Source organism: Salmo salar, chromosome 29 (assembly GCF_965601325.2).
Source record: "Salmo salar chromosome 29, fSalSal1, whole genome shotgun sequence".
NCBI classification, from domain to species: Eukaryota; Metazoa; Chordata; class Actinopteri; order Salmoniformes; family Salmonidae; genus Salmo; species Salmo salar.
This window is the reverse complement of record NC_138319.1, coordinates 12,545,732-12,689,910: the sequence shown is the minus strand read 5'-3', so window position 1 is coordinate 12,689,910 and position 144,179 is coordinate 12,545,732. Positions and strand designations below refer to the sequence as shown.

The 144,179-nt window shown below is 42.9% G+C and overlaps 1 protein-coding gene and 1 non-coding gene across 4 annotated transcripts; both read left to right on the top strand.

Moving 5' to 3' along the window:
* The first annotated feature begins 11,840 nt into the window (after positions 1-11,840).
* trnaa-ugc (transfer RNA alanine (anticodon UGC)) lies at positions 11,841-11,916 on the top strand. The gene has a single exon. It is a non-coding gene; the product is annotated as a tRNA-Ala (tRNA).
* A 13,602-nt stretch (positions 11,917-25,518) lies between these two features.
* Positions 25,519-139,624, top strand: malrd1 (MAM and LDL receptor class A domain containing 1). 3 transcript variants are annotated; one of them, XM_014180735.3, is made up of 34 exons: positions 25,519-25,893; positions 27,796-27,930; positions 28,112-28,200; positions 28,299-28,460; positions 35,867-35,963; positions 51,721-51,864; positions 52,377-52,535; positions 53,292-53,397; positions 54,258-54,631; positions 54,840-55,303; positions 66,295-66,382; positions 66,638-66,817; positions 67,178-67,337; positions 69,972-70,128; positions 70,567-70,677; positions 72,244-72,457; positions 77,025-77,272; positions 79,189-79,368; positions 80,823-80,928; positions 88,314-88,559; positions 89,612-89,769; positions 116,471-116,654; positions 121,457-121,585; positions 121,815-121,976; positions 124,523-124,680; positions 127,448-127,649; positions 128,301-128,582; positions 128,935-129,060; positions 130,413-130,479; positions 135,251-135,348; positions 135,624-135,720; positions 135,999-136,059; positions 137,056-137,157; positions 137,247-139,624. In XM_014180735.3, the coding sequence occupies exons 1-34, from the start codon at positions 25,719-25,721 to the stop codon at positions 137,343-137,345; spliced, it is 5,520 nt and encodes a 1,839-aa protein (XP_014036210.2). In that variant the 5' UTR covers positions 25,519-25,718; the 3' UTR covers positions 137,346-139,624. The 3 variants fall into 3 exon arrangements, with proteins under 3 accessions (XP_014036210.2, XP_045566614.1, XP_045566615.1); XM_045710658.2 differs by lacking the exons at positions 130,413-130,479; positions 135,251-135,348; positions 135,624-135,720; ... (1 more) ...; positions 137,056-137,157; positions 137,247-139,624 and adding an exon at positions 130,153-130,396; XM_045710659.2 differs by lacking the exons at positions 127,448-127,649; positions 128,301-128,582; positions 128,935-129,060; ... (4 more) ...; positions 137,056-137,157; positions 137,247-139,624 and adding an exon at positions 126,835-127,410.
* Positions 139,625-144,179: the final 4,555 nt, after the last annotated feature.

The window sequence follows — 144,179 nt, the reverse complement described above, 5'->3', positions numbered from 1 at the left end:
CATGGCCCGATGCGAGAAGAGAAGAGTAGCTCACTCTGGTTGCGTTCCCCTGCTCAGACCTTGCATGCATCAACCAATGTTTGTGTGCCACGTCATCGACTGTGTCATTGACTGACAGATTGCTAAAACATATCATGTGGTTAGCTGATATGTAAAATACCTATCCAGGCGTTGTAAGATCTGGCATGCGTCAGCAACGCCTGGGCAGAGGAACGTAAAAATGTCCAAACGATCACAAACATTTGATTTTAAAAAGGTGGTGAAATCCAAAGTTGTGCTATATGTCATAACAATTTTTTAAATATAATTATTGATACATTACTAGCTCAAACACTTATAATCTACAAAAATGTGTGGGTGATGGTGTTTTCAGATCAAAAGTGGGGGGACAAAAAGCATACATGCACTGAAATATCACATTTACATAAGTATTCAGACCCTTTACTCAGTACTTTGTTGAAGCACCTTGGGCAGCGATTACAGCCTCGAGTCAAATCAAATCAAATCAAAATGTATTAGTCACATTCCCCGAATACGACAGGTGATGCTTATTACAAGCCTTACTTATAAGCACTTACTTACTTTTAGAAATTAAATGTACTTGTGATGCTTAAGTATATTTGAAAACCAAGTACTGTTAGACTTTTAATCAAGTAGTATTTTATACTTTTACTTAAGTCATTTTCTATAAAGGTATTTTTACTTTTACGCAAGTATGACAATTGGGTACTTTTTCCATCACTGCTCCTAGCTCACGCGGAAATGGCTAACGTAACAGGATAAATAAAAATAAACATTATGATGGTGGAATACACCATCGTGGAAACAGGTGCTGCACGAGTGAAATTCCCGGATTGGAATTTTGGAGTCATTGTGGACAACAACCCGGTAGATAGATACAGCCTGTGAAAGTGTAAACACGTATTTGTTTACGATAATTCAGTTAATTATCAGTTAATTATTACATTGTCAGGCTTTTATTCATTTAGACCATACGCAGGCCATAGAGAAGTTTGAACCCATGCGGCTGGTAAACTTTGAGTATCCAAAAGCCTACCAAATTAATGCAGGCTATTTTTGCAGCCTATAGCCTATTTGATTTATTTTATTTAGGTTTCAATTAAACTATTTGATTATCTAAACAATATTGAATATAAAGATACTGTTATGTCGGCTATAGGCTTTCATTATGAGGCTAATTAGAAGGCTATTTTTCAAAGCGTGTCACGCCCTGACCATAGAGAGCCCTTGGTTCTCTATGGTGTTGTAGGTCAGGGTGTGACTGGGGGTGTTCTAGTCGATTCATTTCTATGTTTGGGATTGAGTATGGTTCCCAATTGGAGGCAGCTGATTATCGGGGTCTCTAATTGGGGATCATACTTAAGGTGTCCCTGTTCCCACCTGCTTTTGTGGGATATTGTTTGTGTTTGTTGCACCATGTAAGTCACGTTTCGTTGCTTGTTTATTTGTTTTGTTGAGAAGTTTCACTTAATAAAAGGATGTGGAACTCAAATCACGCTGCGCCTTGGTCCGTCCATTATCACGAGCGTGACAAAGCGATTTGAGTTGTCAATGTGCCGCATTGTGAAAATAAGAAGATAGGCCTATCGTTTGTAAATCATGGCATGGTTACTTTTATCCAAATATTGAATAGACATGAGGCTAAATTAATTCAGGAAGGGAAATAGCCTTATAGCTTACTACTCTGAAGTCATAAAAGCAATTCAATATGTTGATGTTATTTGGCCACGGATCGGGTCTTGGAACAATTCTATGCGTGTGGGTCGGATTGCGTAGAAAAGTCTGTCCTGATTTGATGTGACTAGTTCAGGGCGGGTGTGGCTCCAAAGAACTGACCCGTGCCGGACTCTACTGTATATTATCTTTCCTCATGGAAATTAAACTCTCTTCATAAAATATCTTTAGAAAAAGCTTTCCCCCCATGCCGTTTCTGTCATTTTGCTTGTGTATACTGCTCTGGTGTCAATTCCTCTTGATGTTGACTAAAATCTTTGTGAAAATGTACACAACAAACGGTGAAGGTCCAATTTTGCCCTTGCCGTGTCCTAAACTGTCACTCAAACAGGTGAGCATACTGAACAATAGAGGCCTGGGATTTAACACAATGGATCCTTTGTGCAAACAGATTAAATCCTGACATCATATTTAATCTCTATGAAACTCAAACAGTACCTGATATACCCACAAAGACTGAAGAAAAGTGCAAACTGCAATTCAGTCAGAGGGGATAGACATGAAAATAGCTTTTCTGCAGTATAAAGGTCGATTCTTGAGAATTTCTCCTGCTTCAGTTACCTCGCCAGCAGAAGTGGCTTTAAGTGGCCGGTTGTAGCAGACATCAGGCGATGCTGGTGATTGGAGGAGATAGCTGGAGTCAGAGGGCATTGGCTGAGTCTGGTCTGGCAGGAGTCAGATATTGGACAGAGAAGAGGAGGTATTGGTAATACAGCTTGGCTGGGGCAGGAGGACCCTGGGCAGCCTGCAACAAACGTGGCTGAAATCTTTGATGAGACTACTCCATAACCCAGCCTGTCCTGGGTGAATTCCTCTGTGTTATCTCAAACTCTGAATAAGGGGGAGAAAGAAAGGATATTTTTATCAGACTGGGCTGGGCTAAAGAGAGTAGCTATGCTGCTTGTGCTGGCGTTATCTACTCTGTCCCTGCTCCCTGCCTCCAGATAAGAGCAAGCTCACTGTAAGAGCAAGCCCCTTGTTGTATCCTTGTCCATCAGGTTTATCACAGATGCCATCATCTCTTTCCAGCTGAGAGAATATGCAAAGAGAGTTCATAATGCAGGATCAGATTGAGAGTGCAATCACTCAGAATTCTGCTTTGTTTCTGAGAAAGGGTTTGTTTTCTGATGGCCAGCCTATGACTTGGGCAAGTTATCTGTGGAGCAAAGAAATTCTATTCTAATTCTATAGCAAAATGTTTTATTCTGGGCCTCCCGAGTGACGCAGCAGTCTAAGGCACTGCATCGCAGTGCTTGAGGCGTCTCTACAGACCTGGGTTCGATCCCAGGCTGTGTCACAGCCAGCTGTGACTGGGAGACCCATGAGGCGCTGCACAATTGGCCTAACGTCGTCTGGGTTAGGGGAGGGTTTGGCTGGCCCGGATGTACCATTGTGCTCGAGCAACTCCTTGTGGCGGGTCGGGCGCCTGCAAGTCCACTTCAGTTGCCAGTTGTACGGTGTTTCCTCCGACACATTGGTGTGTCTGGCTTCTGGGTTAAGCAGCAGTGCTGCTTGGCAGGGTCGTGTTTCGAGAGGACTCATGGCTCTCGACCTTCATCTCCCCCAGTCCGTACAGGAGTTGCAGCGATGGGACAAGACTGTTATTCTACTAACAGTAGTCACAAACCAGGTTTCCATCCATTTCTTGCAGATGAATTGCCTAACACCGGGCTGATGGAAACCGGAAATGTCGTTACAATTTCATACATTTCGACATACAATTATTTTATTTTTTTTTGCTATGGTGGGATCTTTTTGTCTGTACAATTAATTATGCGAGAAATGGCAGTGGATATAATAACCATCATGTCAAAGTAAACGTGGAGTCACGCGATGATATGTTGTGTGGTCTTCCCAGTATGACTCGGGAAAGCATGCAGTTTATGGTGAACATGCGCGGTGAGGAGCTTGATGCTCCTATCCAATAAATATCAAGGGTCTTATTCTGGTAACATGATGATCGATGCTTGGTTGCTGATTGACAAATAAAAAGAATCTCTGTTATCCATAATAATAACATCATGTAGGCTAGCCTACCCACACTGTGTCTGCAAGCTGTTGACTAGAAGACCAGAGTGGGCACATTTGTTATGTGACAAAACCATCAGTAGAGTTGAAAATGCGGTGGAAACTCATTTAACTTGTATTTTTGAATCAATACATGGGAATTTAATCCCAAAAGTCAATTTTATGTGCACTATGTCATCATGCACAGCCTTTTATCCGTAACAAGTCAGTTTAATGGGAACACATTTCTGGTGGGAAAATGTGCATTCGGTTCGCTTTCAAATACTAGTTTCGGTGTATCACATATTGGAAATCACCTTAGCGCATTTCACTACAGGAAGTAACCCATCACAGTGTCTGAGACACAGGTCGAGGGGCAAAGGAGGTGAGCCCCTCCCTCCCTATAAGGGGCCACTTGCCTGCCCACTGGTCATTCTTGCCTGCCCACTAGAAACTCATTCACTACGGTCCTGAAGCTCTCCTCCGCACGACTTGAAACCTATCTTCCTGTTTAACTGTTCTCAAGCGAACCGTGAGGTTAACTCTGTGGAACGTAAGACTTCAGCTCTCGTCACTATTTTTCTTTTCTACGTCTCCTGTGGTAGCTATCCTCACACAGTTAGCTACTGAGACTTATCTGTCTCTCGCCGGAAGGCTTGGCTAACCCACTAGCTTTTCTACCTAGCTAACTCTCCTCTCGATTAGTTTGAGCTACGACCCCTGTGTCATGTTGACTAGTCTGACCATCCTAAGCTTCGCAGCTCGATGGATGAGAGAAACGCTATGTTCATCGAGAGACAAAGGAAGCACAAGTTCTCTCCGGCTAATAGCTATCTAGACTATTAGCACATGAGGTGAACGCTAGCTAGCTTACCCTTTGCCCGAGAAATACTATATCTCGGAAGACATAGAGCCTGCTACCTCTACACAGGGAGAACATAACAACGCCAACCCACATGGGCAGAGGTTTTGGATGGGTACCCCACAGACATCCACCTGTTGTTTCAGGATTTAGCGGCGGGGATGGAGGCCTCGTCATGATAGCATGGATATTTTCCAGCTAGACGAGGAGGAGGACGCCCAAGCCCACCGCTCAAGGCCCTCGTCCGGCTCTCAGCAGAGCATCGTCGCCCAATGACAAATACAGGCTCATCGATGTCTGCAGAAGGGCAGTGGTCAGGTTCGGTATTAAAGGCAGTTGTGCGTGAAAAGCCCAGTCGGGCGGCCGTTTCTGAGATACTGGATCTGACGCGCCTGGCACCGAAGATCATACCACCATATATTCGTTAGCCATTTTCAAGCTGCAAAAGTGGTCTATTCTAATGTTGAGGTGATTCCATGTCCCTCATGAATTTAATTCTAAGCCAAAGGCTATATTAAGATTAATATCTGAGAGCCCTCCAAACCATGTGCTAATGATCATATATTTAGACTAATTCAACTAACTATTGTAGTTTTTGGTTCTTCATCAAATATTTGCCAGCCATCCAATAAATATTTGTTTTGCTTTCAAATAACTTGCATACATTCAGATATGATTCGTTTTTCTTGAGCAGTGTGCAAAATACTTTCAAATATTATCTGGTTTTCTGAGATCTGTATTTGAATATCCCCAAAAATGATTGCCTTTTAGTTGAAACTCTATATTAACTATATTTGACTATTTGACAGTTCGTCATATCCCATATGTGATACATCGAAAATAGTATTTGAAAGAGAACTCAAGGTTACTTTCGTATCCCTGATTCTCTTATAATATGAGTGAGATGTATCACCGCTTTTCCCTCCTCGCAGAGCTCAAGGAAGAGAGACATGCTTAATAATGACCATTGGGTGGTTGCGAGTGGCACCTTATAGGGAGGGATGGGCTCACCTCATTGGCCACTCGACCTGTCTGTCACCAACAGACTGTGTTATTGGTTACTTCCGCAGTGAAAGGCAATTTACCATATGTGATACATCTACTAATTATCGGAGAACCAGGGTTACGAAAGTAACCTTGAGTTTTATGCAGATTTTTGAATATTCGTGTGAAAAGCTTTTGCCAATTGGATGGAAACCTAACTACAGACTGTATCTGAGGCCAAGTTCAGAGGTGCTAATCTACAACACGGTGAAAGGGAAGTTCCCTTGGGGGTTTTGCCAAGGTAAAAACTGATGAATGTGTTTTGACAGGTTAAAAGCAACTGTGAATTTCCTTCAGAGGACCCCATGCCAATAGAGGTTTGAGGAAACAGACACATTTTGTAAAACATCTCACATAGTCTACACATGTAGGCCTACATGTGTTTGGGGTTATGGAAATGTCAATCCAGAAGTCTATTGTACCTTCTCTTCTCATTTGATTGCAGTAACAGAAGTTTAATGTCCAATTGGAACTGAGGCATCGGTAAATGAATGGCACTCCATTAGCGCTCAGCCATGTGGAACACTATTTTATCACTTCAATTAGCCGCCTTCACTTTCATTTCTCTCCATTCTGTTATTGTTGTAACGTGAGAATGAAATGAAACTATGCCAGCCATATTCTTCTCCAAATGCAAATTCAGAGCGGGCTACAAGACATGTTGAAGATGTTCTTTAGATAATTTCCCTGTACTTCACATAGGTTTCAGTAAGGCATTATTGATGTCTCACAAATTGAGAACACGCTTTGTAAAGATACTGTAACGATCCTAGCCTTGGTGTGTTGAGAGCAAAGGTTTTCATTCTAGTGAGACTCAGTGGACAGCATGCTTGACTCAGGACCAGCAGAGTGTTGGCCATGGGATTTGAGTGTTCTCCTTAGACATTTTGTCTCCTATGGTGCTATTCTGAATGAACCATGTGAGAGACAGCGAGAGAGAGAGAGAATGCTTTTTTACAGTTTTTCTTTTTTAAGACATTAATTTAAGACATACTTTTATGACCGCTGAATACCAACTATCAATCACTTAGATCATGTATTTTCAGGTAGAGATACGTCGCAAGCAACTGCTTTCTATCTCTCTTGCACAATCTCTCTTATCTCCATCAACGAGGTCTCCATGTCTGCACTACACAAACCGGACAAGTAAGCGGGTGCGCAATGGATTACGGTCATTAATTACCACAATTTCTGTGCTAAACTTTTTAAAATAAAAAAATATATATATAATTCTCCCCAATTTCATGGTATTCAATTGGTAGTTACAGTCTTGGCTCACCTCTGCAACTCCCGTATGGACTTGGGAGAGGCGAAGGTCGAGAGCTGTGCGTCCTCCGAAACACAACCCAACCAAGCCGCACTGCTTCTTGACACAATGCCTACTTAACCCAGAAGCCAATGTGTCAGAGGAAACACTGTACACCTGGCGACCGTGTCAGCATGCACTGCACCCAGCCCGCCACAGGAGTCACTAGTGCGCAATGGGACAAGGACATCCATGCCGGCCAAACCCTCCCCTAACCACGGTGGACCAATTGTGTCCCACCCCATGGGTCTCCCAGTCACAGCCAGCTAGGACAGAGCCTGGACTCGAACCCAGAATCTCTAGTGGCACAGCAAGCACTGCGATGCAGTGCCTTAGACCACTGTGCCACTTGGGAGGCCTTTTCTTTTATATATATAAATATATATATATATAATTTTCTTTTTTCTTTTTTTTACAGTTTTTCAACAGAATATTGTACAGCAACATGCTGAATTTTGAGGAAAACTTAGATTTGGATATCAAAATTGGGGATTATTGTTGTTTATTATAAAACATAATAAACAACAGATGTAGGAAATTAAAAATAGCAAAATAATCAACTGTTAAGCAGGCAAACCATAGCTGGGATGGCGCTGCAACGGAAATGCTCAGTCCTTTAGTGGATCAGTTCCAGTTTAGTTGAGCAATGGGTCTGGTGTAGACTCACAGACAACCGTTGAGGTGGGAGCCTATGGTGGAAGGGATTGGATTTTAGAAGAGATCTTGCGAAAGATCTTGAGACTCCCTGCGTGTGTGGAGTGATGGTAGGTCCAGATTGGTGCATGCATCTGAGTAGGAGGTATAGTCTGTGTTCATGATGATGCGTACTGCTCTTTTCTGGATCCTCTCAATGGTGTCAGACTGTCTCTTGGTTAGCCCCGCATGCCACACTGGGGCAGTATATTCCACTGCTGGTCAGATGTAAACTCAGCAAGAAAAGAAACGTCCTCTCACTGTCAACTGTGTTTATTTTCAGCAAACTTAACATGTGTAAATATTTGTATGAACATAAGATTCAACAACTGAGACATAAACTGAACAAGTTACACAGATATGTGACTAACAGAAATGGAATAATATGTTCCTGAACAAAGGGGGGTCAAAATAAAAAGTAAGTCAGTATCTGGTGTGGCCACCAGCTGCATTAAGTACCGTAATTTCCGGACTATTAAGCGCACCTGAATATAAGCCGCACCCACTGAATTAAAAAATATATATTATTTTGAACATAAATAAGCCACACATGTCTTTAAGCCGCAGGTGCCTACCGGTACATTGAAACAAATGAACTTTACACAGGCTTTAACGAAACACGGCTTGTAACAAAAATAAATAGGCTTTAACGAAACACGGCTTGTAACAAAAATAAATAGGCTTCAACGAAACACGGCTTGTAAAAAAATAAAATAAATAGCAGTAAGCTTTAGTTGTCTTTTTGCACTGAGTCAATTCCTCACGCTGCTGTTTCCAACGTCTTATCATCGACTCATTAAGACCAAGCTCCCGTGCAGCAGCTCTATTTCCTTTTTCAACAGCCAGATCAATCGCCTTCAACTTGAAAGCTGTATCATATGCATTTCTCCGTGTCTTTGCCATGATGAGGGTGACAAAATGACTACCGTAATCAGAATGATGGGAAGTTTGAGAGCGCTCGATTTAATCTAAACAGTAAACAAAAAAGTTGTTTGACCTTAACCCGTTCGGCAATTTCATTGGTCTAATGAAAGCTTCATGCCGCCAAAAAACTGAGCACGTGACAGAATGTGTTTTTTTGGAAAAAAAAAAATAGAAAGCGGGGAAAATCCATATATTAGCCGCGTAATTGTTTAACCCGCGAGGTTCAAAGCCTGGAAAAAAGTTGCGGCTTGTAGTCTGGAATTTATGCTACTGCAGTGCATCTCATCCTCATGGACTGCACCAGATTTGCCAGTTCTTGCTGTGAGATGTTACCCCACTCTTCCACCAAGGCACCTGCAAGTTCCTGGACATTTCTGAGGGGAATGGCCCTAGCCCTCAACCTCCGATCCAACAGGTCCCAGACGTGCTCAATGGGACTGAGATCCAGGCTCTTCGCTGGTCATGGCAGAACGCTGACATTCCTGTCTTGCAGGAAATCACGCACAGAATGAGCAGTATGGCTGGTGGCATTGTCATGCTGGAGGGTCATGTCAGGATGAGCCTGCAGGAAGGGTACCACATGAGGGAGGAGGGTGTCTTCCCTGTAATGCACAGTGTTGAGATTGCCTGCAATGACAACAAGCTCAGTCCGATGATGCTGTGACACACTGACCCAGACCATGACGGAGCCTCCACCTCCAAATCAATCCCGCTCCAGAGTACAGGCCTCGGTGTAATCCTTTGACGATAAACGCAAATCAGACCATCACCCCTGGTGAGACAAAACCGCAACTCATCAGTGAAGACCACTTTTTGCCAGTCCTGTCTGGTCCAACGATGGGTTTGTGCCCATAGGCGACGTTGTTGCCGGGGATGTCTGGTGAGGACCTGCCTTACAACAGGCCTACAAGCCCTCAGTCCAGCCTCTGAGCACTGATGGAGGGATTGTGTGTTTCTGGTGTAACTCGGGCAGTTGTTGATGCCATCCTGTACCTGTCCCGCAGGTGTGATGTTCGGACGTACCGATCCTGTGCAGGTGGTGTTACACGTGGTATGCCACTGGGAGGACGATCAGCTGTACGTCCTGTCTTCCTGTAGCGCTGTCTTAGGCATCTCACAGTACGGACATTGCAATTTATTGCCCTGGCCACATCTGCAGATATCATGCCTCCTTACAGCATGCCTAAGGCACGTGCATGCAGATGAGCAGGGACCCTGGGAATCTTTCTTTTGGTGTTTTTCAGAGTCAGTAGAAAGGCCTCTTTAGTGTCCTAAGTTTTCATAACTGTGACCTGAATTGCCTACCGTCTGTAAGCTGTTAGTGTCTTAACGACCGTTCCACAGGTGTATGTTCATTAATTGTTTATGGTCCTTTGAACAAGCATCGGAAACATGAAGTTTTGTGAAGTTATTTGGATTTTTACGAATTATCTTTAAAAGACAGGGTCCTGAAAAAGGGACGTTTCTTTTTTGGCTCAGTTTAGGTGGTGAATACCATTACAGGCCCTCCTTAGGGATGTGGAAGAGTGCCTTGTCAAAGATGTGCTCTAAATGAGTTGTACATTTTAGGTTTTCTTGGATGTACACTGAACAAAAATATAAACGCAACATGTAAAGTGTTGGTCCCATGTTTAAGGAGCTGAAATAAATTATCCCATGCGCACAAAAACCTTTGTGCACAAATTTGTTTACATCCCTCTTCATGAGCATTTCTCCTTTGCCAAGATAATCCTTCCTTCTGACAGGTTTGGCATATCAAGAAGCTGATTAAAAAGCATGATCATTAGTCATTAAAGAGGTGCACCTTGTGCTGGGGACAATAAAAGGCCACTCTAAAATGTGCAGTTTTGCACACAACACAATGCCACAGATGTCTTAAGTTTTGAGGTAGCGTGCATTTGGCATGCTGACTGCAGGAACGTCCATCAGAGCTGTTGCCAGAGAATGTAATGTTAGTTTCTCTACCATAAGCCGCAACCAACGTCATTTTGGAGAATTTGGCAGTACATAAAACTGGCCTCACAACCACAGACTTGATGTCAATGTTGTGAACAGTGCCCCATCGTGTGGTTAAGGTATGGGCAGGCATAAACTATGGCTCCTAAGGCCCATTGTGGTGCCATTCATCCGCCGCCATCACCACAGGTTTCAGCATGATGATGCACAGCCCCATGTCGCAATGATCTGTACACAATTCCTGGTAACTGAAAATGTCCTAGTTCTTCCATGGCCTGCATACTCACCAGACATGTCATGCACTGAGCATGTTTCGACGTGTACGACTTGTACGACGGCGTGTTCGAGTTCCGGCCAATATCCAGGAACTTCGCACTGCCATTGAAAAGGAGTGGGACAACATTCCACAGGCCACAATCAACAGCCTGATCAGTTCTTTGCAAGTGAGATGTGTTGCACTGCATGAGGCAAATGGTGGTCACACCAGACACCGACTGGTTTTCTGATCCACGCCCTTTCCCCTTTTAAAGGTATCTGTGACCAATCGATTCATATCTGTATTCCCAGTCATGTGAAATCCATAGAATAGGGCATAAAGAAATGATTTAAAATTCACTGATTTCCTAAAATGAACTGTAAAATCTTAGAAATTGTTGCATGTTGCGTTTATATTTTTGTTCATTATGTTTGTGTGTGTGTGTGTGTGTGTGTGTGTGTGTGTGTGTGTGTGTGTGTGTGTGGATACAGTTGAAGTCGGAAGTTTACATATACGCTGAGGTTGGAGTCATTAAAACTCGTTTTTTTAAACCACTCCACAAATTTCTTGTTAACAAACTATAGTTTTTGCAAGTCGGTTAGGACATCTACCTTGTGCTTGACAAGTAATTTTTCCAACAATTGTTTACAGACAGATTATTTCACTTAGAATTCTCTGTATCACAATTCCAGTGGGTCAGAAGTTTAAACACACTAAGATGACTGTGCCTTTAAACAGCTTGGAAAATTCCAGAAAATGATGTCATGGCTATAGAAGCTTCTGATTAGGCTAACTGACATCATTTGAGTCAATTGGCGGTGGACCTGTGGATGTATTTCAAGGCCTACCTTCAAACCCAGTGCCTCTTTGCTTGACATCATGTGAAAATCAAAAGAAATCAGCCAAGATCTCAGAAAAAGAATTGTCGACATCCACAAGTCTGGTTCATCCTTTGGAGCAATTTCCAAATGCCTAAAGGTACCACGTTCATCAGTACAAACAATTGTACGCAAGTATAAACACCATGGGACCACGCAGCCTTCCCTGTAGCTCAGTTGGTAGAGCATGGTGTTTGCAACGCCAGGGTTGTGGGTTCGAGTCCCACGGAGGGCCAGCACAGAAAAAAAAAAAAAAATGTTTGAAATGGAATGTATGCATTCACTACTGTAAGTCGCTCTGGATAAGAGCATCTGCTAAATGACTAAAATGTAAATGCCGCTCAGGAAGGAGATGTGTTCTGTCTCCTAGAGATTAATGTACTTTGGTGCGAAATCAATCCCAGAACAACAGCAAAGGACCTTGTGAAGATGCTGGAGGAAACAGGTACAAAAGTATCTATATCCACAGTAAAACTAGTCCTATATTGACATAACCTGAAAGGCCGTACAGCAAGGAAGAAGCCACTGCCACTGCCAAAAAAGCCAGACTACGGTTTGCAACTGCACATGGGGACAAAGATTGTACTTTTTGGAGAAATGTCCTCTGGTCTGATGAAACACAAATAGAACTGTTTGGCCATAATGACCTTCATTATGTTTGGAGGAAAAAGGGGGAGGCTTGCAAGTCGAAGAACTCCATCCCAACCGTGAAGCACGGGGGTGGCAGCATCATGTTGTGGGGGTGCTTTGCTGCAGGAGGGACTGGTGCACTTCACAAAATAGATGGCGTGATGAGGTAGGAAAATTATGTAGATATATTGAAGCAACATCTCAAGACATCAGTCAGGAAGTTAAAGCTTGGTCGCAAATGGGTCTTCCATAATGGACAATGACCCCAAGCATACTTCCAAAGTTGTGGCAATTGGCTTAAGGACAGCAAGGTCAAGGTATTGGAGTGGCCATCACAAAGCCTTGACCTCAATCCTATAGAAAATGTGTGGGCAGAACTGAAAAAGTGTGTGCGTGGAAGGAGGCCTACAAACCTGACTCAGTTACACCCGCTTTGTCAGGAGGAATGGGCAAAAATTCACCCAACTTATTGTGGGAAGCTTGTGGAAGGCTACCCGAAACATTTGACCCAAGTTAAACAATTTAAAGGCAACTCTACCAAATACTAATTGAGTGTATGTAAACTTCTGACCCACTGGGAATGTGATAAAAGCTGAAATAAATCATTGTTTCTACTATTATTCTGACATTTCACATTCTTAAAATAAAGTGGTGATCCTAACTGACCTAAAACAGGGAATATTTACTAGAATTAAATGTCAGGAATTGTGAAAAACTGAGTTTAAATGCATTTGGCTAAGGTGTATGTAAACTTCTGACTTCAACTGTGTGTGTGTGTGTGTGTGTGTGTGTGTGTGTGTGTGTGTGTGTGTGTGTGTGTGTGTGTGTGTGTGTGTGTGTGTGTGTGTGTGTGTGTGTGTGTGTGTGTGTGTGTGTGTCAGTCAAAAGTTTGGACGCCTACTCATTCAATAGTTTTCCTTTATTTTTACAATTTTTTACATTATAGAATAATAGTGAAGACATCAAAACAATGAAATAACACATATGGAATCATGTAGTAACCAATGTGTTATTTCATAGTTTTCTACAATGTAGAAAATAGTAAAAATAAAGAAAAACCGTTGAATGACTAGGTGTGTCCAAACTTTTGACTGGTACTGTATATCTCATTAGGTTGTATGTAGTTTTAGATATAGGCTTATTGTAAATGTGTCATTGTAACGTCATCTATTTTGCTAAAATAAATACAAATACACACAACGTTAAGCTACATAGTCATTTGACAGAGGTAATGAACTGTCCATTGTTCAGCACAGCAATTGATAAAACAGTACCGTGTATGAAAAACAAGTGGTTCTGAGCTTATGTCAATATTACACAGGTAAGCTAACGGTTACAGAAATCAGGAATGCAGACATGCTCTATAGACCTCTATATCTACAGTATAATAGTGACTGTGTCGAACACACCACCACCACCTGTTGTTATGTTCGGTACCTACTGACCAAAAATATGTTATGAAATAAATGTATTTTTCAATGACATGTAAAGGTCATAAAATACATGTTTAAGGAAATACAGGCAGGCACCACATTACTGCAAGACAAAACGGCTCAATCAAGCTTGAAAATGTAGTGGAATGGGGTAATGTCTTAGTGTGAGGTGGGAAGAATGCAATACATTACCTTGTATGCACTACTAATTACATTATTGTGGGAGACACTCCTCTAAGAGTATGACTTTGGATGTTTGAGAAGGTTTGAATCCTAAGCAACCTGCGTACACATTGTTGGAAGTACAAGTAACCAAGATAGCTGCTGTAGTAGGTCAAAGCTATGTGCTGGAAAACCTTGGTAGAGCATGGGTGAAGTACGCATTGTGTGCGCTCCTGTGGATTTCCTTTCTTTTTTTTCGGCTTCAGACCAATGCCTACTTCTCACTTAAGCGTTTTTGTTTTTAATTGACATTATCAGAGAAGAGAGTGGATGTCATTGAGGGGTGGGTTTTAATTTACTGTGGATAATGACATAGTAATTAAAGGAACCATACTTAAACTCCTAGAGCATGTAGGTTAGTGTCTGTTTAATCAACAAAATCTTCCCGCTAATGATCAATTAGCTTCCAGAATTACCCAGGTAATTCACTTTGAAACAGCTGATGAAAGGGGATGTTTGTGCTTGCTTTCTCTCCTTATTCCACAAGTAGTGTAGGAGAAGTGTATGCAGGGATGCATGCAGATTTTTATTTAACCTTTATTTAACCAGGCAAGTGGGGCGCAGGTAGCCTAGTGGTTAGAGCGTTGGGCCAGTAACCGAAAGGTTACTGGATCAAATCCCTAAGCTGACAAGGTGAAAATATGTCATTCTGCCCCTGAACAACGCAGTTAACCCACTGTTCCCCGGTAGGCCGTCATTGTAAATAAGAATTTGTTCTTAACTGACTTGGCTAGTTAAGTAAAGGTTACATTTAAAAACTTCTTCAGGATTGGTGGGTCCCCTGTGGGACGGTTGAGCTAACGTAGGCTAATGCGATTAGCATGAGGTTGTAAGTAATAAGAACATTTCCCAGGACATAGACATATCTGATATTGGCAGAAAGCTTAAATTATTGTTAATCTAACTGCACTGTCCAATTTACATTATCTACTACAGTGAAATAATACCATGCTATTGTTTGAGGAGAGTGCACAGTTTTGAACATGAAAAGTTATTAATAAACAAATTAGGTACATTTGGGCAGTCTTGATACAACATTTTGAACAAAAATGCAATGATTCTTTGGATCAGTCAAAAACTTTGCACATACACTGCTGCCATCTAGTGGCCAAAATCTAAATAACACATGGGCTAGAATAATACATTATGGCCTTTCTCTTGCATTTCAAAGATGATGCTACAAAAAAAATACAAAAAACCCTTTTTTTCCCTTTGTATTATCTTTTACCAGATCTAATGTGTTATATTGTCCTACATTCCTTTCAAATGGTACCAAGAATATGCATATGCTTGCTTCAGGGCCTGAGTTACAGGCAGTTAGATTTGGGTATGTCATTTTAGGCAAAAATGTAAATAAGGGGCTGATCTTTAAGAGCAGGCCCTTTCCTTAAAAGTCAGATAAGAACAAATTCTTACTTACAATTATGGCCTACAATGGGGAGGGGAGGATGTAATGTAACTCACATCATTTCTACAAAGGGTTAATAGCACTAGGATGACGTATTCTCAGATTCATACTGAGGGGACACATGCACAACATTTCACTCCCTTTTCCATATCTCTTTTCTTCCCCCGTGGTAGCCTAGTGACTGACGAAGCTGTGTCATGGTGGAGCCGGAATGAATATGTAGAGGGGTAGCAACTCCGGTGTCTGTCCAATCGAGAAGCATCCAGCTGCAGATTATGCGTGCTGACATGGTGTGGTCTGTGAACCTCAAAGCCATGTGCAGGTGTCTCACACAAATACACCAATCAGGCCCCCGAGGACTGGAATTGCCCACCCCTGGGTCTAGCTAGTAAACACTAGCAAGTACTTAGCTTCTAATTTAAATGTAATTTAACCACCCATGCTGTTGGTGGCGGTAACGCACCATCCTATCTGACACCATTCGACATCCTGTCTCATCTCGTATGTCTCACAGAGTCTGTGTCATGAGAAGGTATCTGCTGGAGCCAGACCCTATTTGTCCTCTTTGCTTCTCACAAATTATGAGCAGGTTCCGGTTTAGGCACATTAATAAATGTGGCTTGCTTTGTTGTATAGCCAAAATCAACATTTTATGGGTGTGTGTTGCAAACAAATTCATTTCTAATTAGTGTTTTTAGAGCATATTATTCATATTTTTACAATTTCCCGAAATCATAAACCCAGGGACGTCATGCATGGGAGAGGAATCTTAAGCTGAATAGCTTGGCTGTTGACACATTTGTTTTTATTGGTAGCAAACACCTCTGACTCATACACTATGGCTATGTCCTAAAGGGCACCCTATTCCCTTTAGTTACAATACTTTTGAACAGAGCCCTACGGAGAGTGACGGCTGTGAGAATATAATATGGACCACTGGCAGACAGATTGAATTTATAAGGCTCAGTTGGTCCACGGTGTAGCCAAGGTTTTCACCTCCCAGCAGATTCTACCTGAAGAGTTGGTGCTCTTTTGCACTTATCACATCTCTCCAGTTATTCTTTTTTAGGTTTACAGTATAAAAATTAGGGCACGATTGCTGCTGCGCATGGAAGTACAGAATACATTGAGCAGCGTTCCAAGCACCTTTCCCTTGATCAGAGAGTTAAAGTGCCAAAAGAGAAGGACCGCTCTTACAGCTGTTGTCTGCAGGTGTGAAGATGAAACAACCCTCTCACATGATGAGTTCACTTCAGCCTGCCATGAATAACTGGTCTGCGTCTCAAATGGAACTTCGTTCACTTTACAGTGCACTACTTTTGACCTGGGCCCATAGGTCTCTGATCAAAAATAGTGCACTATATAGGGAAGAGGGTGCCATTTGGGACTCATCCTGGGACTTGGTCGGGGTACAAGAAGCAATGACATCAAAGCAGTGAATAATGTACCATCTCCAAAACAAACGGAGTGGAAACGGAATGCGAATGCTTTTCCCTTTTAATACATTCTAATTAACAGCCTGTCTAAAAGCAGCAGGATGGAAAAAGCTATTATGAAGACGAATGAAGAGTCAACAGGACTAAGGTTTGGTCTGTTTTCCCCTTCTCCTTTGTTGCCCATAAATATGAATTTCTCTGTGAACTATTGTGTAGTTGGCTCAACAAAGACAGTAATCAGTTTCCCGGCATCTGCTGAATGGAAATCTTGCTCCAGTGGTTCGGGAGGAACGGCTATGGAAATTTTAGAGCCTTTTGCAAGGCCAGTGTTTTTACATTTTCATGTTGTGAGTTCTCTTGTAGGTATGATTTTAAAGTTTCATATATTGATGTGTGTATGTTGTAGCCAGGCCTACCTTGTCGGTCCCTCATACACTATTGTGCACCCGTATTCATGTGATTTTGGTCTATGGACTCACCACTATATAACTGGCATGCCGTTACCGAGGATGGGTGCATCCCAAATGGCACCCTTTTCCCTACAAAAAGTTGTGCACTTTAGGAAGTTCCTTTCCAAAACGCTATATATCCATATTCAGAAATGTTGGTAAATTTGATTTTATTGTTTAAAGAATTTATGAAAGAGATTGGTGTGTTTTTCACTATCCTAATCATGGCATGGGGTTGTTCAATGATAGATGTATTTGTTTGAAATCTATCACTTGGTTTAATTTCAGAGATACAATCATGTTTTTTGGAAAAATGCTATATATCCACCTCAATCTCAGAGAAATAAGTAGACAGTCAAATGTAACAAATAACTACATTTGTAATAAAGAACTGTACAAACAATACAATATACAATACATGGCCAAAAGTATTTAACAGTTAAATGTAACAAATAACTACATTTGTAATAAAGAACTGTACAAATGATACAATATACAGTGAGGGGAAAAAGTATTTGATCCCGTGCTGATTTTGTACGTTTGCCCACTGACAAAGAAATGATCAGCCTAGAATTTTAATGGTAGGTTTATTTGAACAGTGAGAGACAGTATAACAACAAAAAAATCCAGAAAAACGCATGTCAAAAATGTTATAAAATTATTTGCATTTTAATGAGGGAAATAAGTATTTGACCCCCTCTCAATCAGAAAGATGGTGGCGAGCTTTACACCACTCCAGCCGACGCTTGGCATTGAGCGCAGTGATGTTAGGCTTGTGTGCGGCTGCTTGGCCATGGAAACCCATTTCATGAAGCTCCCGACGGACAGTTTTTGTGCCGACATTGCTTCCAGATGCAGTTTGGAACTCAGTAGTGAGTGTTGCAACCGAGGACAGACGATTGTTACGCGCTCTGCGCTTCAGCGCTTGGCGGTCCTTTTCTGTGAGCTTGTGTGGCCTACTACTTCGCGGCTGAGCCATTGTTGCTCCTAGACGTTTACACTTCACAATAACAGCACTGACAGTGCCTTTGGAAAGTATTCAGACCCCTTGACTTTTTCCACATTTTGTTACATTACAGATTTATTCTACAGTTGATGAAATCGTTTTTTTACACACAATACCCCATAATGACAAAGGAAAAACTGTTTTTTAGAAGTTTTTGCAAATGTATTAAAAATTAAACTGATCACATTTACTCAGTACTTTGTTGAAGCACCTTTGGCAGCGATTACAGCCTCGAGTCTTCTTGGGTATGAAGCTACAAGCTTGGCACATCTGTATTTGGGGAGTTTCTCCCATTCTTCTCTGCAGATCCTCTCAAGCTCTGTCAGGTTGGATGGGGAGTGTTGTTGCACAGCTATTTTCAGGTCTCTTCAGAGATGTTCAATCGGGTTCAAGTCCGGGCTCTGGCTGGGCCACTCAAGGACATTCAGGGACTTGTCCCGAACCCACTCCTGCGTTGTCTTGGCTGTGTGCTTAGGGTCATTGTCCTGTTGAAAGGTGAACCTTTCATCCCAGTCTGAGGTACTGAGCGCTCTGGAGCAGACTTTCATCAAGGATATCTCTGTACTTTGCTCCGTTCATCTTTGCCTTGATCCTGACTAGTCTCCCAGTCCCTGCCGCTGAAAAACATCCCCACAACATGATGATGCCACCACATGCTTCACTGTAGGGATGGTGCCAGATTTCCTCAGTATGTGATGCTTGGCATTCAGGCCAAAGAGTTCAATCTTGGTTTCATCAAACCAGAGAATCTTGTTTCTCATCTTCTGAGAGTCTTTAGGTGCCTTTTGGCAAACTCCAAGCGGGCTGTCATGTGCCTTTCACTGAGGAGTGGCTTCCGTCTGGCCACTCTACCATAAAGCAGTGGTGGGAAAAAGTACCGTATTGTCATACTTGAGTAAAAGTAAAGATACCTTAATAGAAAATTACTCAAGTAAAAGTGAAAGTCACCCAGTAAAATAGTACTTGAGTAAAAGTAAGAAGTATTTGGTTTTAAATATACTGAAGTATCAAAAGTAAAAATATAAATCATTTCAAATTCCTTATTAAGCAAACCAGTCAGCACTATTTTCTTGTTTTTTAATTTACGGATAGCCAGGGGCTATCTCCAACACTCAGACATAATTTACAAATGAAGCATGTGTGTTTAGTGAGTCCGCCAGATCAGAGGCAATAGGGATGACCAGGGATGTTTACTTGATAAATGCATAAATTGGACCATTTCCTTGTCCTGCTAAGCATTCAAAATGTAATGAGTACTTTTGGGTGTCAGGGAAAATGTAAGGAGTAAAAAGTACCTTATTTTCTATATGTGGTTATCTCACCTAGCTACCTTAAGATGAATGCACTAACTGTAAGTCGCACTGGATAAGAGCATCTGCTAACTGACTAAAATGTCAAAAGCACATGTTTTACATACATAGCTCATTACTCTATTGATTAATACAAATTCAATTGAAAGAATATGGACAACCCTTCAAATTAGTGGATTCGGCTCTTTCAGCCACACCCGTTGCTGACAGGTGTATAACATTTAGCAAATAGCCATGCAATCTCCATAGACAAACATTGACAGTAGAATGGACCGTACTGAAGAGCTAAGTGACTTGGAACCTGGCACCGTCACAGGATGCCACCTTTCCGGCAAGTCAGTCGGTCAAACCTCTGCCCTGCTAGAGCTGCCCGGTCAACTGTACAGTGCCTTTGGAAAGTATTCAGACCCGTTGACTTTTTCCATATTTTATTACGTTACAGCCTTATTCTAAAATGGATTACATTTTTGAAAATCCTCAGCAATCTATACACAATACCCCATAATGACAGAGCAAAAACAGGTTAAAAATAAATAACAGAAATCTAATTTGCATAAGTATTCAGACCGTATGAGAGTCGAAATCCTGTTTCCATTGATCATCCTTGAGATGTTTCTACAACTTGGAGTCGACCTGTGGTAAATTCAATCGATTGGAAAGGCACACACCAGTCTATATAAGGTCCCACAGTTGACAGTGCATGTCAGAGCAAAAACCAAGCCATAAGGTCGAAGGAATTGACAGGGTTGTGTCGAGGCACAGATCTGGGGAAGGGTATCAAAAAATGTCTGCAGCATTGAAGATCCCCAAGAACACAGTGGCCTCCATCATTCTCAAATGGAAGAAGTTTGGAACCAGCAAGACTCTTCCTAGAGCTGGCTGCCTGACCAAACTGAGCAATCGGGAGAGAAGGGCCTTGGTCAGGGAGGTGACCAAGAACCTGATGGTCACTCTGACAGAGCTCTATAGTTCCTCTGTGGAGGGACTGTTGGGGCAGTCACTCCACCAATCAGGCCTTTATGGCAGTGGTGTAAAGAACTTAAGTCAAAATACTTTAAAGTACTACTTAAGTCGTTAACATTTTAATACACACCCTAAAATATATGGATTACATCTGAGAACAGTCATATTTTACACACACATGAATGTACCCATAAGCAATCATTTCGGGGTGAAAAACACAAATGTGGAGGTAGCATTTTGGAAATAAACTCTTCATATAGGGATAGGGTGCCATTTGGGACATACTGGATGACAGGAACAGAGGTCAAAGGTGCCTGTGCTAACATCCTTAACAGACTGGTTGCAAATGAGAATTCAATCATACCTAGGTTTTAATATGTACCAGACACTGGGCAAAGAAGATTGTTGCCATACTTTGACAAATTGTTGCAATGGTTCCCCCAGCCATGTGGACCTAAATTAGATGTCTTTTTTTATTTAAGTCACTTACGGTGCAGCAAGTTGACCTCTCTCTCTTGCTTGTGAAGGTTAATTGATTCACGGGAGTTACAAATTCATAAGCTGGAAAAGAGAGGGAGGAAGAGAGAGGGATGGAGGGAGGGGAAAGATACCTGGACTCAATTTCCAGAGGCTGGCCTAACAAGAGAGCGTGTGGAGGAAACCCGTGTTGTGGTTTAATCAACCTTTTGTTGATTTCATCAATTGCTTCACCTCAAAGTTTCTCATCTTCTACAGAAGAATACACTCGAAAGCACATTACATGTTATCAGTGCATTAATCTGTGCGAAGATGCATTGGAGGAGAATGAAGGTAACTAACCCCCAGTCTATGCCAACCCATCTGGATAGAATGCATTCAAGTTAACGGCCAATTGGTGTTTTGCATAGAGGACACATGACATCGTTTCTACGAATATGAACACCGAATGCTTGTAGTTAAATGTATCCATTGATGAAGTCCAACTTTACTTACTGTAAATGAGCTCCTTGGCTCGTTGGGGCAGTTAATGACTTCTGCTGATGATGTCAATTAATTATGCTTAGATGAGACACCTCTAGCTACACTGTATTGTCATTCTGAGTTTCTTCCTGCAAAAGAGGCAAAGAATTATGTCAAGCTGTTTTGCTGTCATTGGCAACTGTCAATGGCATTTTTGTCCCCCCCCCCCAGTTTTATCATTGGAATGTAATACAGAACAAGGCACGTTGTGCTTTAGGTCCATGTGGACATTTTACGAATGGGTGGTCCCGGGAATCAAACCCAGTACCCTGGCATTACAGGCGCCATGCTCTACCAACTGTGTTACACGGAATGTGTTTGACACCTCTGCCCTATATAGTGCACTACTTTTGGCAAGAGCTCTAGTCAAAAGTAGTGCACTATATAGGGGAACGGGGTGTCATTCTTAGTTCCGGCGAGCTGTTGATCGTCCCTCTTGTCCCAGCGTTGATTTCATTTTGGCTCCTGGCCCCTTGTAGCCGCCTGCCGCACGTACATCTGAATGATATCCTTTACTTATTGATTCATGTGAAATGGAATTATGTTTGAACATACATTTGTAAGTACGAGTGGCCCTGTCGGGCAGAACTAATGGTCCTCTTGCACGTAGTTCATATTTCCATGGAGAGTTAATCTCTCTCCTGTGTTGTACTACAAAGCCCTTAGACGTATAATTGGTTTGTGGTAAATGTCCTTACCTTACATGCTGCTGTGCGTTTTGTTGCCAACCTTACTTTGCTACCTGACAACTTTACGGTTTTTACTTTTTAATTACCGTTTATATTTTTTGTTTTTCCCTCACTCAACTTTTTTTCATTCAACTTTTTCACTCCGGACGTTTTATCTGGACCTGGTTTGTCAGGACTTCCAACAGCCGAAGCTAAGTAGTAACATTAACATGATGCCTTCTAATTGCAGTCGTCGTACTCGTAATATACAGGAGAACGATCGCCTTACGGCGAGGATAGCTGTGCTGCAAGCCCAGCTTCAGACGCAATCGTTAGGCAAGGGTCATTTCAGTGTAGGAAAGGATGAAACAGCGTCTGTGCCACCAGTAAGTACAGATAGTAACGTTAGTATAAATCCCCTCGCACGGTCCCCGCAGCTGGACAATTTTATCATGGCTTCTGGAGGGAAATGCTGTAGGAATGCTGAACCGGTGTCTCTCATTCAGCGGACAGAAACTTTCAACCGGTTCTCCCCATTAAGCAGCGAGTTGGGAGTCAGAGGCCGAGCCTTCTCTGGTCTCTACTCCTCCCGTTACGGGGTCTGAGACGCCGAAGGCTCCCACCATTAGCTCTGACAAATTGAAAGCCCTAGTCTTTGGCGACTCCATTAACCGCAGTATTAGACTTAAAACGAATCATCCAGCAATCATACACTGTTTACCAGGGGGCAGGGCTACCGACGTTAAGGCTAATCTGAAGATGGTGCTGGCTAAAACTGGCGAGTGTAGAGAGTATAGAGATATTGTTATCCACGTCGGCACCAACGATGTTAGGATGAAACAGTCAGAGGTCACCAAGTGCAACATAGCTTCAGCGTGTAAATCAGCTAGAAAGATGTGTAGGCATCGAGTAATTGTCTCTGGCCCCCTCCCAGTCAGGGGGAGTGATGAGCTCTACAGCAGAGTCTCATAACTCAATCGCTGGTTGAAAACTGTTTTCTGCCCCTCCCAAAAGATAGAATTTGTAGATAATTGGCCCTCTTTCTGGGACTCACCCACAAACAGGACCAAGCCTGGCCTGTTGAGGAGTGACGGACTCCATCCTAGCTAGAGGGGTGCTCTCATCTTATCTACGAACATAGACAGGGCTCTAACTCCCCTAGCTCCACAATGAAACAGGGTGCAGGCCAGGCAGCAGGCTGTTAGCCAGCCTGCCAGCTTAGTGGAGTCTGCCACTAGCACAGTCAGTGTAGTCAGCTCAGCTCAGCTATCCCCATTGAGACCATGTCTGTGCCTCGACCTAGGTTGGGAAAAACTAAACATTTATCCAGCTACCCGGATAAAGCACTAAATAAACTTCAGTTAGTGCTAAATACGGCTGCTAGCATCTTGACTAGAACCAAAAAATGTGATCATATTACTCCACTGCTAGCCTCTCTACACTGGCTTCCTGTTAAGGCAAGGGCTGATTTCAAGGTTTTACTGCTAACCTACAAAGCATTACATGGGCTTATTCCTACCTATCTTTCCGATTTGGTCCTGCCGTACATACCTACACGTACGCTACGGTCACAAGACGCAGGCCTCCTAATTGTCCCTAGAATTTCTAAGCAAACAGCTGGAGGCAGGGCTTTCTCCTATAGAGCTCCATTTTTATGGAATGGTCTGCCTACCCATGTGAGAGACGCAGACTCGGTCTCAACCTTTAAGTCTTTACTGAAGACTCATCTCTTCAGTAGGTCCTATGATTGAGTGTAGTCTGGCCCAGGAGTGTGAAGGTGAACGGAAAGGCTCTGGAGCAACGAACCGCCCTTGCTGTCTTTGCCTGGCCGGTTCCCCTCTCTCCACTGGGATTCTCTGCCTCTCACCCTATTACAGGGGCTGAGTCACTGGCTTACTGGTGCTCTTCCATGCCGTCCCTAGGAGGGGTGCGTCACTTGAGTGGGTTGAGTCACTGACGTGGTCTTCCTGTCTGGGTTGGCGCCCCCCCTTGGCTTGTGCGGTTATGCCGTGGCGGAGATCTTTGGGCTATACACGGCCTTGTCTCAGGATGGTAAGTTGGTGTTTGAAGATATCCCTCTAGTGGTGTGGGGGCTGTGCTTTGGCAAAGTGGGTGGGGTTATATCTTGCCTGTTTGGCCCTGTCCGGGGGTATCATCGGGTGGGACCACAGTGTCTCCTGACCCCTCCTGTCTCAGCCTCCAGTATTTATACTGCAGTAGTTTATGTGTCGGGGGGCTAGGGTCAGTCTGTTATATCTGGAGTATTTCTCCTGTCTTATCCGAAGTCCTGTGTGAATTTAAGTATGCTCTCTCTAATTCTCTCTTTCTTTCTCTCTCTCGGAGGACCTGAGCCCTTGGACCATGCCTCAGGACTACCTGGCATGATGACTCCTTGCTGTCCCCAGTCCACCTGGCCATGCTGCTGCTCCAGTTTCAACTGTTCTGCCTGCGGCTATGGAACCCTGACCTGTTCACCAGATGTGCTACCTGTCCCAGACCTGCTGTTTTCAACTCTCTAGAGACAGCAGGAGCGGTAGAGATACTCTAAATGGTCGGCTATGAAAAGCCAACTGACATTTACTCTTGAGGTGCTGACTTGTTGCACCCTTAACAACTACTGTGATTATTATTATTTGACCATGCTGGTCATTTATGAACATTTGAACATCTTGGCTATGTTCTGTTATAATCTCCACCCGGCACAGCCAGAAGAGGACTGGCCACCCCTCATAGCCTGGTTCCTCTCTAGGTTTCTTCCTAGGTTCTGGCCTTTCTAGGGAGTTTTTCCTAGCCACCGTGCTTCTACACCTGCATTGCTTGCTGTTTGGGGTTTTAGGCTGGGTTTCTGTACAGCACTTTGAGATATCAGCTGATGTAAGAAGGGCTATATAAATACATTTGATTTGATTAGATACTTTCTAGACTAGGGTGGCAAGTAGCCTAGTGGTTAAGAGTGTTGGGCCAGTAACTGAAACGTCACTGGTTCAAATCCTTGAGCCAACTAGGTGAAAACACTGCCGATGTGTCCTTTAGCAAGGCACTTAACCCAAATTTCTCCTCTGAGTCGCTCTGGATAAGAGTGTCTGTGAAAGGACAAATGTAGATTATGTGCAAGGCGCTAGCGGTCTTCAATTGCACTGACAGCGCAATTAAATACAAAACATCCTATGCAAATGACTAGAGCTTGAAAAACACATTGTTGAGAGGGGTACATTTGACTACATACATTCTGTAATGCTTTTATTACAACCACAGGGACAGCCTTACAGTCCCAGACTCAGGTACACACACACACACAGGCCATTGAGTAACAGTCATAAAAGCCATTTATTGACCAGGAACAACAGCTGGGAAACGCGTTCGCTGTCAATCTAAGTAAACTGTGATTCGCGAGGCGCTACCTTTTTGTCGTGTATCTTACTCGTTCTTTTGTAAAAAAATAACATGGTTTTATGGAAGAGAAGGGTGAGCGTGTGATTGTGGACTAGCCTGAGTATTGGAATAACCTACCTGATGGCTTTACTGCGGAGGCCTCTGTGCCTGCTGGCCTGCTCTCTGCTCTGCGTCTCTGTGTGTGCTGGGACCTGCTGGCCAGGAGAGTTTACATGTGAACAGGGCTGGTGTGTGTCTGAGGACCATGTGTGTGACTTCACTGACTACTGTGGGGATGGCAGCGATGAGAGAAATTGTGAGTATACATCTCAATGTGTCAGTGATTTACATAATAGTTTGTCTTTCCTTTATTGTTGATTACAGACTACTGTTGAATCATTGATTATTCGGCCAAAGAATAAACCACTAATTAGGGGATGTGTGTATGTACATTTGGAATTGTGTGATTAGATGAAACGTTCTTAGATTATGCGTAAACCTACATAACATGTAAAGTAGCCTCCATCTTTGAGGGGACACAGATAAAGATTATTTCATCAGAGATTGAATGTGCTGTGTCATGACTGTCTTACCAAACCAAACAACACTTCAAACTGAACATTATGAAAATCAGATCCTGTGTTCACTTTGCTCAATCTAAATGCAGTCCTACAGAAGAGAACATGGCACTGTCCCAAAAATAATTTGAACTGTGAGCTGAAGAGATATTTGAAGAAGTCTTTGATTATATTTTTGATGATATTTGTCCCTTCAGATATGAAAAACATGAAGGTTTTCCACACTTCGTTCCTAGAAACCTAGAATACCTATCACCTCTATCTCAGAGCAATTTAAATTCTTAAAGTCTTCATCACATAGATAGACCCTATTTCACAGTAGACCTATAAACAGGCTCATGTTTATGGAATATATATAAATATAAAGAATTACCATTATATGGTCACATGAAATGGGAGAGAGATGTGTATTCAAATGAGGAGATTTCCTGTGCGTTGCGCCAATGGAACTGCACAGAATGTTTACCACATGCACATGTTCTAACACCTAGGCTGGCGAACCACATGACTACCTAGAGTAGCCCTAGTAAAGACAGACAGACAGATCAATATTTATGCTACTAGTCCTCCACTGCTTCAGCTCCATGCATTCCAATATGTCTGAGTCCCAAATGGCACCCTAGTCCCCTATATAGTGTATTACTTTTGACCATGGCCCATAGGGCTCTGGTCAAAAGTACTGTAGTGCACTACATAGGGGAATAGGTTGCCATTTGGAACACATACTATGTCTTTAGAGATACTTTGGCTATGTACAGCCATTTAGCTTGACCTATAGCTCTCTCATAAACCACCTCTCCCTGAGTTTTATTCACAAGGTTCCCTCAGTGACCCTAAGGCTATGGATTTGTTAACTCCCCCCCCCCCAAAAAAAAAAAAAAAAAATATATATATATATATATTTTCACCTTTTTCTCCCCAATTTCATGATATCCAATTGGTAGTTACAGTCTTGTCTCATCGCTGCAACTCCCGTAAGGACTCGGGAGAGGCGAAGGTCGAGAGCCATGCGTCCTCCGAAACATGACCCAACCTGCTTCTTGACACAATGCCTGCTTTAACCCAGAAGCCAGCCACACCAATGTGTCGGAGGAAACACCGTACACCTGGCGACCGTGTCAGCATGCATGCGCCCGGCCTGCCACGGTAGTCACTAGAACGAGATGGGACAAGGATATCCCTGCCAGCCAAACCCTCCCCTAACCCGGACGACGCTGGGCCAATTTTGCGCCGCCCCATGCGTCTCCTGGTCGCTGCCGGCTGCGACAGATTCTGGACTCAAACCAGGATCTCTAGTAGCACAGCTAGCAACCTCGATGCAGTGCACTGCGCCACTCAGGAGGACAATACCGCAGTTTTGACATAGGGCCGTAAAGTAGCACTTAAGGGAGTATAAGCAGATCTGCTAAACAAATGGCTCTTTATGATGCCTACAATACAACCTACAGTGGAACCCTGCACCTCAGAGGGCTCTTAAACTACTATGTAGTCTATAGGGCAGTGGTCAAAAGTAGTGAACTACAGTATATAGGGAATAGCGTACCATTTGGGACACAGACTCACGGTGTCCACTGGCCGACCTGCTGTGTTCTGTGTTTATGAATGTTCTTGGTGGTTCTAATATTTTTTGGGGGGTGAAGGTTCTGGATACACTAGGTGTGACTTTGAGCAGGGGTTCTGTGACCTGTTACCCAGCTCTGAAACACACTTAGGATGGACCAGAAGAACAGGGTTCAACACCACCGGACCCAAACACGACCACAACAACCAATCAGGTACCGCAATGATGAACTCAGAATTTCAGAAGCTACTTTGGTAAATGATTTGGGCCATTCTGGAACATGATGCACAGATTTGCCAACTCCAAATACACGAGCACATTGGACATTTTATAAGATTCTGTCTAGTTCTTTTTCTCTCTCTCTCTCTCTCTCTCTCTCTCTCTCGCTCCTCCAGCTCATTACCTGGCTCTGTGGCCTGTGACAGGAGAGACAGCACGGGCTTACTTGAGGAGTCCTGTGTTCCTGCCCTCAAAGACATGCTGGGTAAAACACACCTTTAATAACACCTGGTTAACCCTGCCATTGTGTTAACTGGCTGTCACCCTCCTTTACTGACATGCCACATGTCCTCCCCTCTACAGGTGACCTTCTATCACCATGTGGGGGTGGTGAGTGGGTCTTTACAGGTCCTGACCCAAAAATATCCACTAGGTTGGAGCCACTCGGTGTGGAACCGGTCAAAAACACAGGCACACACATGGCTACGGACAGTGATACCTTTCACCAGTGCTCACCAATTCCAGGTCTGTATCAACCTGCCTCACAACTTTCACCTGTCATTCACAATCACAAACCTTACAGTTGCTGGCTGTACAGTTTGGTAGTTTATATACTGCATGACTAAAGTATGTGGACACCTGCTTGTCGAACATCTCATTCCAAAATCATGGACATTAATATGGAGTTGGTCCCCCCCCCTTTGCTGCTATAACAGCCTCCACTCTTCTGGGAGGCTTTCCACTAGATGTTGGAACATTGCTGCGGGGACTTGCCTTCTTTCAACCACAACAGCATTAGTGAGATCAGGCACTGATGTTGGGCGATTAGGCCTGGCTCGCAGTTAGCATTCCAATTCATCCCAAAGGTCTTCAATGGGTTTGAGGTCAGGGCTCTGTGCAGGCCAGTCAAGTACTTCCACACCGATCTCGACAAACCATTTCTATATGGACCTCGCTTTGTGCATAGGGGGCATTGTCATGCTGAAACAGGAAGGGGTCTTTCCCAATCTGTTGCCACACAGTTGGAAGCACAGAATCATCTAGAATGTCATTGTATGCTATAGCGTTAAGATTACCCTTCACTGGAACTAAGGGGCCTAGCCTGAACCATGAAAAACAGCCCCAGACCATTATTCCTCCTCCACCACACTTTAGTCTTGGCACTACGCATTAGGGCAGGCAGTGTTCTCCTGGCATCCACCAAACCCAGATTCGTCCGTCAGACTGCCAGATGGTGAAGTGTGATTCATCACTCCAGAGAACACATTTCCACTGCTCCAGAGTCCAATGGCGGCGAGCTTTATACCACTCCTGCCGACGCTTGGCATTGCGCATGGTGACCTTAGGCTTGTGTGAAACTCCCAACTAACAGTTCTTGTGCTGACGTTGCTTCCAGAGGCAGTTTGGAACTCGGTTGTGAGTGTTGCAACCGAGGACAGACCATTGTTATGCGCTTTAGCACTCGCCGGTCCCTTTCTGTGAGCTTGTGTGGCCTACCACATCGCAGCTGAGCCATTGTTGCTCCTAGATGTTTTCACTTGACAATAACAGCACTTACAGTTGACCGGAGAAGCTCTAACAAGGCAGAAATTTGACGAACTGACTTGTTGGAAAGGTGGCATCCTATGACAGTGCCACGTTGAAAGTCACTGAGCTCTTCAGTAAGGACATTTTACTGACAGTGTTTGTCTATGGAGATTGCATGGCGGTGTGCTCGATTTTATACCTGTCAGCAATGGGTGTGAAGGGGTGTCCACATACTTTTGTATATATATAGTGTACATGCAACCATCAATTGTATTGCAGACATCACAGATCAAGAGCTAACTATCTTGTCGAATCCCCGCGCTGGCAAGATACAAATCTGTCGTTCTGCCCCTGAGCAAGGCAGTTAACCCACTGTTCCCCAGGCGCTGAATACATGGATGTCGATTAAGGCAGCCCCCCACACCTCTCTGATTCAGAGACACATTTCAGTTGAAGGCATTCAGTTGTACAACTGACTAGGTATCCCCCTGTCCCTTTGTCCCTGTTTGTAGTTTTTGCATGTATTGTCATTTTTGACCATTAAGGCATAAAGCTGTCAGGCATAGCGTGTAGCATTAAATGGGGGTCCCGAGCCTCTTAGATTGTTCTGACCCAAATGAACTCTACTCTAGCCATCTGGACTGAGCTGAAACCTATTAATAGTGTCCTCCTCTGCTCTACAGACACAGACCGGGTCTCACCACCCTGTTGTCTGGTCCCTCACCCCTTCCGTTACCCCTCTCTCTGTCTTTGTCTCGACCATCTGCTACTGGGACTATCCAGCTCCACGTCTACACAGCTCCAAAATGGCCGAATGATTCATGTAATAGAGGTCAACTCTGTATGTATGCTGACGTTCAGTTTCACTTTGAGACACAAATTCATTTTCCGATCATACAGGACATGTCACAGGATTCAGTTTGATGAAATGAGAGTTTTGAATGATATCGATACAGTGACTTGGAATGCTATCTGTCCAATGATCTGTCCATCAGAATGAGGGTGATATGCAACATGCATCAGTCTCTTGTTGACAGAAATATGAAATGTTGAGTCATAGCATAATGCTGATGTGGGTAATGACACAAGCCATTGATTCATGTAGTCATAAACCAGTCCTAATCAGATGAGTTGTAAAACTCCACTGTGGAAGATGTAGCCTGTGGACTTTGAACAGAACAATGGCGAATTAGGCTGATAGCAGAGACAGGAAATAGAGATAAAGGTTTGGTCAGATGAACACAGTCCTAAGATGCCTTAGCTAAGTGCACTATCAACCATACACACTTGGACACGTGGTGGACACAACTGCGCATGAACACCACACATACACAGTGGCGTGTCCAGAACATTTTTGAATAGGGTGGCCAAGGTGGGGCACAGACCCAGTTGAGGGGGGCAATAACATTTTGAACCTTCATTTTTTGTTCTATATAATTAGGATGGTTTAACACATGAAATGCTTCAGCAGCAGGCCCACCCCTAAACTTTTCCTCTTCAAATAAATCATAAATCAATTGCAAAAGTCTTGTTACAGTGCTTTCATTCAAGGTCAGGATTTTGTATAAGGGTATTAGCATACAGCAGTAAATCCACTTGAAAGTGCCATCCAGAGTGCAAATTATACCATAACATTCGGGAGTCTCTATTTTTTTTTCATGGGACCTCCTATATGGCCTTTATAGTAAAGACATCATTTAACTGTAAAAATGTATTACCTTTTAATGTATCATTAACACAACCAGTCATAATGTTTTTATCTGGTTGTCAAACAAATCACTTCAAATGTAGGTTACCTGCGCACGTTCGTGCACTTCAAAATAAGTCCAGCGTCCGCCATTTGAATGGAAAGGGACAGCTATTGCAACCACCATCATCTTAAAGGCCCACCTCAGAGGAAGATGCCCCACCTATTTCAAGTAATTCCTGTCCTAGAGCGGATATTATCCTAGAGGTGAAAGCACCATCAGTTAAGACAGGCTCCTTTACTGTTAGGTGAAAATAACTGTTTCAGAAAAAGACTACAAGTCTACCTGTCAGGAGATGAGTCTCAGCTAAACCGTGCCTATACAACCTTTTGACATGTTGAGGGTTGACGTTTGTCTGACTCTTGCTGTTTGATAATTCCAGTGATACCGTGTCCTATTCCTAACGTCATTAATATTTGGACATGCACACGGACATCACCAAATAGCTATATTCTTTGTTCTCTCTTATCATTTCCGGAAGCTAGCTAGCTATACACTGGGTGTACAACATATTAGGAACACCTGCTCTTTCCATGATATAGACTGACCAGGAGAATCCAGGTGAAGCTACAATCCCTTATCGATGTCACCTGTTAAATCCACTTCAATCAGTGTAAATAAAAGGGAGGAGTCAGGTTAAAGAAGGATTTTTAAGCCTTGAGACAATTGAGACATGAGCAGTGTTCAAATACTCATACTAACCGTACTATTCGTGATGTAAATTGAGCATGTAGTATGCTTATTGGTCATAGTATGGAGATAGTTAGTATGCCAAAAGTTCCAAAATACGAAGTATACAAGAAGTGGACACTATTTCCGTCCATGATGCAATTCTTCAGAAAATGGGCCTGGCTTCACAACGTTTTCAGATTTGAAGAACATGGCGGAAAATATGCAGCTGAAGTCATATTCATACATATTCATACATACATATTCATTGCTTTAACTAATTATGACAAATGTTAAGAAAATGTTGAGCAGTGTAATAAGGTCATGACTTTTCAAATGAGTTCCGTTACACATTATGTTGACTGACAATTTGTTAGCTACGCTAGCCTTGCGAACCGCAAAGCATGTCATTACAGCAGTTGCTTGTATGTACCCGTATGTTAGCTAGCTACCTAATGTTAGTTGGCTACTAATATATTGAACTTGCCGGTATAACTATATGCTATCTAACAACCCAACGTTTATTGACTTGATTATTCACGTCATTTTTAGCTTAGCTAAACCGTATAGTCAAAGCCATTTTGGGTTTACTACCATTTTATTTCGGCATTTTTATTGTTCAGAAATGTGGTGGGTACTCTCTTCGTTCGCAGGACTTTATCCTGCTAACTGTTCCAAATGTCCGAACTGAATTTGGTAAAAGGGCTTTTATGTACTTTGTGCCATCGGCTTGGAACGCCTTACAAAATACTTTTAAACTGGAAGAACTTGTCCCGATTGGTGTTTTTAAATCACTGATGAAGGATTTTGAGGCTGATTCCCTGACCTGCAAATGTTTTTAATTTGCTAATTTATGATTTTGTTATACCCTTGTGAATTCTATGGTTTTTAATAGATTACTTGTAGTTTTTCATGTTGTCTGTCTGTAATTGTGTAATGACTTGGTGCTGCCTATCTTGGCCAGGACGCTCTTGAAAAAGAGATTTCAAATCTCAATGAGCCCTTACTGGTTAAATAAAGGTATTTTTTATTTTTTTTAAATGACCCGTTTTTGACCACTGGTCTGCCGTTGACTGGATGTCCTTTGGGTGGTGGACCATTCTTGATACACACGGGAAACTGTTGAGCGTGAAAAACCCAGCACCGTTGCAGTTCTTGACACACTCAACCGCTGCGCCTGGCACCTTCTACCATACGCCGTTCAAAGAGACTAAAATCTTTTGTCTTGCCCATTCACCCTCTGAATGGGACACACAGATCCATTGCTGTGTTCGAAAACTCATACCAACATAATGTATACTACACACTTAATGAGTACATACTACATACTATTAGTTAATTTTAGTATACTGTAAACGAACGGTTTCCTTTTAGTTGAGTGTACTAGCGCTTCGCCTGTCTACTGAAAGTTGATGCTGTTGCTATGAAACTTCTTGCTAGCTTGTTAGCATAACAAATTACTAGCTAGACATCTTACAACTTCATTAACCATGTCCATTGAGAATGCACAACGACTATTTTTATTTTATTTTATTTTATTTAACCTTTATTTAACTAGGCAAGTCAGTTAAGAACAAATTCTTATTTTCAATGACGGCCAAGGAACAATGGGTTAACTGCCTTGTTCAGGGGCAGAACAACAGATTTTTACCTTGTCAGCTCGGGGATTCAATCTTGCAGCCTTTTGGTTACAAGTCCAACACTCTAACCACTAATTTACCTGCCACCCCAATTGATAAAAGAGGGCAAAGGAGGCTGACACAGACGGCCTACAGTTAGTCAACTGACAGTCCACATGGGCCATTATCCCTATGGAACGCTTTCGACACCTTGTAGAGTCCATGCCCTGACGGATTGACACTGTTCTGAGGGCAAAAGGGGGTGCAACTCAATATTAGGAAGGTGTACCTAATGTTTTGTACACTCAGTGTATATCAATGCATTATATAAATTGTGGCTGCGTATCCGCCATAGAAATAGAATATAAGCTCCGGTAATATGGATAGCCTAATGAATGGTTTGGAGCTTGTATTTAAGCAATGGGCGAGTTTTGCATGGCCCGGTGGCCCGGGTGGGTGGAGATTTCTCTTTAGGATCAATGGAATGGTTGAAAATGAGCAAACACTACACACCTGCGGCACCAGGCTATGCAAAACGAAATTGCCTAAAATGTTAGTGGTCAAAACTATTCATCTTGGGGCGACAGGGCAGCGGGGTTCTAAAATGCAATCATACAGTATCACACAATTTTACCATTTATAAAATTGTCATATATTATTGTTTTTGCAGACTAGCTAAAAAATGAGTCAAACTTGACAAATTATCCAATGGATTATGATAATTTTCTGGTATGATAATGATCATTTGCTGCACTCCCTATTTTAATTTGCTCCATGGCAAGGCGGCCAAGTGTAGGGTAGTCACTAGTTAACACAGCCACAAAGTCATAATTTTCTGTCACGCCTGCTCCCGCTCCCTCTCTGGCACTCAAGGGCACCAGGCTGCCCTTCATTACACACACACCTGTCACCATCATTACGCGCATCAACGCTCACTGGACTCCTTCACTTTGTTGATTGACTTCCCTATTTCTGTCTGCTCCTCACTTTGTTCCCTGTGTCAGCATTATTGTCGTTTCCGTTTCCCCTGTCCAGACGCTGTCCGTATTCTGTTCCTGTCCATGGTCATTAAATGTTCACTCACTGCACCTGCTTCTCGTCTCAAGCGTCGATCCTTACAATTTTCTTAAAATCAGATTTTAAACCTAACTCTCACCTTAACCCTAACCTTTACCACACTGCTACCATTAGCCTAAATCTAAACTCATAAAGCCATTTTTTTTCATGAATTTGTTCCATATAGCCTATTTTGACTTTGTGGCTGTTTTATCTTGTGGAAACCCAGGTGTAGGCTACATAGAAAAGCTGTTTGGCTCTCAGAGGACAACAGGTGTTTCTGATTAATAAACATTGCAATGCTGGTGGGTGTTAATGGTGCTTTCAGAACAACTTGGAACTCAGGGAAAAAACTAGGTCAAATCATGATGTCAGTGATCTTCAGGTTGGAAAGGCGGAGTTCTAAAAAGATACCAGAGTTTCCAACTTGGAATTCCGAGTTGGATGACCGATTTGTCTTGAATGCACTGAGCACGGCATAACATTTAAACAAAACCCAGGCCTGAAACAAAATGTTGGCTGAAAAGAATTTGCACATCATCACATAGGAAAAGACACGTAAGACTCATGAAAACATTTGAAGTCACACATTCGGATTTGGCACTTCAAGCCCAAATATATCATACTTTGACTAAAACGGTGACTTATGTTACCATTTGTCTTTCAACACCAAAAAAGTATTCTACTGATGTGGGCGTTTAATGACATTCAGACTACAGAGTGGCATGTATTAATGGATGCCAAGGGAAGCCTGCCTTCCCCAACAATTTTAACAATCCAAAAAGAAACAAACGTATAAATGATTTCTCATTCGTGTCTATCTGTGTTTCATAATTGTCCTTCAATTCGCAAGAGGCTATTTCACCAGAGAAAGCATCTGAGCGAGGCAAACAGCACCCCTCTGTCTTAGTATCTGTAACCCATGTATCTGATGATGTCTGAGCCAAAATAATATGACATGTCACATACTAAGACAAGGCCGCTGTTTCGCTCGTTCGGATGCTTTCTCCAGTGAGATTGAGGAGTCTTGCTGTCGGCGAGCGTCTTGGTCAAAATTATCAATATATTCAGAGATGACCTATCAGAGCTCAGAATTTCTGTGGGGGCCACTTGGGTGGCCAATCAGATTTCAGGGAGGCCCGTGACCACCCTGGGCCACCCCCTGGACATGTCACTGCACACACACACACACACACACACACACACACACACACACACACACACACACACACACACACACACACACACACACACACACACACACACACACACACACACACAGTATGATGTTCCTCTGTCCTGTGTATTACAGGTCATCATTCTAGGGGAGCTTTCTGGTGACAGTGACCCCTCTGAGATCGTGGCCATAGATGACATCTCCTTCAGTGATGGTTGTGTGACTGTCCCTGGTAAGGTCTTCTTCCATACCACCTCACTGTACACACAAATGTCAGGCCATGGCAAGGGTTAAAATGATCAGAATCAGCATTACACAGTAAAGTACAACCCCTATAGGGCTACATATGAGAAAAACCAAGAAGAGGGGGATATACTGTAGTTGAAATACAAATATCAATACACGCACAATCCTGTTCTGTGTGTTGGTATTCTGAAGAGGCAGGTAGACATGGCCCGAGCTGTCAGTCATAACTCAAAATGTTTGGTTGTTTTTTTTGCCTTATAAACCTACTGTACCTGGCCTCAAATTGAGACCTCTTAATCATGAGACAATAAATTCACCCCAAAGTGTGAGCTCACCATCTTAATTTATGGCTGTTGGCGTGATGGAGTGGACAAGAGAGACACGTGGCCTTGTGAAACCATAATTTAGCGGTGTGTGTGTGTGTGTGTGTGTGTGTGTGTGTGTGTGTGTGTGTGTGTGTGTGATTGCTGGACATGGATTTGTGAATGATAGCACGGAATGTGAGAGGCCCCAGATCATATTACCTTATACATTGAGCAAAATACATTTTAAACCCGCTAGAGAAAGATTTCCATAATCTCCGCCTCAGGGTGCTCCTTCAATAGAGTTAGAGGAGATCAGCAACACTTCGAGAACAAATGGAATTAAATAAAAAAGCTTTATTGCAATGAATAGTAGCAACATGTTTCAGATTTTGTCCTTCTTTAGGGTTTTTGCAGAAATAAGAAGGATTTTAAACATTTCAAAATGGCCTCAGGAAGCAATTACAAAGAATATGCTAATAAAAACATGTGATAGGTTAAAACAGTTGTAGAAAGACCAATTGATTGTGAGTGCATGTTGCGCTGACCAATGGAATGTGAAAACACTAAAATAACATCAAACGTTAGGTTGGATGAGTTACATGAATCTAACCAATTATTATTAGTGTAGACTGACCAATAGATTGTGATATTATGTTGTACTGAACAATAGAACATTTACATTTGCTTTCAGTGAGGGGGTTCTATTAATCTCGCCCGGGTGCCCGTGTAGGTATGTTTTGCACCTGGTGAAGTTGATTGCATTCTTTTTGGAACCGGGCTGCCCCCCGGGGCTTGAGCCAGGTGCCCCATTCAAAGCCCACAGTGAAGTCGGCTCAAAACAAAGTGACATAGGAGCGCGTGGAGTAATGAGTAGGATTCTGTTTCACGTGCAAAAGCGATTGCCTTGGAGCTTTATCTGGCATCCCAATGAAAACGAGTTCGAAAATTCAAATATTTATTTTATGGAAAATAAATGTTGTATGTTTCTGGAGGATGCACCATGCTGCCTTGTTGACAAAATGTCAGAGCGGTAGCAGATTACTGTTCAATTTGAGAAGGGCGCTCCTCTCTCCCCGCGTTCACCTGGTGACGTTACGGGCCTTTGGCCGGTTCCATGCGGCTCAGATAATCGAATCCGCCCAATGATAAAGTCAGTTGAGAATATTACCAACTGACAATGTAAACAGACACTCACGACATTACCAATGATGAATAAGGAAAAAGAGGAGATATGCTTACTAGAGGAAATCCTTGATAATGAATTCCTCATTCATACAGTACCATTAGGAAATAAATATTTGAAAATGGAATCTATAAAACGCCTCTCTATGCTTTCTAAATTGATTAATAACGCCACCTCTTGGACCCAGGGACATTTTCTCAATACCAATAATTTGCTTCTTTAAAATGTCTGGCCATTGGATTTTTAAGATCTTCTCTTTTGATAGAGCGTCTGTGTTCAATGATGCTTTCCTTAAGGGATTAAGGGAACGTTCAGTCTCACCTATGTATACTGTCCCGCAACAACAGTTTATCATATAAACAGCATTCTTGGTTTCACAAGTTATGAAACTGTTCATTTCCATTCTCTTGCGCTGACAGGGTGATTGTACCATTTAATGTTTCTTATGAGTTGACAATTAATACAATTACCACACTTAAAATTCCCCACTGCTGGGCATCCTGTAAGACTATTGGACTTACGATCTTGGGAGGGACAAGCTTTCACCACTCTATTTCTTATGTTCCTGGCTTTCTTAAAAGTAACCAGGGCTTTCTCCTTAAATACATTTTCTTAAAGGGGAACGACTTTGTAAAATATACCAGTGTTTAAATATAACATTCTTTATAGTACTTGTCTTGGGAGTAAGGGTCGTGCAATATATAAGAGATGGCTTTTTCTTCTCTTGTTTCGAACCAGTGGGAGCTTTCCTGGGTTCTCTGTTTTAATGACTTCAGCTTCTTGTAGCCATTCCCTTTGAAAATACAAATCTTCCAATTTATCCAGCATGCACTGTTTATTCCTTTCTTATACAACGGGTGGCTTGAATCCTGAATGCTGATTGGTTAAAACTGCATGCTATCCGGTATCTATTCCACAAGTTACCACCGGCTAAATCTAAAGGCTTTTCTTCAGAGGTAGGGTGATAGTGGTTTTGCAGTCTGTGGGTTTGGTAAACAGATCACGGGATAAAACACATTTTCAGTGACCATTATGTCCAAAAAGGTAATCGTTTCAGTGTTATATACTGCTAAAAAAATAAAGGGAACACTTAAACAACACAATGTAACTCCAAGTCAATCACACTTCTGTGAAATCAAACTGTCCACTTAGGAAGCAACACTGATTGACAATAAATGTCACATGCTGTTGTGCAAATGGAATAGACAACAGGTGGAAATTATAGGCAATAAGCAAGACACCCCCAATAAAGGAGTGGTTCTGCAGGTGGAGACCACAGACCACTTCTCAGTTCCTATGCTTCCTGGCTGATGTTTTGGTCACTTTTTAATGCTGGCGGTGCTTTCACTCTAGTGGTAGCATGAGACGGAGTCTACAACCCACACAAGTGGCTCAGGTAGTGCAGCTCATCCAGGATGGCACATCAATGCGAGCAGTGGCAAGAAGGTTTGCTGTGTCTGTCAGCGTAGTGTCCAGAGCATGGAGGCGCTACCAGGAGACAGGCCAGTACATCAGGAGACGTGGAGGAGGCCGTAGGAGGGCAACAACCCAGCAGCAGGACCGCTACCTCCGCCTTTGTGCAAGGAGGAGCAGGAGGAGCACTGCCAGAGCCCTGCAAAACAACCTCCAGCAGGCCACAAATGTGCATGTGTCTGCTCAAACGGTCAGAAACAGACTCCATGAGGGTGGTATGAGGGCCCGACGTCCACAGGTGGGGGTTGTGCTTACAGCCCAACACCGTGCAGGACGTTTGGCATTTGCCAGAGAACACCAAGATTGGCAAATTCGCCACTGGCGCACTGTGCTCTTCACAGATGAAAGCAGGTTCACACTGAGCACGTGACAGACGTGACAGAGTCTGGAGACGCCGTGGAGAACGTTCTGCTGCCTGCAACATCCTCCAGCATGACCGGTTTGGCGGTGGGTCAGTCATGGTGTGGGGTGGTATTTCTTTGGGGGGCCGCACAGCCCTCCATGTGCTCGCCAGAGGTAGCCTGACTGCCATTAGGTACCGAGATGAGATCCTCAGACCCCTTGTGAGACCATATGCTGGTGCGGTTGGCCCTGGGTTCCTCCTAATGCAAGACAATGCTAGACCTCATGTGGCTGGAGTGTGTCAGCAGTTCCTGCAAGAGGAAGGCATTGATGCTATGGACTGGCCCGCCCATTCCCCAGACCTGAATCCAATTGAGCACATCTGGGACATCATGTCTCGCTCCAGCCACCAATGCCACGTTGCACCACAGACTGTCCAGGAGTTGGCGGATGCTTTAGTCCAGGTCTGGGAGGAGATCCCTCAGGAGACCATCCGCCACCTCATCAGGAGCATGCCCAGGCGTTGTAGGGAGGTCATACAGGTATGTGGAGGCCACACACACTACTGAGCCTCATTTTGACTTGTTTTAAGGACATTACATCAAAGTTGGATCAGCCTGTAGTGTGGTTTTCCACTTTAATTTTGAGTGTGACTCCAAATCCAGACCTCCATGGGTTGATAAATTGGATTTCCATTGATTATTTTTGTGTGATTTTGTTGTCAGCACATACAACTATGTAAAGAAAAAAGTATTTAATAAGATTATTTCTTTCATTCAGATCTAGGATGTGTTGTTTAAGTGTTCCCTTTATTTTTTGGAGCAGTGTATTTCATAGTACATTTCAGACATCTAAAATGATAATTTATAAACCTCTGTTCCAACATTGTAATGTCTCCCTGTTATAGTAAAAAAAACATGATCGATATTACGTCTCCAAGTAACAATATTGGGGGAGAAAATAGTTAATGTTAGGGTCCTATAAAAAAAGTTATTCTAGTCTGCCAACAAAAAGATTAGCATAACTGTATAAAAGCCATCTTTGTTCCCTTGCCAGTGGAAGGCAGGGCTTATTATTGAAGAAAAATGAGTTGCTTTTCAAAACAGAAGAAGCCAGGCTGATGGTGAAGCTTGTGGGGAGGTTGTGTACTGGTCTGGTATCAATATAGTGTTCTGAGGTCTCCAGGCCTTATTGGTGTGGCATGGTAGTATACAAGGCCTTAATGTCCAAGGTGCACAATATAGTTCCTTGGTTCAACAGGCAAGGCTATTGATGAACACAATGAACTGAGTGCTGTCCTTGATGTGTGACTTCAGCTTAGGGACAAACTCTTTAATGTGATGATCTACAAAACTGGAGACCCTTTCTGTGAGTCTACCAAACCTGAGACAACTGGAGGTTCACCTTCCCGCAGGACAATGACCCTGAGCATACTGCTAAAGCAACACTTGAGTGGTTTAAGGGGAAACATTTAAATGTCTTGGAATGGTCTAGTCAAAGCCCAGACCTCAAACTAGTTGAGGATCTGTGGTATGATTTAAAGATTGCTGTACACCAGCAGAACCCATCCAACTTGAAGGAGCTGGAGCAGTTTTGCCTTGAAAAATGGGCAAAAATCCCAGTGGCTAGATGTGCCACGCTTATAGAAACATACCCCAAGAGACTTGCAGCTGTAATTGCTGCAAAAGGTGGCTCTACAAAGTATTGACTTTGGGGGGGTGAATAGTTATGCAAGTTCTCAAGTTTTCAGTTTTTCTGTCTTATTTCTTGTTTGTTTCACCCCAAAAAATATTTTGCATCTTCAAAGTGGTAGGCATGTTGTGTAAATCAAATGATGCAAACCCCCCCAAAATCAATTTTAATTCCAGGTTGTAAGGCAACCAAAAATGCCAAGGGGGGTGAATACTTTGCAAGCCACTGTATGTCTCAATTGAGTTACCTCCTTCAATAGTACACATTGTTCACAGATATTCAACTCCTCAGTGTGACACTCAGCCTTGGCATATCATCTTTAGTGGTAGCCTACAGACCTTGGATTTGTCTTTGTGCATTGACAATGGAACTCAAATCTGTACCCACAAGCCAATGTTTTTGATGTTTCCGCTCTTTTCACATGATACTACAGCAATATTTCTCAGCACCAAGTACACTATAGCATCTTTACGGTGCGGTTTACGACCAACATAATTCTCCCAATAGTATTACGTACCTTTTCTCTGTGTCTATAAAACTAATGGAGGTCATAGGTTCTCCATCGATTTTCCTATTTTACCATCCGCTGGGTGCCTTTGGGCCCTAAAGTCCTCTCTCATGGTCTGATGTGTGTAGAGAGAGTCGGTATTGTCGTTTAACGTAACACCCCTAAAGCAGTGCTTTGAGTGTGATTCCCTTAGTCTGCCCACCACAGGGCCAGCTACTAGCCTCCAGCACCGGGCCTAGTTTAGCGTGTCTAAGTGGAGGGGGCAGGTCAATGTCATCTCAGGCATGCTATCTCTCTGCCTCCATCTGTCTTCTTGCTCCTGCGGTGCCGCTTTTAACTGTGCGACTGTGCTAATACTCATCAAGCCTGGGAATTGTCCTGGTCAACCGTAATGGCAAAGACGTAAAAACACACACAATCTGCCAACGCCGGGGCGGGTGCAAGATCCCGACGCTAGTGACTTCATCTTAGTGTCCGCGTTATTTTCTCTCAGGTGTGTCTGTTTGGTCATCTCGACTCCGACTAAGCTTTACTGCTTATGAATAATGCCAGCATGTTTTAATTAAACACCCTTGGACAGAGCAGAAGAACCTGTGTTATACCAACACTTGTGAAAAGTAGGCTATAGCTTAGTAGCTTGACTTTGATCCATAGCACATGAGATGTTGACATTTCTCTATGAGCTATAAACACCTCATTCATTCATTTGATCACCCTGTTGTAGGAAATGTACAATTTGTAGTATATTTCAGGATTAAAAAGGATTCTGAAGTTTGTAATTTCTACTTTGAAATTTCCGACTTGTCCATTTAATTATAATCCACATAATAATTCATATTTTCTGTTGCTGAAGGATAACTTTCTTGCTGTAGAAAACTGGCTCAAATTAAGATCCTGCATCTGTAGCACCATATTGCCTGTAGCCTACTGTACATGATGGAGGAACATATTGCCTGTTGCCTACTGTACATGTTAAGCTGTATGTGGCACTTCACTTTTTTGTATGGAAAACAGCTGTGAGGATTTTTAAAAATAATATTCACAATATATTGACACAATTACAATCTTTTTAGAATAAAAATCTTATTTCATCAATTACATTTGGAAATACGTATTTGAGTGAACATTAGCAAGCTAGCAGGAGATGAAACAGAAAGTGAATTCTCTCTTCCGTGTCTCCCCGGTTTTAGTTTGTGGCTATGAGGATTAGGATTTAGGATATTAGCTAGCTTGTACATGACACATTTAGCTAGCTATGTTATCGACATATGGCAGTACACAAACAAAATCTAGCTCGCTTATTTTGCCAGCTAGAAAGAAATAGCCGCAAATTAATTCAGTAACAGAGGAAGAGGATAGTGTAGCATGTGCTTAGCATGGAATATGCTAACAATGAAACTGACCAAAGGACTAGATTCGGGAAGAGCAGTAATGAGATTAGCATTAAAAGATCAGACCAGAGACCAGGATATACAATTTTAACATGGTACTAATGCCGGCTAGTTTATTTTAGAAAATGTTGTAGTTCTGAAAGTAAAAATGTAAATCACAATAATTGTATTTCACCATAAACAAATTAACACTATTGAAATACCCTGGGTAATCTGGCATTACTCATCTCATATGAAATATACTGTTTTCTATACTATTCTACGGTATCTCATTCACTTAATGTTTACATATCTTGCATTACTTATCTTATATGTATATACTGTATTCTATACTATTCTACTGTATCTTAGTCCGTTCCACTCTGACATCGCTTGTCCATATGTATAGAGGCTTAATTCATTCCTACTTAGATTTGGGAGTATTGGGTATATGTTGTGTAATTTGTCAGATATTCCTGCACTGTCAGAGCTAGAAGCGCAAGCATTTCGCTACACCCGCAATAATATCTGCTAATCACCTGTATGTGATCAGTAACATTTTATTTGATTTAGTTAAATAATCTATGGGTCTATTTCAATGCCTCAAGTAAAATCGGTTTCTATTTTAATACCTCAGATAAAATCAGGTGCACACTTCTATAGTATCAATTATCACCAGTAAAGTTAAATTCACATAACAAAATGACATTCAAATACACATTCAATATTTCAGTCCTATCCCATAACATGGGGTGATCGGTCCCAACAAACAAAGTAGAGCTGTGGAGAATAGAGTACTTACAGTGAGGGAAAAAAGTATTTGATCCCCTGCTGATTTTGTACGTTTGCCCACTGACAAAGAAATGATCAGTCTATAATTTTAATGGTAGGTTTATTTGAACAGTGAGAGACAGAATAACAACAAAAAAATCCAGAAAAACGCATGTAAAATTTTTTTATAAATTGATTTGCATTTTAATGAGGGAAATAAGTATTTTTTCTTGCCAATTGGCCTGGACCCTTTGTTGACACGCAGCCCCGCCGATCCATCACGACTGGTCTGCTGGTCTGTTGACGTAATTCAGACGATGTGCTCTCAACCGGCAACTGCGTTGTGGATGTCGGTGAAGACCCATTTGCTAGCCCCGGCCCGCTAGCTTACTGAACGCTGTGTCTCCCGCTCGCCTAGCGTAGTAACGACTACCAAACGGCTCCCTGTTTCATCTATTGCTGCTCATTGGACCCTATAATCACTCGGCTACACAGCTGATGCTTGCTGGACTGTTCATTAACACGGTACTTCATTTTGTTTATCTGTCGGCCCCATCCTCGAACTCAGGCCCTGTGTGTAGCTAACTGACCCTCTCTGCCCATTTATCTCCATTTACCCGTTGTTGTTGTCTTAGCTGTTTACCTGTTGTTGTCTTACCCGTTGTTGTCTTAGCTCTCCCAATCAACACCTGTGATTGCTTTATGCATCTCTCTAATGTCAATATGCCTTGTATACTGTTGTTTAGCTCCTAGTCCTGCTCAACATGCCTCAGATAGCGCCTTTGTCCCACCCCCCACACATACGGAGACCGCACCTAGCTTAACAGGCGCCTCCAGAGATGCAACCTCTCTCATTGTCACTCAATGCATCGGTTTACCTCCACTGTACTCGTTACCCTATCATACCCTTGTCTGTACATTATGCCCTGAATCTATCCTACCACGCCCAGAAATCTGCTCCTTTTATTCTCTGTTCCCAACGCACTAGACGATCAGTAATTATATCCTTTAGCCGTACTCTCATCCTACTCTTCCTCTGTTCCTCTGGTGATGTAGAGTTTAACCCAGGCCCTGTGTGTCCCCAGGTGCTCTCATTTGTCCTGGCTTAGGAAGGCCACCAAAAATTCTGAAATTTCCATCCCCAATTATAACATTTTTCATCAAGATAGAACTGCTAAAGGGGGCGGAGTTGGAATCTACTGTAGAGATAGCCTGCAGAGTTCTGTCATACTATCCAGGTCTATGCCCAAACAGTTCGAGCTTCTACTTTTAAAAATCCATCTCTCCAGAAATAAGTCCCTCACTGTTGCCACTTGTTATAGACCCCTTCAGCTCCCAGCTGTGCCCTGGACACCATATGTGAATTGATTGCCCCCATCTATCGTCAGAGTTCGTACTGTTAGGTGACCTAAATTGGGATATGCTTAACACCTCGGCCATCCTACAATCTAAGGTAGATGCCCTCAATCTCACACAAATTATCAAGGAACCTACCAGGTACAACCCCACATCCGTAAACATGGGCACCCTCATAGATATCATCCAGACCAACTTGCTCTCTAAATACACCTCTGCTGTTTTCAACCAGGATCTCAGCGATCGCTGCTTCATTGCCTGCGTCCGTTAAACGACCACCCCTCATCACTGTCAAACGCTTCCTAAAACACTTCTGCGAGCAGGCCTTTCTAATCGACCTGACCTGTGTATCCTGGAACAATATTGACCTCATCCCGTCAGTAGAGGACGCCTGGTTGTTCTTTAAAAGCAACTTTTCAGGGAAGTCAGGAACCAATATACACAGTCAGTTAGAAAAGCAAAGGCTAGCTTTTTCAAACAGAAATTTGCATCCTGCAGCACTAATTCCAAAAATGTTTGGGACACTGTAAAGTCCATGGAGAATAAGAGCACCTCCTCCCAGCTTCCCACTGCACTGAGGCTAGGAAACACTGTCACCACCAATAAGAGAATTTCACCTGGCTACCCCAACCCCGGCCAACAGCTCTGCACCCCCCGCAGCAACTTGCCTAAGCCCCCCCCCCCCCCCCGCTTCTCCTTCACCCAAATCCAGACTGCTGATCTTCTGATAGAGCTGCAAAATCTGGATCTCTACAAATCAGCTGGGCTAGACAATATGGACCCTCTCTTCCTAAACTGATCCGCTGCCATTGTTGCAACCCCTATTACTAGTCTGTTCAACCTCTCTTTCGTATTGTCTGAGATTCCTAAAGATTGGAAAGTGGCTGCGGTCATCCCTCTCTTCAAAGGGGGAGACACTCTAGACCCAAACTGTTACAGACCTATATCCATCCTGCCCTGCCTGTCTTCGAAAGCCAAGTGAACAAACAGATCACCGACCATTTCGAATCCCACCGTACCTTCTCCGTTATGCAATCCGGTTTCTGAGCTGGTCACGGGTGCACCTCAGCCACGCTCAAGGTCCTAAATGATATCATAAACTCCATCGATAAAAGACAGTACTGTTCAGCCGTCTTCATCGACCTGGCCAAGGCTTTCGACTCTGTCAATCACCATATTCTTATCAGCAGAATCAACAGCCTTGGTTTCTCAAATGACTGCCTCGCCTGGTTCACCAACTACTTCTCAGATAGACTTCAGTGTGTTAAATCGGAGGGACTGTTGTCCGGACCTCTGGCAGTCTCTATGGGGGTAACACAGGGTTCAATTCTCGGGCCGACTCTTTTCTCTGTATAAATCAATGATGTCGCTCTTTCTACGGGTGATTCTTTGATCCACCTCTACGCAGATGATACCATTATACATCTGGCCCTTCTTTGGACACTGTGTTAACAAACCTCTAAACGAGCTTCAATGCCATACAACACTCCTTCCGTGGCCTCCAACTGCTCTTAAATGCTAGTAAAACGAAATACATGCTCTTCAACCGATCACTGTCCACACCCGCCCGCCCGACTAGCATCACTACTCTGGACAGTTCTGACTTAGAATATGTGGACAGCTATAAATACCTAGGTGTCTGGCTAGACTGTAAACTCTCCTTCCAGACACATCTCCAATCCAAAATTAAATCTAGAATCGGCTTCCTATTTCGCAAAAAAAGCCTCCTTCACTCATGCTGCCAAACATACCCTCGTAAAACTGACTATCTTACTGATCCTTGACTTCGGTGACGTCATTTACAAAATAGCCTCCAACACTACTCAGCAAATTGGATGCAGTCTATCACAGTGCCACCCCATATACTACCCATCACTGCGACCTGTATTTCTAAAAACCTGTTTTTGCTTTGTCATTATGAGGTATTGTGTGTAGATTGATGAGGGGAAAAAAACGATTGAATCAATTTTAGCGTAAGGCTGTAACGTAACAAAATGTGGAAAAAGTCAAGGGTTATGAATAACTTTCCGAATGCACTCTATATTACAGTTTCGCCTAATAGGAATACACAACAGATTACAAACGAATTATTGTGTTTTTAGCCAAGAAAAGCCTCTTTGGATATGTAGCTCACGTCTTTTATATCTAACCACGCGTCATTTTGTTCAGTTACATTGGCTTCTTTATGCGCAATGTCTGTTATTATTCATCTCACCTCCAGTTCGGCTGCAAATTTGCAGCAGTTAAATATTTCCCCACAACGGTTATAAATACCGATACTGTGCTTTGTCACAAATAATGGGCTTAGAACCATCAATAATACCCCACGATTAAACGGAAACCTTGGATACAGGATGAAACATGACAGAAACAGCTTATTGTAAATCTTCCCGTCCCCTGAAACAAATTCGGGTTAATAAGTGATCATAGGTTTGACCTGTATTCACCTGGTCAGTCTATGTCATGGAAAGAGCAGGTGCTCTTAATGTGTTGTACACTCAGTGTATCTCCAAAGGGACACACATGCATGCACACATATATACACACACACACACACACACACACACACACACACACACCCCCCCCCCCCCCCCCCGACACACATATATACATACACTTACACACACAAACACACTTTTGTGTGTGTAGATGTCAGTGGATGCTTGTGTACTTTTGTGTGTGTTTAAAGGGATTTAGATGTCTTGTCTTTTTGGATGATTGTGAGTTAGTGGGTGGGTGGGCATGTGTGTGTGGAACACGCTGCTCCAAATTAATAATTTTGACCCGTTTCAGTGATTTTCTTAGTTCTTTTGTCTGGGGCTCTGGAGAGGATCTGAATGGGTGTCTTTCTGGCTGCTGGCTCCTCAGTCTGGATCTCTCTATGCCTGCGTCCCAAATGCAACCCTATTCCCTACATAATGCATTACTAAAAAGTAGTGCACTGTGTAGGGAATAGGGTGGCATTTGGGACGCAGAATGGATCTCTCTGTGTCAGTCACAACTCATGTTGCTGGAGTCGACCCAGGAGATGGTCGTCTTTATTACCAAAGGCTACATGGGGAAGGGAAATGTTATTTTTTACCACATTCATTCACAAGATACTAGGGCCAGGCCATAGACTTGATACCTCCTCCAAAACAGAACCTTTTATTTTATTTCAAACATATACAACTCAGTCACTATAGTGTATAGTAGTAGTTCTCAAACCTCTCCTGTAGGGGATCCTTGCTACTCCATGTATTTGATTCATTGCAGAGCTAGCACACCTGATACAACTTGTCAACTAATCATCGACCTTTGACTAGGTGAACCAGGTGAGCTAGATCAGGGCTACAACAAATTGTGAATAGTCTGGGGGTTCCAGAGCAGAGGTTTGAGAACCACTCGTCTATAAGTACAACAGAGGAACTAAGCATGACCTTCCTGTACATTTATGTAGCCTGACTAATATCAAAGTAGACAGCTTGCGTTGTACCATGCGGTCTGGATTGCCAGGATACCGTAGACCTGCTATCTGTTCTAAAACACAACCTGATGGTCCTACTGTATTTAAAACAGATACAACTCACAGACGGCACTATAGTCCACAGTATCCAAGTGCAACAGAGGAACTATGCATGAACTTCCTGTACATGTCTGTATATTCTGTTTTTCAAGTTTTCCAATGTTTGTGAGTTACTGTTCTTACTCACAGAAATGAGAAGAGAGGCCTTTTTTTTCAATATCCAGCCAGAACCCATCCGAAAATTGGACTATTTTATTTAATCGTGTTTCCGATACTTCTCATATAAAAGCCAGAATTTAATTTCAGTCCAATTAAGAGATAGAGTCTACGGCTCAATATTGATCTAAATAACTCTACGCTCCCATTGGTTCTCATCATTTCATGGTCCAATCAAAATCCTCTCTGCCATAACAACATAATGTACTTACTCTTATGGAGGATGAAGACTGATTTAAGGGTAGCTCTCTTTCGTGCACAGTGATTTCCCATGAGTGGAGCTTTATGAAAAACGTGCACAGGATAGATATCATGGCTGTAAGTGCCTGCATGAGTACAAGACATAACATAGAGCTCTGTCTGTAGTACGAAGTCTGCATCTCAAATGGCACCCTATTCCCTATATACAGTGCCTTCATAAAGTATTCACACCCCTTGACTTATTCCACATTTTGTTGTGTTACAGCTTGAATTTAAAATGGAATAAATTATGAATTTTGTCACTGACCTACACACAATACCCCCTAATCTCAAATAAAAAATTAAAAGCTGAAATGTCTTGGGTCAATAACTAATCAACACCTTTGTTATGGCAAGCCTAAATAAGTTCAGGACTAAACATTTGCTTAACAAGTCACATAATAAGTTGCAGGAACTCACTCTGTGTGCAATAATAGTGTTTAACATGATTTGTGAATGACTACCTTATCTCTGTACCCCACACATACAATTATCTGTAAGGTCCCTCAGTCGAGCAGTGAATTACAAGCACAGAATCAACCACAAAGACCAGGGAGGTTGCCTTCCAAAGAAGGGCACCTATTGGTAGAATGGTAAACATTAAAAAAGCAGACAATGAATATCCCTTTAAGCATGGTGAAGTTATGAATTAATAATTGACGTTTTATGTGTCCCCAACCTATTGTGTTTTTGGTTTGTTTATTTGAGTTGTTTGTAACTTATTTTTGTACTTATTTTGTTTCTAATGTTGCCGCTACCGTCTCTTATGACCGAAAATAACTTCTGGACATCAGGACTGCATTACTCACCACGGACTAGCAGAATATTTTTTTTCCTTTCACAACTCTGACGAGCCCGACGCGAAGGATATACTGCTTTCTCGAGAACAGACCCAGATCCCCGCGATTTGCGTGAAGAGGAGGCGGAGAAAAAGGGGCCAAAGGGCGGTCCGCCTTCTGAGAATTCATAGGCGATCGAATAAACCCCCCCTTTCCTCCATTCTGCTAGCAAACGTGCAATCTTTGGAGAATAAAATCAACGAGCTACGTGGAAGAATAAGCTACCAGCGGGACATTAAAAACTGTAACATCTTATACTTCACGGATTTGTGGCTGAACGACAACACTATCAACATACAGCTGGCTGGTTACACGCTATCCCGGCAGGATAGAACAGCGGCGTCTGGTAAGACAAGGGGCGGCGGACTATATATTTTTGTAAATAACCGCTGGTACACGATATCTAAGGAAGTCTCGAGCTATTGCTCGCCTGAGGTAGATTATCTCATGATAAGCTGTGGACCACACTATGTACCTAGAGAGTTTTCATGTGTATTTTACGTAGCTGTTTACATACCACCACAGTCAGAGTGAGCTGTATTCCACCATAAACAAACAAGAAAATGCTCACCCAGAGGCGGCGCTCCTAGTAGCCGGGGACTTTAATGCAGGGAAACTTAAATCCGTTTTCCAAATTTCTATCAGCATGTTAAATGTGCAACCAGAGGGAAAATAAACTCTGGACCACCTATATTCCACACACAGAGACGCATACAAAGCTCTCCCTCGCCCTCCATTTGGCAAATCTGACCATAATTCTATCCTCCTGATGCCTGCTTACAAGCCAAAATTAAAGCAGGAAGCACCAGTTACTCGATCAATAAAAAAGTGGTCAGATGAAGCAGATGCTAAGCTACAGGACTGTTTTGCTTGCACAGACTGGAATATGTCCTGGGATTCCTCCGATGGCATTGAGAAGTACACCACAGCAGTCATTGGCTTCATCAATAAGTGCATTGATGACGTCATCCCCACAGTGACCATACCCCAACCAGAAGCCATGGATTATAGACAGCATCCGCACTGAGCTAAAGGCTAGAGCTGCCGCTTTCAATGAGCGGGACTCTAACCCGGAAGCTTATAAGAAATCCTGCTATGCCCTCCGACGAACCATCAAACAGGCAAAGCATCAATACAGGACTAAGATCGAATCGTACTACACCGGCTCTGATGCTCGTTGGATGTGGCAGGGCTTGCAAACCATTACAGACTACAAAGGGAAGCACAGCCGAGAGCTGCCCAGTGACACGAGCCTACCAGACGAGCTAAACTAATTCTATGCTCGCTTCAAGGCAAATAACACTGTAACATGCATGAGAGCACCAGCTGTTCTGGAAGACTGTGTGATCACGCTCTCCGCCGCCGATGTGCCTAAATGACTACCGACCCATAGCACTCACGTCTGTAGCCATGAAGTGCTTTGAAAGGCTGGTCATGGCTCACATCAACACCATTATTCCAGAAACCCTAGACCCACTCAATTTGCATACCGCCCCATCAGATCCACAGATGATGCAATCTCTATTGCACTCCACACTGCCCTTTCCCACCTGGACAAAAGGAACACCTATGTGAGAATGCTATTCATTGACTACAGCTCAGCGTTCAACACCATAGTGCTCTCAAAGCTCTACAGAGTATTTTGTGTAGATCGTGAGAAAGAATTACAAATAAATCCATTTTAATCCAATTTTGTAACACAACAAAATTTGAAAAAGTCAAGGGGTGTGAATACTTTCTGAAGTCACTGTAGTGCACTACTTTTGACCAGGGCCTAAAGTAGTGCACTATATAGGGGATGCGATGCCATTTGTGACACTGTCTGAAAGGCCTCTACACTGTCCCTAGTCCACATTGTTTACTGCTACCAGTAATAGCATTGTCTTGTCATGTGATATGTGTATTCCTTCCTTTCTATGTTCTTTATCTGCTTTCATTCCCAGCCCCAGATAGCAGTGTTCCTCTGTCCCCAGTCCTTCTGTGCCCCCCCTCCTCCTTCACCTGTGCCAGTGGGGAGTGTATTGATGAGGGCAAGGTGTGTGACTTCACCCCACATTGTCCTGGCGGGGAGGATGAAGCCAGCTGCCGTAAGAACCCTGTTGCCAAAAATGCCAAGTAACAAACACACCAAACTCCAAATCCCATAAACAACCCTGGGCGTATCCCAGGTGCTGTGCTCAAGCTTCTGTCTTTTTGTAGTTTCAATTATCATCATTTTTTCTGCTACAGTTGTAGGCTATATCAGTAATGATCACGTTTGATCCTTCAGGTTTTTGGAAGTTTGATGTAAGAGTACTTCTTCATTGTCCAATGTAGTCGAAGCTATGAATTAGTCAAATCTAGTCCGGAGGCCAAAAAGGGGGTCAGTTCCATTCCTATTGCATTTCACCATTGGAAAGCATTTAAATCCATGCATTGACTGGAACGTAGATGGCATTGACCCTCCCTCTGCTAGATGCCATTGAATCCATTGTCTTGTTGATTTGATTTATTTTGCGGTAAATACGTTACTACAGTTTAAAAAGTACACAGAAATCCCAGAGAATAACACAAGCAAGCTTGAAATACACTTACTTACTTATGCTCTCTCTTCACCCAGGCTCCTTCTGTGACTTTGAGAGTGACTCTTGCGGATGGCATGAGTATGGCTTTGCCCAGGGCGATGGTTTCGACTGGGTCAGGGGCTCAGCAATGACTATACCACTGGACCACCAGGGCCAGATCCCTCCTCTGGACCACTCCACCAACAGCAGCCAGGGTAGGAGGGAGGTGTCGCTGTCAACACAACACCACACAACACTCCAAACAGCACAGTAACGCGTAGCTCTGGTCCATGGTGTTACGTGCTGTTTCCTAACAGCATCAGTGTCAGAAAACCGCACCTAACACCTTGAACCAGAGCTAGGTAACACTGTGGTCTGAAAATAGTTATCTCCCCCACCCCCCCACAGAGCGAGCTAATGGAATAAGCACAGAAGTGTGATTGCCTGATAAGAGGCTGTGTGGTGTCGGCTCGATGCTGTCGGTTTGAAAATAAGAGGCAGAATAAAATAATATTACTCACAGATTAAATCAATCACTTCTTCAGAAAATGCCCCGGCGGGTAATTTTGTAAGTACAGAGAGCCAGAGAGAACGGCGGCGTCTGGAGAGAGAGAAACGCTTTCTCAGCCATCTGAATAATAGAGGGGAAATCGACATCTCTTCCTCCTGGTATTAAAAACCACACACCTCTGCGCAATATTTCACCCACTCCCAAACTTTATGTGCTCTTCTTCCTCTGCATTTTCAAATATATATTTTTTTGTTATCAGGATAGTCAGGTTAATTGTTGTACGTTTATGGCTTCTTCCTCATGTTTTTTTTATATGGGATGTCTCCTTCCTCCCTCCCTCTCTCCCCCCTCCTTCCTTCTCTCCGTCCATTTCTCTCAGCTCTGCTATTTTCAGGTTTTTATGCTGTTGTAAAGTTCTCCTCTGCCTCTGGTTTTGTAATGCTTTCCCTTCTCATTGCAGGCCACTTCATGTTTGTCTTGAAGAACAGTAGCAGTATTTCCCAGAAGGCTTTTCTCCGGGGCCCCCAGTACCGCCAGTCAGCCTCTGGGTGCACCATGACCTTCTGGTGAGGATGATGACCCTGTTATCTTACAAACGCCATTAGAAGATTCCATTCCTCATGGTTCAGTAATGGGCCTGATGTTATTTCCACACTGGGGTGCCTCAGGGTATAGCTTTTGATTATCTCAGTACAGTAGCTCACTTTTTCTATGGGGCACCATGACATTGTGGTACATACAAATTATTTACCGCTGTCTCTCTCAACAGAATAGGCATGAATTGAGATAAAGCTGAATTTCTCCTCAGCTCATTCGTCTGTAGATATATCACATGCCTATCTAAAGCTCTGCTGTTTTAGACTGCCAATTTGAGTTATAGATGTTCAAGTGCAGTATTTCACTAGCTCTGCCTCGCTCTCTCTTTCCCTCTCTTTTTGCTCTATGAGCATATCCCATTTCGTAGCCTCAGTCAGTAGTGAGACGTGCATCTGAATCGGTCACATTATGACACTTTTATGGCTGTTTAACATCCCTGTCAGAAGACAGATTGTATATTTCCTTTGGATGATTGGAATGCTACATTTGTCAGAAAATTGCAGTTCAAGGGTTTATCAATTTCATTTTCTCCAGAGCAAGCAGAAATGTTCACGTTTAATGTCCGGCATGTTACATTATCATTCCTGGACAAATCATTACCTCATCTCAAGAAATGAAGTACACTTCAACAGAAAACGGTGATGGGTTGCAAACCAGCCTAATCAAATGGCTGTTATGTATTAGTAGTATGTAAAGATGGCGTCCTAAATGGCAACCTATTCCCTACATATTGCACTACTTTTGACCAGAGCAAAGTAGTGCACTGTAGAGGGAATAGTTTGCCATTTGGGACGCAAACAATTATCCCGCTCTACCCCCACACACCCAGGCATTATAACTCAGGCATCTCGGTGGGGGCTGCAGAAATGTACCTGCGTATCGCTGGCATGGACAACACCACCGTGCTGTGGCAAACCCTCTATAACCAAGGGAACCACTGGAACCGGGTCACCGTGCAGCTGGGCCGAATCACTCAGCCCTTCCAGTTCTTATTGGCTAAGCTCAGCCTGGGCGTGTTTGATGGAGTCTCCGCCCTGGACGACATCAGCTTCCAGAACTGCTTGTTGCCCCCGGCGGTGGAGGCGGGGCAGTGCCCCAGCCACACCCACTTCCACTGCTTGAGGAGCCGGGCATGTGTGGAGCACCTGCAGCTTTGTGACCTGGTGGACGACTGTGGGGATGGCTCGGACGAGGAGGACTGCTGTGAGTCATACTCACACAGACCAACACATAGGCAACCATACAATCAAAATAGAATGTACAGTATATGTGTGAGATACTAGACTATACAACAAAATAGGAACATTTTGGCTAAGCACTTGGCTCTTATAGCACCATATTTTGTGGGACGATAACAGGAAAACTCTATCTCTGTCAATATTGTCTTCCTCTCCATCTCTTCCTCTCTCAGCCGCAGAGCTGATTTGTGACTTTGAACAGGGACTGTGTAGCTGGACCCAGGAGCAGAGCCACAAGGGAGGTGACATCTTTGACTGGACGCACATCCAGGGCCCAACGCCCACCCTCCAAACTGGCCCCTGGAAGGACCATACCCTGGGCAACGTTAATGGTCACTACCTGTACATCGAGTCCTCTGCCCCCCAGGAGTTTAAGGACACGGCTGTGCTGGTCAGCCCAGTGTTCCAGCCTACCCTCCACCGTGGTAACGGAATGCCCAGCATCGCCACAAGCCCCCGCTACCCCTGTGTGTTCCGCTTCCACTACCACATGTTTGGGTCTCATGTGTTCCGCCTGGCCGTGTACATGAGGACCACCAAGCCCGGCCACGGTCACATGCTGTGGGTGCGCTACGGCGACCAGGGCAACCTGTGGCACAGGAAAACTCTCTACCTCAACAGCGCCAAGCCCTTCCAGGTAACTAGGGTGGCAAAATTCTGGTAAACCTTCCCAAAATTCCCAGGTTTTCTAGAAATCCCAGATTGGACATTTCCTGGAATCAGGAGGGAATAAGCAGGAAATTGGGGAATCCTCCAATCAGGATTTCTGGAAAAACAGGGAATTTGGGGAAAGTTCCCTCTTGTTCAACCCTATAGGTAACTCATTCAAAACTCTTCAAATTAGTGCCAGAGAGAATCTTTATATGTGATGGTTTATTGATGTTGTCGTCTGGGGAATTTGCCTTTGTGAGGGATGGTTGGTTCAGTGGTGTTTCTGCTATCAAACCACACTTGTACCTCCTAAAGAGGTGCCCGTCACTGCTCTGAGACTCAACAGAAAACAGTCCACATTGACATCAGTAGGTCAACTGTTCACTTCCAATCGGACAACACAAATTGCATGCTGTAGTTAAACAGTCCTCACTTGAGTTCCTTGTGGTTCAAAAGCCTTGTTCCCATTGGCATTTTTTTGTTGCATATCTGATTGGAAGCTGTTCTTTTTCCTGCAGTCTGAATAGCCAAAAAAGCACATTGAATCCGATATTTCAATCGCCATTTCAAACCACCTTTGTAGGTTGTTTGAAATCAGATACAAATCTGATTCTTGGCCATGCGACTTGATCTGATTTATTTGTCCTCAAGTGGTTTTTAGCCTGTTATTTGTTGCTTGCTAGCTACTCTGACATTTTTGACAAGAACAAGTTAACTGACTTGTTAATTGTTTACAAACAAATGAGTGAATGTGCTAGAAAGCTTAACAGCTACCTAGCTAGCTAGTTGACTGCTGTGGATAGCCAAAAAAGGACTTGTTTTGAAAGTTGCATATTTTTATCCTTTGAGGTTTTTAAAGTGTTCTTAAATAAAATGTTTTAAAGTTTTATTAACAAACAAAACACATTCCACATTCACAGATGTGGCAGACATAAATAATATAATCAAATATAATATAAAACAAAACAAACATATATGGAGCAGCACTATCTGTGATCATAGCTATTTCCAGCTTTAGCTGAGACAACGAGCGAGGAATTTGTTTTGCAGCACCTTACACAACATGTACTGTATATACACACATTTCCCTAATCACCCCATTCGCTCTGTCCAATTTTGAAATATAGTTGTGTAGTGGAGACCAATCTATCAAACCTGAGCTGTCTCTTGCAGAGGTTATGAGCTTTTCAAGAGGAAGAAAATCAACAATCTGGTCAATCCACATTATAAATATTATAATTCCTTCTTAAAGGCTTCTTCCTTGCTGAGCGGCCTTTCAGGTTATGTCGATATAGGACTCGTTTTACTGTGGATATAGATACTTTTGTACCTGTTTCCTCCAGCATCTCCACAAGGTCCCTTGCTGCTGTTCTGGAATTGATTTGCACTTTTCGCACCAAAGTACGTTCATCTCTAGGAGACAGAACACGTCTCCTTCCTGAGCGGTATGACGGCTGCGTGGTCCCATGGTGTTTATACTTGCGTACTATTTTTTTGTACAGATGAACGTGGTACCTTCAGTCGAAATTGCTCCCAAGGATGAACCAGACTTGTGGAGGTCTACAATTTTTTTTCTGATTTCTTTAGATTTTCCCATGATGTCAAGCAAAGAGGCACTGAGTTTGAAGGTAGGCCTTGAAATACATCCACAGGTACACCTCCAATTGACTCAAATTATGTCAATTAGCCTATCAGAAGCTTCTAAAGCCATGACCTAATTTTCTGGAATTTTCCAAGCTGGTTAAAGGCACAGTCAACTTAGTGCATGTAAACTTCTGATCCACTGGAGTTGTGATACAGTGAATTATAAGTAAAATAATCTGTCTGTAAACAATTGTTGGAAGAATTTCTTGTGTCATGCACAAAGTAGATGTCCTAATCGACTTGCCAAAACTCTAGTTTATTAACAAGAAATTTGTGGAGTGATTGAAAAACAAGTTTTAATGACTCCAACCTAAGTGTATGTAAACTGGATATCATAAGGTGAATGCACCAATTTGTAAGTCGCTCTGGATAAGAGCGTCTGCTAAATGACGTAAATGTAAATATAATAAATGTAGGAGAAGAATTAGAAGCCCACAGTAGGTAGTGATAGTATGTGATAGTCCTAAACACATTTTCTCTGTCTGGATCAAGAACAAAGTCCTGTTGGGCATCAAGAAGATAGAGACATGGGGTCATATCAAACTGTACATCTAGTTTGTTCTGTGCAGCAGTATGTATGGTTTGCCAAAATCTGATAATCTCTCTACAACTCCAAAATACATGCATGTACAGTAAGTTCCACTTTCAGAGGTACATCTTTTACAATCAGGAGAAATGTCTGTATTCATTCTATAGAGTAATTTGTAAATATATATATATATATGTTTTTATATTAGAAGAGGAGCAGTATACCCTGTCGCAAACATCCACCCCTTAACTCTTCACTGATAGTCAGGCAAAGGTCCTTTTCCCAGATTATTTTCAAAGGGGAAAAGGAGGAGCCCACATTCTCAGAAAGGAATCTATTGATATAGGAGATTTTGCCTTTGGTGGATTGTGCTGTAGCAAGAAGGGTCTCTACTTCAGCTGAGCTCCAAAGCTCCCCTTGGAAGTGAATGAGGAAATGACGTGTCTAATATGAAGATATATTTTTTAAATTGAATCTTCTCACATTGAATTCACTGCAGAGCTCTTGAAAGGATTTCAGTATAGTTGTGTTCTTATGAAACAGGTCTGAAACAGGTCTGAAACGGTCCTAATCCTGAGTATGCCGAAGATGAAAGTTGGCATCACTCAGGGCTTTGGGCAAGTTTGGGTTGCATGTTATAGGTGAGTGAGAGCATATCTGTGAGGAAATGCCGAGGTATTTCCATGCTAGTAGGACGTTGTAAATCACAAAGGTTTTGGGTATGTTGCCCACTTCACAAAAGTTATTCCTCAATATAATTGAGTTTAGGGGCAATGGACCACAGGATTGGGCCTCTATCTGAATCCACATTGAGTCTTGTCTGTTTGTGATCCATGTTAACATGTTGTGGATTTGTAGTACAATTGAAGGCAGGGAAGTGCAAAACCACTCTTAGATTCAGGTTTCGATAGAATGGAGAACTTGATCCTAGGTTTTTTATTGCCCCATATAAATTTGTTGATGCTTTGGTTGGTTGTTTAGAAAAAAGAAACTGGGAGATAACGTGGAAGCATCTGAAATAAATAGTTCAATCTGGGGAGGATGTTCATATGGATAACATTGATTCTTCCGACTAAGCTAATTGGGAGGGAAATCCAGCTTTGGAGATCATTCTTGATTCGATCCAGGAGTGGGAGACCATTTTCCTTGAAAAGGCAATTCAGATCTGGTGTTACAACAATTCCAAGGTATTGAAACCCCTGTGTCTTCCATTGGAACGGGAAGAGTGTCTTCATAGAGCTGGTGAGTTGAAGATTGAGAGGGAAAACAATGGATTTGTTCAAATATATCTTATTTCCTGACAACTTGCCATACTGAGCAATTGTGTCTAAAATGGGAGGGTGGGATTTCTCAGGGTTGGATATGTAGAGCTAGACATGATCCGCGTAGAGGGAAATCTTGTTCTGAAGGCCACCTGCAGAAATCCCCATAATACTTGGATCGCTCCTCATCAACTTCGCACCAACAAGTAGAGCGGGGGGGTGGAACAGCGAGCATTCTTCTTTTGTTCCACATCTCGAAGGGAATCTGTGAGAGTTCAGACCGTTAGTAGACACCATGGCATTTGAATGAGAATATAGGGACTTAATCCATTTACTAAAGTTTGGTGTCCATATTGAACTTTTCTAAGACGGAGAACAGAAAGCTCCACTCCATCCTGTCGAACGCTTTCTCAGCATCCAGTGAAGCCAGCAGGACAGAGGTCTTTTGTGCGTTTACCTGATCTATAATATCAAAAAGACGGTTTGGTCCGCTTTTATTATTTTGGGAAGAAGAGTGTTTCGTCTTTTGGCAAGCAATTTGGTAGTTATTTTGTAGTCAAAAACCAACAAGCTTATGGGCTAGAAGGACGAGCAGGAGAGAGGGTCCTTGTCTTTTTTTGAGCAACACTGTAATGCGAGCTGTGTACAGAGTCTGGGACAGCTCAGTTTTTACAAAAACCATCCAGCATTGGCATGAAAATAGGGCTAAGCTGGGACCAAAAAGCTTTGTAGAACTCTCTGGGAAATCTGTCTGGGCCTGGGAACTTGTTAGGTGGCATGGAGATAATTGCCTCTAGGACCTCCTCGGGAGTGAAGGGGGAGTTGAGATCTTCTTGGTCGGTCTCCGATAGTTTTGGTAGCGAGATTCCTCTATGAAGGAAGGGAGTTCTGCTTCTGTATGTTTTCTCTCAGAAGTATATCATTTGCAGTAAAAATCATGAAAAGTAAAATGTATCTTATCTGGATCATAAGTGACCTCGTCATCTTCTGTTCGGATTGCCATGAATGAATGCTTGGACTGCTCTTTTTTTAAATTGGTATGCAAGCAATCTGCTAGGCTTATTGCTATACTCATGGTATTTCTGTTTAGTAACGAAAACATATTTTTTATCTCTCGAGTATAATCCAAGTTTAGTTTGGCTTTGGCTGCTTTAAGTTGACTCCAGGAGGAGCTGTCTGTTGATTTGTTTATATATATATTTTTTTTCAGCATTTCAAAATCTAACCTCCATTGCTTTTTTTCTTAGGGGAAGCATATGCAATTAGATTGGTTGCCCATACAGTGACCCAGTTATTATAGGAAATCTTCCCTCTGGATCAGATATTTTTTTGTCATTGTACAGTTATCGAACTGTAGTTCAAGTCATCTCTGGGTATAGGTAGATAATAGTTACAGCTGCCATCACATGAAATTAAAAAAAGAACAATCTCTGAACACCCCAGCCGAATTCCCAAACAACTCGACATACTGTTTCCTGTTGGATCTGTTATCCCCGAGCTTAGTCACAATTCTGTGTATTTGAAAAATGCGAACAATGCCTCATCCTCTCCGTCCCGCACTAACTGAGTGACAATGTAGCATCCGTCCAGACCACAGTTAAAAAGAGAGGGAGAAATAAAGTAAATAAAAGCAATAGCCCAGCCTACAAATAAATCCTCCAAAGGTCATAGGCTTAATCCCGAGTGGCGCAGCGGTCTAAGGCACTGCATCTCAGTGCTAGAGGCGTCACTGCAGACACCCTGATTCGACTCCAGGCTGTATCACAACCGGCCGTGATTGGGAGTCCCTTAGGGCGGCATACAATTGGTCCAGCGTCGTCCGGGTTTGGCCGGTGTAAGCCGTCATTGTAAATAAGAATTTGTTCTTAACTGACTTGCCTAGTTAAATAAAGGTTAAATAAAAAAACAGAAATGAGGGAACAAATCCCTAAGAGGAATCTATAGGATAAGTTATTTGTTATATCAACAGAATAATAAGGCAATCATACACATAAACATCAGCTTGACACACTGATCCTCCTGCTGATGTGTCTGCCAGATAGCCTATATGTTCTACAGACAAGATAACACGCTGTAAATGGTTAATTTTCTCACTTCACATTAAAGGTGAAATAAAAGAAGGATAAAACATTAGTAGGCCTAGGTTAGGCTATAGGGCATATCCCTCTCTCAGATAAAACGTTAATAGGCCTAAGTTAGGCTATAGGGCATATCCCTCTCTCAGATAAAACGTTAGTAGGCCTAGGTTAGGCTATATGGCATATCCCTCTCTCAGATAAAACGTTAGTAGGCCTAGGTTAGGCTATAGGGCATATTCCTCTCGCAGCCAAAATAAAATAAATAAAAGGATGTCTTGAACAGAGGATGAGGTTGGCAGTTGTTGGGCCTTGGGAAGGGACGTGTTCTCATGCTCCTGGCTAATGGCGCAAGTTTTTTCTGAAGCTAGCTGTTTCTTGGATGCTTTTTCGGTGGCTATTGCTCGAGTCCGGGTAAAAATGTCACACGTAAATGTTGCCTTTATTAGCCGCCATGGCTATTTTGACTATAGCTAATGGGGTTTAACTTGAAGTGGAGGTAAGATTAAGAATTGGAAATTACTCAGAATTCTCAGTTCATGCGGCCATCTCATTCAAGAGTCCCGTGATCCCCCTTACACTATGATTTTGAACATTCAGAACAACTGGGAAATGTCCATGGCAGGCATTGTTGTCACCTTAGCTTGCTACATAACCTCTGAGTGATAAAAAGCATGAGCACCACCACCAATCAACCTACACTTCTGCACATTGTTACTATGACAACAAGCGCAGCCATGATAGCAAATGACTGCAGTTAGTATTCCAAAACAGATTTGAAAAACAAAACTGATTTGAGCGTTAAGGTTTGCAGTATGAACAAGGCTTAATTGCACTGAAGCAAAGAGGGCCTGATTAAGTCACTAGCTAATATGCTGTAGTCAGGGGTTGTCACGTTCTTCCCTAGACTCGGCATATCTCCCCTCTATCCAATAAACTTGGGTTTATTCCAGCTCACATCCAATTAACAGTCCAGATTAATTGGTTCAGGCCTGAGGTGAGCTGTAGGAGGAGTAAAAGCAGCCCTCTAAGGGTGGAGGAGATAGGCTCACTGCATACACACTCACTCACTCACTCACTCACTCACTCACTCACTCACTCACTCACTCACTCACTCACTCACTCACTCACTCACTCACACGTTGCTCTATCAGTCCGAATTATGGGGGAGCCAGGGAGAGGTAAGCTTTGCTGAATGAGACATGAGTTCCTCTAAACTCAACAAAAGTCAAACTTTAGGGGCGGGGGTCTCTAAATATTGTTAATTTGACCGGGACGCGCATCGACAGCAAGATGCATCAACCTCATCGAAGAAAACATCTGAGCAAGCGAAACAGCGCCTCTTTGTCTCAGTATGTGTATCCCATGTATCTGATACTGTCTGGCCAAAAAGAGTATGACAATTCACCTCTCCAGTGAGATAGATTGAGCCACTTGCAAAGTGAAGGAAGATTATGAAACGTTCTTCCATACTTTTTTTGTTGTTCACATTTTTGGGGAAGCATGGCTTCCCGTGGCAACCATGAATACACGCCACTGTAGTAGGCTTAATGACAATCGCCACATGAATGTAATACATGTTTACTGTTAAATTATGTCTTTACTATTAGGCCCATAAAAAATATTAGGCCCAATAGTCTCCCCCGAATGTCACGGTATAATTCACACACTGTGTGGAATTCTAATATACTGAACAAAAATATAAATGCAACATGCAACAATTTCAAGTTACAGTTCATATGAGGAAATTTGTCAATTGAAATTAAATCACTAGATTCTAATCTATGGATTTCACATGACTTGGAATACAGATATGCATCTGTTGGTCACAGATACCTTTAAAAAAAAGGGGAATCACAATGGGCCTCAAGATCTCGTCACGGTATTTTTGTGCATTCAAATTGCCATAGATAAAATGCAATTGTATTCGTTGTCCGTAGCTTATGCCTGCCAATACCATACCCCACCGCCACAATGTGGCACTCTGTTCACAACGTTTACATCAGCAAACTGTTCGCCCACAAAACGCCATACACATGGTCTGCGGTTGGGAGGCCGGTTATATGTACTGCCAAATTCTCTAAACTACGTTGAAGGTGGCTTAGGGTAGAGAAATTAACATTAAATTCTCTGGCAGCAGCTCTGGTGGACATTCCTACAGTCAGCATGCCAATTGCACACTCCTTCAACATTTGAGACATCTGTGGCATTGTGTTGTGTGACAAAACTGCACATTTTAGAGCACACGGCGCACCTGTGTAATGATCCTGCTGTTTAATCAGCTTCTTGATATGCCATGCCTATCAGATGGATGGATTATCTTGGTAAAGGAGAAATGCTCACTAACAGGGATGTAAACAACATTTGAGAGAAATAAGCGTTTTGTGCGTATGGAAATGAACATTTCTGGGATCTTTTATTTCAGCTCATGAAACATGGGACCAATACTTTACATGTTGCGTTTATATTTTTGTTCAGTATAGAACAGACCTGGGGGTGGTCAGTGGTGGAGTATTTCATTAGCTTGCTAGCTAACAGTTAATTGGATTTGAAGAGCGGCGTTGGAGTAAATGGTGTAGTGCAATTTATTTTAGGTGAGGGAGCGCAATAAAAACATAATTACTTCATAATTTCTGAATCACAATGTGTAGCCTATTGAATATCATTGTAGAATTGGTCTATGCATAAAATGCATCCTCCAATTGCAATGTCTGCCTATGTATTGCCCACATGTATTGTCACAAGAACATTTACATTTGTAATTCCCTCAAACACCAAGTTAAACTGCAGGCCAATCATTTGATCTCGATCAGTTTCATGGGAATATGCATTTAGATGTTGAATTACTGTTTTGTGAGTGAATTAAAGCATACGGCGTTATCAAACTATTAGCCTTTCTTGTAGGCCTATTTTGTTTCAATCAAAGCATACAGTGCATTCGGAGAGTATTCAGACCCTTGACTTTTTGTTATGTTACGGCCTGATTCTAAAATGGATTAAATACTATTTTTTTCTCATCAACCTACACACAATACCCCAAATGACAAAGTCAAAACAGGCTTTTAGATTTTTTTTGCAAATGTATATAAAAAAACGGAAATATCTTATTTACATAAGTATTCAAACCCTTTGCTATGAGACACGAAATTGAGCTCAGGTGCATCCTGTTTCCATTGATCATCCTTGTGATGTTTCCGCAACTTGATTGGAGTCCACCTGTGGTAAATTCAATTGATTGGACATGATTTAGAATGCACACACCTGTCTATATAAGGTCCCACATTTGACAGTGCATGTCAGAGCAAAAACCATGCCATGAGGTTGAAGGAATTCTCCATAGAGATCCGCGACAGTATTGTGTCGAGGCACAGATCTGGGGAAGGGTACCAAAAAATGTCTGCAGCATTGAAGGTCCCCAAGAACACAGTGGCCTCCATCATTCTTAAATGGAAGAAATTTGGAACCGCCAACACTTTTTGGCCGCCCGGCCAAACTGAGCAATCGGAGAAGGGCCTTCGTCAGGGAGGTGACCAAAAACCCAATGGTCACTCTAACAGAGCTCTAGAGTTCCTCTGTGGAGATGGGAGAACCTTCCAGCAGTACAACCATCTCTGCAGCACTCTACCAATCAGGCCTTTATGGTAGAGTGGCCAGACAGAAACCAAGATTGAACTCTTTGGCCTGAATGCCAAGCGTCATGTCTGGAGGAAACCTGGCACCATCCCTACAGTGAACCATGGTGGTGGTTCATGCTGTGGGGATGTTTTTCAGTGGCAGGGACTGGGAGACTAGTCAGGATCGAAAAGATGAACGGAGAAAAGTACAGAGCGCTCAGGAACTCAGACTGGGGCAAAGGTTCACCTTCCAACAGGACAATGACCATAAGCACACAGCCAAGACAACGCAGGAGTTGGTTCGGGACAAGTCTCTGAATGTCCTTGAGTGGCCCAGCCAGAGCCCGGACTTGAACACGATTGAACATCTCTGAAGAGACCTGAAAATAGCTGTGCAGCAACACTCCCAATCCAACCTGACAGAGCTTGAGAGGATCTGCAGAGAAGAATGGTTGAAACTCCCCAAATGCCGGTGTGCCAAGCTTGTAGCGTCATACCCAAGAAGACTCGAGGCTGTAATCACTGCCGAAGGTACTTCAACAAAGTACTAAATAAAGGGCCTGAATACTTATGTAAATGTGATATTTACAGTTTTTGCTTTGTCATTATGGGGTATTGTTTGTAGATTGATGAAAGGTAACAAAATGTGGAAAAAGTCAAGGGGTCTGAATACTGTCCGACTGCACTGCATATCCTGCTTAGTGGCGCGCGTTGAGTTTTGGCCTCATGAGTAGTTATTTTTTACTATTCACTTTCAGATAAGAAATGACTGAGGAGGTGTTTTTAGTGTTGTAGGCATACTATGCTACAGTATATGCTACTATGTTCGGTACTGTTATGTAAAATAATAATGAATCGTGTGATCTTGTAAACGAGCACCAATGTGAGAAGTGATAATCTTCTATTTGTAATAATAATAATAATAACAATACAAATAAGTAATGAGTGTGACTATTAGATGTAGGTAAAATCTTCATGAAGGTTATTGAGTGATTTGAGCCCCCTTCGATTCGTGGTGCAGAAAGGATAGGCAGTGAATTTGGATCCTAAATCACATGGGTTTGATGGTAAGGTTCATATGGTGGATCAGTATTTTTACACATGGACAGTTGGGCGAGTTCAAGTGCGTATGACATGAACCCCAAGTCCATAAAAAACTGTTTTGAGGACAACCGTTTTAGCAACCCCTGATAGTTTTCTGTCTGTAACTGTTCTTGTTACATCAGATTTGGCCAACTCATTTGGCCCAGAGAGAGAGAAGAAAAGGAAGAAATCACCATTTACCTACCTATAGGCTGCTATAGTCTACATATTTAGTTTGACATTCTACCGTTTTCATGGAATGTTTGGGGTAATTAAATAGAATTTATTTAGAATTTATCGGAATCTATTTTCCAGAAATATTTGTACCAACTTCGTGTATTCTCTAATAGGAAAAAGGCACTCCCCCGTGCTACGACAGCACTACATCTCTGGTTGTAGTACTTGACTTGCTCAGGACTCAGCGTTTTGGGTTTATGCTGAAACGACAATCTACAACTGTGTTCTGAGGTAATTTGTTCTCCGTACTGTGCTGCTCTCCTGGTAGAGCGACAGTTACCAGGCTATAGGCTGAACCTGCTGAGGAGGCTGAAAGAGACATATGCCTGCATCTCAAATTACACTCTATTCCCTATGTAGTGCACTTCTATTGACCAGTGCCCATATAGCTGTTCACTACATAGGGAATCAGTTGCCATTTGGGACACTGCCATAAAGTACAGTATAACACACTGCACTTAGATGGAAAACAAACATACACACACACACACACACACACACACAGAGCCATACATTGTTGTTTGTGTTGGCAGATTCTGGTCGAGGGCACAGTCGGTGACGACTTCAATGGAGACATCGCCATTGATGACCTGTCCTTCCTGGACTGTGTGCTCTATAATGGTAATTAGTATACATACTTCAGAAATACCCCTAGATATTCAACATACATCTATTTATTATTATTATTATTATTATTTAGACCACTTCCACTGCCATAAAACATTTTTGAGACAGCTGAGGCAAGCACACCATTTTTCTTCAGGAAGATTTCCGTTTGTAGTTATACCTTACCACCAGCATATAAAACCGTGTCCCACTCTAGACGGAGTTACAGTTTGTTGGATGTGTTGTGTGTTATTAATTTGTTTATTTCAGGGGACTTGCCCTCATTGAGCCACACCACCCCCTTCCCCCCGACGGAAGCCCCTACAGTCCAGCCCCACATCTGCCCAGAGGGGAAGTTTGTGTGTGGGGCGCACGGAGAGTGTGTGGACCAGAGCAGGGTGTGTGACTTCAGACATGACTGCTCCGACGGGTTAGACGAACAGCACTGTGGTGGGTATTGACCTTGTTCCCTCAGATCTGGGGCCGTGTGTATAGAGGATAAGGTCTAGCCTCCCCATTTAAACTTTTTCAACTGTGCGTCTCAAAGGCAAATCTGTTTGATACATATGGCCCCTGGGCTGTGATTTGACCAGAATTGGATTATTGGAATCTTTCCCTTCTCTCTCTTTCTCTCCCACCCTCTTTCTGTCCTTGCTGTGCACTCTCTTCAACCACAGAGAAGACAGAGACCACTAGAACTGTCTTGAAATTGAATTGAAATGGAATTGTTCCGAATTTTCAAAGACCATAGGTATTGTCTAATGGTGTTTGTTTCTTTCTTGGTTTCTTTCTTTCTGTGTCCCCCCCCAGTGAAGGAGGTATGTGATTTTGAGGGGGGAGTTGCATGTGGCTGGGAGAGGGTCTGTCCTGCTCCCTCTGCCCTGCTTCATTCATTCCGCTGGCTCCCTGACCAGGGAAACACCGTACACCTCGGAGAGCAGTACCACCGGCCAGTCATCGACCACACCCTGTGAGTCACAAACACATGCACAGACACAGGCACACATGTACACGTACAGTACAGGCACACATACGTGCACACACACACACACTAGCAATGTGCATGCCCACCTGAGGATCACTCCTTTTCAGCCATCTGAAAATCCACTTGTCACTTAAATATCACTGGATTGATTTTCCCGTTAACGTAGCGACCGCGGAAACGTTTGTAATGAGCTGTCAAACACACTCTGGTAATGGATGAAGTGGGCTCAATGGAATACATTGGCTTGTGATGCATATATAAGAATTGCCAATGCTTCGTCTGGGATTTAACGCACCGGCTCGGCAATTACATAACTTTATTTTAGTTGGTGTTGATTTTTTTGTGCAATTTTTTTAAATGTTTTTTTAAGAACAAATTCTTATTTACAATGACGGCCTAGGAACAGTGGGTTAACTGCCTTGTTCAGGGGCAGAACAACAGATTTGTACCTTGTCAGCTCGGGGATTCAATCCACCAACCTTTCGGTTACTGGCCCAACGCTCTAACCAATAGGCTACCTGCCGCCCCAATTTAAAAAACGAATGATTTAATACAGTTGAAAGGTTTACAAATCAAATGCGCTAAAATGAAATCAACTTCTGAAAATGAACACTCGGATTATAGTGATATTATGTCCAATCTTGCAGACAATGTAAAGTATGTATAAATGGGTGTAATCTCGAGCCAAGCGTGTTGATTTTTAAATGCGTGGGTATCCTTCCCTTGACACACTTGTTGAATTATGCAAGAGAATGTGACAACAGTAATTAATGAGGCAGTCTAGACACAGCAGGTGAGTGCAGGTGGACCTAGACACAGCAGGTGAGTGCAGGTGGACCTAGACACAGCAGGTGAGTGCAGGTGGACCTAGACACAGCAGGTGAGTGCAGGTGGACCTAGACACAGCAGGTGAGTGCAGGTGGACCTAGACACAGCAGGTGAGTGCAGGTGGACCTAGACACAGCAGGTGAGTGCAGGTGGACCTAGACACAGCAGGTGAGTGCAGGTAGGCCTAGACACAGCAGGTGTGTTGTGGTTGCAGCCCTGTTCCACCAATTGATATGAATTTATTTGTGTGGGAAATACACCCAGTGTATATATGAAAATTAGGCACATATACTTTTCTTTATTTTATCACAAAATATTTATAAAAAAATACCTGATATACTAAGGAAATGTATATGAAAAAAAGATACATTTTACAATAACAATTTCAATTACCATTTCTACACACACACACACACACACACACACACACACCCGGGCCAAAAACGCCATCACAGCCCTCTGAGACATCATCTGAAACTGAGTGAGGATGTTTCAGATGGTTACCTGTCTGGGCTATGATTGCCTATCTGAGGGGTTGACAGTGAGAGCAGAAATCAACTCCTCCACTCTATTGCTGTCATTTCCTTTCCTCTTGTAGCCAGTGGGCCAGAGTGCAGGTGCAATCATCCCTCTTCCGTCCCCTCCTCCTCCCTCTTTCCCTCACTCGTGCTGCAGTCCTTTACTCTTCAGTAACAGACGATCATTAAGCTCCGGCAGCCATGGAAGTGAGAGGGGGAACTCTGTCTTCTCCAAGCCCAAGGGGAGCCTCTCCTCTCTTGGCTAGGAAGGGCATAGAGGCATGGTATCCAGGGATCTGTGAGCTTATGGAGATGGATGAACGCAGTCAAGCGAATCACAGCCCTCTACTCTATTCTCCCATGGTTGTAAAAAGGATGACTGTGATTGACAATCTGTAGGGGCCTGGGTCTAGTACAGGGAGAGATAGATGAGTTTCAGTGACCTGCCTCTGCCTCTGTGGGTGGGCACTCTATGTGTTGGGTGGGAGACGCTCGAGGACTTGTCGGACGTGGAGGCAATGTTCTTGAGCCGAGCGGGGAAAAGACGAGGATGTCGTCGAAACCGGTTCAACATGTCGCGGAGAACGTCATTAACCAGGGCCTGGAACACAGCAGGAGCGTTGGTCAGACCGAATGGCATCACCAGGTATACGTAGTGTCCGCTAGCCATGTTGAAGGCTGTCTTCCACTCCAGGGGCAGAGTCAGTAAGGTACAGAACTGCAGGAAGGCTCAGGGTCAGAGGTCAGTAATCCAGGGCAGTGTCACAAGGTACTGGATGGCAGGCAGGCTCAGGACGGGCAGAATGGTCAAAACCGGAAGAACTAGAAAACAGGGACTAAAGAGACACGGAATAACACGCTGGTCAGCTTGACGAGACAAGACGAACTGGCAACAGACAAACAGGAAACACAGGTATAAATGCACAGGGGATAATGGGGAAAATGGGTGACACCTGGAGGGGGGGTAGAGACAAGCACAAGACAGGTGAAACAGATCAGGGTGTAACAACTACAGTGTATTTGTTCTTAACCAACCCTATTTCCCATAAACTAATACTTTCTGCATTTTATATATCATTATCATATATATTGTATTGCACTTTAAGGTAATTGTCTTTCAAGGTCATCTCTATTTATTGTCTCTGTGTGTTGTATGTGTCTGAACCACGGCTATAGCCTTAAATAGAATTGCCCCATGGTGACAAAGTTGTTTGAATTCAATTGTGTTGATAATGTGAACCTCTAACCTTCCCTCTTCTTGTCTCTACACTAGTGGCAGTCCAGAGGGTTGGTACATGTACGCAGACAGCTCCAACGGTGGTTACGGCCACATCACCGACCTGCAGACCCCTGTCATCTCCTCCACTGGACCCCAGTGCACCTTGGGATTCTGGTATCACATGAGCGGCTTCACTGTGGGAACCCTGCAGGTGAATGAATCCCATAGAGTCTCTCAGATGTATCATCGAGAAAAGATCAAATAAGAAGCGTTGCGTTGCTTCTGTGAGAAATATATAAATGGTATTCATGGGAAACAAGGGTCTAAATAGACTGAGAATAAGTTTTAGCTTATGTAAAAAAAAAAAAAAAGGTGAAACTAAAAGCCTGCAACAAAAAACATGGCACTTATTTTGTCATCTGAATTAAAAAGCCTTTGTTTCTTTATGGCAGGCTTTAATTATTATTTTTTATTTTTTTTTACATAACCTTAAACATATTTTGTTCTCAGTCTTTCAAAAGTACTTTGCACCACAATATACCATATGGAGAATAAAATACGGCTAATGGCCATGACAATGTTTTAAAAAATGTATTTGTTATCACAAAGCAGTGGTACAATTGTGAGATTTTCTTACTGTATATCACAGGTGTTATTGAAGTATGGAAATGTCACCCATGAAGTGTGGTCCCAGACTGGTAACCAAGGCAACAAATGGAGACGTGGAGAAGTGTTTCTCGGAATCGACCATGGCTTCCAGGTCTGTCAATCATCTTGTCTTGGAGAGAACCATGTCCATAAATCCAGCTGTCACAGATCTAGTGGAGTGATTCATGCTTATTCATGCTGTTCCATGCTGGATAAGAGCGTCCGCTAAATGACTAAAATATAAAACGGTTTTGTGGACTCTTTTTTTGGGGGGGGGGGGTGGGTCATTTGCAATTCATGCTTGACTGTTACACTAAGAGGATTTCGACTCACACAGCCACAGATTGATTGTTTGACTCTGTAAAGAGAATTAATCACATTTATTTTATAAAGCCCTTTTTTACATCAGCAGTTGCCACAAAGTGCTTTATAGATACCCGGCCTAAATCCCAAAGAGCAAGCAAAGCAAATGCGAAAGCACAGTGGCCAGGAAAATCTCCCTAGACGGAAGTTATCTAGGAAGAAACTGCATGCTATCACTGCATGCTATCCAATGGCTGAGTTCACCCTACCAAAAACAAGACAAAGACCTGACATCAACAGTGAAATAGCAATTTTAGCAACAAATCCCCTGACCTTTGTACTGATGTCCATTAACCTTTGTCAACCTGGCCCAGTCAGATCAGCCATTCAGATAGAGCAATCAGTGTGTCCTTTAGCACTGAAGCGGTGTGTTCAAGAGCAGCTTTCTTACCATCAGAGCTTCAGTGCCCTTTCTCTCTCCCACAAAGCACTTAATCAGCCCAGGTCCTCTCTCTCATGTGAAATACAGGTAACTGCCAAAATAAAGGAAACACCAACTTAAAGTGTCTTAAAGGCGTTGGGCCACCACGAGCCACCAAAACAGCTTCAATACGCATTGGAATAGATTCTACAAGTGTCTGGAACACTATTGGAGGGATGCGACACCATTAGTCCATGAGGAATTCAATAATTTGGTGTTTTGTTGGTGGTGAAAAACTCTGTCTTAGGTGTCTCTAGATCTCCCATAAGTGTTCATTTGGGTTGAGATCTGGTGACTGAGACACATACACACACACCCTTTAAACCGCCTATGCTCCTTTGAGACCACTCTTTTAACATCGCTGAGATCTCTTCTAGCCACGGTAGGCAAAATAATAGGCAACTGTGTATTTTATACATGACCCTAAGCATGATGGGATGTTAATTGTTTAATTAACTCAGAAAGCCTCACCTGTGTGGAAACACCTGCTTTCAATATACTTTGTCACTCATTTACTCAAGTGTTTCCTTTATCTTGGCAGTTACGTGTACATGACTCAGCAATTTGAAGGATGAGTTGCTTGTGTAGTATACAGTTGGTGATTTTGGGCTACATCCTAAGTGGAACCTTATTCCCTTTATAGTGCCCTTCTTTTGACCAGGTACCATTTGGGATGTTCTAGTATGTTGGGTTTAATTGTGTTTATGTAATGTTTAGCCTTGCTTACCAGGATTATAGTGAAGATGGCTGAGAACGAGACTAATGGCATGTTATTGTGAATTTGCTAGTTTATATGGTACTAGACAGTTTTGTTGATTTATAAGTATTTGGGTATTACTTCAAGCATTGAAAGACTTGGACAGATGGCTGACTTCCATCCTGTCTGTCATTTAGGTGATCTTCCAGGCCAAGCGGGGGATCAGCTACATGGGAGATGTGGTGGTGGATGACGTGACCTTCCAGAACTGCACCCCTCCCCTCAGCCCAGAGCAGCCGTGTGGGCCTGAGGAGTACACCTGCTCCAATGGATACTGCATCCCAGAGGACAACCTGTGTGACTTCCTCAACCACTGTGGAGATGGCTCCGACGAGGACCCCTATATCTGCAGTGAGTGAGAGACCCTTCGCCTGCCCATTTGATAATAATTAACTAAAGAACAGTGTTCCTCACAGCAGCTTTTGTTGAATTATGTGTGATAATTTTTTTATTTCACCTTTTATTTAACCAGGTAGGCCAGTTGAGAACAAGTTCTCATTTACAACTGTGACCTGGCCAAGACAAGGCAAAGCAGTGTGACAAAAACAACAGAGTTACACATAAACAAACATACAGTCAATAACACAATAGAAAAATCTACAGTTGAAGTTGTTTTTCAACCACTCCACAAATTTCTTGTTAACAAACTATAGTTTTGGCAAGTCGGTTAGGACATCTACTTTGTGCATGACAAAAGTCATTTTTCCAACAATTGTTTACAGACAGATTATTTCACTTATAATTCACTGTATCACAATTCCAGTGGGTCAGAAGTTTACATACACTAAGGTGACTCTGCCTTTAAACAGCTTGGAAAATTCCCAAAAATGATGTCATGGCTTTAGAAGCTTCTGATAGCCTAATTGACATCATTTGAGTCAATTGGAGGTGTACCTGTGGATGTATTTCATTGCCTACCTTCAAACTCAGTGCCTCTTTGCTTGACATCATGGGAAAATCTAAAGAAATCAGCCAAGACCTCAGAAAAAAAAGTGGAGACCTCCACAAGTCTGGTTCATTATTGGGAGCAATTTCTAAATGCCTGAAGGTACCACATTCATCTGTACAAACAATAGTACGCAAGTATAAACACCATGGGACCACACAGCAGTCATACCACTCAGGAAGGAGATGCGTTCTGTCTCCTAGAGATGAACATACTTTGGTGCGAAAAGTGCAAATCAATCCGAGAACAACAGCAAAGGACCTTGTGAAGATGCTGGAGGAAACGGGTACAAAAGTATCTATTTCCACAGTAAAACAGGTCCTATATCAACATAACCTGAAAGGCCGCTCAGCAAGGAAGAAACCACTGCTCCAAAACCGCCATAAAAAAGCCAGACTACGGTTTGCAACAAAGATCGTACTTTTTGGAGAAATGTCCTCTGGTCTGATGAAAGAAAAAATAGAACTGTTTGGCCATAATGACCATCGTTATGTTTGGAGGAGAAAGGTGGAGGCTTGCAAGCCGAAGAACAGCGTCCCAACCGTGAAGCACGGGGGTGTCAGCATCATGTTGTGGGGGTGCTTTGCTGCAGGAGGGACTGGTGCACTTCACAAAATAGATGGCATCATGAAGCAGGAAAATTATGTAGATATATTGAAGCAACATCTCAAGACATCAGTCAGGAAGTTAAAGCTTGGTCGCAAATGGGTCTTCCAAATGGACAATGACCCCAAGCATACTTCCAAAGTTGTGGCAAATGGCTTAAGGACAACAAAGTCAAGGTATTGGAGTGGCCATCACAAAGCCCTGACCTCAATCCTATAGAAAATGTGTGGGCATAACTGAAAAAGTGTGAGCAAGCAAGGAGGCCTACAAACCTGACTCAGTTACACCAGCTCTGTCAGGAGGAATGGGCCAAAATTCACCCAACTTATTGTGGGAAGCTTGTGGAAGGCTACCCGAATTGTTTGACCCAAGTTAAACAATTTAAAGGCAATGCTACCAAATGCTAATTGACTGTATGTAAACTTCTGACCCACTGGGAATGTGATGAAAGAAATAGAAGCTGAAATAAATCATTCTCTCTAATATTATTCTGACATTTCACATTCTTAAAATAAAGTGGTGATCCTAACTGACCTAAGACAGGGACTTTTTACTAGGATTACATTTTCAGGAATTGTGAAAAACTGAGTTGAAATGTATTTGGCTAAGGTGTATGTAAACTTCCGACTTCAACTGTATGTACGGTGTGTGCAGATCTAGAAGAGTAGGGAGGTAAGGCAATAAATAGGCCTTTACTGTGGTGGCAATGGTGGTTTTTATTAATTGTACAATCTAATGTAACATTCAACCTTAAAATGAGTAACACATCCATGGCCACATTTTGAGCCTTATGTAAATATGAATGTCTTGTTATGCAATCATATTGTCTTCTCAATTGCTGTAATTATCTATGCAGAATCTCGAATGACATTAATCACTTGCGCCATGTAGCCTACTTTTTTAATGTGTTCTCAACTGCAATCCAAGTCATTTGGTTCTGCTATTAGATGAAGCACAGTGATAACACATTCATCTGTTGTATAAATGAACAATAACTGACATTGTATTCCCATTTGAACTTTGCTGTGCTTTTAAATCGTTGAAAGCACAGTGATAAACATTTCGGTGACAACTAAACCAAAAATGTGACATTGTTTTTCGATTGGAATGTGGTAGTGCTATTAGATTAGTCTCCCTAGGCAGACAGTTGCCTCCCACATTGTATCCAATGCTACGGCATACATTGCTCTTGCCTAGGGTCGGGTTTGCGAGGCTACTTTGACGTAGTTAAAAGTATAGTGATAAATTCGAATAACTTTAGGCTGTTTTTTGAGTGGGTGAATATACAGTGAGCTACAAAAGTATTTGGACAGTGCTTTTTTTGTTGTTGCTGTTTGGCCTCTGTACTCCAGCGCTTTGGGTTTGAGATGATACAATGACTATGAGGTTAAAGTGCAGACTGTCAGCTTTCATTTGAGCGGTAGCGGTACGTGAGTAAAATCTCTTGAGGAAGCCAAGCCAGTAAAAAAGCCATATTACAACCTTTGTTGTGATAATTGTGGCGTTTGCTCTACATCAGCTGATACCTCAAAGGGCTGTACAGAAACCCAGCCTAAAACCCCAAACAGCAAGCAATGCAGGTGTAGAAGCTCTATAACCCATTCGTTCATATGACACCGTGATATGTGTCAGTTGAAGTCCACAAACCAAATATTGCATATTACAAACAGTTATGTAATCTGCAGCATGGTCAAGTAAGTTAATGTTTACGACAGTTTACTAAACAACTACTGATTTACAACCACAGAGTTACCGCAAGTCAGCACAAAGACAACAGGGGGACTGCCTCAGCTATTCCAGCACCATTTCAACTTAAACATTTAAACATCATCAAACGTGGCTATATATGCTTAGTTTAATACACTGAAAACAAACTTAAAGATACCTACAACTATTTAGTCCAATTAATGCTGCTTAAAATCATGTGGCTGTCCATGGTACTGATTTCTGTCTGTGCGTGTTTGCACAAGTAAAGCGTTTTTTTTACTCACCCTACTTGTAGACTAGTTGAATGCCAATGCCATCCTCCTCTTTCATGTTGGCAAAACTGTCTATGGCTCCGTCATACAGTACACTTTTTGGTTGTAATAGGCTACCTAGCTAAAATGCTTGCTGGCCTAACTTCCTCGCATGGGCAACAATGAATCAGGTAAGTTAGCTAGGTAGTTAGCGTGCACTTACTAGGCAATGTCTAGGCTACATATTGAACTTCAATTGTCTCAGGTCAGTGGCACAATATATACATTTATTGTCAGATCAGAATCGCCATCATATTCATTGGCCTGTACAGAGAATTAAGTCAAAACCACAAGTCCAAATCCCCATCTCCATCCATGGCTTAGGAAAGGGCTGCTGCAGGACATCAACACAAGCAGACCAGAAACAGACAAGTTTTTCTGAAAATGTTGTTTTGCTTCGGAAATGAATTGATTGGTTTGAAGCCATATCCAAACTGGCCTCCCTTGGGGGGCGTTTTGCTGCATCAGGACAACCCACAGTTGAGCTCAGCTCCACGCTGATTGGCTAATTCTTTCAGAATGTCTTTATCATGGGAGGCCAAATGCTTGCTGACATTAATCAATCAAATGCTACGGCGGCAACATGTTATACTCTTTTGGTCCAGTCAGCATCAGATAGATGGGCTACACATAGTGAGACAGAGGGGCGCTGTTTCCCTCGCTTGGATGATTTCTCCAGTGAGATTCAGCCACTTGCGAATTGAAAGAAATTATGAAAACAGAAAGAGACGAAAGATACGAAAGTACGGGGAAAAATAAATAAAATGTATGAAATGTATTCACTACTGTAAGTCGCTCTGGATAAGAGCGTCTGCTAAATGACTAAAATGTAAATGTAAATGTAATACATTTATTTTATAATTTAAAATGTTTTATTGGTCAAATAGCCTGGCTTCCCTTGGCATCCATGAAAACACACCATTGCTATTGAGGGTATCCTCAACCATACAGACGCACAAATATCATACCCAAAGACATGCTAACCTCTCACCATTACAATAACAGGGGGGGTGGTGGTATGATCGTTGCATGCTAGGAATATGGGACCAAACACTAAACTTTTGACTACTTTAATACACATAAGTGAATTTGTCCCAATACTTTTATTCCCCTAAAATGGACAATGTACAAAAGGTGTCATTTACAAAACAGTTCACCCGATATGGATGAAAATACCCTCAAAATAAATCTGACAGTCTGCACTTTAACCTCATAGTCATTCTCATTTCAAATCCAAAGTGATGGAATATAGAGCCAAAACAACAACAAATGTGCCACTGTCCACAGTATGTCATGGTGAGTATACTAATGACTAATTAAGCTCTCGTCCTCTCTCGCTCTCTTACAGAGGGCTTCAGCGGACACTGCAACTTTGAGTTTGACCTCTGCTCCTGGCGCCAGTGCCGGCAGGACAATTTCGATTGGCTTATCAAAGCGGGCAGCACACCGACCGCTGGCACAGGTCCATCTACTGACCACACCCTGCGGGACCCATCTGGCCACTACCTCTATGTAGAGAGCTCTTTCCCCCAGGCAACCGGAGACGCCGCTAGAATCTCAGGACCCCTCCTCAGCCGCAGGAGCAAGCAGTGCAAGGTCAGGCAAAGGTCAGGGCAGAGACTGTAGATAACAGTTCGGAAGCCATGTGGGTGTTACTGGGTCGAGATAAAAGGGTCATCTGATCAATACATGGACACAAGGGTTGGTCCTGGTCGGTCCCTGGATGGGAGACCAGATGCTGCTGGAAGTGGTTTTGGAGGGCCAGTAGGAGGCACTCTTTCCTTCCCCCAAAAAATATCCCAATGCCCCAGGGCGGTGATGGGGGACATTGTCCTGTGTCGGGTGCCGTCTTTCGGATTCAACGTCAAACGGGTGTCCTGACTCTCTATGGTCACTAAAGATCCCAAGTCACTTATTGTAAGAATAGAGGTGATAACCCCAGGGCCCTGGCTAAATTCCCAATCTGGCCATCATGCCATCATGGCCACCTAATTATCCCCAACTTCAAATTGGCTCATTCATCCCCCCTCCTCGCCCCTATAACTATTCCCCAGGTCGTTGCTGTAAATGCGAATGTGTTCTCAGTCAATTTACCTGGTAAAATAAGGGAGAAATAAACAAAGGGTCCATAAGTGAGGGTTATACGGTGTGTAATGATTTGGTTTATTTGTTTTTAAGTCAAATTCAGTGTGATGGTGTAATCCACCATACAAACCTACAGACAGATTAAGGGAGGAGGTTTAGGTAGATTATGAAGCAGAATTGGGGGAAATATGTATAAAGGACTGGGTCAGTCGATGTCTCCTCCCTCTGTGTGTGACGAGATCAGCCAGTGACGTGGGTGAGCCCAGGGGCCATCTCTCGTCTCTCTCTGACTGAGCTCACATCAGTCAGTCTGTCTGAGGCCAGCGTTCTGATTGAGTGCCTCGTTTGTATGGAACTGTGTCTGTCTCATCTCGGGCCGGACCTGCCGACCAATCACACACGCAGCTGACAGGCGCCAATTAAACAGAGCGAGGAGAGAAGGGGAAGAGAGGGAGGAGAGAAGAAGCGGTGGTTTTAGTCTTCTCACTGCCTCCCGCCCTCCCTCTGCATCTAGTTGCATTTGGTAGAAAACCCCTGTGGAACTCCGTAGCACTGCGTTTGTGTGGCTGACATTGTGGGCTAGCCCTAATGAATAGGGGAAATTGAAGGAAATGAATGGAGCTACGGTGATGACCATTTTGGTTCACAACAAATGACCTTTTTTTTTTTTATATAGATAGACCTCTTGCTTTCATGGTCTATGGGGAGGTGACACGAATTATCATAATAAGAGTGTTGCAGTGAAAAGTCAACGGTAATGCAGAAAGCATGAGACTCAGGTGCTTGTTACTTTGATCAGATTTACTGAATCAAATCACACTGTATTTGTCACATGCGCCGAATACAACAAGTGTAGACCTTACCGTGAAATGCTTACTTACAAACCCTTAACCAATAGTGCAGTTCAAGAAGAGGTTAAGAAAATATTTACCAAATAAACTAAAGTAAAAAAATATATAAAAGTAACACAATAACAAAGCAATAACGAGGCTATATACAGGGGGTACCGGTACCGAGTCAGTGTGCGGGGCTACAGGTTAGTTGAGGTAATTTGTACATGTAGGTAGGGGTGAAGTGACTATGAATAGATGATAAACAGCGAGTAGCAGCAGTGTACAAAAAGAATGGAGGGGGAGGGGGTCAGTGTTAATTGTTCAGCAGTCTTATGGCTTGGGGGTAGAAGCTGTTAAGGAGCCTTTTGGTCCTTTACAAGTCAGGGGTATATCAACTTCACTTTAATGAGTGGAGGAAAGTCTGTCATTGCTTAAATATCATGGTATTTCTCAGACTGTCTGTCCTTATCCAGCTAGAAATTTTATGGTACAGATTTTAAGATGAAGTTAGTTTAACCAATTAAACTTGGCTACACTTGCATGACTTCATTATGTTTGTCACTTTCTTGTGTGTTTGTCCCGTCCCTTCTCCAGATCCGCTTCTACCTACACATGTCTGGAGACGGCTTTGGAACGCTGAACGTGTTCCAGGTCACCAGCTCCTCAGGTCACCAGCTCCTCCTCAACCTGACTGGAGACCAGGGAAACTACTGGCAGAGGAGGGACATCCAGCTGACCTCTCAGGAAGACTTCCGGGTCACGTTCGAGGGCAAGGTGATGAACATTTTTATTGAATTCTTGTGACTTATGTTCATCTTGTGCACATCTGGCATAGCATTTGTATCTGCGAATGTTGCTGTTACTGTGCCATGAAAAAGTATTTGCCCGCTTTCTGATTTTCTCTATTTTTGCATATTTTTTTATACTGAATGTTATCAGATCTTCAACCAAAACCTAATATTAGATAAAGGGAACCTGAGTTTACAAAGAATTCAACATTATTTATTCTTTCTTTATTTAATTAGCAAAGTTAAGCAACACCCAATTCCCCTATGTGAAAAAGTAATTGCCCCTTTACACTCAGTAACTGGTTGTGCCACCTTTAGCTGTAATGACTGCAACCAAATGCTTCTTGTAGTTGTTGATTGGTCTCTCACATCGCTGTGGAGGAATTTTGGCCCGCTTTTACATGCAGAACTGCTTTAACTCAGCGACATTTGTGGGGTTTCAAGCATGAGCTGCTCGTTTCAAGTCCTGCCACAACATCATAATTGGGATTGGTCTGGACTTTGACTAGGCCATTCCAAAACTTAAAATGCTTTTTAGCCATTTTCATGTAGACTTGATTGTGTTTTGGATCATTGTCTTGCTGCATGACTCAGCTGCGCTTCAGCTCACAGATGGATGGCCTGACATTCTCCTGTCGAATTCTCTGATACAGAGCAGAGAATTCATGGTTCCTTCTATTAAGGCAAGTTGTCCAGGTCCTGAGGCAAAAAAAAGCATCCCCAAACCATCACACTATCAAATCAAATGTTATTGGTCACATACACATATTTAGCAGATGAGTACGCACCCTTGTGGGGCCCTGTGTTGAGGATCAGTGAAGTGGAGTTTTTTTTTTTTCTTCCTACCTTCACCTCCTGGGGGCGGCCTGTCAGGAAGTCCAGGACCCAGTTGCACAGGGCGGGTTTCAGACCCAGGGCCCCAAGCTTGATGATGCGCTTGGAGGGTACTGAAAGGCTGAGCTATAGTCAATGAACAGCATTCTTGCATAGGTATTCCTCTTGTCCAGATGGGAGTGTGCAGTGCAATGGCGATTGCATCGTCTGTGGATCTATTGGGGATGTAAGCAAATTTAAGTGGGTCTAGTGTGTCAGGTAAAGTATGATCCTTAACTAGCCTCTCAAAGCAATTCATGATGACAGTAGTGAGTGCTACAGGGCGATAGTCATTTAGTTCAGTTACCTTGGCTTTCTTGGGTACAGGAACAATGGTGGACATCTTGAAGCAAGTTGGGACAGCAGACTGGGGACATGCTTGACCGTTGGTATGAGGTTCTTGCCGTGGAATGCAGTGTTTGGTATTCACCAGGCATAATGGGACCCATTAGAAAGGTGGCAAGCACTTTTTCACGGCACTGTATATGTTTACTATCTTTATCTTATCCGACTTGCCACAACTAAAGTTCCCTGTGGAACAATTATGCTATTTTATTATATCCTAAGGTGGGCCACAACGCCAAGGGGGACATCTGTCTGGATGACATCACCTTCTCACCAGGCTGCCTGCTCTCATCTATGTCAGAAGCACTGGAGACTCCACCCCCATCAGGTATGATGTCATGATGTCACCCCGGGTGCATCTCAATAGTCTTAAGTGACCTCCTCGTCTCCTTGTTTCCTCTCCTTCATTAAAGTCTGAAAACCTACCCACTGGGAATTGACTTTGGCCTGTTCAGTTTTTTCGCATTAGCGCAGATGAAGGATAGAAGGAGAAGAAAGAACTAAGTAGTACATTATTTAGGGAATAGGGTTTAATTTGAGACATTAGTCATGGTTTTGTGGGCATAAATGACTGAGTGAACCAAGCAGTATCAGTCAGTGAATAAAGAACGGCTTGGTCTTCATTCAGATGATTGTACGTTTCCTCTGCATTCTTCCTGTTCTTTACGAGCCAACCCTTGAGAGAGACGAGAGAAAGGGACAACAACGTGAACTGATTTAGCCCCATTGTCACAGTGGTGCATAGCAGCTATAATTGCCCTTTCTAATGTATAGCTTACTGTTGTATTGGGTGTCGGAGAGGAAGAGAGGGAGAGAAGAGGAGGGTTTTGAGGGGATGGGGAAGGCTTTGTGTGTGGCCTCTTTAAGGGACCCCTAGTGATCTGCTGGGCTGGACTATAGGGGCCTTATACACAATAGTCCTGTTGTGTGCTTCTATATCTCTTTCTTTCTTCCTTTCTCTCTCTCTCTCTCTGACTTACTCACAGCCACAGAATGTGTTTGAGAATGCAACCTAGCCTGCTGTGAGTCTGCCAACAGGCAGGGGCATTAATGAGTCATCACATGACTTTAATGGAGTCTCAGCCCAATGGGAGTCAGCGGGAGTCGGCGGGAGTCAGTGTGAATATGAGGATGTTGGTAATGATATGTTGATATCCAGCTTGCTCTCTCTTTTGACAATTGCTGTGCGTGCATTTGCGTTTGCTGAAATGTTACACTTGTTTTGGGGTTATCCTTATGTCAGTCGGAGTTTGCGGTTCACAAACACTTGTGCGTTATGTCATCCCCCACCAAGAAAACAAAATCATTTGTGTCTCCCAAATGGAACTATATGCAAACCCATAATTTAAGAAACCCCTGCAATGGAGAGAGAAGGCTATGCCAAAATGGCTTTGACGGATATAGTTGAGAAAATGGCTGTCTTTTCTCTTACATGAAATATTATTTTGGCCAGACCAATGGCAGTACACTTTAGTCCTCTCACTGGACTTTTTATGTTAAACACACTTGTATATTATATTCCTTGGTCATTGATAGCACTGGAAAGGGAATACGGACTGTTAATACTGTGTAATATAGTCAGAATAACACAATGTAGTCAAATGTCTAATAAAACAAAATGAGATACAAGCAACAGAGAGGAGGGGAAGATCTAAGGGAGAGATACAGATGGTTGGTGTGCGTGCATTCGAAGACGAGGCCACTCGTCCTTCTACCATCATTACCCCAACATTATTATTCCATTTGGAACGAGTCAATCCCAAGGACGGCAGCCCCACAATCTCCTAGATCAATTACAAAATAAATCCTATCACCAGGCAAGCAAGGTCGACCTGGCTTTCTCTCTTCTTCCTTTTTTAATCAATTTTCTATGGTGAATGAAATGCGGCTGAACTTGTTTTCGCTCTTCCTCCTCTCCCCCCTTCCTCAGAAAGAACGTGATAGCATCAGAAAACATTTGAGCAATTACATTTACATTTTAGTCATTTAGCAGACGCTCTTATCCAGAGCGACTTACAGTAGTGAATGCATACATTTCATAATTTTTTTTTTTTTTTTTTTTTCTGTGCTGGCCCCCCATGGGAATCGAACCCACAACCCTGGCGTTGCAAACACCATGCTCTACCAACTGAGCTACAGTCTCAGATAAATCAAGCTCAAATGTAGAATCCATGCCTTTTATGAGATGCTACAGTATGGCTGTCTCCCAAATGGTACTCTATTCCCTATATATTGTACTATTTTTGACCAGGGCCCTATGGACCCTATGTTGTCATTTAATATGTAGCTTATGATATATAATGATATGTAACGACCATGGACTAATCACATCAAAAACGGTGGAGAATGGGCCTGTTGTTGAGGAGGACAGGGAGATGAAAGACAGTCTATTCAGATGAGAGGGAATGAGTCAAAGTGATGGAAAGCCATGTGGGACAAATGTAATCAGACAGCAGTGTGACGGCAGCTGATACAAGAAGAGATTCATGACTGTAACAGGTCATTACCGTAAGATTGTTGAGAGTCTGGATGTGGTTGCCCTGTGATGGTTATGGATCATGTTGTCAGTAACACACAACCCATCAGGCAATAAACACAGAATCCACAGATTCGTATACTCCCCAATCCACCAGGGGACAATATCCTACCCAGGGTGAGTATATGGGGTCGAAGGGCAGTGGGTCATTACAGTACCAGTGGAGGCTGCTGAGGGGAGGACAGCTCATAATAATGGCTAGAATGGAGTGAATGGAATGGCATCAACTAAATTAGATCCACTTTTAATGTACAGGCTCCTGAGCCATCATATCCCATAATGATCATCATATAAAAGTCCATTAATCCTCGGTATAATCTGCACTAACATTCAGTCTTTCATGCAGAGGGTGGGAGAGGTGGCGATAGAGGTGAATGGGGGAATAAACAGAGTTTGGCTTTGCTGTTATGATAGAACATATCAGACCTGGGTTCAAAAACTATTTTAAATCTTTCAAATACTTTGAGCGTTTGCTCTATCATGCTTGGAGTGCTAAGTGGGCAGGGTTTGCAGTTTTGGGACTATTCTGTTTGGTCCATTAAGCCCGGCAAGCTCAATCAAGCACATATACATTATTTTAAATGATGATTTATTACCATTTGAACCCCGGTCTAGATCATACAAATACAAAATCAGCTATGTACAAAGGCAGAAACAAATTTCAACATTTGAAATGACTTGAATGTATGGAAATGGTTGTCATGGTAGACCAAACTCTTTCTTCGTTACCTTTGAGAGGCAAAATGGTTTCCCGTTTTTCCATATCCATGTATGGTCCCAAATTGCACCCTATTCCCTTTGTGATGCCCTAATTTTGACGGTTGGGCTCTGGTCAAAAGTAGTACACTATATAGGGAATAGGATGCACATCATGCCACTGTGGTGGGACCATATTCCTTCTGGTCCTGTGCACCTGAAGAAGTGGAAGAAAATATTAGAGGGGATTTATCCCCCTTTCTTTGCTTGAATTACTGGGACCACCCCTCTTCATCACGCATCATCACGCCTCTCTAATACTCCCAAACTCCAAGTCTGACCCCACTGGAATGCCTGGCTCCTATACAGCCACAATTCCAGTCCCACATCCCCTCTTCTCAGCCGTCTACTCCCCCTCCTTCTGATACAAAGCCTTACTTCTCCCCTCCTTTGTCCTCCTAAGCCACTGACTGAAAGAGAGGCTAATGTATCATTCAGATCGTCTGCTTGCTTGGCTTACTTTTTATATTCAATTTGAATTCTTGGCCTTTCAGGTCTCTTTGCTTGTTTTGCGATTCAGGATCAGCTTTGCCTTTTAGATCACAATTAATAACATTACATGCACAAACGGGGGGAACTGATACTAGATCAGCACTCCTAGTCTGAGACACTTGATGTCGTTTCGACGAATAGCTTGACTAAATTGTATGGATTTTACAGTTTTGTGAACTCCACTAGATGTCATTAGCCTGACATTATGAAGGTGAAGTTCTGATCATGCAGAGGTGAGCTCACCATCTTAATACCTGCATTAATTAAAAGCAACTGCCTCTTTATTGTCACCTTGGGCCTTTTTATACATTCTGTGTGTGTGTGCATGTACTCTACATTACCAAAAGTATGTGGACACCTGCTCGTCGAACATCTCATTCCAAAATCATGGCCATTAATATGGAGTTGCTCCCCCCCCCTTTGTTGCTATAACAGCCTCCAGGCTTTCCACTAGATGTTGGAACATTTGCTGCGGGGACTGCAGGTCGCATTAGTGAGGTCGGTCACTGATGTTGGGCGATTAGGCCTGGCAGTCGGCATTCCAATTCATCCCAAAGGGGTTCAATAGGGTTGAGGTCAGGGCTCTAGGCAGGCCAGTCAAGTTCTTCCACACCGATCTTGACAAACCATTTCTGTATGGACCTCGCTTTGTGCACGGGGGCATTGTCATGCTGAAACAGGGCCTTCCCCAAACTGTTGCCACAAAGTTGCAAGCACAGAATCATCTAGAATGTCATTGTATGCTGTAGCGTGAAGATTTCCCTTCACTGGAACTAAGGGGCCTAGCCCGAACCATGAAAAATAGCCCCAGACCATAAATCCTCCTCCCACAAACTTTACAGTTGGCACCATGGATTTAGGCAGGTAGCGTTCTCCTGGGTTCCACCAACCCTCATAGATATCATCCTAACCAACTTGCCCTCTAAATACACCTCTGCTGTTTTCAACCAAGATCTCAGCGATCACTGCCTCATTGCCTGTATCCGTAATGGGTCAGCAGTCAAATGACCTCCACTCATCACTGTCAAACGCTCCCTGAAGCACTTCAGCGAGCAGGCCTTTCTAATCGACCTGGCCCGGGTGTCCTGGAAGGATATTGACCTCATCTCGTCAATAGAGGATGCCTCGTTATTCTTTAAAAATGCCTTCCTCACCATCTTAAATAGGCATGCCCCATTCAAGAAATGTAGAACTAGGAACAGATATAGCCCTTGGTTCTCTCCAGACCTGACTACCCTTAACCAGCACAAAAACATCCTGTGGCGTTCTGCATTAGCATCGAACAGCCCCCGTGATATGCAACTTTTTAGGGAAGTTAGAAACCAATATACACAGGCAGTTAGAAAAGCCAAGGCTAGCTTTTTCAAGCAGAAATTTGCTTCCTGCAACACAAACTCAAAAAAGTTCTGGGACACTGTAAAGTCCATGGAGAATAAGAGTACCTCCTCCCAGCTGCCCACTGCACTGAGGCTAGGAAACTCTATCACCACTGATAAATCCACGATAATTGAGAATTTCAAGAAGTATTTTTCTACGGCTGGCCATGCTTTCCACCTGGCTACCCATACCCCGGTCAACAGCACTGCACCCCCCACAGCAACTCGCCCAAGCCTTCCCCATTTCTCCTTCTCCCAAATGTTCTGAAAGAGCTGCAAAATCTGGACCCCTACAAATCAGCCGGTCTAGACAATCTGGACCCTTTCTTTCTTAAATTATCTGCCGAAATTGTTGCAACCCCTATTACTAGCCTGTTCAACCTCTCTTTCGTGTCATCTGAGATTGGAAAGCAGCTGCGGTCATCCCCCTCTTCAAAGGGGGACACACTCTTGACCCAAACTACTACAGACCTATATCTATCCTACCCTGCCTTTCTAAGGTTAACAAACAGATTACCGACCATTTCGAATCCGAACTGTACCTTCTCCACTATGCAATCTGGTTTCAGAGCTGGTCATGGGTGCACCTCAGCCACGCTCAAGGTCCTAAACGATATCTTAACCGCCATCGATAAGAAACAATACTGTGCAGCCGTATTCATTGACCTGGCCAAGGCTTTCGACTCACCACATCCTCATCAGCAGACTCAACAGCCTCGGTTTCTCAAATGATTGCCTCGCCCTGTTCACCAACTACTTTTCCGATAGAGTTCAGTGTGTCAAATCGGAGGGTCTGTTGTCTGGGCCTCTGGCAGTCTCTATGGGGGTGCCACAGGGTTCAATTCTTGGGCCAACTCTTTTCTCTGTATACATCAATGATGTCGCTCTTGCTGCTGGTGAGTTTCTGATCCACCTCTACGCAGACGACACCATTCTGTATACTTCTGGCCCTTCTTTGGACACTGTGTTAACTACCCTCCAGACGAGCTTCAATGCTATACAACTCTCCTTCCGTAGCCTCCAACTGCTCCTAAATACAAGTAAAACTAAATGCATGCTCATCAACCGACCGCTGCCTACACCTGCCCACCCAGCATCACTTCTCTGGACGGTTCTGACTTAGAATATGTGGACAACTACAAATACCTAGGTGTCTGGTTAGAGTGTAAACTCTCCTTCCAGACTCACATCAAACATCTCCAATCCAAAATTAAATCTAGAATTGGCTTCCTATTTCGCAACAAAGCATCCTTCACTCATGCTGCCAAACATGCCCTCGTAAAACTGACCATCCTACCGATCCTCGACTTCTGTGATGTCATTTACAAAATAGCCTCCAACACCCAACTCAACAAATTGGATGCAGTCTATCACAGTGCCATCCGTTTTGTCACCAAAGCCCCATATACTACCCACCACTGCGACCTGTACACTCCCGTTGGTTGGCCCTCGCTTCATACTCGTCGCCAAACCCACGCCAAACCCACTGGTTCCAGGACATCTACAAGACCCTGCTAGGTAAAGTCCCGCCTTATCTCAGCTCGCTGGTCACCATAGCAGCACCCACCCGTAGCACGCGCTCCAGCAGGTGTATTTCATTGGTCACCCCCAGGGCCAATTCCTCCTTTGGCTGCCTCTCCTTCCAGTTCTCTGCTGCCAATGACTGGAACGAACTACAAAAATCTCCAGTTTTAAGCACCAGCTGTCAGAGCAGCTCACAGATCACTGCACCTGTACATAGCCCTGCACCTGTACATTGGATGGGTGTGCTCGATGTTTTACAGCTGTCAGCAACGGGTGTTGCTGAAATAGCAAAATCCACTAATTTGAACGGGTGTCCACATACTTTTGTGTATATATATAGTGTATTTCTGATGATTGTTAGGTCTTAAGACCAGAGCCAACCCAAATCCACAGGGAATTCACACAGCTGTTTGTGCACTGAATGGATACGACTTTTAGTTGTGCACTATTTGTTTTGATTTCAATACTTCATTGATTTCCTATCTCACGGTCCTTTGTCCAGACTGGTCCTGCTTATTACCCTAGTCTCTTGGCTGCATGATCCATAACATTTCTACAGCACTTTGTGTCCCAAATGGCACCCTATATCCTATACAGTATAGTGCACTACTTTTGACCAAGGCCCAAAAGTACTGCACTTTATAGGGAATAGAGTGTCGTTTGGGACACAGGCCTAGTGCTGGGCAGCCTGACCGTACCCTCTTTCATTTGAGTGGTGCTTCACTTCCCTAATGGCTGACCCCTGACCTCTGCTCTACATGATGTATGAGGAAGCTAATGCATGCCAAAATCATGCTAGCTACACACACAGATCCTGACACTGCTGCAGTTTCCCTTTGCCTTCATGTGCAAGCCACTGAATGCTATACAATAGATTGACTTTGTGTAATTCTCAGTACATGGCCTCTCCCTTGGTCAGTGTGTGTGTCTGTCTCATGCAAGTATTATGCATTATAATCAGTGTGTGTCTGTCTGTCTGTCTCATGCATACATTATGCATTATAATCAGTGTGTGTGTGTGTTCCCTAGGCTCCTGTCCTCTGGGCCACCTGCAGTGTGAGAACGGCCAGTGTTTCCTTCCAGACAAGAGCTGTGACTTCATAGACGTTTGCGGCGACGGCACCGATGAAAAGGATTGTGGGACTTCCTGCTCTTTCGAGAATGGCCGCTGTGGTTGGAAGAGCTCCCTGGCTGACAACTTTGATTGGTCATTGGGTGTGGGCTCGGTCCAGGGCATAAGACCTCCATTTGACCACACTCTGAAGAATGAGCATGGTAATGTATTAGTGTATTTCTCTCTGCAATTTCTATGTGAATTCCCCTTATAGTTCAGGCGATATGTGAATTTCCCCCCCACTTTTTATAAAAAAATGAAACTTGGTACAGTTGCAATGTTTGGGGCTCTGAACAGTTTGGAGCTCTGAGCACAATAAAACATCCTCTTGCCATGGTGGCTATTTCTCTATCCCACCATAACCGAACAATGTATTTTTCTCTTCATACTGTATCTGCTGAACCAAACATGAAAACATAGAATAGAGTCCAATAACATACTTGAATTGATTTGAGGAAGTGATAAAAGTTAGCTTTTTTACATTCCCTACCTGCTCTGCGAGTAAATTAAAACCCATATCCCAGAATTTTATGAGATAGTTGGATCACATTTCTTGGCTCAAGATGGAGAGGATTGATAAGAAAAAGAACATTCGTAATATTTATGCATTTTAACATCTGTGTCTGGAATGGAAATTCATAATTTCGTCATAGCAACTTTGATAGAGAAATACATTTGAGCAGAATGAACGCTATGGATGTGTCCCAAATGGCACCCTATTCTTTATAAAGTGCATTCCATACATAGGGCTCTGGTCAGTAGTGTATTGCACTATATAGAGAATAGGATAGGATGCCATTAGGGATGCATCTCCTTCTATGTGTCACAGACAAGGTATTGAATGGCTATTCATCTGCAGTATCTTGAGAAGCTTTTGAATTGACTTAGAGCCACATATATGAATGATTAGACTCTTCCAGTCTGTTGAATGTTTTAGATCACTGACTCACGTTGAGTCCAGCATGTTCTTTTTTTAACTTTGGAGGTTTTATCATTGACTTGGTAAACTTTTATGTGCCCTCTGTAATGGCAACCACTGAAGGCACCAAGGGGCAGTTGCAGTGATCGCCACCCCATGACTCTCCCTCGCACCCCTATGACCTCACTGTAATTTGTCATCAGAAGCAAGAACAGTCTGAGGAGGTGGCTATCAATCTGCTTCACACCTCTCTCTCTCTCTCTCTCCCTCTTACTCTCTCTCTCTCTCACCCAGGTCATTTTGTCTATTTGGAAGCTACTCCAGTGGGATTTAAAGGTGATAAGGCTCACATGAAGAGCTCTGTGTGGAAGGAGTCCAGTGCCACCTGCAAGCTCACCTTCTGGTACTACATTTCCCACAAAGCATCAGGCACCATCCGCTTACTGGTCAAGGTACAAATGTTATTTTACTTCTTGTTGAGGTATGGACATAATATGGAATAGTATACAGTTGAAGTCGGCAGTCAGTTTTTCATAATTTCTGACATTTAATCCTAGTAAAGATTCCCTGTCTTAGGTCAGTTAGGATCACCACTTTATTTTAAGAATGTGAAATGTCAGAATAATAATAGGGAGAATGATTTATTTCAGCTTCTATTTCTTTCATCACATTCCCAGTGGGTCAGAAGTTTACATACACTCAATTAGTATTTGGTAGCATTGCCTTTAAATTGTTTAACTTGGGTCAAACATTTCGGGTAGCCTTCCACAAGCTTCCCACAATAAGTTGGGTGAATTTTGGCCCATTCCTCCTGACAGAGCTGGTGTAACTGAGTCAGGTTTGTAGGCCTCCTTGCGCACACACACTATTTCAGTTCTGCCCACAAATGTTCTATAGGATTAAGGTCAGGGCTTTGTGATGGCCGCTCCAATACCTTGACTTTGTTGTCCTTAAGCCAATTTTCACTTTCTTGAAACAAGCCTCTCACCGTTGACGCTTGTTATAGGCCACCCTCTGCCCCCAGCTGTGCCCTGGACACCATATGTGAATTGATTGCCCCCCATCTATCTTCAGAGCTCGTGCTGCTAGGTGACCTAACTTGGGACATGCTTAACACCCCGGCCATCCTACAATCTAAGCTTGATGCCCTCAATCTCACACAAATTATCAATGAACTCACCAGGTACAACCCCAAATCCGTAAACACGGGCACCCTCATAGATATCATCCTAACCAATTTGCCCTCCAAATACACCTCTGCTGTTTTCAACCAAGATCTCAGCGATCACTGCCTCATTGCCTGCATCCGTAATGGGTCTGCGGTCAAACGACCACCCCTCATCACTGTCAAACGCTCCCTAAAACACTTCAGCGAGCAGGCCTTTCTAATCGACCTGGCCCGGGTATCTTGGAAGGGTATTGACCTCACCCCGTCAGTAGAGGATGCCTGGTTATTCTTTGAAAGTGCCTTCCTTACCATCTTAAATAAGCATGCCCCATTCAAAAAATGTAGAACCAGAAACAGATATAGCCCATGGTTCTCTCCAGACCTGACTGCCCTTGACCAGCACAAAAACATCCTGTGGCGTTCTGCATTAGCATCGAATAGCCCCCGTGATATGCAATTTTTCAGGGAAGTTAGGAACCAATATACACAGGCAGTTAGGAAAGCTAAGGCTAGCTTTTTCAAGCAGAAATTTTCATCCTGTAGCACAAACTCAAAAAGGTTCTGGGACACTGTAAAGTCCATGGAGAATTAAAGCACCTCTTCCCAGCTGCCCACTGCACTGAGGCTAGGAAACACTGTCACCACCGATAAATCCACGATAATTGAGAATTTCAATAAGTATTTTTCTACGGCTGGCCATGCTTTCCACATGGCTACCCCTACCCCGGTCAACAGCCCTGCACCCTCCACAGCAACTTGCCCAAGCCTCCCCATTTCTCCTTCACCCAAATCCAGATAGCTGATGTTCTGAAAGAGCTGCTAAATCTGGACCCCTACAAATCAGCCGGGCTAGACAATCTCTCTTTCTAAAATGATCTGCCGAAATTGTTGCAACCCCTATTACTAGCCTATTCAACCTCTCTTTCGTATCGTCTGAGATTCCCAAAGATTGGAAAGCAGCTGCGGTCATCCCCCTCTTCAAAGGGGGAGACACTCTAGACCTAAACTGCTATAGACCTATATCTATCCTACCCAGTTCTGACTTAGAATATGTGGACAACTACAAATACCGAGATGTCTGGTTAGACTTTAAACTCTCCTTCCAGGCTCACATTAAGCATCTCCAATCCAAAATTAAATCTAGAATCGGCTTCCTATTTCGCAAGAAATCCTCCTTCACTCATGCTGCCAAACATATCCTCATAAAACTGACCATCCTACCAATCCTTGACTTTCGCGATGTCATTTACAAAATAGCATCTAACACTCTACTCAGCAAATTGGATGCAGTGTATCACAGTGCCATCCGTTTTGTCACCAAAGCCCAATATACTACCCACCACTGCGACCTGTATGCTCTCGTTGGCTGGTCCTCGCTTCATACTCGCCGCCAAACCCACTGGCTCCAGGTCATCTACAAGTCTCTGCTAGGTAAAGCCCCACCTTATCTCAGCTCACTGGTCACCATAGCGGCAGCCACCCATAGCACGCACTCCAGCAGGTATATCTCACTGGTCACCCCCAAAGCCAATTCTTACTTTGGCCGCCTTTCCTTCCAGTTCTCTGCTGCAAATGACTGGAACGAACTGCAAAAATCACTGAAGCTGGAGACTCATATCTCCCTCACTAGCTTTAAGCACCAGCTGTCAGAGCAGCTCACAGATCACTGCACCTGTACATAGCCCATCTGTAAATAGCCCATCCAACAACCTCATCCCCATACTGTATTTTTTTTTTTGCACCCCAGTATCTCTACTTGCACATTCATCTTCTGCACATCTACCATTCCAGTGTTTAATTGTGATATTGTAATTACTTCGCCACCATGGCCTATTTATTGCCTTACCTCCCTTATCCTACCTCATTTGCACACACTGTATATATACTTTTTCTATTGTATTACTGAATTTATGTTTGTTTATTCCATGTGTAACTCTGTTGTTGTATGTGTCGAACTGTTTTGCTTTATCTTGGCCAGGTTGCAGTTGTAAATGAGAACTTGTTCTCAACTAGCCTACCTGGCTAAATAAAGGTGAAATAATAATCTGCAGTTGCAAACCGTAGTCTGGCTTTTTTATGGCGGTTTTGGAGCAATGGTTTCTTCCTTGCTGAGCGGATTTTCAGGTTATGCGATATAGGTCTAGTTTTACTGTGGATATAGATACTTTTGTACCTGTTACCTCCAGCATCTTCACAAGGTCCTTTGCTGCTGTTCTGGGATTGATTTGCACTTTACGCACCAAAGTACGTTCATCTCTAGGAGACAGAACGCGTCTCCTTCCTGATTGGTATGACTGCTACGTGGTCCCATGGTGTTTATACTTGTGTACTATTGTTTGTACAGATGAACGTGGTACCTTCAGGCCTTTGGAAATTGCTCCCAATAATGAACCAGACTTGTTGTGGTATGCAATTATTTTCTGAGGTCTTGGCTGATTTCTTTTGATTTTCCCATGATGGCAAGCAAAGAGGCACTGAGTTTGAAGGTAGGCCTTGAAATACATCCACAGGTACAACTTCAATTGACTCAAATGATGTCAATTAGTCTATCAAAAGCTTCTAAAGCCATGACATCATTTTCAGGGATTTTCCAAGCTGTTTAAAGGCAGAGTCAACTTAGTGTATGTAAACTTCTGACCGACTGGAATTGTGATTAAGTGAAATAATCTGTCTGTAAACAATTGTTGGAAAAATTACTTGTGTCATGTACAAAGTAGATGTCTTAACTGACTTGCCAAAACTAGAGATTTGTGGAGTGGTTGAAAAACGAGTATTAATGATTCCAACCTAAGTGTATGTAAACTTCCGACTTCAACTGTATGTGCATTTACATAGAATGCAGCAAGAAATATATCTGTTTTCACTTTGAAGCGTACAATGTCCATAGGATGTCATTGCTGATGACTCACGTAGATGGTCTGTGTCCCAAATGGCACCCTGTTCCCTATAAAGTGCACAGGCCCATGGGGGGCAAACAACTATCATTCTCCATGCCAGTGCTCCAAGCCTCCAAGGGGGGGGGGTTTCCCAGACCAGGGCAAACCCAGCTCACCATCTGGGCCGAGGGTACACCAGCACCCCTGCCAGCTTCGCCTGTTAAGCTGACCCACCCTCATTTTTCTTTTTCTTGACAGTGCGTTTGACTTGCAAGTTGTTGCTGTGTGTTTTTTTTAATCGTTTTGCCATGGTAGGGTTCTCTTGTTTCATGCTGTGCATTGTTTGTTTACTCTCAAACATGATTAAACTTGGCAAGGTAGTCCTCAAGGTTAAGGTGCAAACAATGCTTTAGATCAGCAGGTTTGTGAGTGTCTGTGTGTGTGATACTCTGTTGTTTAGCTACATGCATGTTGAGCATACACACGCAAACACACACACTGTTCTGTGCGTTAGCGTACACGTGGTACTGTGTGCTTGACACCGTGTGTGTGAGCGTGCACGCGCGTGTGTGTTAGCTTTCACGAATGGTTCCCTGTGTGTGTGAGCTTGTACACACAGCAAGAACCATTCTGTGCAATTTGCAAAGCAGGTCAGGAAGTCATCATGTAAATTTCAGCAAAGCCTCTTATCCCTCTTCTAGCAGCAAGGGGTGGTATCCCACCTTCAGGAATTAGCATTTCATTAAGCTTCCCCTGATAAAGGAGGCGACTGTTATGCTAATAACCCAGATAATGCCTTATGCAAGAAACTGGACTGCCTGCGGTAACACTAGCTAGCGTAACAGAGCTCATGGTGCATGGTGAGTGTGTAAGAGAGAGAGCTACAGGCGATGAGAGCAAAATGGCACCCTATTTCCTACATGTATATAGTGCCTGGTTAAAGGTAGTGCACTATACAGGGAATTGGGTGCTTTTGAGCTGCACCTTAGGAGTCCAGTGCACCAGAGCCTGAAGCTAAATGTGCGTTGTCAGAGGTTGGTTGCTAAGGGGATGGATGTTTAGAAATTATTTAAACCCCCACAACATACATTTTTGGCAATGGTGTCATCTCTGTGATTACAGTAGATGACTGTAATAAGTTAAAATAACAGAATTTAATCTGTTTTCACAGAAATGTGCCTTGCATCATAAAAAAGCCATTACAGGATGTAAAAAACAGCAATAGACACTTAACAAAAAAACATATGGGGACAGGGGACTGTACACGTGCAGTGATAGAAGGGATGATCAACATTATTCACATCACAGATCAGGAATCACATATGGGTCTGTAAAGTGCAGTATAAATATTGAACTTTCATAAAATCACAAGTGCAATACATCAAAATAAAGCTTATCTTGTTGTTAATCCAGCCACCATGTCAGATTTCAAAAAGACTTTACAGCGAAAGCAAACCATGCGATTATCTGAGAACAGCGCCCAGCAGACAAATCATTACAAACAGTAACCAGCCAAGTAGAGGAGTAACAAAAGTCAGAAATAGCGATAAATGAATCACTTACCTATTGATCTTCATATGGTTACACTCACAAGACTCCCAATTACCCAATAAATGTTCGTTTTGTTCGATAAATTCCCTCTTTATATCCAAAACCTCCGTTTTGTTCAGTAATCCACTGTCTCAAATCAGAGCGTGAAACTCAACAAAACAGAAATTCTCATAATAAACATACATAAAATATGCAAGTGTTATACATCAGCTTAAAGATAAACTTCTTGTTAATCCAACCGCTGTGTCAGATTTTAAAAAGGCTTTACGGTGAAAGCGAACCATGCGATTATCTGAGAACAGTGCCCAGCAGACAAATCATTACAGCCAAGTAGAGGAGTAACAAAAGTCAGAAATAGCGATGAAATGTATCACTTACCTTTGATGATCTTCATATGGTTGCACTCCCAAGACTTCATGTTACACAATAAATGTTTGTTTTGTTCGATAAAGTCCCTCTTTATATCCAAAAACCTCAGTTTTGTTGGTGCGTTTTGTTCAGTAATCCATTGGAACACAGCAGGCAGACTTAAAATAAAGAAATTACCATAAATGTTCGTAGAAACATGTCAAACGATGTTTAAAATCAATCCTCAGGTTGTTTTTGTCATAAATAATCGATCATATTTCAACCGGACAAAAGCTTCGTCAATAGAAAAGGAGAAACAAGAAAGGCGTGCTCCCGGTCAAGCGCAGGACTCATGTTTGGAAATTTCCACTGTCCTCTCATTGAAAGTAGTGTTTCCCCCTCATTTTTCAGAGTAAAAGCCTGAAACAATGCCTTAAGACTGGCCACATGTAGTGGAAGCCATAGGGATCGTGAACTGGGTCATAAGTCTTTGTATGGTGGATAGGCTTTCAATGGAAAAACAGCCATTTCAAAATAATAGCACTTCCTGGATGGATTTTCCTCACGTTTTCGCCTGCCATATCAGTTCTGTTATACTCACAGACATTATAGAGTGTAGAGTGTTTTCTATCCAAATCTATCAATTGTATGCATATCCTAGCTTCTGGGCCTGAGTAGCAGGCAGTTTACTTTGGGCACGCTTTTCATCTGGAGGTGAAAATAGTGCCCCCTACCCTAGTGAGGTTAACTGAGGTGCATTGCTTGGATTTTGAGCCCACCACGCTATTCCATAGGATAGTGCAGACTGCTGGGCTAATATTTGTCATAATGCTGGACCTGGGATTAAAGAGTTGGAATTGGGATTGAACCCCGGACTTTATTGAGAAGACGAGTATAAATGTGTCTAAGCCATGAGCATTACTGCTAGACCGCGTACTGTGCACAATTGGACCTGGAATTTGACTCCAACCCGCTGACTGTTTGATTGGACTGTGACTTGTGGAGTGGCAGCTTGACATGTAGGATCTTCGGGAGATGTGCTGATTGCTTTACATATCGCCCTCTTTCATGTAGACGGAACATGAGCTTTCTGAAAGGTCACTGTCGTGATGGAGATGTGGAGACAAAATGTCACAAGTGATCATGGACATGAGTTCTAAGTTAACAGTAGTATCAGATCAGTGGGAGAAAAAGGGAGTCATGGTGAGCCATGAATGTGTGTGTTTTGTGTATGTGACCAAGTGACACTCTGACCTCTTTGTCACTGTGTTTGTATGAAGTATGAGGAGCAAGGGCAGCTCTAGTCTGTACAGGCCAAGTTGAGAGGACACACAACACACACACACACACACACACACACACACACAGTGTGCTGTGGATATTGGCTAAAATCGTCAAAGACTCCAACCACCCATGCCATAGACTATTTTCTCTGCTGCCGCATGGCAAGAGGTACCAGTGCATCAAGTCTGACACCAACAGGCTGTTGAACAGCTTCTATCCCCAAGCAATACGACTGATAAATAGCTAACAAAATAGCTACACAGACCGAGTTTACCTTTTTATTGACCTTTTAGTTTAGTCTCTATGCACAATCACAGGGCCCTACACACTCACACACACTGTCACTCCAACACACACACAAACACTCACTCCATCATTTGCTCACACACACATAATATGCACACACATTTATACTGACTCTACACACTTGCACACCCACTGAAATACAAGCTGCTGCTACTCTGTTTATCTTATATCCTGTTGCCTAGTCACCTTACCTCTAAACAGTACCAGTCAAAAGTTTGGACACACCTACCTATTCAAGGGTTTTTCTTAATTTTTCACTATTTTCTACATTGTAGAATAATAGTGAAGACATAAACTATGAAATAAAAGATATGTAATCATGTAGTAACCAAAAAAGGTGTGAAACAAGTCAAAATATATTTGAGATTCTTCAAAGTAGCCACCCTTTGCCTTGATGACAACTTTGCACACTCTTGGCATTTTCTCAACCAGCTTCATGAGGTAGTCACCTGGAATGCATTTCAATTAACAGGTGTGCTTTGTTAAGTTAAATTGAGGAATTTCTTTCCTTCTTAATGCGTTTTGAGCCAATCAGTTGTGTTGTGACAAGGTAGGGGTGGTATACAGACCATAGCCTATTTGGTAAAAGACCAAGTCCATATTATGACAAGAAGAGCTCCAATAAGCAAAGAGAAACAACAGTCCATCATTACTTTAAGACATGAACGTTTCTTCAAGTGCAGTCGCAAAAACCAACAAGAGCTATGATGAAACTGCCCGCCACAGTTGAGGAAGACCCAGAGTTACCTCTGCTGCAGAGGATAAGTTCATTAGAGTTACCAGCCTCAGAAACTGCAGCCCAAATAAATGCTTCACAGAATTCAAGTAGCAGACACGTCTCAACATCAACTGTTCAGAGGAGATTGCATGAATCAGGCCTTCATGATTGAATTGCTGCAAAGAAACCACTACTAAAGGACACCAATAATAAGAGATTTGCTTGGGCCAAGAAACACAAGCAATGGACATTAGACCGGTGGAAATATGTCCTTTGGTCTGATGAGTACAAATTTGCGATTTTTGGTTCCGACCACCGTTTCTTTGTGAAACGCAGAGTAGGTGAACGGATGATTTCCACATGTGTAGTTTGCACCGTGAAGCATGGAGGAGGAAGTGTGATGGTGTGGGGGTGCTTTGGTGTTGACACTACCAATTTTGTATTTAGAATTCAAGGCACACTTAACTAGCATTGCTATCACAGCATTCTGCAGCGATATGCCATCCCATCTGGTTTGCGCTTAGTGGGACTATCATTTGTTTTTCAACAGGACAATTACCAAAAACACACCTCCAGGCTGTGTAAGGGCTATTTGACCAAGAAGGAGTGTGATCGGTGGCTGCATCAGATGACCTGGCCTCCACAATCACCAAACCTCAACCCAATTGAGATGGTTTGGGATGAGTTGGACCTCCGAGTGAAGGAAAGGTGGGAACTCCTTCAAGACTGTTGGAAAAGCATTCCAGGTGAAGCTGGGTGAGAGAATGCCAAGAGTGTGCAAAGCTGTCAAGGCAAAGGGTGGCTACTTTGAAGAATCTAAAATACATATTGAATGGTTTAACACTTGTTTTGGTTACTACATGATTCCATGTGTGTTATTTCATAGTTTTAATGTCTTCACTATTATTCTACAATGTAGAAAATATGAAAAACCCTTGAATTACGTAAGTGTGTCCAAACTTTTGACTGGTACTGTACCTCCGTCACTACAGTATCCCTGCACATGTAAATATAGTATTGGAACTCATTTTTTAAATATTTCCTGTACATAGTATGCTTAATTACTGTGTGTATTTCTTATTTTTTCATTGCATTGTTGGGCTGTGACTTTGCAAGAAAGGCATTTAACTGTGCCATTCTGTGCCTATGCCATTCTGAAGGACACAGTGTAATATGAACAGAGAGGTGGTCTTCAAAGGTGCTTGCAGAACAAAGGGAACTAACTGAACTGCAATTATGACTTAGAAGTCCTTGATGGGTAGGGAGGAGGGGGAACTGCATATACCTGGCCTTAATCACTAAACACTTTTCCTCTGAATTTACAGAGCCTTCAGAAATTATTCACACCATTGAATTGTTCCACATTTTGTGTTATAGCCTGAATTTAAAATGGATTCAATTGTGATTTTGTGTCACTGGCCTACACACAATACCCCATAACGTCAAAGTGGAATTATGTTTTTAGAATTTTATACAAATTAATTTAAAATGAGCTGAAATGTCTTGATATAACCCCTTTGTTATGGCAAGCCTAAATCAGTTCAGGAGTAAAATTGTGCTTAACAAGTCACATAATAAGTTGCATGGACTCGAGTGTTTAACATTATTTTTTTAATGACTACCTCATTTTTGTACCCCACGCATACAATTATATGTAAGGTCCCTCAGTCGTGGAGTGAATTTCAAACACAGTTTCAACCACAAAGACCAGGGTATCAGAACTCAGGAGAAGACCCAGATGTAGACAGGTAGAGTCACAGATGTTTAATGACCCAAACAGGGGGCAGGCAAAAGACAGGTCAAAGGCAGGCAGAGGTCCGTAATCCAGGTCAGAGTCAATAAGGTGCAGAACAGCAGACAGGCTCGGGGTCAGGACAGACAGAGGTTCTTTATCGGGTCAGAGTCAGGCAAGTACAGAACAGCAGGCAGGCTCAGGATCAGGGTAGGCAGAATGGTCAGAACCAGGGAAACAGAACTTGAGAAAGCAGAGAGAAGGGAAACCACGCTGGTAAGACCTGACAAGACGAACTGGCAACAGACAAACAGAGAACACAAGTGTAAATACACTGGGGAAGATGGGCGACACCTGGAGGGGGTGGAGACGAGCACAAAGACAGGTTAAACAGATCAGGGTGACACAGGGAGGTTTTCCTACACCTCGCAAAGCAGGGCACCTATTAGTAGATGAGCAAAACATTTAAAAAGCAGACATTGAATATCCTTTTGAGCATGGTGAAGTTCTGAATTACACTTTGGATGATGTATCAATACACCCAGTAACTACAAAGTTGCCGGAGAGGAAGGAAACCATGAAGCCATTGATGACTTGAACACAGTTAGAGTTTAATGGTTGTGATGGAAGAAAATTAAGGATGGATCAACAACATTGTAGTTACTCCACAATACTAACCTAAATGACAGAGAGAAAAGAAAGAAGCCTGAACAGAATAAAAATATTCCAAAACATGCATCCTGTTAGCAATAAGGCACTAAGGTAAAACTGCTAAACATTTGGAAAATAAATACACTTTATGTCCTGAATACAAAGCGCTATGTTTGGGGCAAATCCAACATAACACATCACTGAGTACCACTCTTCATATTTTCATGTATGGTGGTAGCTGCATCATGTTATGGGTATTCTTGTCATCAGCAAGGACGAGGGAGTTTTTTTAGGATACAAATAAATGGAATAGCGCTAAGCAGAGGCAAAATCCTAGAGGAAAACCTGGTTCAGTCTGCTTTCCAACAGACAGTGGGAGACAAATTCACCATTGAGCAGGACAATAACCTAAAACACAAGGCCAAATATATACTGGAGTTGCTTACCAAGACAACATTGAATGTTCTTGAGTTGCCTAGTTACAGTTTTGACTTAAATAGGCATGAAAATCTGTGGCAAGACTTGAAAATGGCTGCCTAGCAATGATTAAACAACCAACTTGACAGATCTTGAAGAATTTGAAGAAGAATAATGTGCAAATATTGTACAATCCAGGTGTCCAAGCACTTAGACTTACCCAGAAAGGGTTTGAATGCTTTTAATCGAGATATAGCATAGTTAAAAAATATATATATATATATATATATATATATATATATATATGTGTTTTTTTACAAATGTTAGAATTTTTTTGTACACTTTGACAGAGTATTTTGTGTAGATTGGACAAAAATATAACATTTAAATCCATATTAATCTAACTTGTAACACAACAAAATGTGGAAAAGGTCAAGAGGTGTGAATACTTTCTGAAGGCACTATTCCATAGAGCTGTCTATTCATATCAGGATTGGTAACTTCTGAGCAATCTATCAGGTTTCAGGTAAGACCCAAGTGCAGACTGTGTGGAAGTAACAATGTTTATTGTAACAGAGGCAGGCAAATGACAGATCAAGGCAGGAAGGGGTTGATAATCCAGAGTAGTGGGGCCAAGGTACAGGACGGCAGGCAGGCCCAGGGCAGGCAGAGATTGGTAATCCAGAGAAGGGGCAAAGGTACAGGATGGCGGGCTCGGAGTCAGAACAGGCAGGGGTCAAAACCAGGAGGGAAAGAAAAGAAAAGCGAGACTGGAAAAAGCAGGCACTGAGACACAGAACACTGTTTGAACAAACAAGACGAACTGGCACAGACAGACAGAAAACACAGGTAAAAATACCCAGGGGATAAGTGGATGGGCGACACCTGGAGGGGATGTGGAGACAAGCACAAGGACAGATGAAACAGATCAGGGTGTGACAGCAATCAGTCATGATCAGACATCTCTAACAATGGCTCAGCCCACCGGGAGGGAACAGAAATACTGTAGGCAGTCTGTGACACTGGGCCTGTCTCAAATGTAGTGCACAAATTTTGCCCAGAGCCCTATGGGTCAAAAGTAGGGCACTATGTAGGGAATGGGTTGCCATTTGGGATGCAGAATTTGAATATGAGCTGTTAGGAGGTACGGTATGAGATAGACACACAGTGACACATTTCTCTCAATCACTTAATCCTCAAACAGAGAACAGAAAAAACCATAATGCACTCTGATTTGAAGGTGAGCCGACAGCCAAACAGCTGCCAGCAGCCCCGTAAAATGAAAAGCCCATGAATACAAATGGGATTTCAGCTTAGCAGGACATTTAATATAATAGTAAGTCATTAGGGAGATTTTAATGGCGATTGCAACTTTCCCCTGTCCGTTTAGGCTACTGCGACGGTCATCAAATGTGATCAAATGATGCCAATGATACATTTATGTAAATGTCTACCTGGCCTCATTATGCATAGTGGATTTTGCGGGTTGCGCTGCGGCGACTGTGAACTCTTTCGAATGAACTGAAATGTATCTGATAAGTGCCTCGATAGATATCGCATTGAGACATCAAATATGAGCTATGCCGGTATGATCCACCAGTCAGCCACCGCACCGAGACTAGTTTTATGGATGGAGCTCCCTTTCTATATCACACACACAAATCTGGATAAATCATGTGGTAAAATTGGCTATTAATCTTTTACATTCGCCGTAACAAGATTATTTCTAGCAAGGACTCCATTGGCATACAGCAGGCTGGTGGAGAGGACACAGACTGTGCTAGGCTCACCCTAGGGTGCATTTTAATATGCTTTTAAACTGCCGAGTATAACGTGACATTGCTTGTCCTCTGTTTTGAGTAGATTAGGTCCAGACTCTTTCATTGCAATGGCTATGTAAACTAAGGCCCTTGGCAAAGTTTTTGGTAACCTTTCTTACAGAAGAAATATGAAAATGCATAACCATGGTAGCAATTGAAAGGGAACAGTTTGTAGATTATGGGGAAATTATTAGACCAAAGGTGAGGGAACCACAGTTCACCTGACACAAGACTGAATCCAAACATTACACTGTTGATTCTATGTACATTTTACATTTACTGTACCTTTTGCCACATTTGTTGATAACGAAATCTGAAAAGACACATTCATTAACATGATAAGAATATTCCTGAAAAAATTTGCAACGTAAGACCAAAGAAAGTACAAGAGTTTAAGTGAGAGGACTAACTGGTGTCTCTAAGTGACTGCACACCTCTCCAAAGTGTGCACATTTCCTAAGTAATTTCAATGTACTTTTTTTTTTACCCCCTTTTTCTCCGCAATTTTGTGATTATGATCTTGTCAAATCGCTGCAACTCCCAAATGGGCTCGGGAGAGGCGAAGGTCGAGTCATGCGTCCTCCGAAACATGAGCAGCCAAACCTTGCTTCCTAACACCCGCTCGCTTAACCCGGAAGCAAGCTGCACCAACGTGTCAGAGGAAAAACCGTTCAACTGACGACCGGAGTCGGCCTGCAGGCGCCCAGCCCGCCACGAGTCGCTAGAGCGCGATGAGCCAAGTAAACCCTCCCCTAACCCAGACGATGTTGGGACAATTGTGCCCCCGGTTTTTTTCACAGTAGACAAACAATGTGAAGTGCACATTTGGACTCACGGGTGTTTGGCTTGCTTATATGACATCAAAGCGGTATTTATTATAATCCTCAACGGCTCATCTTTCCAAATACAATTACAGCATTTTCCTCACCCAGTCAACTAAACATTTACAAAAGTTTCCAATTAGCGGGAGGGATGGGGGCAACTTCTTGTCCCGCGCGGTGCTCAAGGTCAGAACGGCTGTCAGTCAAAACCCATACAGCGCTGTGTAGCGCAGAGCCTGAGGTCTGACGTCATGTATAGCATTTTACTGTACAGCCACTGTGTTCCAATGAAGGTATTTATCAGTGCCAAAATCTGCCATTTTCAACCCGTATACAGGTACAAGTATAAAGTGCTATAAGAATGGCCAGCAATAACCTGAACCACAAGATATTCTTATGGCTGTAACAGAAAAAGATAGGATACGAGAACACCATAAAAGTTATCTGATTATATGAATCATGACATTTTATGGGAAACGGATAGTTAAATCCATATTCTTCACCATTTACATACTTTTTGAACTAACCAGCCAAGGTATCCATTAATCTAATCTGTCTGAGGAGCTTTTTAATAATATTGTTTCTTATCATTCCCTGTCACAGTGTTTGAGAAACGGGCCTCGTCCCAAATGGCACTCCATTCGCTATATAGTGCACTAATTTTGACCAGGATCCATAAGACTCTGGTTGAAAGTACTGCACTACAGTGCCTTCAGGAAGTATTCACACCTCTTGTCTTTTTCCACATTTTGTTGTGTTACAGCCTACATTTAAAATTGATTAAATTGAGATTTTGTGTCACTGATCTACATACAATACCCCAAAATGTCAAAGTGGAATTATGTTTTTAGAAATGCTTACAAATGTATTAAAAATGAAAAGCTGAAATGTCTTGAGTCACTAAGTATTCAAACCTTTTGTTATGGCAAGCCTAAATAAGTTCAGTAAAAATGTGCTTAAGAACTCACATAATAAGTTGCATGGACTCTGTGTGCAGTAATAATGTTTAACATGATTTTTGAAGGACTCTCATCTCTGTACCTCACACATACAGTACAATGATCTGTAAGGTTCCTCAGTCGAGCAGTGAATTTCGAGCACAGATTCAACCACAAAGACCACAGAGGTTTTCCAATGGTTCGCAAAGAAGGGCACATATTGATTGATGGGTAAACAAAACACACACATTGAATTTCCCTTTGAGCATGTTGCAGTTATTCATTACACTTTGGATGGTGTATCAATACACCCAGTCACTAAGAAGATACAGGCGTCCTTCCTAACTCTGTTGCCGGAGTCGAAGGAAACCGCTCAGGGATTTAAAACAGTTACAGAGTTTAATGGCTGTGGTAGGAGATAACTGAGGATGGATCAACAACATTGTAGTTACTCCACAATACTAACATAAATGACAGAGTAAAAAGAAGGAAGACTCTACAGAATAAAAATATTTCAAAACGCATCCTGTTTGCAACAAGGAGGTAAAGTAATACTGCAAAAAATTACCTAAAACACAAGGCTGGAGTTTCATACCAAGATGACATTGAATGTTCCTGAGTGGCCTAGTTACAGTTTTGACTTAAATCGTCTTGACAATCTATGGCAAGACTTAAAAATGTCAGTCTGGCATTGATCAACAACCAACTTGACAGAGCCTGAATAATTTTAAAAGAATAATGGGTAAATATTGTACAATCCTGTTGTGCAAAGCTCTTAGAGACTTGGCCAGAAATTCTCACAGCTAATGAGAAGGTAATTCAAATGTGTTGACTCAGGGGGTTCAATACGCATCTAGTCAAGATATATTTGTCATGTCCTGACCAGTATAGGGGTTATTTGTGATTGTAGTTTGGTCAGGACGTGGCAGAGGGTATTTGTTTTATGTGGTTCGGGGTGGTGGTTTGTTTAGAAGGGTGTTTGATTTATTATTTCTGGGTTTTGGGTTATGTTCTATGTTTTTGTATTTCTATGTTCTTTCTAGTTTAGTAATTTCTATGTTAGGTAATTGGGTGTTGGACTCTCAATTGAAGGCAGGTGTTTGTAGTTGCCTTTGATTGAGAGTCCTATATATAGGGATGTGTTTTGTTTGTTAATTGTGGGTAGTTGTCTTTAGCACTGCTGTTATGTGTATAGCCTGCTAAACGGTTTACTGTTGTTGTTGCATTGTTTTTCTGTGTTCACAGTCTTTATTTAATATAAATATAATGAGCACGCAACCCGCTGCGCCTTGGTCCTCTCTTCATGAAGACAGCCGTTACAATATTAGTGTTTGTTTTCCATACATTTTTCTTCCACTTTGACATTACAGAGTATTTTGTGTAGGTTGTTAACAAAAAATTGACAATTAAATCAATTTTAACCCCACTTAGTAACACAACAACATTTTGAAAAAAGTCAAGGGTTGTGAATACTTTCTGAAGGTACTGTATATACGGATAGGGTGCCATTTGGATGTAGACAAGGTCTGTCTGTTTAGATTATCCTACTAGAAGGGAAGCGATGGTGGGGGCAGGTGGATCTCCATTTGCGTGTGACAACTGAGAGCTGTATCCTCAGTCCCCACACCATCGCCCCAGACCTCTAAAAATCTATATTCCCTCTGTCTCAATCAGAGACGACAATTCAGTCCATACCACTTTATCCTCACTCGTGTTCCAATTAGTCCACGATTAGGTGGTTTGGCAGCAAACTGGGAGGTGATACAGTATATTGTGTTTCTGCTTCAGTCCAACCTGTACTGTGATGGTGCCTGGAAAAGTGGGTATACTCTACTTTTGCCAAACTGGAACACTGGAGATTAAACAAGACTGAATCCAAACATTACACTGTTGATTTTATGTGTATTTAAATGATTCCAAGGGTTTGAGTGAGAGGTCTAACTGGTGTCTCCTAGTGGTCACACACCTCTCCAAACTGTGCACAGTTCCTAAGTAATTTCAATGCACTTTTATGACTCAAGGAAAGAGCCTTCAACTATAAGGTGCTTTTTTTTTACATCTCCTAGCTTTGCCATTGAGGAAATGAAGCACACACACTTGTAGTTGTTTGTTTGGAACACAGCCCTGCGTCCCCACCGTCACACAATTAAAAAAACATTTGTGACCAAGTTTTTATTCATTTGTAACTTTTACATTTTTTTATGGGGGGGATTACAGGTACAAAAACAATAAATGAAATGCATACAAAGATTACGCCGACCATTCCCCTCCTCAGTCCCCATCCACTCTCCCACATCATCCCTCTCAAATCAAATCAAACTTTATTTGTCAAATGCACCGAATACAACAAGTGTAGATCTTATGCTTAATTACAAGCCCTTAATTAACAGTGCAGTTTAAGAAGAGTTAAGAAAATATTTACCAAACTACAGTAAAAAATAATAAAAGTGACGCAATAAAATAACAATAACGAGGGTATATACTGTACAGGGGGTAAATGTACCGAGTCAGTGTGCGGGGGTACAGGTTAGTCGAGGTACAGTGGCAAGAAAAAGTATGTGAACCCATTGGAATTACCTGGATTTCTGCATAAATTGGTCATAAAATGTGATCTTATCTTCATCTAAGTCACAACAATAGACAAACACAGTCTGCTTAAACTAACAATTATACGTTTTCATGTTTTATTGAACACACCGTGTTAACATTCACAGTGCAGGGTGCAAAAAGTATGTGAACCCTTGGATTTAATAACTGGTTGACCCTCCTTTGGCAGCAATAACCTCAACCAAAAATGTTCTGTAGTTGCGGATCAGGCCTGCACAACGGTCAGGAGGAATTTTGGACCATTTGCTCTTTACAAAACTGTTTCAGTTCAGCAATATTATTGGGATGTCTGGTGTGAACCACTCTCCTGAGGTCATGTCACAGCATCTCAATCGGGTTGAGATCAGGACTCTGACTGGGCCACTCCAGAGAGCATATTTTCTTCTGTTGAATCCATTTTCAAATCAAATAAAATCACATTTTATTGGCCACATACAAATGGTTAGCAGATGTTAATGTGAGTGTAGCGAAATGCTTGTGCTTCTAGTTCCAACAGTGCAGTAATATCTAACAAGTATCTGACAATTCCCCAACAACTACCTAATACACACAAATCTAAAGGGGTGAATGAGAATATGTATATATAAGTATATGGATGAGCGATGGCCGAGCGGCATAGGCAAGGTGCAGTAGATTGTATAAAATACAGTATATAAATGGGATATGAGTAGTGTAAGATATGTAAACAATATTAAAGCGCTATTATTTAAAGTGGCATTGTTTAAAGTGACTAGTGATCCATTTATTAAAGTGTCCAGTGATTGGTTCTCAATGTAGGCAGCAGCCTCTCTGAGTTAGTGATTGCTGTTTAGCAGTCTGATGGCCTTGAGATAGAAGCTGTTTCTCAATCTCTTGGTCCCTGCTTTGATGCACCTGTTCTGACCTCGCCTTCTGGATGATAGCGGTGTGAACAGGCAGTGGCTCGAGTGGTTGTTGTCCTTGTTGCATTTTGTTGTTGATTTACTTCTGTGTTTTGAGTTGTTGTCCTGTTGCATCACCCAACTTCTGTTGAGCTTCAATTCGCGAAATGCAAAATGTCTTGACAAACTTGGGAATACATTTTTCCGTCTGATAGCAAGCTGTCCAGGCCCTAAGGCAGCAAAGCAGCTCCAAACCATGTTGCTCCCTCCACCATACTTTACAGTTGGGATGAGGTTTTGATGTTGGTGTGCTGTGCCTTTTCTTCTCCACACATAGTGTTGTGTGTTCCTTCCAAACAACTCAACTTTAATTTAATCTGTCCACAGAATATTTTGCCAGTAGCACTGTGGAACATCCAGGTGCTCTTTTGCAAACTTCAGACGTGCAGCAATTTTTTTTGTTGAGCAGCAGTGGCTTCTTCCGTGGTGTCCTCCCTCGAACACCATTCTTGTTTAGTGTTTTACATATCGTAGACTCGTCAACAAAGATGTTAGCATGTTCCAGAGATTTCTGTAAGTCTTTAGTTGACACTCTAGGATTCTTCTTAACCTCATTGAGCATTCTGCACTGTGCTCTTGCAGTCATCTTTGCAGGAGGGCCACTCCTAGGGAGAGTAGCAACAGTGCTGAACTTTCTCGATTTATAGACAATTTGTCTTACCGTGGACTGATGAACATCAAGGCTTTTAGAAATACTTTTGTGACCCTTTCCAGTTTTATGCATGTCAACAATTCTTAGGTCTTCTGAGATCTCTTTTGTTTGAGGCATGGTTCACATCAGGCTTCTTGTGAATAGCAAATTCAAATTTTGTGAGTGCTTTTTATAGGACAGGGCAGCTCTAACCAACATCTCCAAACTCGTCTCATTGTTTGGACTTCAGGTTTGCTGACTCCTGACTCCAATTAGCTTTTGGAGAAGTCATTACTTTTTCCAACCTACACTGTGAATATTTAAATGATGTATTCAATATAGACAAGAAAAATACAATAATTTGCGTGTTATAATACACAGCCCATCTGTAAATAGCCCGTCCAACCAACTACCTACCTCATCCCCATATTTGTTTTGTTTTTCTGCTCTTTTTTTTCATCCTCATCTGCACATCTATCACTCCAGTGTTAATTTGCTAAATTGTAATTACTGTAATCACGTTGCGGGAGAGGGTGTTCTCCTGGCACCACACGGCCAGGTATCTAACCTCCTCCCTATCTGCTGTCTTGTCATTGTTGGTGATCAGGCCTACCGTTGTTGTGTCATCGGCAAGTTTAATGATGGTGTTGGAGTCATACCTGGCTGTGCAGTCATGAGTGAACAGGGAGTACAGGAGGGCACTGAGCATGCACCCCTGAGGGGCTCCTATATTTGGGGCGACAGGTAGCCTAGTGGTTAGAGCGTTGGGCCAGTAACCGCAAGTGGCGGCGGACTATGTATTTTTGTAAATAACAGCTGGTACACAATATCTAAGAAAGTCTCGAGGTTTTGCTTGCCTGGGGAAGAGTATCTCATGATAAGCTGTAGACCACACTATCTACCAAGAGAGTTTTCATCTGTTTTTTCGTAGCTGTCTACATGCCACCATAGACTGGTGCTGGCACTAAAACCGCACTGAATGAGCTGTATTCCACCATAAGCAAACAGGAAAATGCACACGGAGAGACAGCGCTCCTAGTGGCCGGGGACTTTAATGCAGGGATACTTAAATCCGTCTTACCAAATTTCTATCAGCATGTTAAATGTGCAACCAGAGGGGAAAGAAACTCTGCGCCACCTTTACTCCACACACAGAGACGCATATAAAGCTCTCCCTCGCCCTCCATTTGGCAAATCTGACCATAATTCTATCCTTATGATTACTGCTTACAAGCAAAAATTAAAGCAGGAAGCACCAGTGACTCGATCAATAAAAAAGTGGTCAGATGAAGCAGATGCTAAGCTACAGGACTGTTTTGCTGGCACAGACTGGAATATGTTCCGAGATTCCTCTGATGACATTGAGGAGTACACCACATCAGTTATTGGCTTCATCAATAAGTGCATCGATGACATCATCCTCACAGTGAACGTACATACATACCCCAACCAGAAGCCATGGATTACAGGCAACATACGCACTGAGCTAAAGGCTAGAGCTCACGCTTTCAAGGAGTGGGACTCTAACCCGGAAGCTCAATACAGGACTAAGATTGAATCGTACTACACCGGCTCTGACGCTCGTCAGATGTGGCAGCGCTTGCAAACCATTACCAACTACAAAGGGAAGCACAGCCGAGAGCTGCCCAGTGACACAAGCCAAACTACTTCTATGCTCGCTTCGAGGCAAATAACACAAACATGCATGAGAGCACCAGCTGTTCCAGAAGACTGTGATCATGCTCTCAACAGCCGATGTGAGTAACATCTTTAAACAGGTGAACATTCACAAGGCTGCAGGGCCAGACGGATTACCAGGACGTGTACTGTGAGCATGTGCTGACCAACTGGCAAGTGTCTTCACTGACATTTTCAAACTCTGTCTGTCGGAGTCTGTAATACCAACATGTTTCAAGCAGACCACCATAGTTCTTGTGCCCAAGAACACTAAGGTAACCTGCCTAAATGACTACTGACCCGTAGCACTCACGTCTGTAGCCATGAAGTGCTTTGAAAGGATGGTCATGGCTCACATCAACACCATTATCCCAGAATTCCTAGACCCACTCCAATTTGCATACCACCCTAAAAGATCCACAGATGATGCAAACTCTATTGCACTCCACACTACCCTTTCCCACCTGGACAAAAGGAACACCTATGTGAGAATGCTATTAATTGACTACAGCTGAGCGTTCAACACCATAGTGCCCTCAAGGCTCACCACTAAGCTAAGGACCCTGGGACTAAACACCTCCCTATGCAACTGGATCCTGGACTTCCTGACAGGCCTCCCACAGATGGTAAGGGTAGGGAACAACACATCTACCACGCTGATCCTCAACACAGGGACCCTTGAGGGGTGCGTGCTCAGTCCCCTCCTGTACGCCCTGTTCACTCATGACTGCACGGCCAGGCACAACTCCAACACCATCATTGAGTTTGCCAATGACACAACAGGGGTAGGCCTGATCACCGACAATGACGAGAAAGCCTATAGGGAGGAGGTCAGATACCTGGCCGTGTGGTGCCAGAATAACAACCTCTCCCTCAACATGATCAAGACGAAGGAGATAATTGTGGACTACAGGAAAAGGAGGACTGAGCACGCCCCCATTCTCATCGACGGGGCTGTAGTTGAGCAGGTTGAGAGCTTCAAGTTCCTTGGTGTCCACATCACCAACAAACTAACATGGTCCAATTACACCAAGACAGTCTTGAAGATGGCATGACAAAACCTATTCCCCCTCTGGAGACTGAAAAGATTTGGCATGGGTCCTCAGATCCTCAAAAGGTTCTACAGCTGCAACATCGAGAGCATCCTGACTGGTTGCATCACTGCCTGGTATGGCAACTGCTCAACCTCCGACCGCAAGGCACTACAGAGGGTAGCATGTATGGCCCAGTATATCACCGGGGCCAAGCTTCCTGCCATCCAGGACCTCTATACCAGGCGGTGTCAGAGGAAAGCCTATAAAATTGTCAGAGACTCCAGCCACCCTTGTCATTGACTGTTCTCTCTGCTTCCGCACGGCAAGCAGTACTGGTGCGCCAAATCTAGGTCTAAGAGGCTTCTAAACAGCTTCTACCACCAAGCCATAAGACTCCTGAACATCTATCTAATCAAATGGTTACTCAGACTACTCAAATTGCCCCTCCCCCTTTTACGCTGCTGCTACTGTCTGTTATTATCTATGCATAATTCACTTTAATAACTCTACCCACATGTATATATTACCTTAATTACCTCGGCTAACCAGTGCCCCCGCACATTGACTCTGTAACGGTACTGCTGCTCTTTAATTATTTGTTACTTTATTTATTTTTCTTTTCTTTTTTTTCTTAAAATTGCATTGTTGGTTAAGGGCTTGTAAGTAAGCATTTCACTGTAAGGTCTACACCTGTTGCATTCGGCGCGTGTGACAAATAAAATTTGATTTGATCAGGCTCATCAGACAAACAGATTGTAATTTTGATGAGTGTGTGTTCCGTGGCAAATTTTCTTCACAATACCAAAAACACAGACTCAATCTGTTCAGAACAACCCAGGGTATAACGCATGTCATCCTTGTAACTGTACATTAAACATAGCAATCATAGTACATTTCATCCCACTGGGCAGAGAAGTCAATTCAACGTCTTTTCCACGTTGTTTCTGCTTAATTTCGTTGAAATGACTTGGAAAAAACGTTAATTCAACCAGTGTGTGCCCAGTGGGATGAGTTTTCAAATATGGAAATGTGAAGTGCACATTTGGGTGTGTGGTTTGCTTGTATGACATCAAAGTGTAATTTATTATAATTTTCCAACGTCTAATCTTTCAGAACACATTGACTCCTCTCGATTTACAGCATTTCCCTCACTCTGACCGCAACAAATGTGCAAAAGTTGCACAATTAGCAGAAGGGATGGGGGCATCTTCTTGTGACACGCGGTGCTCAAGTTTATAAGGCTGTCAGTCAAAACCCATACAGAGATGTGAAGCGGAAACCTGAGTTCTGACATCAGGTATAGCATGTTACTGTACAGCCTCTGCGTTCCAATGTCGGCGAGCTTTACACCACCCCAGCGGACGCTTGGCATTGCGCATGGTGATCTTAGGCTTGTGTGCGGCTGCTCGGCCATGGAAACCCATTTCATGAAGCTCCCGACGAACAGTTATTGTGCTGACGTTGCTTCCAAAGGTAGTATGGGTTGCAAACGAGGACAGACGATTTTTACGCACTACGTGGTTCAGCACTCGGTGGTCCCGTTCTGTGAGCTTGTGTGGCGTACCACTTCGCGGCTGAGCCGTTGTTGCTCCTAGACATTTCCACTTCACAATAACAGCACTTACAGTTGACCGGGGCAGCTCTAGCAAGGCAGAAATTTTACGAACTGACTTGTTGGAGAAGTGGCATCCTATGACGGTGCCATGTTGAAAGTCACTGAGTTTATCAGTAAGGCCAATGTTTGTCTATGGAGATTGCATGGCTGTGGGCTTGATTTGATACACCTATCAGCAACGGGTGTGGCTGAAATAGCCAAATCCACACATTTGATGGGGTGTCCACATACTTTTGTAAAATAATAAACAAAATATTGTTTAAAACTTTTGGGGTGCCAAAATAAAATCACTCACGGCCCGGTTTTGGTCCTCAGGCCACCTGTTGCCGACTCCTGGCTTACAGTACACTTGTGATGGCAGAGTTTGCAAAACACATGCCCGCTGGATTGATACAAATCATCATGAGATCAATCTGCCATTGTAGGCCTACTCTACAGATAACATTAAATTGGGAAGGTTTTTTGTTCAGTGCATGATGACTGTATTGTGCAACGCAAAGATTCAACCAAGACTTCAGACCAAACTTTTTCAATAACTGGTTTGCATACCCAGAGCAGAGCGCCACGTTTTGCTCTTGATTGTAATCAGAGGGCTGATATAAATACTATGCACGCCAGTCTCTCTTGGCTAAGAGTTGAGAGACTGACTGCATCACTTCTTCTTTTCATAAGAAACATCAATGTGTTGAAAATCCCAACTTGTTTGCATAGTCAACTTACACACAGCTCTGACACACACACTTTTCCCACCAGACATGCCACCAAGGGTCTTTTCACAGTCCCCAAATCCAGAACAATTTCAAGAAAGCGTACAGTATTATATAGAGCCCTAATTGCAGGGAACTTCCTTCCATCTCATATTTCTCAAACAGCAAACCTGGTTTAAAAAACCCCAGATAAAGCAACACCTTGCGGCACAACGCCTCTCCCCTATTTGACCTAGATAGTTTGTGTATATGCATTGATATGTAGGCAATGTGTGCCTTCCTTTTTTTTAATGTAGTTCTGTTCTTGTCTATTGATGTTCTGTATTATGTAATTCTGTATTGTGTTTCTTGTTTAAGGTGGACCCCAGGAAGAGTAGCTGCTGCTTTTGCAACAGCTAATGGGGACCCTAATAAAATACCAAAATACCAAATACCCATTGTTGCCTTAGTTAGCATTTACTGGTTGATTTCATAAGCTGAAATGTCTTTCCCACCTACTCTACTGGCTACCGATGTCGGTCTTTAAGATGCTCCATGCTACAACCTAACCTGGTCTCAGAGCATTTCATATTTTTCTGTATGTAAATCCGAGACACTCCATTTAGTATGGTATGTTACGTTTCGTATGGTATGTACAGTGCATTCATAAAATATTCAGACCCATTCACTTTACCCACATTTTGTAACATTACAGCCTTATTCTAAAATTTATTAAATTGTTTTAATCTACACACAATATCCCATAATGACAAAGCAAAAACAGGTTTTATTTATTTTTGCTAATTTATTACAAATAAAAAACTATCACATTTGCATAAGTATTCAGACCATTTACTCAGTACTTTGTTGAAGCAACTTTTGGCAGCGATTACAGCCTCGAGTCTTCTTGGGAATGACGCTTCAATCTTGGCAAACTTGTATTTAGGGAGTTTCTCCCATTATTCTCTGCAGATCCTCTCAAGCTCTGTCAGGTTGCATCGGGAGCGTCGTTGCACAGCTATTTTCAGGTCTCTCCATCTCTCTATACTTTGCTCTGTTCATCTTTCCCTCGATCCTGACTGTGCCTTTTACTGAAGAGTGGCTTCTGTCTGGCCACTCTACCATAAAGGTCTGATTGGTGGAGTGCTGCGGAGATGGTTGTCCTTCTGAAAGGTTCTCCCATCTCCACAGAGGAACTCTGGAGCTTTGTCAGAGTGACCATCGGGTTCTTGGTCATCTCCCTGACCAAGGCCCTTCTCCCCCAATTGCTCAGTTTGACACTGATTGCTCAGTTGGAATTTTAGCTAGGTGGTTAATGTTAGCTGGCTTAGCTAGGCTCGAGGTTAGGGTTACGTTTTGGAAATAAGGTTAAAGGGTTAAGGTTAGGGTTAAGGTTAAGGGAAGGGTTGGCTAAAAGGATTCAGGTAAGGGTTAGGGGAAGGGTTAGCTAACATACAAAGTAGCTAAAAAGTAGTAAGTAGTTGAAAAGTTGCTAATTAGGTAAAATGCTAAAGTTGTCCGTGATGAGATTCAAACTCGCAACCTTTTGGTTGCTAGACGTTCACATTATAAGCCCACCCATCTACCCCGAACCAACCACCCTCCTTTCGTTTTTGCCTTAAGTAACCATCTGTTTTATGTAACCATATCAAACGGAAAATATCAACCTAAATGGAGGGCCTCGGATTTACGTACAGAATAATACTAAACGCTCTAAGACCAGGTTGCACAACCAGTTGAGAACAGCCTTCTCTTGCTACTTGACCCTAAAACTAGGCTATGTGCTTTGCGATGTGTTGGCTACTTTGTGCATGAGTTCTCTATTGTACTAAATAATTGATACAGCGTACTGTATACATCCACTACACTACTTTGATATGCATCAGTGAGGATTAAGAAGTGAGTATACACAATACCCACTGAAAAGAAAGTGTGTATGTGGCTTATTCCTGCGTATAGCCCCCACTACACCACTGAGACCAACTTTCCTACTGCATTAAAGGGGTAATATAGGATTAGTATATCGATTTCTTAAAAAAAAAATATATATATATAGTTTTAAGTGGAGTGACCACTGAATCCCAAATTACCCCTTTAATCGCAGAGGGACAAAGAAATTACCCCGTAAGCATAATTAGGCCTGATTGGACAACTGAATGGGATTTTCTTTATTACTGTGTGGGTGGAGCAAATATAAGAAACAACAAATACTTATGTATCTATAATCTAACATAGTTGATTAAAACAGAATAACTAGGGCCCAGAGATTTTCCTGAACACTTCACCTATTATACCCTAGGGTCTGGTTTAAACACACACACAGTCAGGAAAACCTCTTGTCCCTAAACTAACATTAGCATGTTTAATGACATTTTGCCTGATTTGACTGGGGAGGTGTCCAACTGCTACTCCACAGCATTATGTCCAAAACCTGATAATCTAGCCTGTCATGATATACAGTACCCCGCTCTAAGTCGCATTCATAATTTCAACATTATTAGATATCATTCAGTGCCTCTGCAGTACCATGGGAAAAGACAGAAAGGATTTCCCAACTAATGCCATTTGGCCTGGCTTTTAATCTGTTCCATATGTGGCATGAGTCTAATACATTAAAGATGACTGGGGTTGAGTCCCAAATGGCACCCTACTCCTTAAATGGCAGACTACTTTTGACCAGAGCCCTATGGAATAGGGTGCGATTTGAGACTCAGCCTGGGAGAGAACCGGCCCGTTACAGATTTAATAGGAGGTCTAAGGGCAAGAGCATTCATTACTGTGATGTTATGCTAATCTGACTATAATGACTCTTCTTAAATGACCTCCGTGCTACTCAGTGGCGGAAAGCGTTCCATAACTCGGCCTCAATTCAATGCAACCTCATATTCTGTACTCCTCCATACTGTATGTGATTGAATGATCTGGGCTCTGTATGATTACATTACAAAATAATCAGCAGTGCTGTACATTTTCATATAAGTCACTTTTGAATGACTCAGAGTGGGTCATTTATATACAGTATATAGGTTATAGAACAGGGCTCTCAAACCCTGTTCCTGGTGAACTACCCTCCTGTAGGTTTTTGTTTCAACCCCAGTTGTAACTAACCTAATTCAGTTTATCAACCAGCTAATTATTCAAATCAGGTGTGTGAGATTAGGGTTGGAGCGAAAACCTCCGGGACGGTAGCTCTCCAGGAACAGGGTTGGAGAGCCTTGCGATAGAATAATCAATGTGCAGCGTCCATATTATGACAGCCTCAGCAGGAGTTGTTAATCTGGACAGCGTACCAATGTACGCTATGGAACATTGTGTTTGACCTCTTTACGCCTGACCTCTCCACCTCTCCACAGACTGAGAACAATGGGGTGACGGAGGTGTGGAACAAGACGGGGAACCAGGGGGAGGAGTGGAACCGGGCGGAGGTTCCCCTGCGGAAGTTGAGGAACTTTGAAGTGATCTTCGAGGGGATACGCTCCAGAGACGTGAGCGGAGGGGCTGCGCTGGATGACCTCCAGTTCACAGACTGTGACCCCAGTAAGTGAGCCATGCATCCACAACGTGAACGTATACTGTATAACAGGTTCTACGGTGTCCATATTAGGACAGCCTCAGTCTCATCAGGACTTATATCACATCGTATATCTTGTATTCATCTCTATCTTATATTTTAATACACACGTCAGGTGTGTACTGTCTTTCTCGGGAATCTCCTATCAGGATTGGATTTGTTACTCCTTGTGCTAGGAGTTACTCCTAGAGTTACTCTTGGTACTGACACTGTTCTGCAATGCACAATGTAACTTTCTCTTGGAAAGGCTCGCTCTAGTCTTGTCTTTGAAGATGTTCTGGACACAGAACATGACTCTAAAAACCATTACCCCAAGAATCAGGGATTAAAATGTACAAGTTAATTAGAAGTGAACAGAAGTTCATTGGCTAGTTCCTACGAAGCTCCCGGGATCCTCTGACAACGTGGAAATAAATATATAATTCCCTGGCATGAAAATAAATTGAATTATTTTTAAGTCATGTCAGATTCTATGCCTTGAAATTGGAGTTGAACCCATTGAAATCTGTAGAGAAAAGCAACAAAAGGCCAGACTAGCACCTGAGGCTAGATTCACTTTTAATAATGTGGATAAAAGACATTGAAGTAGTCCAGCAGCATTTAAATGCGCAATTCTCTTCAAATCAAATCAAATCAAGATGTATTGGAAAGCGTACACATATTTGCAGGTGTTATGGCAGGTGTTGCAAAATGCTTATGTTACTAGCTCCAACAGTGCAGTAGAATGTCTTGCAAATACAATACAAATCCTCAAATAATAAAAAAAGATCTAAACAAGAAATCAAGAAATAACTATCTAGGTAGATACACTATAAATACAGAAGTATGTGGACACCCCTTCAAATTAGGGGATTTGGCTATTTCAGCCACACCCATTGCTGACGGGGTATAAAATCAAGCACACAACCATGCAATCTCCACAGACAAACATTGGCAGTAAAATGGCCTTACCGAAGAGCTCATTTCAACGTGGCACCGTCATACATGTCAGTTCAAATTTCTGCCCTGATAGAGCTGCCCTGGTCAACTGTAAGTGCTGTTATTGTGAATTAGAGACGTCTAGGAGCAACAACGGCTCAGCTGCAAAGTGGTAGGCCACACAAGCTCACAGAACGGCACTGCTGAGTGCTGAATCGCATAAAAATCACCTGTCAACATAAGAACTGTTCGTCAGGGAGCTTCATGAAATGGGTTTCCATGGTCGAGCAGCTGCACACAAGCCTAAGATCACCAGGAGTAATGCCAAGCATTGGCTGGAGTGGTGTAAAGCTCGCCACCATTGGACTCTGGAGCAGTGGAAACGCATTCTCTGGAGTGATGATTCACGCTTAACCATCTGGTAGTCCGACGGACGAATCTGGGTTTAGCGGATGCCAGGAGAACGCTACCTGCTCAAATGTGTAGTGCCAAGACTAAAGTGTGGTGGAGGAGGAATAATGGTCTGGGGCTGTTTTTCATGGTTCGGACTAGGCCCCTTAGTTCCAGCGAAGGGAAATCTTAACGATACATCATACAATGACATTCTAGACAATTCTGTGCTTCCAACTTTGTGGCAACAGTTTGGGGAAGGCCCTTTCCTGTTTCAGCATGACAATGCCCCCATACACAAAGCGAGGTCCATACAGAAATGGTTTGTTGAGATCGGTGTGGAAGAACTTGACTGGCCTGCACAGAGCCCTGACCTCAACCCCATCGAAGACCTTTGAGATGAATTGGAATGCTGACTGCGAGCCTAATTGCCCAACATCAGTGCCCAACCTCACTAATGCGCTTGTGGCTGAAAGAAAGCAAGTCCCTGCAGCAATGTTCCAACATCTAGTGGAAAACCTTCCCAGAAGAGTGGAGGCTGTTATAGCAGCAAAGCGGGGACCAACTCCACATTAATGCCCATGATTTTGGAATGAGATGCTCAATGAGCAGGTGTCCACATACTTTTGTGGGCACCTTTTTATTTCATGTATTTTATTTAACCTTTATTTAACTAGGCAAGTCAGTTAAGAACAAATTCTTATTTACAATGACAGCCTACCCCGGCCGGATGTGATGCAGCCTGGATTTGAACCAGGTACTGCAGTGTCTTAGACCGCTGCAGCACTCGGGAGCCCACCTGCATACAGGTGTCCACATACAAGTGTCCACATACCTTTGGTCATGTAGTGTACCTTAAAAAATGGGCATGGTGCATTCAAATTGACAAATGCAAAACCCATATGTGTTCGTTGTCCATAGCTTATGCCTACCCATACCATAACCCCACCTCCACCATGGGCGAGAATTTACAACGTTAACATCACCAAACTGCTTGCCCTCCCAATGTCATACACATGGTCTGTGGTTGTGAGGCCGGTTGGACGTACTGCCAAATTCTCTAAAACGACGTTGGAGGCGGCTTATGTTAGAGACATTAACAGGCAATTCTCTGGCAACAGCTCTGGTGGACATTCCTGCAGTCAGCATTCCAATTGCACGCTCCCTCAAAACTTGAGACATCTGTGTCATTGTGCTGTGTTACAAAACTACACATTTTAGAGTGGCCTTTTATTGTCCCAAACACAAGGTGCACCTGTGTAATGATCAGGCTGTTTAATCAGCTTCTTGACACGCCACACCTGTTAGGTGGTTGGATGATCTTGGCAATGGAGAAATTTGGCAGTCTGACACACTCAACACACCAGCTGCTGTGTGAAGAATATAAGCCACCTGCTTGAATCTGTAACACCCCCCCACCACCAGACAGACACATCATCAAAACCAACATCAAAACGTCTTCATTTTCTCAGATTAAATCAGTTATTTAGTAGTAATGATATGGAGAAAAGATAATAGTGTAGTAGTATAACCAAGAGAATAGTGTAGTAGTATAACCATTAGGATAGTGTAGTAGTATAACCAAGAGAATAGTGTAACCAAGAGAATAATGTAGTAGTATATTCAAGTAGGTCCTTCCCCATTTCAGCTTGCTTCCGTTTGGTTCCTACTGAATACAACCCTGTTGTATTTTAGTCTAAAGCCATTGCTTTTTATTAGGAGGCTCTGCTACAGACAGGTATTCCACATTAGATCAACCTTACATTAAGCAGGGGCTGGCAGAGGGCCTTGCAATGTGTGGCAACTGTCCAGACCCCTGCAATGCTCCCTCCAACACACAGTCACACACAAACAGACACACACACTTTCATCAAACAAGCGTTATTAACTCAAACCCAGTCTGCTCTCAAATTGCTCATGCTCTCATTTTTCAAGTTCTATAGACGTTGAATTAAAATAGTCAGGTTTGTCTTTGCTTATCAACGTGCAATGGGGTTTTTCCATGTTTCTGTAGCCTCGATGGAGGTGACTTCAGAAAATATTCACACTCCTCGACTTTTTCCACATTTTGTTGTGTTACGAATTGCGCTTAAAATGGATTTATTTGTCTTTTTTTTATCTACACAGAATACTCTGCAATGTCAAAATGGAAAAACATATTATATATTTTTTTAAAGATTGATGAAAAATAGCACACTAATATTGATTAGATATGTATTCAACCTCCTGAGTCAAAACATGTTAGAATCACCTTTGGCAGCGATTACAGCTGTGAGTCTGTTGGGATAAATCTCTAAGAGTTTTGCACACCTGGATTGTACAATATTTGCCCTTTTTTTTTTTCTTTTAACTCTTTAAGCTCTGTCAAGTTGGTTGTTGACCATTGCTAGACAACCATTTTCAATACTTCCCATAGATTTTCAAGCCGATTTATGTCTGTAACTAGGCCACTCAGGAACATTCAACGTCATCTTGGTAAGCAACTTCCAGTGTATATTTGGCCTTGTGTTTTAGGTTATTGTCGTGCTGAAAGTGAATTTGTTTCAGAGTGTCTGTTGAAAAGCAGACAGAACCAGGTTTTCTTCTAGGATTTTGCCTGTACTTCGCTCTATTTATTTTTACCCTAAAAAACTCCCTAGTCCTTGCCGATGACAAGCATACCCATAACATGATTTAGCCACCACCATGAGTATTACTTTCATGCCTTAATGCAAACAGGAGTTATGTTTTTGAATATTTTTATTCTGTACACACTTCCTTCTTTTCACTCTGTAATTTACAGTGCCATCAGAAAGTATTCATACCCTTGACTTATTCCACATTTTGTTGTGTTTCAGCCTGAGTTCAAAATGAATAAAAAATACAATAATTCACACCCATCAACACACAATACCCCGTAATGACAAAGTAAAAACATTTTTTTTTTTTATCTTTGCAAATTTATTGAAATCTAAATTACGGAAATATCTAATTTACATAGATATTCACACCCCTGAGTCAATACTTTGTACAAGCACCTTTGACATACACACACAGCTCTGATCCACCTGATCCCCGTCTCTCGTGTTCTGCACTCCCTCTTCTCAAACAAGTGGCTGAGCTGCAGGAGGATACTTTTATTGTAGTCCTAGTTTGTTGTTGTGTAACCGGTCCTGAATTTAACACAGAGGTGTGTGTGTTGCTCTGTAAGCTTCCTGGCTGCTCAAATTCTCTGGCACACACCTTGAGAACACTGTCATCCAGAGCTTCACCTCATCTCAGCACACACAATCTGATTCTTATTCAGAAACATTGTCTTTTGACCCACTATGGGGGGGTGTACGTTCAGCTTTGTAGTTGGCTCACAGCAGAAGCAGCCTCTAACAGAGAAAACAAGCAAAGCCTGTCTTGTTATGATAAAAGACATCAGTGTATGTTTTGAACGTGTGCACGCGTGTTTGTGTGTCTGTGTGTTGTCCAGGTGCAATGGTGCCAGCGTCATGTCCGGCGGTCACAGACTTTGTGTGCCAGAGCGGTGACTGCATCGAGTCCCACCTGGTGTGTGACAGCAAGGCCGACTGTGCAGACGAGTCGGATGAGGTAGACTGTGGTGAGTAGAGCTAGCTCTGGTCCAGGGCGTTACGTGCGGCTTGCTGATGGCTCAGCGTCAGCAAGCCGCAGGTAACGCCCTGGACCAGAACTAGGGAGTACTGAACTGTACAATTGAGAGCTATTAAGGAATCATCTGCAACTTTGCTATTTCTTTGCCCTCTCTGTCTTTCTCTCTTTCTCGCTCTCTCGCTCTTCCTCCCTCTTCCCAATCTCTCTCTCGCTCCCAGGCCACATTGTAGGCCTACCAGGTGCCTGTAACTTTGACATGCCAAAGGACATGTGGGAGGAGACCTGCCAGCTGACTCAGGACCCTGATGATGACCTTGACTGGAGGATTGGTCAGAGGAGAGACAACCCAGGAACTGGACCCCCCTTTGACCACAGCCCTGGTCAGTACTGCCCTCCTTGGACATGAGATTTTACTGACCACGCTCTTAAAAAAGCTGGGTTAAAATTTGGTAACCCAGCGCTGGGTAAATATTGGACAGAACACACGCTGGGTTATTTTGACCCAGCCAGTTAGGTTGCGTGAATAACCCAACATGTTGGGTTGTTGGGATTACCCAAACATGGGTTCATTTAACCATCAATTGAGATATATCACTTTCATGCTGGGCTGACCCAGCAGCTGGGTCTTTTTAATGCAATGTTATTTACAGGAGGCATGGCTTATTAGGGGCGTGGCTTTCAGATAGTTATTTTTTGCCACCCGTGAGAGTAAATGTCATTCTTGATCACCACGTTAAGTTGGTACAGTGCACATTTCAATTTTCCATTAAATACTTTTTATACCTTATATATTCCGTTATATTCGTAATATCATTACTTACATATTGTAACAAAGTGGTAAATATCCCAACATTGGGATTGCATTGGTTTTTATGGAACTTCATTAAAGCTACAAAACTGTCAGTGTTCAACCTGAACGTATGTTAACAATATAACAGAACAGATGAACCGCCCCCTAAATGCCACGCCACCTCTAAACCACGCCTTTAGTTTTCTGATCTGAACAGATATCTCAATAACCTGGCATCAACAACCCAGCATGAACAACCCAACCTTGCTATTTTTAAAGAAAACAACCCAACTAATGTTCCCCAATGCATGCAACCCTGCAGTTGGGTCATTAAAACAACCCAGCATTTGTTCTGAGTGCACATGGTCTGAACAGGTAGAATAGCATATAACTTGAATTGTTCTGCACCAAATGACCTGAAGAGGACAAATAGGCCGTAACTAACAGATCACGTTTCCAGGGAAAACTCTGGGTTCTATACCACTACAGTAGTGGGATGCGTCCCAAATGCGCCCCACCCTATTCCATATACAGTGCTCTACTTTTGACCAGGGCCCTATGTTCCCTGGTCCAAGTAGTGCACTACAAAAGGGAACAGGGTGCCATTTGGGACACACCCATGGACTATCATTCTGCCTGTGTGCCTGAGTTCAGGGAGTCTATTACTTATTAGTTCTGTATACCACACAGAATGCAATCTTCTGTGGCAGATTTAAGACGCTCCAAAAGCATTGGAGCAGATTGACAATGTTCCTGTGGCAATGAGAGGATTTCCGCACAGGAAATTCAGGCATTCTTCTATTTATTAGGAATCTAAAGGGGTATTTACAGCTGTTTGGATTGTGTACTGTTAAAAGAACACGGCTGCCCAGGCTAGTGTTAGCCTGGAAGAGTGTGTGTGTGTGTGTGTGTATGTGTGTGTGTGTGTGTGTGTGTGTGTGTGTGAGTGTGACTTTCTATGCCTGTTTGTGTGTGTTTATGTGTGCTGGGTCACACACACCAAGTAGAAAGCCGACCTTTACACCATCAAATGATGCATTACATCACAACAAGTCGACCCATGAACTTTACAAGGACGATTGTTGTTATAGTGGAACACATTCATCCAGAATGTATAGCATATTGTGTCCACAAACTATTCCCTTAAGGCTCTGGTCCAAGGTAGTGCACTATATAGGGAATAGTGTATGGACACAAAATGCTATACATTCTGGATGAATGTGTTCCACTATAACAACGATTGTAGGTTGCCATTTGGGATGTAGCTCGTAGTGACTGGCCACCCAACTCATTGATCGTGGAGATGAATGTGGACACCAGGCTCTGTGGCACAGGCTGACCTTATGATCTCACTGGGGAGGCAGATCAATGGGCCTAGCCAGCCGTATCACATACACACATTAAGGCAACACACACGCACACACACGCACGCACGCACGCGCACACACTGCTTAGATACTCTACAATAGAGAATAGAGAGAATACAGAACATCACACAAAGAAAATGAGTAACACACCATCAGAATGGTAGGGGTGGAGAGGACATGCATCCACAAGTCTTGCATTAGCTGATTTACCGTTGATTTAAAATCTAATTAAAAGTTTAGAAGACAATAAAAACCAGCACACAGCTCTTTCCTAGAATGAAAGAGACAGAAATGAGGAATAAAGAACTTTAAAGATTCTAGAAGATTCTCCAGGGAAGTACAGTATTTCAGGTGGGAATATTGTGGTGTGGGACTCACCACGCATTGAGACAACCCCAAATCTCCTCTAGCTCATGTGGAAAACTCCCACTTAGTTCTGGCGTCGCCTCAGTGGCCTCTCAGTCTCAGTCTAAGAGACTAAATAAAAGCAGATCAGAAGAATCCTCTCAGCACTGCATGTCTGCAGGAAACAGGCTTTTAGACAGTAACACTGTCTTCACAAAATGTTCTTTGGCTTCCAGTTGTTTTGGGTGGTCCGATGCTGTTCACATTTAGGGCAGAGAGTTGTCATATCACTTTATCAGGAAATATTCTGGGTCTGAGTTTGAACCTATAAGCATAGCTAGTCTCCAACACATTTGATTTGACTCACAACTGGAGAAATGACTAGAGACGTATGTAGTTCCATATTTCTCTCCATGATCTACAGGTGGAGAAGGGAAGTTTCTGTATGTGCACTCTGCCACAGAAAGAGAAGGTGACATCGCCAAGGTTACAACGCGGAACCCATTCCCAGCCAGTATTGGCCTATGTCACCTACGATTCTGGTTCTACATGCATGGATCAGACAGGATGGGGACGTTAAAGGTAGGAGGAAAGCTTAAAGGTAGTTCAGTATTTTACATAGATGGTTCCCCCATAACTTCCTTTGTTATGAAGCTAGCTGTTTTAGGAAAACCGAACCATGGACTACCGATTCTCCTTGCCGAAAGACTACTTTCAGGCTGAAGAACTATCTAACATTAAGTAGTAATAACCTGAATTTCCCCTTTACGTCATGCCTTAATAAATAATTTTGTTGTAATATTTGTTCTGTCTTTTTCAGTGGATAAAACTGAAGTTCGTTGCAATATCAGTTTAATCCACCAGAAAAGATAGAACAAATATTATGGTTAAACTCAAATATACTAATTGATAAAAAATATCGACGGACGGACGGACGGACAGACACACACACACACAACCTTCCCAGCTCTGCAGATTTTGCTGCAAAGAGACAGCATTATTAGATCATTTGTTTTGGTACAGTCCATATGTAGCTTGTTTTTGATGTTCAGGAATGGCTAAAGAATTGCAACATTTACCTGGAGCTAACTTTGCAAATTGCACTGCTGGGTCATTTAAAAAGTCATAGTCAATCTATCAATAATATAATAATACCCTGAGCAAATATGTTTATCTTTAATTTACAATCTGTAGAAACTATGAGAATAGAACGTTTCAGAACTTTTATAAAACATCACAGCACAGTTAAAATATATGGCAAATACAGTGCATTCGGAAAGTATTCAGACCGCTTGCCTTTTTGCACATTTTGTTACCTTACAGCCTTATTCTAAAATTGACCATTTTTTCCCTCATCAATCTACACACAATACGTCATAATTACAAAGCAAAAACAGGTTTTTAGAAATCATATTTACATACGCATTCAGACCCTTTACTCAAAACTTTGTTGAAGCACCTTTGGCAGCGATTAGAGCCTCGAGTCTTCTTGGGTATGATGCTACAAGCTTGGCACACCTGTATTTGGGGAGTTTCTCCCATTCTTCTCTGCAGATTCTCTCAAGCTCTGTTAGGTTGGATGGGGAGCGTTGCTGCACAGCTATTTTCAGGTCTCTCCAGAGATGTTCCATCGGGTTCAAGTCCGGGCTCTGGCTTGGCCACTCAAGAATATTCAGAGACTTGTCCCGAAGCCACTCTTGCGTTGTCTTGGCTGTGTGCTTAGGGTCGCTGTCCTGTTGGAAGGCAAACCTTTGCTTCAGTCTGAGGTCCTGAGGACTCAGGAGCATGTTTTCATCAAGGATATCTCTGTACTTTGCTCGATTCATCTTTTCCTCGATCCTGACTAGTTTCCCAGTCCCTGCCGCTGAAAAACATCCCAACAGCATGATGCTGCCACCACCATGCTTCACCGTAGGGATGGTGCCAGGTTTCCTCCACACGTAATGCTTGGCATTCAGGCCAAAGAGTTCAATCTTGGTTTCATCAGACCAGAGAATCTTGTTTCTCATGATCTGAGAGTCCTTTAGGTGCCTTTTGGCAAACTCCAAGTGGGCTGTCATGTGCCTTTTACTGAGGAGTGGCCTCCGTCTGGCTGCTCTACCATAAAGGCCAGATTGGTGAAGTGCTGCAGAGATGGTTGTACTTCTGGAAGGTTCTTCCATCTCCACGGAGGAACACTGGACCTCTGTCAGAGTGACCATCGGGTTCTTGGTCACCTCCCTGACCAAGGCCCTTCTCCCCCGATTGCTCAGTTTGGCCGGTCGGCCAGCTCTAGGAAGAGTCTTGGTGGTTCCAAACTTCTTCCATTTAAAAATGGAGGCCACTGTGTTCTTGGGGACCTTCAATGTTGCCGACATTTCTTGGTACCCTTCCCCAGATCTGTGCCTCGACACAATCCTATCTTGGAGCTCTACAGTCAATTCCTTTGACCTCATAGCTTGGTTTTTGCTCTGACATGCACTGTCCTTTTGTCTGATGAGTCCAAATGTGAGATTTCTGGTTCCAACCACTGTGTCTTTGTGAGACACAGAGTAGGTGAACGGATGATCTCCGAATGTGTAGTTCCCACCGTGAAGCATGGAGGAGGTGTGATGGTGTGGGGATGGTTTGCTGTTGACACTGTCAGTGATTTATTTAGAATTCAAGGCACACTTAACCAGCATGGCTACAACAGCATTCTGCAGCGATTTGCCATCTGGTTTGCGCTTAGTGGGACTATCATTTGTTTTTCAACAGGACAATGACCCAACACACCCCCTTTCTGTGTAAGGGCTATTTGACCAAGAAGTAGACTGATGGAGTGTTGCATTAGATGACCTGGCCTCCACAATCACCCGACCTCAACCCATTTGAGATGGTTTGGAATGAGTTGGATCGCTGAGTAAAGGAAAAGCAGCCAACAAGTGCTCAGCATATGTGGGAACTCCTTCAAGACTGTTGGAAAAGCGTTCCAGGTGAAGCTGGTTGAGAGAAGGCAAGGAGTGTGCAAAGCTGTCATGAAGGCAAAGGGTGGCTACTTTGAAGAATCTAAAATCTAAAATACATTTTGATTTGTTTAACACTTTTTTGTTTACTACATGATTTCATATGTGTTATTTCATAGTTTTGATGTCTTCACTATTATTCTACAATGTAGAAAATAGTAAAAATAAAGAAAAACCCTTCAATGAGTAGGTTTGTCCAAACTTTTGACTGGTACTGTATATATTTACAAAAATAAATAACTTAACTGGAGTCGTGGATCCCTGTCCTCCACGCTCTGTGGTTGTTACAAAAGTGTGTGTGTCCCTTGTTAAGCCACAGCTAAGTGACATTTATAGTGCTGTAATCTCACTGGCGTGTCACTCAGGTCTACACTGTCGGCTCAAGCGGAACCCGCCTGTTAATGTGGGCCGCCAATGGTAACCATGGCGACCGGTGGTCCTACGCAAGTGTGATCCTGTCCAACACAACCCCCTTCAGAGTGACCTTCCAGGCAGAAGTGGGGGGTGACGTGTGGACGGACATCGCCCTGGATGACATCTCCTTTACCACTGAGTGTGTGGTGGGAGGTAAGAGTTCTCTTCTCTTTGTCATGTTCTCTCGCTCTCCCTTCCCCATTTCACTCCTCGGTTATATTTGCTCTCTTCCGTTCTCTCCTCCTCCCTCTGCTCCTTTCCTTTCCTTTACCCAACTTGACACCCTACATTCCTGCCATTTCCTCTGATGTGCACATCTCTCTCTCCTCTTCCCTGCCTCCCTCCCTCCCTCACAATAAACGGGTTCCATTGTGCCAGGGGGAGAGTAGAGTAGTGTAGTGAACTAATGAAGCCTGTTGACCTGCGGGCCTGTATAAATTCACTGTGGAGTCTGGGTTTGTCGCTGGGAGAGAGGAGAGAGCAATGGGGGAGAAAAGCAATTACATTTGTATTGTGTTGTTTTCACACACCCCCTCCCTCCCCTTCCCTCCTCTAGCTACTGTAGCTTCCTCCGCTTCCTCTCCTCAGCTGTATACAGTCACCTCTCACATGGGATGCGGCTGAAATGGCACCCGTTTTTGGGCACTACTTCTGACCAAAGCCCTACATGCCCTAGGGGTAATAAGGTGCCATTTGGGACGCAGACATGAGGATCATAGAGAACATTAGCATTGTTGTGTTTGTTCATGTGTAATAGCTGGACCATTAAAGACAACATCAACTCCCATGTGTGTTTTCTCACAGGTCCTGTGACTCCAGAGCCTCTGACCTGTGGCGCGGGTCAGTTCCAGTGTGTCCACTCCTTCCAGTGTGTCCCTCTGTCCTGGAGGTGTGATGGGGAGGAGGACTGTGCTGACCAGTCAGATGAGGAGCAGTGTCCCAGCCTGGTCCCAGGCACCCTGCCCCCCCAGGACCACTGTCCACACCCTGACCAGTACCAGTGTTTTGACAACACCTGTCTCCCCTCCCTACTACGATGCGATAGAGTCTCTGACTGCCCCTATGGAGAGGATGAATACAGCTGCCGTAAGGGTCCTTACCTGTGTGTGTTGAGGGGGGGATTGTGTGTGTGTGCGTGTAGGTGGGGATTATGTGTGTGTGTGCGTGCGCACGTGTGTCGTTACCCTGTAATTACATAAGAAAAATACGGTGCCAGAACATGACATTTACAGTTAGAATCCATAAGTGTTTTCACAGCCACACCTTCGCACTCATACTCAGTTGTACATGATTTTGGATGATGAAATAGTTTCATTTAAACCAGTGTGAACGCTCCTCTTCTCTTAGCACTATTGTGTTAAATAATACACTGAAAGTTATTGAAAACAGAGCTCACTTTCTCCATCTCTCGCTCCTCTATCTCCCTCTTCCTCCCCAGCGCTCAAACAGTGTGCGTTGGGGTCTCTGGTGTGCGAGAGTTCGTCCAGTTGTGTCCCGCTCCAGAAGCGTTGTGACCAGATCGTTGACTGTCTACCCTTTGACTCTGACGAGTCCAGCTGCCATGGTAACGTTTGACTGCTTCTACTATACTTTGTCCTCTCTCTCTCTCTCTCTCTCTCTTTCTATCACACTCTCTCACACCTCTCTCTCTCTCTCTCTCTCTCTCTCTCTCTCTCTCTCTCTCTCTCACACCCTCTATGTCTCCCTCTCTCTCTTTGTCTCTCTCACACCCATACTCTATCTTCGTCTTTCCTCCAACTGGACGTCTCAGCTTAGACTGTTTCCTCCAATATTTTTGAATTGCAGTACTTGAACGGTCTTTCATATTGTCTCCCTTTTTCTTATGTTACATGGTCTGTCAAATGGGGTGGAGGGTGTTGGGGGGGATTAATAAAGTTCTCCTGGCTCCCACTGTAAAGGTCCATCTTTGCATTTCCAATGTATTATTATTTTCCCAACTTTACTCTGTTCCATTTGTGGCTCTCAAATGTGCCAACTTTGGCTGTAATGACATTCTCAACTACAGCAATTCTGCCTTCAAAGCACACCTCATAGGTCATTCTGTGCAGTGCCAAAATCTTCAAAACCTCAGCTTTTCTGTTGCCTTCGAGAAATTAAACCAAACGGAACCGCCCATTTGGTTGGAATCCACCTGAAATGCAACCCTGGGTGTGACACGATTAGGGATTGGACAAATCGCTCCATACAGTGATTGGAGGATTAAGTGGATTCAGGTCTGAGATAAAATTTCCAACACTTGAACAATCCAGATAAGCAATGCTGTTGAGACGAAAGTGAGGAGAGAGACACAGAGAGAGAGAGAGAGGTGAGCATCGCTTCAGGAAGAAAAAAAACATGCATTTCACAAGTGAACTCGAGAAGTGTTCCCATAACACGTTTCCACATGTGAAACCATGTGTTGTTCCTGTAAGGGAAGAGAGAGAGAAAGGTAGCGACAAAAGCAGTTGTGAAGGAAGAGAGGGCCAGGAAAAACCTGTAACGTGTTGACACTCTCACTAAAGAGGTTTTTCAGAAAATACATTTTCAGAGGTTTTTCCACTTTGCTCTCCGGAGGCAATTCCCTGTCTCTCTGCCAGGCATGTCGTGATGTCAGAGAAACATTGTGGATGCGTGGATCATATTTCCCATTTCCTAGGTGTGGACATGATTAACAGGTGGTGTCAAGAGAAGGAGAGAAGGGGGGCGGAGAGGAGATTGGAAGAATCGTTTACACCAAAAGAGCTGGTATGCATCCCAAATGGTACCCTAATGTAGTGCACTATGTTGACCAGGACCCATCAAAAGTAGTGCACTACAAAGGGAATGGGGTGTGATTTGGGACGTTGCCCTGGTCTCAACCGGCTCTGTACGATGAGAGAGGGTTGTTGTTGAAACACATGTTTGGCCTCGTTGCAGAATGCCCTCCGAGATACTGTCTGCATCATGGAGAGTGCCATGTGGAGAGGCATGGGCCAATGTGCATGTGAGTATGAGTACAGCAAACATGTATTCACATGGACACACACACACACACACACACACACACACACACACACACACACACACACAGTCACTACACACAACCCCCCTGCCACACATATGATATACAGTGGATGCTTTCTATTTTTATTTTCTCTTCCGACCCCTTCGCGCTACAGATCTCTCTCTCTCTCTTTCTCTCTCTATCGCTCTCTCTCTCTTTCTCTCTCTATCACTCTCTCTCTCTCTCTAGCTCTCTCTCTCTCTCTCTCTCTCTCTCTAGCTCTCTTTCTCTCTGCCTTCAAACATGGAAATCCCATCAGTCTTGTTTCCAACCCTGGAAAAGACACGCTCGGCGGACCATGGAGGAATCTCGGTTTATCCCAGACAGATTTTAGAAGGGGGCTCACCGCTCATTTATCCGCCACGGACTAGCACAACGTTCCCAGAACGTTCCCAGAGGGATTTTGCAATGGACACTCGCTGGTCAATATTTGAACGTTCCCCCACTGCAAATTGTCTTGAGGGAAGACCGCGTAAGACCTTCACATTAGATTAATCCGTTGGATTTAGGGAGGCTAGCGTGACCCTGTGTGGATAGAGTTCAACTCCAACTCTTTGTGGTCGCCCACCACACACACACACACACACACACACACACACACACACACACACACACACACACACACACACACACACACACACACACACACACACACACACACACACATTTTATCTTACACAAACCACATACTGGGCTAAGGAACTAGAACTTGAGATATTGAAGGGAAAGAGTTCACGGCATGCAAGACAAGTGGTAGTTAACCGCTGTGAAATCTTCAATAAAATATTCTGCCTTCGATAGAACGCCTAGTCTAAATATTAGGCAATATACTTACTATAGCTACCTGCTGATGTCAGCATAAAAGGGAAAGTTCACCCAAATGACTAAATTCCTTAACCTGTAAGCAATCCATGGACAAGATAAGACAGCAATCCATGGTTTTGCTTACCTGACTTTGTTTACCTGACTACTGTAATTTGGGTGAACTATCTCTTTAATGTTGACTACTACCTGGCATTTCACATTCTTCCTGGTACCTGCACTCTAAAGCCACACGACTGACTGGAATATAGTATGTGTCTTTTCCCACAATGCTATGTGAATGTCACATTGAGATGCAAATGGTTCCACATTTTTTTAAATCGGCACACTCTGGGGAGGTGATATTTCACTGGTGTTTGGCAGTAAAAATACTGTCTATTTCCCTCACCTCCCTTTCCCCTCTCTCTCTCTCTCTCTCTCCCTCCCTCACCTTTCTCTCTCTTTGCTCTCCTCTTTCCTCATCCTCCCTCCCTTTGCTCAATCTCTAGCTGCCCCTTTCCCATTTCTCTCTCTCTCTCGCTCCCTCTCACTCTCTCTCTCATGATTATGTAACAGACTGTGCAGTGCTGTGCCACGGCAGGCTTTAATATGGAGTCAGAGACCCCAGCATGTAGTGGTGCCTGGGGCCTATGTATGTCAGAGAGTCAGAGGTTCAGACTTAGCAGGTCATGTCGGTCCTCTGGGCAGGATCCTCCGAGAAGCTGGACCAGAGCCCAGCCTTGCCAGCCTGCCACACAATATGCAAAGAGACCCTTCGGAATGAGAATATAACACAACTTAATGCAAGCGGTATGTTTTGTCCAAGAAGGTTTGTTTTGCATTAGAAAATCCCATGGCAGCACATTTCTACCCCAAAAACTAGCCATGGTATTAAGCAGATGTGGACTTGGAAGAGAAGTCCTGGATAAATGTGTTGTTTTCTCAAAGACAGTGTGCCATGGAGAGGCACCCTAATCACTCAACTGAGGTGTCTGAATGAAGCTCCTTGTTCAGCCTACTGGTACGTGTAGGATTCTCCACATAAGAAGGACATTGTTTTCCGTTGAGGAGGCGCACCTCCTTATTTTCTTCCGAGCCTTTGTTCGTTCATTCAGTGTGGACATTCAGTGTGAAGTTTGTGTTTTAAGTTTCAACGCCACCTGCACAAGTACAGTGAAATGCCTTGCTTGCAAGCTCTAACCCCAACAATGCAGTAATCAATAACAATGTAATACTAAAAATAACGAGGTAAAACAAAAAAATATCAAAAGAAAGAAGAACACTGTATACAGGATCAGTTCCAGTACCATATTTACAATGTGCAGGGATACTGGAGTGATAGAGGTAAATATGTATAGTGGTAAGGTGACTAGACATCAGGATATATGATAAACAGTAGCAGTAGTGTATATGATGATTCTATGTGAGTGGGTATGTGTAGAGTCAGTATTAATGTATGTACATATTATGTGTGTGTGAGCAAGTGAGTATTTGTATGAATGTTGGAGTATCAGTGTGTGTAGTGTGTAGGACCCTGTGAGTGTGCAGAGATAATAAAATACAAAAGGTCAACTCAGATAGTCCTTGTAGCCCTTTTATTAGCTATTTAGCAGTCTTATGGCATGGGGATAGAAGCTGTTCAGGAGCCTGTTGGTGTCAGACTTGATGCACTGGTACCGCTTGCCGTGAGGAAACAGAGAGAACAGTCTATGGCTTGGGTGGTTGGAGTCTTTAACGATTTTCTGGGCCTTCCTTTCACACCGCCTGATATAGAGGTCTTGGATGGCAGGGAGCTGTACTGGGCTGTCCACACCACCCTCTAGTGCCAGGCGATCGAGGGTGGTGCTATTGTCATACGAAGCAGTGATGCAGTCAGTCAAGGTGCTCTCGGTGGTACAGCTGTATAACTTTTGGAGGATTTGAGGGCCCATGCCTAACCTTTTCAACCTCCTAAGGGGGAAGAGGTGCTGTCGCGCCTTATTCACGACTGCGCACGTGTGTGGACTATTTTAAGCTATTAGGGATTTGGACACCGAGGAACTTGACCTCCTCCCTGTAGGCTGTCTCATGGTCGCCGGTGATCAAACCTACCACCGTCGTGTCGTCACCAAACTTGATGACGGTGTTGGAGTCGTGGGTGAACAGAGAGTACAGGAGGGGTCTAAGCACACACCCCTGTGGGGCCCCAGTGTTGAGTGTCAGCGTGGTGGAGGTGATGTTGCCTACGCTCGCCACCTGGGGTCGGCCTGTCAGGAAGTCCAGAATCCAGTTGCAGAGGGAGGTGTTCAGTCCCAGGGTCCTAAGCTTGGTGACGAGCTTGGAGGGGACAATGGTGTTGAACGCTGAGCTGTAGTCAATGAACAGCATTCTCACATAGGTATTCCTCGTATCTAGGTGGGTGAGGGCAGTGTGGAGTGCAGTTGAGATTGCTTCATCGATGGATCTGTTGGGACGGTATGCAAATTGGAGTGTATCTAGGGTGTCTGGGATGATGGAGTTAATGTGTGCCATAACCAGCCTCTCAAAGCACTTCACGATTACAGATAGCAGAGTTCTTGGGAACAGGGATGATGGTGGTAATCTTAAAAGATGTGGAGATTACAGACTGGGACCAGGAGAGGTTGAAAATTACTGTGAATATACCAGCTGGTCTTCGCCTGCTCTGAAAACGCACCCTGGAATACCATGGGGCCCTGCGGCCTTGTGGGTATTGACCTGATTCAAGACTCTACTCACATCAGCCTCGAAGAGCGAGATCACCCAATCTTCTGGGTTGGTGGCGGCCCTCACACCCGGCACGATGTTGTTGTTGTCAAAGCGTGCATAAAATGCATTGAGCTCGTCTGGTAGAGAGGCATCGTTGTAATCCGTAATGGACTGTAGCCCCTGCCACATGCGGCGCATGTCGGAGCCTGTGTAATATGATTCCACTTTATTCCTATATTGTCCTTTTGCTCGTTTGATGACTTTGTGGAGATCATAGTGGGACTTATTGTACTTGTTCCTGTCCTCAGCCGTAGCCTCAGGGTCGTCTGCAATAGCTCTGTGTGTGGTAGCCCTATCCTATGGGGACAACGTTGCCGATGCATTTCCTAATGAAGCCGATGACGGAGGTGGTTAGCTTGTCGATGTCATCGGCAGAGTCCCGAAACATATTCCAATCAGCGCTAGCAAAGCAGTCCTGTAGCATAATGTCTGATTCTGGAGACCATTTCTCAACAATGCAAGTCACGGGTAATTCCTGTTTGAGCTTCTGCTTGTAAACAGTAAGCAGGTGTACTGAGTCATGATCTGATTTGCCGAACGGCGGACGGGGGATGTATGCTTGCTTGTGGGTAGAATAACAGTGCTCTAGACTGTATCACCCCTAGTGGCAAGGGAGAAGTGTTGATGGAAGTGTCTTATTGATGCTGAATTAAAATCGCAGGCAACCAGAAAAGCAGCCTCTGGATGGTTATAGCATAGTACAGTTTCTTAAGTGCCAGATTGTTATTTGTCTTGTCCTAAAGTGGAATGTATACAACAGCTGAAAACTCCCTCGTGTGGTAAAAGGGTCAGCATTTGACCACCAGGTATTCCAAGACAGGTGAACAATGGGTCGACACTTCTATTTCACTTCTACCGCACTCGAGTCAGCACACCAGTTGTTGTTGATGAAGAGGCATCTCCCCCCCTCAATTTTCCCGACTCCACTGTCTGGTCAGCATGGTGAATGGAGAATCCATCGAGTTGGATAGCCATTGGGGGGGTCTCTTGTCAGAGAGCCATGTTTCAGAAAACCAAAGAATATTTCAGTTTCGATAGTCCCATTGGTAGCAAATCCATTAATCTTGTTATCAAGTGACTGGCCAGTAGAATGGAGGGAAGAGGTGGCTGGTTCTCCCTTCACCTTAATATTAACCCTTTCCAGGTGCCAGGATGGTTGGACAGGAAACCGTTGCAGCGTGAGACAAAAGCCCTCTCCCTCTTCCTCAATCTCAACGGCCCTGCCAGAGGATTCTGGACTAGGTAATACGGACATACCCTATTATTATATGAACTTAGGGTTGCAAAATTCTGGTAACCTTCTGAAAATTCCAAGGTTTTCCATAAATCGCAGTTGGAAGTTTTCCGGTATCAGGAGGGAATAAGCACGATATACAGGAATCCTCCAACCAGGATTTCAGGATAACTTGGGAACTTTGGGAAACTTACCAGAATGTTGCAACCCTTTATGTACCGTAAGACTGTAAGTCTCTGGGGTGTTTATTGATTGTAAATCCATGTATTTGTCTCACCCATAGAGACTGTGTATGCTGGCATTGCCATTGGACTGACCCTGCTGATTATTGGCATTGCTGTCTGTGTCCTGTTTGTATTCCTGAAGAGACACTCTTTGAAGTAAGTCACTGGTTAGGATGTTAATGTTGATAAAGGGGATGGTTATGACGTTGCTTTCATGAATGACGTCGGAAAATACTGTGATTTCAGTCAAACACCTGTGTGATCTGTCTTGATTTTTACCTTTGTCAGCTCGGGAATTCGATCCAGCAACCTTTCGGTTACTGGCCTAACGCTCTAACCACTAGGCTACCTGCCGCCCCATTATCGCTGTTGTTGCTGTTATTATTATTACTGTTACTGAAAAATACGAATCCGATTTTCATCTGCTTCCACAGCAAACGTGACCTGAAGGACTTTGAGGTGATGGACAACCCAGCCTTTGATTGGAGGGCAGAGGTTAGCACACCCCCTTTCTCTGTTCAATGACAATCAAGCTCCCATATAAAATGTATCATTCTTAAACCATATGATCCTAGAATTCATTAGATACTCATTTCGTTTGTGTGTGGGTGGATGACATCTTTCTCAGACGTGATTGTAATTGTGGTCAGTGGAATGTCTGCAAAGCCCTACACCCCTGCCTCATCAATGATACGCGTGTGTGCGCGTGCGTGTGCATGCGTGCGTGTGTGTGCGCGTGTGTGCAATCATTCTCTCCTCTACCACCACCGAGAAGGTACCCTGCAGGGGAGTAGATGCCATCACAGCAATTTCACTCAGGAGATGGCTGTCATTTTCTGAAGTGTGTTTATATTTGTGTGTGTGCGTGTGTGTTACTGAGCACTGAGCGGTAGTAAAAGCGGGAGTGATTGTGAGAGTCATCACTCTCACAGTGTCGATGACGGGCGTCACAACATTGCACGCGTGTGTGCTGGCGTGCGTGCATTTGGCTCTCTGTGTCCGTGCGCGTGTGTGTGTATGTGTATGTGTGTGTGTGTGTGTGCGCAGGAGGGTGTTGATTTCTGCTGTGACGGGTCGAGGTATGTGTGGTTCATCAGTCTCTCCGTTGTGCATACTATAACAGGCTACAACACAGAGGGTACCTCAATCACACAGCGAACAACACTCACTTTATCCACAGAGAAGTGGACAGGAGAGGAGTCTATGGGTGTTGCCCAAATGGCACCCTATTCCCGATATAGTGGACTACTTTTGATCAGAGCCCTATGGGCTTGGTCAATAGTGATGCACTATAGAGGGAATACTGGCATTTGAGACACAGCCTATTTGACAAGGAAAAAGATTATGACTGATGTCACTGGGAAATGTTATCATGAGCTCACTCTGTATAAAGAGCAACCTTTAGAAACAAAAAGAAGTCAGAGGTGTAGGTTGAGTGATTAGAGACAAAGGTAGTTCCTCTATTGTCTCTCACTATTTCTCTCCCTTCAGCTCCGCAGTCTGGGAACTTGCCCTAGACTTAACCCCAAGACGAGGGAGGGTCCTGGGCTTCCCATCAGTGTCTACCCCTGGAGGAGGGATGCAGAGTGGGAGGTAGGCTTCCATCTCTTGTTGACCTGTCTGCCAACTGTCTCACTGTCTGTCTGTCTGTCTAATTGTAATGCTGTGTGTGTGTTCTGCAGGGTCCAGTCCGGAGAGATGCCAAACTGTCCTTCCCAAACCCTCTGTACCAGTACCCCTCCACTACCAATGGGGCTGACTGCAGCAGCTCTGAAGCATAAAAACAACAGATACTCTGCATACACTACTGTGCCATAGCCAATACTCATGTGAACTTATGCTGTATACATTTGTGACCGACCACCTCGATTCGGTCTTACGTAGCATCATTTGAAATTGTTTTTTACTTTGGATAAAAGTAGAGACTCAGCGCTAGAAAATGGAACAATGGAAAAGTCATTCTGCTTTGAAAGTTGATAAACTTGTAACCCCACTTTTGAGAAAACGTCCCTTGAATGATTTGGTGCACCTCCTGGAGAGCTCTTCTTTGTCTCCACCCATTCAGGATCGTTCACACCCTCTTAAGCCTTAGCCCCACCAATCTCTTTAAGGATGCACATGTAAGGCCATGTGCTAAACAGAGTGAGTAGTTTAGTAAACAACCAAAGGTTTCAAGACGAAAAGTGGTAAAAGTAGTAGCCTACAATAAGGAAACCTCCAGGTAAAAATACACTATCTAGTCCTTGGCCTATATCCTAATCTGACTTTGGTGCAGGTCATGTTATTCTTCACATTACCATCTCTACTAAACACACACTATATCAAATAAAAACAAAGTGTATGTGTCATATGCACAGGATACACAATGTGTAAACAGTACAGTGAAACGGTTACTTGCGTAGTAGCAGTATCAAAAACAGGAAGTGTCCAGATAAAAATATTGTATAATTATTAGATGACGCTTACCCGACACACTTGTCTAAATTGATGGGTCATGTGAAGGAAATGCTATAACCACCCCTCAGCCACATCTAGCTAAGTGGATGGGTCACTATTGTCTAGACGTAGAGCTAACAGTACGCTTTAACTTGCAATGAAAACGACTTTCTGACCAAATTAGAAACTTATAATATCTTAAAATGTAGCTAGACTCTTTCCCGTATACATGGATGAAAGCTTCACTGCAGACTGGAACCATTTAACTCAGTTTTGTTTGTAGCTACATCTTGTTTGGACAGTATTGTGTCAAGTCACTCCGGTTCACACTGACTGGCGTGCGCAGAAAGTAGCCCATCACTTTTTCCAACTGATCTGTCGATAGCACCTGCTAAATTCAGGGCATCAATGTTGTTGAGAAAAGTAGCAAAACTTGTGTACTTCGATGGCTAACGTTATATCTTTCAAAAACGGCGCGGTAGAAAGGACTATCAACACATACTGAGCAGCTCACGTTATAGACAGAAGCATGCTACATGGCCGACCAATCCAAACTCATCTCCCGGCATGTTCAGCCCATCCATTATCTCAGCCAATCATGCGTAGCGGGAAGGTTCCTTTCTTTTTCTGTGGCTAAACCAATTAGGCACGTAATTTAAATGTTTTATTCGCATTTACGGATGGATACAAGTTTGTTATTAAGGCACATGAGACTCCACATGTTCCAGAAGGAATTTCTAGCAAAAAACACATTTTGATTAAAAAAAATTATGTTTACGTCCAAATACCTCTCCTGTGATGTAGTGACGTGCGACATACGCCTAGTTTCCTAAAACGAGTCACATTGACTGAATCATCACCAAAGAACCAGTCACCAGATACACTTACCGTAACATTTCACTCAATAGCTAAACTTCAACCTTGTCTTCTGCTCTCGGAACACAGACATGGTAGGAGTAACTATCTAATAAACAGGACAGGCTATAGCCAAGGTTGAAGTTTAGCTCAGCTATTGATTGAAATGTTAAGGTAAGTGTATCTGGTGACAGGTTGTAATGTCCATGTTCTGAGAGCAGAAGACAAGACATGCTGTCATTTTAAATGGAATTCAATACACTACTACGATTTTAGATTGCAACCTGGTTGTTTTGTATCCCATAGCATGGAAAATGAAGATCTCTTTGGGTTTATGGGTCCTCTTAGCAGTAACTGTCAGTCTATTATTGGCTCACAAAGACATACAGTTTTTCATGGTGTCATGTAAATGGAAATCTATATACTATTTTCTTCTTTAGAGCATATTATGGGAAACCATGAGTGTGCATGTAAGAGTCAATATTAATTTAACCTGGAACATGACTCACACATTCGTTTTACCGTTCCAACCAGTGTGGACTGGTTTTAAGTGGACTCTCTTCCAGTGCATGTGGTGTGTATTACCAACTTGGCAATGTCATGCAGCATAATGTCTCTTAAAGCACAGATCAAACGTAATTATAGTATAAACCTTTCATTCTGAACTTTTTATTGACTACAATTTGACTGCATTTCAAGTGTAAATTAAATCATATGAGTCTGAGATCATCGTGTTTGGTAATAAAAAGATACAGATGATCAAAACCAATGCTGTAGTCTTACCTTCTCTTTCTCTCTGTCTCATTGTGCCCTTGGGATTGTGGTTTCTGTGCTCCAACCAACTGTTGTTTTGCTCTGTTTAATTTGGTTTAATAGCTGCTGTCATTGGCCTTGCTAAATGGGTCCAGAAGGGTCCAGATACATACAATAAATTACAATATCATGTCGAACATCTAGCAAATACCAAAAACTATTCTGACTGGAATAGGCTGGCAAGCAAACATTTGCCCATTATTCTTTTCAACATGATTCAAGCTCTGTGAAATTGGTTGTTGATCATTGCTAGACAACCATTTTCATGTCTTGCCAAAGATATTCAAGTGGATTTAAGTCAAAACTAACTTGGCCACTCAGGAACATTCACTGTCATCTTGGTAAACAACTCCAGTGTATATTTGGCCTTGTGTTTTAGTTTATTGTCTTGCTGAAAGATGAATTCATCTCCCAGCGTCTGGTGGAAAGCAAACAGAAAAAGGTTTTCCTCAAGGATTTTGCCTGTGCTTAGCTCCATTCCGTAAATTTTTTTTATCCTGAAAAACTCCCCAGTCCTTAACGATTACAAGGTTAGCCATACCATGATGCAGCCACCACTATGCTTGACAATATGGATAGTGCTACTCAGTAATGTGTTGTATTGGATTTTTCACCAATCATAACACTTTGTATTCAGGACAAAAAGTGAATTGCTTTACCACGTTTTTTGCAGTATTACTTTAGTTCCTTGTTTCAAACAGGATGCATGTTTTGGAATATTTTTATTCTGTGCAGGCTTCCTTATTTTCACTCTGTCAGTTAGGTTGGTATTGTGGCGTAACTACAATGTTGTTGATCCATCCTTAGCTTTCTCGTATCACAGCAATTAAACTCTGTAACTGTTATAAAGTCACCATTGGCCTCATGTTGAAATCCTTGGGCGGTTTCCTTCCTTTCCAGCAACTGAGTTAGGAAGGACACCTGTATCTTTGTAGTGACTGGGTATAGTGATACACCATCCAAAGTGTCATTAATAACTTCACCATGCTCAAAGGGATATTCAATGTCTGCTTATTTATTTATTTATTTATTTACCCTTCTACCGATAGGTGCCCTACTTTGTGTGGCATTGGGAAACCTCCCTGGTCTTTGTGGTTGTATCTGTGTTTGAAATTCACCGCTCGACTGAGGGACCTTACTAGGGCTATGGCGGTCACTAAATTTTGTCAGCCGGTGATTGTCAAGCAAATAACTGTCTGTCTCACTGTAATTTACCGTTTAATTAACATAAACACATTTAGCATCTCCTGGCTTCCGCACACAGTCTAATAAATCCATGCCTTTTGTGGCCTGTTCTGCGCAATCCGAAGCGCCTCTCGCTCACATGGCTCTCCATCACATGATCAGGTCTTTCTCACAGGCTACAAGTGAAGACCGTCACATCGGGGACGCAACTGCGAGTATCCTTATCCAATTCCGAGGTGCATATTGACGATATTGGAAGAACTGTCCACATTTACTTTTTGTCAACCAACAAGATGAGTAGGCCTAACGAACAGTTAAAGCACTAGCGTATGTCAATCAACTATCCCCCATAGTAAAAATTATATTCTGTGCAATAAATAAATATAGCAAACATAATCTGGGACAGCTGTGGGGTGCAATAGATCCCAAATTAATACAACCACTAGCATCAAAAAACTTTTTTTGCGCAATTTGTCTGACACAACAGATCAGAACTATTAGACTGTTTCTTGACATTATAAGTGCAGCAATGCGCACATGGCAGTAGACTATAAGCGTGAATGTTCCATTAGTGGGAAAACACCATTATCAAAAGTGACTGCAAATGTGATTATGCATGTAATTATAAAGGTGTATTTTTACGGTGAAAATTATCTTCCCCAAACTTGAAACTCACGTGCTGCTTATGTATGCCAGTAAGGATCAGACTCGTTTTTCAATTTTGGCTTAAAATGATATACCCAAATCTAACTGCCTGTAGCTCAGGACCTGAAGCAAGGATATGCATATTATTGATACCATTTGAAAGGAAACACTTTGAAGCTTGTGGAAATGTGAAATTAATATAGGAGAATATAACACATTAGATCTGGTAAAAGATAATACAAAGAAAAAACATGAGTTTTTTTGTACCATCATCTTTGAAATGCAAGAGAAAGGCCATAATGTATTAGACTGATCCAATTAACCATTGCATATCTGTTAAAAATGTTGTATCAAGACTGCCCAAATGTGCCTAATTGATTAATTAATACCTTTTCAAGTTCATAATTGTGTACTCGCCTCAAACAATAGTATGGTATTCTTTCACTGTAATAGCTACTGTAAATTGGACAGTGCAGTTAGATTAACAATCATTTAAGCTTTCTACCCATATCAGATATGTTTATGTCCTGGGAAATGTTCTTGTTACTTACAACCTCATGCTAATCACATTAGCTCAACCGTTCCGCGGGGGGGACATCAATCCCGTAGAGGTTTTTAAGAAGTTATTTGGCTACTTGATACAAAACATATCAAAACATATATGCCTATGGTTTATGCTACATGAGGTGTGCAACTATGATTAGAAAAAGTTGCAAAATAAAGACAGTTTCTTATGCTGGGCATCATTCATAAGTGATACTATATCATTCACAAGTGATAGGCTAATATTGTCACCCATCAGACTATTCTTGATTTAATCATTACATATACTAAATAATATATGTGTGAAATTTGTTTTGATTTAGTATGGAGGATGCTTTTCCTGTGGTTCATTGTCATGCCTGCCAGGTAGGCTATACTCCTGTTGTAAAGATAACAATGTGCTTAATATTAGGAAAGTTGAGAAATAAATATAATATTCCTAGTTTATAGAAAGCTGATGGGATCCTCCTCTTTTTATTAAAGGCCATCACTCTGTTTTCTCGCGCAATTGCATAGCCTATAGAAATGTTGCACAACTTGAGCTCATGGGCTCTCATGAAGTGTTTGATTAGATTTTTGATTACATTTGCATTGATGTCAGAGTGATTAGTGGGACAATAGAGTGCTGAGTACCAGGCAGTTAGTAAGTTTGGTAGGCTACTAATGACCAGCAGCAGCATCAAAGCTTGGAGAAGCCTAATTACCGTGACTAAATGGTCACATGGAATTTGACTGCCTTCATGACTCGTGACCGCCGGTGTGGCGGTAATACTGTCACTGCAACAGCCCTAGACCTTACCGATAATTGTATGCGTGGGGTATAGTGATGAAGTAGTCATTCAAAAATCATGTTAAACACTATTACTGCACTCAGTGAGTCCAAGCAACTTACTATGTGACTTGGTAGGCACATTTTTAGTCCTGAACTTATTTAGGCTTGCTATAACAAAGGGGTTGAATACTTATTGACTCAAGAAATTTCATCTTTCCATTTTTTATTAATTTGTAACTTTGACAAAAAATCTAAATTGAATCAATTTTAAATTCAGGCTGTAACACAACAAAATGTGAAAAAAGTCAAGAGGTGAACCCTTTCTGAAGGCACTGTATATTAATAAAATATCAGATCACCTTGGTTGGTAACAGGAGGTGTTTTAGCTTCATGTATTGTAATCTTGCGTTCTTTTTCTTTGCTTTATATGAAGTATGCGTGGGTTGGAAACAGGGAAGGGAAATGGTTTGAAAGCATTGAGCAATTTTTGACTCCTTTCCCATCGCGAACAATGATGTCTCTTCTCCACTCATAACAAATTACATCATTTCTTTGCCAATTTCACAAAGCCAGGGCTTTCTGACTAGAAATGCCAGAGTTATCACCTAATGACAGGGACCACATTTATATTCAGTCCAGTTATCCACCCTTCTAAACTGTATACTGTGTATTGTACTGTTGTAAATCCACACACAGTATTCAAACTCCAGCTGTTCTGCATGGTATAGGGTGCATACCAAATGGCATAGGGCTTAGACCATAGGCTCTGGTCAAAAGTAGTGCACTATGTACACTGTACATTTTTGCTTTTTTAAGTGACTGAACTTTTGATATCAGGTCCTCTCAACTTAAACATTTAAAGATATCATCAGCTGAACTATACATTTTAAGTTGGATGAACTATGAAACATATAGATGTTTGCTAAACTTTGGATATTATTTTGTTATTAACAGATGGCTGTTATTCTATTTTGTTTGAAACAAGTATGTTGATGTTGTGTCTTAGAATCCTTTCCAGTTTCAGCCATGATCCAATTAATTGACCAGACAGTGTTTAAAAAAGAACAACCACAGAACAGAAAATCAGGTACAACAATCTCACTAATGGTTTAAACAAATCCATATACTTTTTTGCTATATCTGGTTAAATTAATTATGTTTTAGACTCAGAAATATGTGTTTTAATTGGAAACTGGCCCCTGACAAGTAAATTGACAAAAATAAAGTAGAATACAAATTGGCAAAAGGCACTCTGGGAAATGAGTCAATGAGACTAATTTATTTTTCATCCAAAACAGTATTTTAAGTTGCAGGTCTCAGCAAACATAACTTGTGTGATCAACTCCGCTATTTATGTTGCAAAGGC

Bases quoted from the DNA above. Each gene is read 5' to 3' on its own strand.
- malrd1 (XM_014180735.3), top strand. From the start codon at position 25,719: ATGGCTTTACTGCGGAGGCCTCTGTGCCTGCTGGCCTGCTCTCTGCTC. The intron at 79,369-80,822 runs GTGATGAACATT...TTATATCCTAAG, and splicing joins GGGTCACGTTCGAGGGCAAG to GTGGGCCACAACGCCAAGGG. The intron at 127,650-128,300 runs GTAAGAGTTCTC...GTTTTCTCACAG, and splicing joins CACTGAGTGTGTGGTGGGAG to GTCCTGTGACTCCAGAGCCT.